Below are 143,742 nucleotides of genomic sequence, written 5' to 3'. Positions count from 1 at the left end.
ACAATTTTACATTTCTAATTATTTAAAATATACAGACTTCCACAGAAATGGAGGGACATGGGCTGGGAAGGTGGCTAAGTGGTAGAGCGCTTGCCTTGCATGCATGAGGCCCTGGGTTCGATTCCTCAGCACCACATAAACAGAAAAAGCCGGAAGTGGTGCTGTGGCTCAAGTGGTAGAGCACTTGCCTTGAGCTAAAGAGCTGAGGGATAGCGCCCAGGCCCAGAGTTCAGACCCATGACCGACAAAAAGAAAAAAGAAAAGAAAGAAATGAGCAAAGGAAAAATGGATGCAGGCATGGTGCTCAGCAGATACTATGTTGGCAAAAGGGGAAGGGGAGGGGGAGGGCGAGAACAGGAGAAGGACCTGGGGGAAAACAAAGGAAAGGGTGACATTGTCCACAAAGAAATGCACTTGTTACCTGACATAAAACTGTAGCCCCTCTGTACAGCTCCTTTATAAAAACAATAATGAATAAACACACTTCTTCCAAGCTTTTCTCCTCCTCCCCTCTCCTTCTCCTCCTACCCTTCTTCTCCCTCTTCCCTCTTCTCCCCCTCCTCCTTTCCCCTCCCCCTCCCCTTGAAACATCATGAGGACTTAATCAACAAGCACCAGTCAAATCTGACTATTCCTTCATCTTACCCTAAAACCTGACAAACACACATCAATAAATCCAGAAGACCCGGCAGCCTTTACTGGCACTAACCCCCTCCTTCTCCTCCCTTCCTAATCCTTCCCGTCTCTGCTTCCTTTCCTCTAGAACATAAGACAATGCATTGAATACTCTCAATAATCCGTGCGCAAGTCTTGCTAATTGGGATGTAGAACACAGAACAGAAACTCAAGAAACTGCAAGGGCTGTTGAGGCCCTTTCAAGTCAACACTTACTGCAAAATGTGTGTGTTTCCTTGAAGAATAGCCAAAGAATGCTGTAAGAATACAGGAAAATTACATAGGGTAGCTCATCTAACAGTTATTCCAATTTTCTTTCCTTTATCTACCACCCCTATAGAGCTAAAGACTTAAAGAACCATCCTTACCAGAGACCCTGGTAAGGTCACATTTCCGACTTAGTAGAACAGAAGAAGGTATTTCCTTGAAGTGTCTAGGAAAGGTGGACAGTCCCTTGCTACTGGAAATCATTTGGAGGTGGGGGTGGAAGTACAATGGTTGGCGTGGCAGCAGCCATATTGATACGTAAGGAAGAGAAGTCGAGATCCCTGCACTGACGGTCTGACACACGGATCCGCGTACGAGATACTGTACACGCTCAACATTTTTGCACGAGGAAAAAAACAAACCCTGAAATATTTATGCCCAATATCAGCTCAACTTCATACTATCAACAAAATGGACCCTAATAGCGCCACAGAACATTGCCTGAAATGGTTTATTTCCTATAAATCTCCACTGCCTTCTCTGTGTGTGTGTGTGTGTGTGTGTGTGTGTGTGTGTGTGTGTGTGTGTGTGTATTAGCTGTTTTCCCTTGATATCATAATTTCGGAAAATATGAATGGCCTAGTGGTACTAAATGGTTGAAATTGCTTACATTTTTTTTTAAAAAAGAAAGAACCATACAGATGTCTCAGATCCAGGGTAATTAATATACTGTATCCTTGTAGGACAGGGAAATCTGAAAGAGGCCAATAAAAGTATATCTCACTCCAGAGAGAGACCTAAAAACAATAAATTTGAATCCCAAACTTGAGGCGGTTTGTCGAGAGAGGGAGCGAGCATGCATGGTTGGCATCGTCAAAGCCTCAGGGCCTTCTTGCAAATCTTTCTCAGCCAACCAGCGCTGCCCTGCGAGAAGCGACAGAACGCTCAGAACTTGAAAAGGCTGGCGAGTCCTCCCTTCCTCATCTTTTTTTCCTTTGTCCGTCTCTGCCGTGGCCAGCAAACCGTCCGAGGCACGCACACCCCTCCCCGCCAAACACGCAGCCCACAGGAGAGGTGTAGGTCATGAAATGGTGATGGCCAGAAGACAATCTCACCAAGATTGCATTCCATAAAACGGAATTGGCAACATCTGCTCACCCTAGTGTAGATAAACAGTGAACTATTTTCCATGTCATTAACTGAGAGGATGAGATATTAAATAAACCCCAGGGGGCTCCGGCTTCCTAGCATGTCTAAAGTTTGGCCCGGTCTTGCTGCATTAGCTAATCTGTGTAATGGTTTATAGTCTCAAATCCTCTCTCCCTCTCGCTCTCTCTCCCTCTCTTTCTCTCTCCCTCCCTCCGTCTCTGCGTTTTTGTATGTATACATGTGTGCTATGTCGCACATGCGCCCACATACACACACACATGCATACAATTTCCAAATGGCTCAAACCCAAAACTTCCTGCTTCATCTGACTGTTTTTCTAATTACTAGTCACTTAGCTTAAATTATTAACCATGTCTTCAACGGTGATATATGATACCCAGAGGTCGCCAAACAGGATCCTAATAGAATTATCTAATTCTATTAAACTGCAAACAACTGTCCATTAAATATTTATTAGCCCACTTGCACTTATTGAAGATGGATCGGAGTGTCAGCAAACCCTTGCAACCCTCTTCTGTGAGCTCTTCCGTGTGCAGGCTCCAGCCAGAGCAGCCTCAGAACCGTGTGCATTGATCACCTGCCAATTACCTGGTTAATCAAAATCAATGGAAATGAAAGGAGCTTCGAAGAACTTACAAGGTATGGTATGGATTCTTTTTTAAATCCTTAGTTAAATAAGTAAATTGGTTAAAATCTAGCTAACTTGATTATAAACACTTAAGGTTTATTTTTTTTTTTTACCATGGGGGAAAGTGCTGGCAGCTAAATAATTAGATTTTCTTTGTTCCGATTGGTGAATTGTATTTTTAATAAAGGAGTTGAAGAACTGTCAGGTTTAGTCCCCCAGGGGAGACCCTTTTGATGTCAAAGTTGCAGAGTAAGATTCGTCCTTTCTCGCAGACAGCTCTACTTTCCCAGGGAAGGCATGTGGACCATTTCAGACAAGCAGGTGATACAAGCGCTCTTCCCACTTAAAATGCATCCACCATCCGGCTTTTCCCAGAGGGTCTGCGAGGAATGAACAGGAAGAAACGTTGCCCTGGAAAAACCACTTTAACATGACTCGTTCAAAATTGAAATCGCAGATCAATTCTTAATAGCAAAGGGCCATAATGGAGAAGAAAGAGGAGGAGAAATGGCATCCAACTCTGTTCAACCCTTGTCTCAAAATAGTCAGAGAAAGTGAAGCCAAAGGAGACGGGATTTGCTGTAGGACACTATTGGTTGTTGTCTTAGAGCACTCAACCTCCAACCTTGCTATTGTAGTTGGATTTTGAGAAGACATACTCCCTGTCCAGAAACAAAATAATTAGAATTGATATGAACATCAGAACTCAGAATCGCATTCATTAAGAGCAAGCCAACAGCAAAATAAATACGTTGTGTCCCATTCACACTGAGAATAAAGTATCCTACTGCACGCTGAGTACTGCAATAGGCAGCGTGGATTAGATTCATAAATCTCTTGTTAAATGAGTGAAGCCAGGCCAAAGTCACACATGTGTATGATTAGGTTTGCAGAAAATTGAAAACCAGGAAAAATGAAGTTTGTTTGGAACAGAAGAGTGGTCGCCTTCTAACGCTGGTTGAAAGCAAGCAGGACACAGGAGAGACTTTGGGGGGTGCCTGGGTCTGAGGGGCTTGTCCCTGGGAGGACTTGTTTGCGCTTTCTAATTGCACGTGATTTCTTGAAGAAAAAGCTTCACTTTCCAAAAAGTAAAGCTGAGCGACTTACTCTGCAGCCTCTAGGAAGTCACCGGTCGCTGGAGCCCCAGGGTTCCACCCTGGGTAAATCGCTTTTAGAGTTCTAGTGCAAGAATGCTCCGGTGCCACAAAAGAGATCACCCTCTCACAAAAGCAAGACAGATCAGTGACTGTGTTTGGGTATCACCCCATGTTGGCAGGCAAGCCGCTCCTGTCACCCCTCAAACTTTACCTTACATAAACAGGATGACCCATGGCAACAACGATAATCACAAGACACTATGGTGGAAGTGAAGTTTACAACTTGGGGGTGGGGGAGCTGGGGAGGGAAGGGATAGTAGGAGAAAAACAAAGGAGTGGTAACAATGCTGGACAAGAAACTTACTCGTTATCTTAGTCATGTAACTGTGACCCCTCTGTACAGCATCTTTACAAGAAAATAATTTTTTTTTAAAAATCCAAGGGTTTGGAGCAGAATTCATCCTCAGGGGCTCAGGTAGGCAAATATGATACATAGATAGGTAGATAGATAGATAGGTAGATAGATAGATAGATAGATAGATAGATAGATAGATAGATAGATAGATAGATAGATAGATAGATAATAGATTTAAAGAAATAGTGAGATAAATAATAGGTAACTGGGAGGTAACAGATAGATAATAGGTTGACAGATAATAGATCAATGTGGAAAGATAGATAGGGTAGAGTGATAGATGGTAGATTGCTGATGATAAAATGGGTAGGTAGGTAGATAATAGATTTAGAGAAAGAGATAATAGATGATATATAGGTAGGTAGGTAGGTAGGTACATACATACATACATACATACATGGGAATATGCGGATCATACAGACAGATCCATCTTTGAAATCGGCCATAAACAGAGAAAGAGCACAATTCACAGGCAAATTCCACCCAACTTAAGTTTGCTGGCTTTTTCTTGGCCTGTTTTCTTCCTTACTTTCAAGACTCATTCCGTTGGACTCATTCTGTTCCTCCACCACGAGGAAACACTGAATCTTGGAGTCATTGTATCCCAAGAGAGTTCCTTCGTGGTTTTAAAATCAGAGAGAATGGGTTTCTGGGGGAAAAAAATACTAAAAATAAGCATAAGTCTTCCCTAAAATATCATGTCCCTCCTCCCCATGTGCTTTTGTTTGCTGTTGTGGGGCTGCTCCTTGGGGTGGGGAGACAACCCTTCACCAGCCGAGGACTGGCCTCTGAACACAGGTGTTTTCTTCAGCGTGGAAGGGAATGGCAGAACTCGGCGACTCTGCTGCATCTCCACACCGAGAGCCACGACACCCAGCACCAAAACTGCATCTCCTGACCAGCCCGGGACCACGACAGAGTAGACGGATGTCCCTCTGAGCCAGTGTCCGCTCACTTCCCACTGGGCACCAACTTACGCCACACTCTCCCAGTTCTTCTTTTGCCTGCAAGGATAAAGGCCTTGTGACCTCCACCGCGCCCTAAGAAAACAGAATTCCAGCCATGGACGCCTTTCCGTAAACAAGCTGAAGTCACTACAGCAAAGGATCCCGTGTCTGAAATATTATGCACAGCCTGTGGAGCCACAGAAATAGAATGGCTGCTGAAATTGTCCCTTTGTCCACCCATAGAAAGCAGAGCCTGGATGCCTCTGCTTGTACAGCTTCATAAGAACACACCACGGATTCCTCGAGGAATGAGCGAATGTCACCAATCATGGCCAAAATAACGGACAGACTCGAAACCACATCTTTCCCCGTATGAAACATGACAACTTTTCAATTCGCTAGGAGGGCATCTCTTAAAAGGATCAGATAACGTACAAATCAAGAATTGTTCTATTGGAGGAATAGCCCCCAGACCACGTTGACAAGAAACAGATAATGTGTCATTTCTCCTTAGCACTCAGAGAAGGGGGAAGTATCAAGAGAGGAGGTCACGGGCTCGCTACTCAAAGCAGGTTCTGGTGTCTTGTAACAAGGCACAAGCACCTCTAGAGGGGCCAACCAAAGCTGTCTCTTTTAAATGTCTCTGATCCTCTCCCAGCTGGGCCAACCGTTCTGCTTTCTCTTTTCCAGGCAAAGGTTCTGCTCCTACAGAGTTATTTTTCTTGCTATTTCCCACACACACACAATATAGTATAACAACTATTTTCACACATTGTATAGGATATTGTACGTCATCGAGAGATGTTTTAAAGTACTCGGGAAGATATGGGAAGGATATATACAATGAACACATCATTTTCTATAAGGACCTTGAGCATCCATACGAATTTCCCTGCAAACACCGAGATTGATTGGATATGTTTTGGTGTCAACATTTTTCGACAGTCTATAAAAACAAGTGCAATTGTGCTCTTTTAAAAATATATTTACTAATGGGTTAAAAAAAATTAGCTCAGAGACAGTGCCCTTGACCTAAGCCCAATAGAGAAAGGTCCTTTGACATCACAGATTTTTCTTTTTTTCTATTCTGAAGAAGCAGGCAGGAGCTGGAAGAAGAGAGAGGGAGACAAGCCAGCCAGTGTGGCCATAACCACAACCTTTCTATCAAGGGCTCAGAGATACCCAGATGCTGAGAATACCTAACTAAAGCACAGACAAACCTAGTGTGTGTGTGTGTGTGTGTGTGTGTGTGTGTGTGTGTGTGTGTGTGTGGTCTTAGGGGCTTGAACTCAGGGCCTGGGCATTATCCCTGAGATCCTTTTTGCTCAAGGCTAGTGCTCTACCACTTGAGCCACAGTGCCACTTCCAGCTTTTAAGTGGTTAACTGGAGATAAGAGTCTCATGTACTTTTCTGCCCTGGCTAGCTTTGAGCCACTATCTTCAGATCTCAGCCTCCCAAATAGCCTAGATTACAGGTGTGAGCTACCAGCACCCAGCTCCTAGTATTCTTTTATCTTTCTTCCCACATGCTGGAATTCAGATGTGGTGGGAGATGAAGTATCTATCACACACACATAGGAAGAAAATCACACGAAAAAGGGGCGAGCAATACCCCAGAAGTTCTGAGGCTGAGTCTGCACATTTTGACCCTCTTCTGTAAGGCCTAGACAGCTTGTCCTCAGCCAAACCTGTACCCTAAAACAACCACAGACACTAGGAATCAGCTTGGTTGCATTTGGAGGGGGCGATTCTCTACCCCAGACTTTGCCCTGTGTCCCTCTCAAACATAAAGGACCCATCCCTGTCCCTGCCACTATCTTACAGCCTGGCACAGGCCTCCCCTGACTGCTCACAGGAACTAGGGGTACCACACATAAACTACTTGTGGTAGCCGAACCAGGATGAACCAGTTTCCAATCGCCACAGGTACTGTGGCTCAGTCCCACTTTACCTCCAGCTAGAAATTCAAGAAGCCAGCTAGAACAGGAGCCCCGAAAATTATTGTAACTGCCAAGACGTGGTGACTCAATAAACTGAGTGGCTAGGGAAAGGAAAACTAGGAAGCTGGACCCAAGATAAATTTAACAGACTGCCTCCTCGCTTTGTTCTGCTTTTAATCAGTTTGCTTCAAGAGACTTTGCTATGCAGAGGAGGAGCAATGACTCAAGAGAGCACTTGCCAGAGACAGATGCTAGTTGGTTTTCTTTTTTCTTTTTTTTTTTTAAATTCTTTTAGACAGGGATCTGCAAAAATCTGGATGGAAAGAAAGAAAGGAAAGGCCAATGATAAACATGCTTAGAATCAAGGCAGATTTTTCTCAGGAAGTTGTACAGGATTCGTACAGACTCACAGTTTCTAAAACACTTTTCAAAGACATCATCGCGGAAGTTGACTGGGAGTTCTGCAAAGAAAGGTCATCATTGATTTCAACTCCGTTTTCCTAAGTAAACACTTAACAAGGAAAAGATCACACGGTGAGCAGTCGAATACGTTTTTTTATGGTTGATGGAGAATAAATGATTGACTGGAAAAGAAGAGAATCAGAAAACTTGTCAAAAACAAAGAAAACAGAAGAAAGATGGAGGAAAGCGTCCAACAAATACAGCTAGACGCATTTTTCATGGTATAATGTATCCTGGTTCTGTTGGAGTGAACTTTGTCGTTGGTGGTGGTGGTGGTGGTGGTGGTGGTGGTGGTGGTGGTGGTGGTGATGAGGATGATTTCTGGCCCGCTGGACTCAGGGCCTCACTCTTGCTAGGCAGGTGCTTGGCCACTGAGCCACACCTCCAGCCCTTTTTTGTGCTGGTTATAGCTCAGATAGGATTTCAATTCCTGCCCAGGCATACAAGTGGAGAGCCACCTATGTTCTCGGCCTCCTGTCTGGCCGGGGTGAATACTTTACCCTTGCCACTGTCCTAGCTGCTTTCGATAATAGACTCTCGTGGGCTTTTCCGCTGTATCAGCCCATCCTCAGTCCCCTCACATTGCTAGGATTAATAAGCACACGCTGCGGGAACCTGGCTACCTCTGCTTGGGTTCTGGTTTTGGTTTTGGTTTTTGATTTTTAATGAACTCCCCAAACCTACACACATACTTTTCCTTTCCTGGTATCTTTATTCACATAATTCTAGTTTGGGATCATGGAAAGCTGGCAAAAAAAAAAAAAAAAAAATCAATAGGTGATTTTATGGTTTCCTAAACACGGTGGGTAAATTGCATCAAGGATCTAAGAACATTCCAGCACGTCCTGGCCCACGTGTACATGCAGCTTTCGTCCCCGGGACTGTTTCCTGGCGGCCATCAAAGGTTCATAGTGTCTCTCCTCATTGTGTGACAACAGAAAGGAAAAGTGCCCGCAGAAAGGAAAAGCGGACGTGGATATAAATGGTTTCCTTCTTGTGCCACTGTGTTTGTTTGTTCGTTTGTTTTTTGACCACGGGGCCTCTCTTGTAGCTCAGACTAGCCTCCAACTTGCAGTCCACCTGCCTCAACCATCCTCAGTGCTGAGATTACAGCCAGCCACTCCCACGGCCCGGCATTCCACATCTGTCTCACCCAGAGCCTCCAACATACCTCCCTGTGATGCTTCAAAGGCAGAGCTGAGTTCATACACCCGCCGCACCAACCACAGAAACAGCAAACACGAAGAGATGGTGGTCGTTAGCTGAGATCCACCCACTGACACCAGGCCCACTCAATCTCAAACACATGTTTTCTTTGTTCCTTTGCAAAATGGGAGGGTACGTGGTGACTTGCAAACATCCACGAGATTCTATCACACAGACAGATTACCTTGAAAATTCTGATTAGGACTGAGATGAGCTCACCGGGACGGTCCTCCAGCCATGCTAGATAGCATGAATTCAATTGAATAAACATTTAGGAAACACTTTAAAACGTGCCAGCCCCCCCCCCCATTCCTCCCCAGACCTCTGCTACTAAAACTACAAATAGACCTGGGTGCTGGTCCAGTTAAAGGCCACGGGACAGGTTATTACAACCCAAGAACTATGGGAGGAACAATAAATACAGAAAGAAAGAAGGAAAGAAGGAAAGAAATAAAGAAAGAAAGAAAGAAAGAAAGAAAGAAAGAAAGAAAGAAAGAAAGAAAGAAAGAAAGAAAGAAAGAAAGAAAGAAAGAAGGAAAGAAGGAAAGAAAGTAAGAAGAAAGAAAGAAAGAAAGAAAGAAAGAAAGAAAGAAAGAAAGAAAGAAAGAAAGAAAGAAAGAAAGAAAGAAAGAAAGGAAGGAAGGAAGGAAGGAAGGAAGGAAGGAAGGAAGGAAGGAAGAAGGGAGGGAGGGAGGGAAGGAAGGAAGGAAGGAAGAGGAAGGAGGAAAGGAAGGAAGAGGAAGGAGGGAAGGAAGGAGGGAAGGAAGGAGGGAAGGAAGGAAGGAAGGAAGAAAAGGAAGGAAGAAAAGGAAGGAAGGAAGGAAGGAAAGCCCAGCTAGCCAGTTGTGGATGGGCAGGCAAGGTTTCTACAGCGACTGCAGAAAAAAACAGCCATGAGGATGCGTGGTACTAGCAGGGTGCATTCCAGATGGAAGGCAGGTCCACGGGGACCATGTCCAAGAGACAAGTGACACTAGGGATGTGAACGCTGGAAGGAAAAGTGCAGTCTGACTACAGCATGGAACAGAAGGCAGAGAGATCAATAGAGACCCGAGCCGTGAAGAGCAGGAGGAGGAGCAGAGATGTCGGGGCTGATTTCGAGTTTCTGCCAACCCAGAGGAAGGCCACCTCCCTGGCCCATGGTGGGTGGAGCCACAGGTGCGAGAGAAGGCAGAAGGCGGAAGGCAAGAGCCACGTGGATCAGGACCGCACCACTTGGTCGCTTGTGATTCCCTTTGCCAATGCTCTCGCTGTCGGGGCGATTAAGAGCAGGGCTGGAAACTAATGTACCAGTTTAGAGTGTCAACAGCTCCGCGACAGAAGGGGCCAGTGTGGTTGAACGTGTGTGCTGCCACAGCCCAAGGTCAGATACTTAACAATATTCCCCAGTTTAAGTATGACACACTGAGCGCTGTTTTCGCTCCTCTCTTGGAAGGCTCACAGCTGCTAATATTTACAGAAATAGGAAGCAATTACAGTTCGCTGCCACAGGAGGAACTTAAATAATTTAAGACTCATAATGTCTCTGATTCCTTTCATGCCATCTTTTCTCCAGAAACAGCTGCTTCTAGCTCTCCAAGACCCCTTTCCTCCTCACAAACCAGAGTCAACCTGATGGCAAAACTCTGGCTTTTGCGCGTTCCCCTTCCCCCTCCCCCCTACAAGCCCCTGAAAACATTTTATTTTTTTCCCCAAAAGCACACAGCTCTTGGGCAGCTAAGCTCCCTGCACTGTGTTCCAGCTCCAGATAAGGCCCCTTTTCTCTCCTCACCAGCCACGAAAACACCACAGCCATCTGCCCGGGCTAATCTGGGCAAACTGGCAGGAGCAGAGAGAACCATAATGTGACTTCACAAATTAAACTAATTTATTTCAGGAGTCATTTTCACAACACGGACGTGGTAGGATGAGAACAGGGAAGAAGAAAGGGGGAGGGGGAGAAGGGGAGGGAATCCAACGTGTCGGATGATAAGAAGAAAGGCAAAGGGGGAACAAATGTCAGATTTCTAAGAGCCCAAAGTTCCCTTGAGAGCTGGCTCAGAGCCTCCTCCCGGTCAGGATGGAATGGGGGGCTCATTTTCCTAGCGTGAGGAGCTCGCTCGTTGGGGTAAGACGAGGAAGGCCATCACAAACTTTATGAACTGAGGTTGAAGTCGGTGCATTTCTATTTTTTTTGATGCCTTTCTACTATGGCTCTCTGCTACAATGTGAGAATTTGGGTTATCTGTGTGGCTCTAGTTGATCACAGCCATTCCTTATAGAAGGGCTATTCAGTGGGGGATGGAGGGGGTCCACAATGTATGCCTTTTCCTTTATCAACACTTCCGTTCTCGGGAGGACATCCTATCTGAAAGGCATACATATTTGTATTTTCTGGATGTACCAAATGGCAGGTCAAAACCCAGTTCTGCAGCCTCGGTGGCTCCCAAATCGCGGGAGAAATTCCATGTCAGTTATCCTCAGTCTCTACATCCACGAAGGAGATGATTGTATATATGTGTGTATACACATATACACATATACACGTATACACATATATGTATATATATACATATACATATATAGAGGTGGTTTTAGTGAGAATGGAGTTACTCTGAGTAGAATGAGTTGGATGAGTCCCTTGCTAGATGTGATCTGGTGGTCTCATTCTTCATTCTTCACAGGGAACAAGCAGGGGCAGGCGGGAGCACACAAATCACAAGGGGTAGGTGTCTACAGGGCTTGCCCCGATCTTAGATCCTGTGAGGGTAGGGAGAGATGAAAGGCAAAGAGTAAGTTGAAAAGGTCCTCTACCCAAAAACCTCCAGACGCAAGCCAGGTGCTATCAATAAACCGCAGGGGGTGATGATGTAGTTTTGACCCTGAACGAATGTATGCAAAATTTAGAATCTAGTGATTTCTCAGAAGAAAACCCGAGCCAAAAGGACTCATTTCCCTCCTAAATTATTCAAGGTATATTAATTCTATCCTGCAAACGGAAACTCTAAGTTAAAATCATGCTTTATCTTCACCCTTCAACACAGGAGAGAGTGTAGCAGATAAACAGTCCAAAGCAAAGACTGTATCAAAATATGTATGTATCTATATGCATACATACATGTGCATATACATACGTACACAACAAGTAGATGATCGATGAATGATAAATGTGTAGATAGATGGACAGATAGAGACAGATGGAAAATAGATGGATGATTGATAGATAAATTGATGATAGATGGATGGACAGAGGCAGACCTACGGACAGGCAGGCAGGCAGGTAGATGGATGGATAGGTAGGTGGGTGGATAGACTGTCATCAGAGGTAAGTAAGCTATGTGCAAATGCACGTATCTGCATAGCAATTCACAAACTAATGGAAATATTTTTAATGCTTGCCTTGCTTTGAACTGGACCTCTAAGAATATGAACACAGCCTAATTCCTACAGCTACAATGGGAGAAATCCAATCATTCCTACAAAACGCAACTGTGGCTAACAACAACCCAGAAGCTAACGGTTTCACATGCCAACTGAACAATTAGCCACTTTGTCTGCAGCGTACTTACTAATTATTTTTGCCAGCTTACACGGTAAAGGCTTTCATCCCATACTAAACAATATGTCTCAACATTTCTAAAGATAAGAAATTGCACACTGACCAATGCAGGAAAAGATGACCTAGAAAAAGCCCTTTATACCAAAGGTTATCACGAGTAATTCCCTGTTGTTTTATCTTCCTTGTTGTTTCTATCTGATACCATATGTAATTTAGTTCAAAAATAGGTTTCTATACATTCTGTTTTGTAATGTACTTTAAAAAAAAATACCCATGTCTTTAACTCCTGTGGTTTCTTAAATCAGATAAAAATGTTAAATGATGAGCTAGCAAGCCTACCCTAACAACCATTTAATGGTTCTTTTCCCTAAGCAACGAACGATTTCATGGTTTGTACATTGCAACGCCCTCATCAAGCCGAGGTAAGCAGAGAGAAGACTGCGTTGAGAAATAAATAGGAATGACAATCCAGGTAGTATGTTAGCACTCAAGAAATTGTCAACAAAAAGCTGGAACTTCTACTCCACGTTGACCCTGGGAGGCTCTGATTGACCGAAACCTTTTACTTACAAGATAAGAAAAAGTCTCATTACCATATCAGCTCACCGGGGTCAGGATGCTGCCCAGCTGACATCTGGAATGAGGGTGGAAGGAAAGGAAAATGACACATTCCCATGTAGTATTTCACCGGTAGATTCCCACACATGCCACGGGACACAAGCCCATCAATTATCTAAACCCCCTCAACGTTCAAAACAGAAACAGTAAACAGAGAAAAGGTCATCCCGTAACAGCTGAGCAAGGCTGGGGAAACGGCAGCCAGGGAGTCAGCACAAGCTGCAGCCAATCTTAGGTGGAAAAGAACAGCATGGATGATGGGTACTGTGGGCTTTAAATCTCCTTGTGGTGCTTTTCCCCAGCTGGCCAGCTGAGGTAGCCATCAAAAGCAGTTACCATTCTACCACAGCTCCTCTCCATGCCCCCCGCCCACCCCCAGGCAAAACCCAGCTCCATTTTTGTGAGTTTCAGAGGGGTTTGAGTGAGAGTCTACAAAATGTTAGAAAGTGAGAATGGATGTGCGGGAGGGGAGGGGTGTGGAAGGCGTGAATCACAAATCTCCCAGAAGGCCATCCTGTCGGAGACCGACGTTTGACCCGAGTAGTAGTCCAACCTCCGGAATTATAAATAAATGATAAATGAACGATTCCATCTCAGGTGACACAAGCCACGACCAGAGCAATGTCAGTTCTGTCTACAACCTGCACAAATGAGCATGACATTTGCAGATTTCCGTTTCTGGAACGTTTCTGGTAGAAGTTCTTTTGACAAGAAAGAATGAACTCGAGGTGATTAGAAGTTAAAGTTGGTAAATTGCTGCTCATTAACATCTCTTTTTGAAGGTTTTAACTTACATCCCTGAAAGTTAAGACTATTTCCTCATTTTCAGTGCAAAACTCAACGATGAAGCCTTAATGGGATCATTTCACCTCCTTACAAAATGTCTTCTGAGGACAAAGAGGACAAAGGACCTGATCTGTAGCACATGCTCTTAGACCCTGCTTGATCAAAGCACAGACAGGGAACTTCCCTCCTCTCCCATCTCCAGCACAAAAGCCACAGGGGAGCCAGATGCTGTCAGTTACAAGTTCCAGTTAATGCCTCCGTTGCCTCTCATCCACATTTGCCGATCACTTGGCCAGGCAACCTGCCCCGAAGGCCAACCTCAGCTTCCATCTTCCCCGCAAACCTCCACTATGTCAGTAACACAGAGCTGGCATTGATGTTGGCTGGCACAGGCTTGATTCTGTCTCTTCTATCCACTGCTTAATTCCTTTCTCTATGCCTCTCTTTCTTCACCCCTGAGACAGGAAAGGTGATAACAATAAACAAGAAAGGAAGGAAGGAGGGAAGGAGGGAAGGAAGGAAGGAAGGAAGGAAGGAAGGAAGGAAGGAAGGAAGGAAGGAAGGAAGGAAGGAAGAAAGGAAGAAAGAAGGAAAGAAAGAAAGAAGGAAAGAAGGAAGGAAAGAAAGAAAGAAAGAGCTGGTGGCTTGTAATCCTAGCTATTCAGGAGGCTGAGATCTGAGGATCGCAGGTCAAAGCCAGCCCAGGCAGGAAAGGCTATGAGACTCTGATCCCCAATGAAGTACCAGAAAATTGGAAGTGGAGTTGTGGCTCAAGGAAGTAGAGTGCTAGCTTTGAGTAAAAAGAGCTTGGGGACAGCTCCCAGAACCTGAGTTCAAGCCCAAAAAAAGAAAGAAAGAAAGAAAGAAAGAAAGAAAGAAAGAAAGAAAGAAAGAAAGAAAGAAAGAAAGAAAGAAAGAAAGAAAGAAAGAAAGAAAGAAAGAAAGAAAGAAAGAAAGAAAAGAAAATTAACTATACAACTCATAGTGGGAACAGGAGGAAAAAAACTGGGAGAGAAGATGAGGAAAGGGTGACATTGTTCAAAAAGAAATGTGCCATCCATCTGACTTACATAACTGTAATCTCTCTGAACATCACCTTTACAATAACAATAAATAAATTTAAACAAAATTAAAATCTTTTTAAATAAAAGAAATGTTGAGACTTTAACAGGAAAAAACCCATTCATCAGATGGCTTTCAGGGACATTCTAAGAGTTAAGAAACTATTATAACTAATATTGCCTTTATCATAATTCACTTTTTTAGTCAGACATGGGGCTTGAACTCAGGGCTTGGGTGCTGTCTCTAAACCTTTCAGCTCAAGGCTAGTGCTCTACCGCTTTGAGCCACAGCTCTACTTCTGGTTTTCTGGTGGTTTATGGGAGTTAAGACTTTCCTGCCTGGGTTGGCTTCAAACCACAATCCTCAGCTCTCAGCATCCTGAGTGGCTAGGATTTACAGGCATGAACTACCACCACCCGGCTATCTTCACTCTTTTTAAGACCCCAGTGAAAGCTTTATTTCTTTTTTTTCGAAGATCACTCTGCTAAATAAAACATCCTCATGAGAGGATTGCTTATTCTCTTGTCTACTCCTGATGCTGGGTGTGCCTCTACTGGGCTTCTCCATCTGAATCCTAAGTATCTGTGGTCCGCATATCCACTTCCTGCCTGAAAAACACCTCTCCAAACAGGAAGCGTGTCTCGTTCATCTTTGTATTCCTGGTGGTTTCCAGTGGGTGACATACGGAAGAGACACAAAAACAAAAGATTAGCTGAATCAATCAATAACTGAATATGTTCCTACAGTTCCAAGCAAACACTAAATACAGATCAATCAAATCATATTTAACTGCAGGAAGGAAATTTGTTATCCAAAGAAAGCGTAAGACTCACAGAGCCAAGTGAAGCAAAAGAAAAGCACATGGATTTGGAAGTCAGGCCTCTATGACAGAAACTGTGCTGTCTCTCCCACAAGCTCTCTGGCCTAGACCAAGTAACTCACCCTCTCGCCCGAGCGTCCGCTTCATTGCTAGTTAAGATCAAGAAAATATGGCATATATACACAATGGAATGGGACTCATCCATTAGAAAGGATGATATTGTACCATTTGTAAAGAAATGGAAAGACTTGGGGGGAAAAAACTGATGAGAAGTAAATCAGGCCCAGAGAAACAAAGGTTGTGTGTTTTCTCTTACATGCGGAAGCTAGATTCAACTTCCAAACTCATACATACATAGGTTGCATGGTACGCAAGCGTATACAAAGTGAAATATGGTAGACTCAAGGGAGAGCTCCAATCGTCTAATTCCTTAGAAAGCCAAAATCGATTTTCAGCAAATTAAACACCAGGGAGCAGGGTCTGGAAAGGGGGGGATGGAGCCAAGGGGACAGGGAATAGACAAATGAAGAGGAGAAAAGCAAGGCGTGCAGACAAGAAACCAATGTATGTCCTGCACAATTAAGAAGAATGAAAGAAGGGGCAGGTAGGGGAGAGGGAAGAAGTTGAAAGGGGTGACATTGATCAAGATATATTGTATTCATCAACTGGTTTGTTAACTGCAGCTCTTTTGTACAACTACCTAAAGACAGTAAGTAAAAAAAAAAAAAAAAAGAAGAAGATAACACCAACCAGATAAGGTAAATAATAGAGGAAAAGATACAAACCAAGTACTACACATTTCAGCAGCCAGGGTTAGCTAAAAGTCCCCTGTGGCATCAAAATTATGTTCTGTGATCTTCTTGTTGAAATAAAAAATATTAAAGGCCATTTGCTGCCATTTCTTTTAAACACAGTCATTCATTCCATTGCTCCTAGATTTTTTTAATCAACAATTACTTTTGTAAATTTAACTAGGACTCCATACTTCTTTGTGATACATCCATGTCTGCTAAAATGCTTTATACACATCTGTACCACTAGAGAAGTGAAGTTTCTGATCTCTATTCTAAACCCAAGTACCCATCTCCTACCAGGGGGCCAAACTTCTAGATTGGTGTTTTGTCCACAAAGGCAACCTTTGCTTCTTTAGCTCAACTGCTGTAGCTTACTTCCCCTCAAACTAGTCATTTCTACCTCAGATTTTGGAGGGAAAATTAGGAATCACTCCTCTGAGATCCCAGGAACACGAGCTTTGGCATTAGTCCTGGAAAACCTAATCAACAGATTCTTTCACAAATACAAGGAAGATAGAGAGGCAAACAGAGAAGGGTATGGTTAAGGAAACTCTCTGGGCCTGGCATGTAGCTCAGTGGGAGACACTCACTTAGCCTACAGGAGGCCCTGAGGTTAATCCTCAGCACTTAGAGGAAGTAGGAACGCCAAAACAAGTCTCACCTCTTTTGTTACCTTGACTAAGTCTGACCAGGAGTATAGAAATCTTGTATTCACCATTAATGTATTAACCATTTTTCCTGCCAGTGAGCTAGAAGACCTTGTATGCACATGGAAGTCAAGATTATCACATGAGCCTATTGGTTCCTATAGAAAGAGCATAAATTACTCATGAACATCAACTAAATGTTCAAGTTGGATTAGAGTTTCAAAGCACAGAGAACACTTCATCCCTCACTATTTATCTGCCATCATTTTACCCCCAACCAACCCCCTGTTCTTAACACACACATACAAAAAAAAAAGAGAACCAATGGAACATGGTATCAAATTTCTATTCAAAGGCAGAGAAAATGAATTAAATCACCCCCCAATCTCAAACTCCATTGTATATAGATTTGAATCATACTCTGATGGCAAATTGTTCCTTCAGCTTCTAAAAGCTAATGTCAATAGAACCTTAAGGATGGAGAACTAAGAACACAGAAAGGTTGCATGTAGGCAGATTGGTGGTACCGTACAACTTCATTCATTGTATACAATAAAGGTGTAAGTAGCATTAAAATAAGAAGAGCAGCCAGGCACTGGTGCTCACGCCTGTAATCCTAGCTACTCAGGAGGCTGAGATCTGAGGATCGTGGTTCAAAGCCAGCCTGGGCAGGAAAGTCCATGAGACTCTTATCTCCAATAAGCCACTAGAAAACCAGAAGTGGCACTGTGGCTCAAGAAGTAGAGTGCTCGCCTTGAGCTGAAGAGCGCAGGGACAGCGCCCAAGCCCAGAGTTCAAGTCCCACGACTGATAAAAAAAAAAAAATAAGAAGAGCATAGTCCTCCTTCAGATTATGAAAAACCTACACATCATGACTAGGGAATAAATGGCTTATTTTTATCACATTCTAAGTCATAAGAACAACAACAGGCATATGGTTAAAATCTACATGAGACTCGCTGAGGGAATGAAAAAAAGAATAATAAGACAAAACATCTTAACAGAAGTCCTATCTAAAACTACAATAATGAGGCTATTAACAAATGTCCCCAATTGAGAATAGAACCTAAGTCCAAAAGCTATACAATTTGATCTATGCAACATAAGCTATGAAATAAAAAAGAGTTGGCATGTCACCACTACATACAAAAATCCAATCTAACGAAAAGAACAGTTGCTCTGTCTTTAAGGAGGTGGGGGGGGGGATGCAAAGGAGAGAATAGTGTGTAATATTTGTAATCTATGGATGGCTGGGTAGAGCAAATGACTGTCGCACAGAAGGTTTATCTGTAAACACTGCAGCAAATCTGGGGTTTTTAACCACAATAAATGGCTGGTTTCAATCAGATGCTGCTAGCAGGAAATCCTTGGTCCATAGGAGCAATTACCCATCTCTTGAGTGAAGCACAGGGCAATTACGAGCTAGGGAAGTACACTCACAATACTGAAGCACTTGACGGTACAGAGCTAATGGAATGAGGATGGGAAATAGCGGTGTATGGCTTCCTTTCCTGGTGTCAACTCCGCCTCAATCCCTGTCATGGTCTCCCGCCACACAGGACCGTAGCACTGACAGAGAAATTACGACTGTAAAAGCATTGTCATCTTCATCCAAAACACAGACAACGGGGTCTTCCACAGCTCCTTAAAACCAGTGCGCTCGCTCATCTGGCATTGTGAAAGTGGCCATAGCTTGGTCTATGGCTGGGGCAGGTGAATTCTTACCAGTCTGCTATTCTACACTGCACGGTCACTCTAGTGGAATCAATTAGCAACCTCAGGCCATCTGATCTCAAGAAAGCGAAGAGAATTCCACATTGAAAACCAATGAGAAATAATCACTCTCTCAGGGCACTGTGGAAAAAGCTGGCCACTCTCCATGTTATAGTTAAACGAAGATAAGAAAGTTGGAAGTTAAGTGTTCCATCAAGTTAGGCTTCTGTCCCCATTGCTTTTATTTTATTGTTTGCTTGTTTGCTTTTGTCATTTGTGGGGCTTGAACTTGGGGCCCGGGGATCTATTCCTAAGCATTTTTTGCTCAAGGCTAGTGCTCTACCACTTTGAGCCACAGCTCCACTTCTGGTGTTCCAGTGGTTCATTCCATATAAGAGTCTCATGGACTTTCCTGCCCAGGCTAGCCTTGAACCGCGATCCTCAGATCTCAGCCTCTGGAGTAGCTAGGATTATAGGTGTGAGCCACCAATGTCCAGCTGCTTTTATTTTTAATCAGTACAATTTCCTACAGGCTTAATGTACCAAGTATTGAATTTTGCTCTCTAGGCTCCTGATCTTACTGAAGTCTTATAATAATCCCTCAAACCTACTACTGCCCTAAAGAAGAAAATACCAGAGACTCGGGCTGGGTAATTTCCTCAAGACATCGCAGTTAAATATGCTGTGGATTCAAGAATCCACAGATTCAAGAATCAGGTCCTCATTCATCAATTAGCAATATTATCATGCCCTGTTAATTGGTAACCCTGTGGGGCCTGAGTTAATTGGTAGAGTGACTACATCATGCTCTCATGACAGACATTAGCAATCAATCCCAGCATCATTTCCCACTGAGTGAGAATCTCTCTCAGTGTCCAATAGTCTTCTATAGTCTCCACTACTCCTATCCACTCCCATTTAGAATGCTTGAGCATGAAGTAACTGATATGGCACTTAGAATATTTGCAGGTCTTTGATAAATGTTGAGAATTTAAGAAGTCACTAAAACACAACCAAGTTCAACTTCTGGCTAGTTGTGTTTGCTAGTTACATATTTCGGCAAGTCCTCTAACTCAGTACATTGCTTTTAAGATAAAGACCGGCCGTCAACCCTAAGGAGTGTTAGGATAAAGGATAAAATAAGATCGTTTCTGGTCTTGAGGAATAACTGGACTTCCCCTAAATACTAACTTACTTAATAGGATATGGTAGCTTTGCATGAAATTACTTGATTCCTTGGGAACTGACGTGGCTACAAGGACTGTTCCTAAGAAGGGAGAAGGATTCGAAATAGCAGTGCTATGGGAAAAGACAAATGAAAAGCTGCAAAGTCTGAACAGCCTCTGTATCCCAGGAAGAAGAGAGAGCTGAAACGTAACAACTGAAGAGGAATTGGGAACAGAAACATCTCAGGTCCTGAACTGAGACAGAGAAGAAAGAAGAACAGATCCCCCGAGGGATCGGCCGTGCTGATAGCTATGGGGTTTAAACTTAGAGAAAATGAATGTTAGGCTCTAAGAAGACGGGGTCTCATTCTCATCCATTGAGAGTCTCTGAAGAGAATGTATTAATACAGACTATAAACTGTGAGTATCATTACAATATAACTGATGTGTCCTCCAGAATATTAGTGACCAGTGGTGTTAGGGAATGAACCATATATTACCATAGAACACCAAGCACAAGGTTAAGTCTTGAAGAAAATCCTGAGTGTGTGCTAATAATTCTCATCCACCATCCTTTCAAGAAGAAAGACCAAACTTTTCCAGATTCCTTCCTACACAGAAATGCATCCTTGCCAATCTGTTTGCAATAACTACGTTGCCTAGGGGCAAGTAGAAGCAACCATGTACCATTATGGTTTCCAGTTTCCAGGAAGTACCCACCAGAGGGTGGGCCTCTCTTTTGGTGGATTCTATTTCCTGTTGCCGCAAGCAGTTCCACAGGCAGAGTGAATCTGGACAGGAAGTGGCTCACCCAGAGTTGCTTCTTCCCCCCGCCCTTTCCCCAGTGCTCAACAGCATGGCATGCTCATCTTCTGGGATCTATCGATGATGAATGCAAACAAACCCCCAAAGCATTCATGAATAGCATCATCAAAGAGGTGTGGGAGACTACGTTGGCCTTCACAGAACTGATGGTCCAGATGAGAAATGTGCACATTGTTGGGCAAACTGTATGGTGATCCTCAATGCCTCTGTGTCTCGAATTCTCTTTTTCTCTTTCCTGCCCCTCCTTTTTTAAGCTTTGTAACTCAAGACTTAAACTGAATCCAGATCAAAATCATTTCATCAGAATGAGGATTTTTCTGGAGATCTGAATACAGTCATTACAATATTTATCAGGTGGTACTTTGGAGAACACACAAGATTTGAGACCTTCAAGACCCTAGCTTAAAATGGTTTTAAACTATGATTTAAAAAGAAAAGAAAGAAAGAAAAGAAAAGCCGAAGTGGCACTGTGGCTCAGGTGATAGAGCACTAACCTTGAGCAAAAGAAGCTCAGAGACGGAGCCCAGGCCCTGAGTTCAAGCTCCAGGACCAGCAGAAGAAAAAGAAAAAAGAAAACGCAGCTGAGTTACTGAAAGCAAAACAAATAGAAGCATACTCTTGATGGATTTTTCAAAGGTCAGATACCTTTGATGGCACTTAGACATTCAAAACAGCGTACAGTTAACCTCATTTTTAAAACAAAATGTGTTTGTTTTTCTTTCATTTTCTCCAAGCCGTCATCTGTCCTGTCTTATTTATACCTGCCCAATGTGTGAATGTGCCCAGCATTCATTCTAGTCTCTTTAGTCTTCTGGTTCTCTAACCTTTCCCACTGCCCTCCAAAAAGAAAAGGAGTCACAAAATTAAGGGAGAAAAAAAAAGAAAGTATATCCAGTTGAAAGGACAAGGTTTTCGAGAAGAGGAAAGAGTGGGAAATGAATTATTTCAGACCAAAAGCAATTATATTTTGAAGGCAGAAGCAGTCATCTTCTGCCACAACTGTCAAGATGTTACAAAAAGATTAAAGGGAGGTTTTTTTTGTCATTTAAAATCTGTTTCTGGTTCGCACACACACACAAAAAAAGTGTGCTGTTCAGTTTGTGATTTTTAATAAGATTTCTCAATAGACTCACTGCTCTGAGAAGGGGGGATAAAGTGTGAGAGAGAAAGAAGAGTGGGAAAAATCGAAGGCCAGGCAGCAAACACCCACGTAACTTTGATACGGTATCATTCATTTGCACCATTCTGGTGGACTGGGACGAGATTTCTGCAAGAGGTTATTTCCTACAGAATAGCCTGTCAACAAAATATACTTCCACCGAGAAGCTCCAGGATTTAGGCTTCTGCCGGGGTTAAAGGAGAGACACCAGATTAATTCCATCCCAGACACTGGCAAGTTCTATTCACAGAGGCAAAGGGTTGTATGTCTGGCTGTTAACAGTTTGCAGCTCCCCCCTCCCCGGCAGGGATGAGTCTCAAACATCCAGATGTTATTCGGCTCCCATTCTTTGCAGTACCACCTCCCTCCCCTCGCCACGGAGAAGGGCTCATCAAGTTCCAACCTGAGAGGCACGAAAGCGCACTAAGGAGGTGCCAAGTGATCCAGCCAAAGGGAGCATGACCCCCCAACTGTCCTCCCCTGCTTCGTCTGCCCTGGAACTCATTCCTATCCGCGTTTTTCTCTCCAGAGGCTGAGTAACCAACTCCCCTTTGCTCTGCCCTTTCTCTCCGCCATCACCCTAGTTTTTCACCCTTGTTCTATTGTTGGAGTTCAAGACATCCATCTGAAAGGCTTTCCTTTGTACTCCATCCACGTGTGGGCATGCAGAGTAATTTAACCCATTGAAGACTTGTTTTTTTCACCAAAACCCAGACAAAATACATAGATGGAGTATATACTTCCTGATGTGCCAAGGATGCTGCTAGAATCTCTAGGAAACACTCGCCTACACAGTTGTTGGACATTGTTACCTTTCTGTCCCAGCTCCTAGCAGAATAAAAAGTCCTTGTTGTTTTTTTTTTAATTGCTTTTATAAAGGAGAGTGGGTAGATAAGAAAGAGGAAAGCAGGAAGTGTCTGAAGTTACCACAATGAAACCCCTCTGTACAACGAATATGCGCTCATAAAAATAAAGAACTGAGGGGCTGGGAAGGGTGGCTCAGTGGCAGAGCGCTTGCCTTGCATGCATGAGGCCCTGGGTTCGATTCCTCAGCACCACATAAGCAAAAAGAAAAAAGCCCGAAGTAATGCTGTGGCTCAAGTGGTAGAGCGCTAGTTAGCCTTGAGCTGAAGAGCTGAGGGACAGCGCCCAGGCCCAGAGTTCAGGCCCCACGACTGGACCCAAAAAAAGAAAGAAAGAAAGAACTGAAAGACTTCCCTTCTGACCTTCTCGCCCTCTTTCCCCCCTCTTGAAATCTCTCGGTGAGTGCAGTAGCATCCAACCTGGGGCCTTCCCAGGCCTTAACGGTTTCACAAAGTAAAGAATACCACGGGCAGACGTGTGTGTGTTTGTGGCCTCTCTGATTCCACGCTCTCTCTAATGATCAAGGATTCCTTTCTGGTTTCGGCAAGGGTGGACTGGGGCAGAAGGTTAAGTAGGCCCTAAGTTAAGGGTGTGCAATGACCTTACCATTCAAATGTTTTTCAGCCCTTTGAAAGTAACAAGATACTTATTCAAGGCAAAAGATAAAAAATAAATATGGGTGGAAAGTTGGTAATCCACAGAGATTGAGAACATGCACCAGCTCTCAGGAAACAGAGAGGGTGCTGTTCCTTCCTGATTCTTTCACTTCTTTCCTTGGAACCAATCCATGCCTGTGCCACGGAACTTCATGCATGTGCCACGGAATCTCATTCGTGTGTCAACTCGTTCTGGCAAATCTCAACAGGAAAAGAACGCACTCCCCAACCCTTCCTCCCTCACCACAATCCATGGCCTTTCTCCTCCGGAAACTTTCCACCAAAATTACCATCCCGGATCCATGATTTCACTTCAGATATATTTCAGCCTCGCTTAACATATTTACGAGTCTCTGAGTATGCTTTAACTTCTCACTTTCCACTTCAAAAATCAGTATGAAAATCAATCCTACAGCATCCAAGCCAGTAAATTGAAAATTTTTTTAACATGAATTTTTTTTTCTTATTCTAACAGAATATATGAAAATCTGAGGAAGACTATTTTGAGGTAGAGGCATGTGGGGATGCTTCCAGGAATAGAGGATTAGAAAACATCTATATTTTTAAATTTCTTATTTAACTCAACTTCATACCTTTGGCCAGTCACCTGTACCCGCTAGTAACCAGAAAGGGAAAAGATGACAAAAACCACATTCAGCATCTCCTAATTGCTAAAATGTGTCCTTTAAATAGAAAGCTTGCAGGGAACGAGATTGAAAGTAATGTAATTTTCTTCAGATCCTAGCCTGCTTAATATTTCTTGAAATCACATGGTAAAATACAATTAAAAGACAGAAAGAAAAGCAATGAAAGATCAAGACTAGGCAAAGGAAGCATTTTTTTAAAGGCAGAACTCAATCATTGTGTTCCAATGATTGTGAGAAATGGACTGGATTTTTCCTTCTCCTCCATTACCACTGAGATGGAACAAAACACAATCGTTGGTCACCAATAATGTGCCAGGCATCCACCCAGATTTTCCAGATATACTATCTTATTTAATCCTCATATTAATAGCAAACCACAGGTATTATTATCTTCATTTTACAGAAGGAGGCCCAACTGTTAGAGAGGTAGGATCACCTGGTCTCTCTTGTGAACTAAATGCTTGTGATCGGTAGGAACTCTGGGAATAGATTAGATCATGAAGTAAAGGACTGGTATCTGCTGGGTGCAGTGGCTCCTGTCTGTAATCTTAGCGACTCAGGAGGCTGAGATCTGACGATTGTGGTTCAAAGCCAGCCTGTGTAAGGAAAATCCCTGAGACTCTCAGCCCCAATTAACTACCACAAAGCTAGGAGGGAGGGAGGGAGGGAAAGAGAGAGAGAGAGAAGAGCTTTCCCTCTCTCTGTTCTCTGCCACTTGGGGATTCAAGGGAAGACAGCTCTCTACAGAGGAGATGAGTCCTGAGTAGAGAAGATCTGCCATTGGCTCGTTCTCGGAATTCTGGTCTTGAGAAACACGAGAAATACATTTCTGTGTTGAAGCCAGTCTGTCATGGCAGCTCCAGGTAGCTGCTCAGTCCGGAACCAGGCCTCGACGTTAGTCACAAGTAGAGGTCTTCCCAGCTTGGGCCCTGCACCACCCCCTCCCTCACCACCAAACACCAAACACCACCAAACAGAAGGGGGCTTTCTAGAATAGCCAACTGGCCCGTTTGGGTACCAAGCCCACAGGCTGCTGGTGTATAGCTTCAGAGCTCAGCTCACCAGAGGACACGATGAAAACAGACAAATGGACTTGACTTTTCCTTCCCTTCCATTTACTACTGAGATGGAACACAACTCCACTAGCAGGAGCCCAACTCTCTGATCACCCAAGGAGAGGGAAAGGCTGGACAGACATCAGGATGGAAAAGTCCAGAAGCATCCATCACCCTCCACGAGGACCGACCTAGCAACCATCCAAGGACACCAAGTGTCTACTCTTAAGTCCCGGCTTTCAAAAGACTGACCACAACCAAGAATTCCTCAGGACAAACATACCCGCTCAAGCAGATCTAATTGAGGGGACCTAATCGTCCCTTGACAAAGGGACAAACAAAAGGGAGAAGAAGAAATGGAATGGAATGAAATGTGGGCAGAGCACTTTGTATCTGTCGGGGAGCAGCAGACATTGGCTTGACCTGTGGTATTGCAACGAGACAGAGGGGGGAAGGGGGGGCTGTCAAGACAGGAGAATGAGAGAGGAGGAAAGTGAGACGCACAACTCAGAAAATGTTCCTCTTTTTTGAATTTCAACCTGTTGGATAAAAACAATAGCTAATGAGGGCCTGAATATGCATGAGGCGCGGAAGGTATTTTAAGTTTTTCAGGAGACAGCTCGCTGAACAGAATTGCTAATTACGTCTCACATTGCTCTGTCCAATTCGGTTAGCTTGATTATGGCTGAGTTGTCAACTCTCCTGCTCCCCAGCTCCTCCACAGCCGCAGCCCGTGCCGAGGCCTAATACTAAATTAGAATTACACAGTTCCCCCCAAAATGTTTTCCCTCGCCGGAAAGTGCTCGCCTTACCCATTGTGACAACATAACCTTTGGTAACGAAAATACAAATTAAAACCCGCCAAGGGTTGGGATCCAAAGGGTGTTCCGAGTTTGGTGGGAAGTCAGGAATGAAATCGCAGCTGTGACAATGGCAAATTAAAATGGAACAATGAGCCAAAGGGAAAAGGGTGAGAAAGAGCCGACCGCCATCTGGAAGATTCCAGGCTTCCCCTGGTGGCTGAATCTTTGATTCCTAGGGATAAAGAGGATTAGGGGAATGGAACTGGAATGGACTGACATCTCCTGAACCTGCTGCCACAGCCTAAATCAAGGCCGGGGCAGATTCTCCTTCTAAAATGGAACCGACTTGGCCTCATGGTGGTGCCAGCAAGGCGGCGATGGACAGTCTCCGGACAGCGAAGCTCTCCCTGGGCCGGCTGGCCTGGCTACTGGGGAGTCTCGGGTGAGATCATTGTGCATATAAAGAGGGTACAGGGGACTTGATCACGCAATGTGGCCAAGGCCTAGGGAGCCCACTCTTCCCTGGCCAAGACCCCGATGGGCTCATGTCTGAAGCAGATGAAGAACAATGGGAATAGAGGAAGGGGAATAAAACAAGAGCACAGAGCACTGGTTGGGATGCTTGTGGAGGGCATTAAAATCACATCGTGAGATGCAAAACTGTTTATTCATCCCTGAGTCATGGTGCTCATCCTGAGTCATGGTGCTCATCCTGAGTCATGGTACTTATCCTGAGTCACGGTGCTCATCCTGAGTCACAGTACTCATCCTGAGTCACGGTGCTCATCCTGAGTCACGGTACTCATCCTGAGTCACGGTGCTCATCCTGAGTCACGGTACTCATCCTGAGTCATGGTGCTCATCCTGAGTCACGGTGCTTATCCTGAGTCATGGTGCTCATCCTGAGTCACGGTGCTCATCCTGAGTCACGGTGCTCATCCTGAGTCACGGTGCTCATCCTGAGTCACGGTGCTCATCCTGAGTCACGGTGCTCATCCTGAGTCACGGTGCTCATCCTGAGTCACGGTACTCATCCTGAGTCACAGTACTCATCCTGAGTCATGGTACTCATCCTGAGTCACAGAGAGATCACTCTGACCATCAGCGCCAACACATGGGACACGTTCTGGTAGTTCCAGACAAAGGGGGGAGGGGTGATAAGTTGTTGAAAGCAATCTTAATTGTTACACACACACACACACACACACACACACACACACACACACACACACACACACAATATCTGTGGCAGACCTTAATCAGAAGCATTGACCGCAGGAACAATCATCCTTCTTGCTAAATTTCTTCCTGCCAGAGTGGAAAGCTCAGTCATAGCAGTAGCTTCAGTGCCCACATCTGTCTCCTCTGAATATCGTCAGCTCAAGGTGATGGACAGGTGCCCCGGGCTCTGTCAGGCACCAACCCCGACGTGGGTGTTTTGGAGTGCTTATCCATTCTGGAGGGCTCCTTTCCTAATTGTTCCCCTGGTCCCGTAAAGCATCTCTAGGAGAAGAAAGGGATGTGAGGAGGAGGAGGAGAAGAAGAAGAAATCACATCTATAAACAAAGCAGGCAAGTTACAGCATGAGGAAGGCCAGCCTGCTGGGAAAATAAGGGCAGAGCCTTCACAAACAGCCCATGTGCTTCCGGGGGTGCCGTGTTCTACTTTGATGGGTTTCTCCATTATTCCACCTGCTTCCAGAACATTCCAGGAGATGCTCTGAGAAATATTAAGGATTATTCGGTTAAATCTAAATGGAGCTAGATATATAGATAGAGATACAGATATAGATATAGATGTAGATATATAGATATGTATATTACAGGTATGTCTATAGAGTTATATACATACATATATATATATACATATATATATATATATATATATATATATATGTTTCATTATTTCTCCTTTTCTATCTGTGCCCCCTTCTTCCTGAACCCAAACCCCTCTTGGCAGGGCAAAGACTGAATTCTCCTCTGATTCAACCTTGTGTGGCCTCACAAAGCTCCATCGCTCAGCTCTGATGATTAGCCCTGACTCGGTTGGGAGTTTGCAACCCAATTTCGACTTCCCGTGATCGTGGAAATACAGAGCTTTCTTATTTTCTGTTGGCATCAGATGAAGCTGTCATCGTCAGGCAGACAAGGTGGGGGCATTAAAATCACATCGTGAGATGCAAATTCACTTGAACTCTTTATTTTTTTCAGGGAGGCTTCGGAGACAAGTACATCAAAATGTTGTTTCTAATTAAGGAAAATTACCCCCCAAAATACATCCTGTTGCACATGATTTGTTATGTCTCCGGATGTCTGTCTTTAAGAGAAAGAAGTAATTGGGTTTATTTCCATCGTTCCGCCCGCTTGCTGCGATGATGTGTTGCCAGGGAAGCCTACCTTTAACCTGGGGAGTGTAACTCAGAAGAGCCGTCCCAGGATGCCGACCAAAAGGCTCCACAGCACCACATGGACAGAGGGGAGACAGACCGCATAGATCACTATTGAGTTCTGTTCTCTAGCCAGTCAGACTCCAAGAAAAAGTCAAAACTAAGATAAATTCCAAAAAAAATAAAAAAGCAAGGATAAAGATTTGGGAGCAGCAGACTGACCAATGGGAAGTAAAGAAAAGATGGAGGAGACCTACCCTACAGCAGGTTGATACTCATCCTGAGTCACAGTGCTTATCCCTGAGTTGTGGTTCTCATCCTGAGTCACAGTACTCATCCTGAGTCATGGTGCTCATCCCTGAGTCATGGTGCTCATCCTGAGTCACAGTGTTCATCCTGAGTCACAGTACTCATCCTGAGTCACAGTACTCATCCTGAGTCATGGTACTCATCCTGAGTCACAGTACTCATCCTGAGTCATGGTACTCATCCTGAGTCACAGTATTCATCCTGAGTCATGGTGCTCATCCCTGAGTCACAGTACTCATCCTGAGTCACAGTACTCATCCTGAGTCATGGTACTCATCCTGAATCACGGTGCTCATCCCTGAGTCATGGTGCTCATCCTGAGTCACGGTGCTCATCCTGAGTCATGGTACTCATCCTGAGTCATGGTGCTCATCCTGAGTCACAGTACTCATCCTGAGTCACAGTACTCATCCTGAGTCATGGTGCTCATCCTGAGTCACAGTTCTCATCCTGAGTCACAGTACTCATCCTGAGTCATGGTACTCATCCTGAGTCATGGTGCTCATCCTGAGTCACAGTACTCATCCTGAGTCACAGTACTCATCCTGAGTCATGGTACTCATCCTGAGTCACAGTACTCATCCTGAGTCATGGTGCTCATCCTGAGTCATGGTGCTCATCCTGAGTCACAGTGCTCATCCTGAGTCACGGTGCTCATCCTGAGTCACGGTACTCATCCTGAGTCATGGTGCTCATCCTGAGTCATGGTGCTCATCCTGAGTCATGGTGCTCATCCCTGAGTCACAGTGCTCATCCTGAGTCACAGTGTTTATCCTGAGTCACAGTATGCATCCTGAGTCATGGTACTCATCCTGAGTCACGGTGATCATCCTTAGTCACAGTGCTCATTCTGAGTCACAGTACTCATCCTGAGTCACAAGGCTCACCCTGATTCATGATCCTAATCCACTGACTCTGAAGAGAACAGAAATGGCAACAGAGACCTAAGAGTTCTCATAAAACATGCCGAAAAAATAAGCATTTTTTATAAGAACTTTTGAGTCAGAAATGATAGCTTTCCCGTAAGCCTCATGGCCTGGCCCACTACAGCAGGTTTCTAGATGCTTACAATAAACCCCTCCGAATGCTATTGAACTGCCTAAATTGTGAAAGCAAGTGCTCTCGGCAAGGTGGCTTGTTTAAAAAGAAAACAAAAACAAAAAGAAATTCTCCCATAAATAGCAGTGCTTAGAAGTTAATTTTCTTTGCCCTTTTCTTGAGTACCTACAAAAAGGTCCCACGTTGGCTATTTCTGACTCTGAACACACTCTCTCCTACTCATTCCTGTGGAAACTGTTCCTTCTACTCTTCCCTCTGGATGGGGAAGGGATGGCCAGACTTGGTGGTACCACAAGACCCTAGACCATTACACGGGGTCACATGACCGAGCCTCAATAATTAAAGCACCCTGTGTTCATCAGACCACATGATCTGTCCAGGGTAACGAGGATATGACCAAAGAAGAACCAATCAACACTATTTCAGCATGACTTTCTTAAATCAATAAATATTTAAATTTGAAGTTAGATAACATGATACAAACAAAGTAGCAGCCACCACACCATCATATCATAAAATAATAATGATAATAGTAATAATAATATTGAGGGTTAAGTCAAGAAGCACACCAAGAGAAGGGTGTAAAATCATAGCATGGCATCTTTACTCATCGCTCCTGGAGATGATGATTAGATTAGAGGCACATAGAGAAATCTATACAGACATACAGAGTGATGTGAGCTGCTGCAATTCCCTCTCTTGCTTCAGTAAAAGGGATTAGTGACAAAAATCAAAGAGCCCTGACTTACCGAGATAGTTGCTACTATTATTTTCTCTTTTCAAAGATAGGAAAACCGAAACTTAAAAAGAGAAATTTCAAAACGTGCCCAAGGACACAACAATGTGAATGACAGACTCAAGGTTCAAACCAAACTCATTAAGAACTCCAGAGTCAGAGGCCTTAATTAATCGCAAAATATCATCTCTCAAACAAAGCAATCGTGCTAGGCATTTCCTGAATGCAGGCGAGAGAAAGAAATTGAAGAAGAAAAAAAAAACACTTGAACTAAGAGACACAGTCAGTGCCTGACCAACTATGAATTAATCAATGGATAAATGAAAAGAACCTAAGTCAATGGATAGATCAGAAATGCAGGCATACATAATTCATGGCTGCAATTCATTTGTAGCTATTGTAAATGCAGAAAGATGAGTTCAAGTTGTTTCTTTTTTGTTTTAATGCCAACCATTAGGAATAGCCCTTCTATTAACAATTAGTCATTCTCCTTCTTCTAGTCCTATTAGTAATGGTCCTTCCAAAATTCACCGGGCAGGACTGCCAACAGGCCCTGTGCTAGGCTTTGGGAATACAGAATCCTTGTGCTGATGCTGCACAGAAGAGAGAGCAAGCAAGCTTCAAGTGCACTCAGGGACTAGAAGAAGCTCACCCAGCAATGGGTCCTCCTCGTAGACCAAAACAACTGGAAGTCAAGGTCAACCCTTTCTTCTCTTCCAAGTTGCTTGTCCAAGGCAACAACAGAGAGTTCCCAGGCACAAGTAGTGGAAGAAGAGCCGAGCTCCTCTAGGCCAGGGGATCAGTGCAGATAAGGCCAGTCTCCTTTGCTTCCTGAGACTGTTGACAAAGAAACACTGCAGGTACAGGACAAAGGAATCCAATGGTGTAGCACATGGTATCACCTTTATAAATACACGTATATGTGTTTTATATACACTCGTACGTAAGAACTGGGACCGGGCTCTGGTGGCTCACGCCTGTCATCCTAGCTACTCAGGATGCTGAGGTGTGAGGACCCGGGTTTCAAAGCCAGACCAGAGAAGGAAAGTCCCGTGAGACTCTTCTCTCCAATGAGCCACCAAAAAACCGGAAGTGGCGCTGTGGCTCAAAGTGGTAGAGCACCAGCCTTGAGTCAAAAGAGCTCAGGGACAGCGCCCAGGCCCGGAGTTCAAGCTCCATGATTTCCACCACCACAACCAAAAACAGCAACAACAACAACAATAACAACAAAAAAGAACTGGGATTTTCAACAAAATATTTACCATGGTTCTAACTGGTTGAAGTAATTAATATTTGTTACTTTCAACTTTTGCTCCTGGTTTTTAACTTTGGGTATTCTTTTGGTAAGTAGAAAAAGTGCAGAAGAGAACGGGAAAGGAAATGGGCATTTTGGTGAATGTTTTGCTCTGGCCAACCCCTAAATTACCTTCACCATCTGTAAGTGAAGAGGCTTCAAACTCCAGGGTGAGCCGTGTGCTCTCTCCCTGCTGCATATCGTTAGTTACAAATGACTATTTACCTGTCAGTCCTGCTGACAACACCCATAGGGTTTTTTCCTTTGAAGTGAACCTCTCGGATTTAAAGAGATTGTTGTTTTTTTTAAGCTGTTGAAGGTTTGCTTGATCTAAGTCTTGGGGACGTTTGAAGTTGTGACTTAATGGAAGATTATGTTTATTCACAGTGATCGAGCAGTTAATGAGATAAAGTAGCGGAGGAGACACATTTAATAGAACGGGTGGCTCTGCGGCCTGTTCACCTTCACACAAGGCAGGATGGAAATCACAGGCAACGGCGAAGCAATAGGTACAGATGGCTGAACAGCTCAAAGATGGGAGGACGCTTCCCCACGCGGGCCTTTCCAGAACAGACCCCTCTCGCGCTGAGTCCAATAGACAGAAAGGCGAAGGAGAAGAAAAAGAATGCAAAGCCAGGAGGGAAACTTTCTTGATGGCTATTTTTTGGTCTTTCTTTTTGTCACTCATGGGGCTTGAACTCTGGGCCCAAGCAGGAAAAAATCCACAATACTCTTTTTTTTTTTTTTTTGGTCCAGTCGTGGGGCCTGAACTCTGGACCTGGGCGCTGTCCCTCAGCTCTTCAGCTCAAGGCGAGCGCTCTACCACTTGAGCCACAGCGCCACTTCCGGCTTTTTTCTTTTTGCTTATGTGGTACTGAGGAATCGAACCCAGGGCCTCAGGCATGCAAGGCAAGCGCTCTACCACTGAGCCACCTTCCCAACCCAAATCCACAATACTCTTATCTCTAGAAGCAAAAAGCCTGAAGTGGAGGTGCGGCTCAGGGAATAGAGCTCCAGCCTGGAGCAGAAAAAAGCCAAGCGAAAGTATGAAGTCCTGAATTCAAACCCCAGTACACACACACACACACACACACACACACACACACACACTCAATTACAAAATAGGCAGTCTTCTATTAATTAATGATCTCCATAGTGGATCCACATATCTATAAGACTATCCTTTTCGGCGGGGGGGGGGGGGGGGGGGGGGGAGCCTGGAAGAGGTCTTTCTTCATCCCAGACCCCGCATTACGGCAGCTATGGGAACGGTGGGATCACTTTTCTGCCCACTGGGAAGACTCAGGGGAGGCCGATTCTTCCTGATGGCCTTGCAGTGTTCCCTGGGGAAGTTTCCCACTAGCATTTGCTTCGCACACTCCCTCATCTCCACAAAGGGCCTTGGAGCTGACCATCAGATGGCCACGCACCCTTTCTCCCCCTGGGTCCAGCCTGGGCCCAGCCTTCCCCTTCCTCTAGGCCATTTCTCCATTTCCCTCCCATTTCTCCAGTTGCTGGAGAGCCAAGTGTCTTCCCGCAATGCCAGGGAATTTTTTTTTTTTTTACCCCAGCACACAAATCGCCATGAAAACTTAAAACGAAGCTGCAGAAAGGGAAGCTAATTAATTTTATTTTAAGTGTTGTTGTTCAAATGCCTTTGAAACCGCCGTTGCCTTTTCTTTTCCCTCTGGGGCCATGCTGGTTTCCTCTAGTCCCTTTCACATGGTGTTAAAAAAAAAAGTTTATCTACCTTACTATTCTAATCTCTGCAATGATGTCCAGGTAAACCAGGAACTGTCAGCATCCACCAGTACAACGCGGGGTGCCCTGAAGTGTTCATGTGCATAACCCTCAGTTTTCATCCAAGAAGGAGACAGGTTTGCATCATACACTGCAATGGGGAATCGTGCGGTTATCTCTTCTGAGGCAAAAAGTGAAGCTTGAGAACCATGCATAGGATTTTGCCAAGGCAAAAAGCGAAGCTTGAGAGCCATGCATAGGATTTTGCCACAGTGGGCCTGGTGACTCACGCCTGTAATCCTAGCTACTCGGAAAGCCCGAGATCAAATCCTAGAGTGTCTTATCTCCAATCAACCAGCAAAATGTCAGAGAATTGGGGAAAAAAAGAGTGTGGGAAAGCCCCGGCATTGAGTAAAACATCTAAGGAAGAGCACAAAGTAACAGGTCCTGAGTTCAAGCCCCTGAACCTGCCCATACACACATCTGAAGTCAAGAGGAAGACACTGCCTTAATCTGATAAGTGACACTTTCACAAGACAGAAGTCAGAGACCTGGCCTTTCAAGTGAGAAGCAAGCCAGAGCTCAACCAGCACAGCCTCCCTTCCAAATGGAACCAGGGGGAAGACCACGCAGTAAGAGGTAAAATGCATCGCTATTAAGGTAGGAAATATAATAGCCATAATTCAAACACAGTGGCATTATACGCACAGAAAATTCCGAGTGTTCCAACAACAACAAAAAAAATTGATTTCAGATTAGAAAACTGCCAGAAATAAGATCGATATGTTAAGGCTGCCTTCTAATACAGGAACAAACAATTAGAGAATGTTCAAAGGAAATGGGTTACTGCCTCGCCACGCCCCGTCAATACAACTGAGAAGGGAAATACAGTCAAAAAATGAGAGCCCGTGGCTCCTGCACAAACTTCAACTTTGAGTCTCTGCTATAAAGCAGGTGTAGAGCTGTATGCTAAAGGCTTGGTGGATCTCTTAAAAAAATGGAAGGAGCCAGGCTCCGGTGGCTCACACCTGTCATCCCAGCTACTCAGGAGGCTGAGATCTGAGGATCGTGGTTCAAAGCCAGCCCGGGCAGGAAAGTCTGTGAGACTCTTATCTCCAATAAACCACTAGAAAACCAGAAGTGGCACTGTGGCTCAAGCAGTAGAGCACTCGCCTTGAGCTGAAGAGCACAGGGACAGCGCCCAGGCCCAGAGTGCAAGCCCCATGACCAACAACAACAACAAAAAAGATGGAAGAAATTTAACACAGGTCAACCGGGTCAGAGGTCACCAGGGGCATGCCCTCAAAGATGACTGTGGGACCCTAATCTCCCGTTTATCTCTCCCTATCTCCCTCTGTCTCTCCCCCTCTCTCTGTCTCTGCCAATAGACAGCCTTGCACTTGTTCAACTGGTGTTCCGCTCCTGCTGGAGCCAAGCCTCCAGGCCAGCTTTGTGCTGGTTCTCTTGGAGATGGAATCTCTCAGACTATTCTGCTCAGACAGGCTTTGAACTTGGACCCTCCCGAGCTCAGCCTTGGAGTTAGGATTGCAGGTGTGAGCCACCAGCACCCAGCTCTGGTCTCTTCACTCCCATTTTCTTCCTCTCCCTCTCCTTCCCTTCCCTTCCCTTCCTTTTCCTTCTTTTCTTTTTTCTTCTTTTCTATTCTCTGCTCTTGTCTCTTCTCCTCTCCTCCTCATCCTCATCCTCTTCTTCTTTCTTCCTCCTCCACCTCCTCCTCCTTTTTCTCTCGCCCCAACCACACTCCTCTACCATAGTGTTCTAGCCTGGGCCTATCAAGCAGGGTCTAAGCCCTCTGAAACAGAGAGACAAAATAAGCCTTTCCTTCCGCTCAGATGGTTTTCTCCCTACTTTGTCAGCTGATGAGCAGCTCTCCAAGAAACTTTCCGCAGAGCGCCATCAGAGCAGTGTTTACATCATATTCCTTTAGGACCCGGGAGGGCAAAAGGAGATGTGTGCTTGATCTGGATATGTTGCATACACATGTGGAAATGTCACGCTGAAATCCCCCTTTTACAACTAACGAACAGTTCGAAGAAAGCTGGGACAGATAAATGCCAGAGATTTCTTTTCTCCAATTAACCACCAAAAAGCTGGCAGTGGAAGTGTGGCTCAAGTGGTAGAGCACCAGCCTTGAGCATTAAAAAGACACTAGGAGAGAGAAAGAGAGCTAAAGAGAGAAAGTCGCTTTAGGTGTAGGGTTGGCACACATGAGACCGCAGCCGTTGTGAAATCAAGATGCGAAGACTCCAGTGGGTGACTGCGCACGGCCCCGTGGTGGGTGCCAGCTCTTAGAAAAGCTATTAGGACATTCAAACTGGCAATAACAGCCACTAGGTTTAAAACAAAATCTCCTGGCCTCTCTAAGGGCCTGGTGGGTGCTTCTGTGCTATTTCTCGCGTGGGACCCTCTTGAACCACATTGTAAGAGGTGACTTCTATCACAGAGGGCTTTGCGTAAGGGATCTGAGCGTCAGGAGTGTTTCCTCTTGTTCACGGGCGTCGAAAGTCTACCTTTTCCCCTGGGGTCTGAGTTGATACCATGAGCGCTCTCATGAGTACAATGTAGCTGGCTCCCGGGTTGTTTCCTCACCCAGAATCAAAGGCCCTGGCAGCCCCTGATTCCCTGTTGAAGCAGCTCAACTTGCCAGAGATGTGCCTTCCAGTCGGAGGCCCCCCAGCCCTGAGGGAACTAAGCCACACTCCAGGCCTTACGCAGAGATCCGGCTCAAGCCATTCCAGGCTCTGGTTATTCAAATCCTCCAGGGCCAGAAGTGTGAGCGATGAAACCACCTCCCAGAGCAAACCCAGGTGCAGCCCGCCCTGCCAGCGACCTCACTTCCACGACGGGAGAGACCTAAGCAATAACCTAAATCCCATTTGCCTACAGATTCATGACCTGTGCAGGTGCCCTTACCATTTTATACATTACTGTAGCTCTTTAACACTGAGCCATAGAAAAGCCATATAAAAATAAATGGATCTAAGCAGTAAGTGTTTATTTATTGGAGGGGGGGGTGATCTCTTTTGGGAGGGAGGAGGTGCTTAATCACCAAGCTACACTTCCAGGTCAACCAGTTGCCTTCATCAGATAAAGTAAAACCAAAACCTGAGTTTCCTGCTTTCTGCCTTGCTTGGAATGGTTGAGGAAATGACATATAGTTAGCTTAGAAGGGAAAGAATATTCCAGAAGGGATAATGACCCTCCTCGAAATACTTGAAAATAGCTAGGCAAAAGTGGCTCGGCCTGTCTACTCAGGAGGTTGAGATGTGAGGATCATGGATCAGGATTTGAAGCCAGGTGAGGAAAACAAATCCAACAGATTCTTTCTCTCCAACTAATCTGCAAAAAAGTGCATATGTGGCTCAAATGGTAGAGCACCAGCCTTAAGCAGGAGAGCCAAGTGAGAGTACCAGGACCTGAGTTCAAACCCCAGCATCAACACACACACACACCACACACACACACACACCACACACCACGCACACACCACACATACCACACATACACACACTACACACACACACCACACACACACACACCACACACACACACCACACACACATCTCACACACACACCACACACACACACCACACATACACACATCACACACACACACCACACACACACACCACACATACACACATCACACACACCACACACACACACACCACACACACACCACACATACACACATCACACACACCACACACACACACCACACACACATCTCACACACATACCACACACACACACACCACACACACATCTCACACACACACCACACACACACACCACACAAACACACAAATACCACACACACCACACACACCACACACACACAAACACCACACACACACACACACACACACACACACACACACACACGATTTTTAATGAAACATTGCCTTATGGGTAAAAGAAAAAAACCACTTTTATTCTCCCAAGGACAGCTCTAGGATACAGGAGGCCAGGCGTTAATGGTAAGAAAGACAAGATGGGGATTTTAGCAGGAACAAAATGCCTCCACATCAGAAAAGAACACAACGCCTCCACTTTCTGGGGTTGTGTTCCAAATCCGCACAGGGAACATGTGGTCAGATCATATATTAAACAACTGAACCTATGGGCTGGGAAGGTGGCTCAGTGGTAGAGTGCTTGCCTAGAATGCATGAAGCCCTGAGTTTGATTCCTCTGTACCACGTATACAGAAAAAGCCAGTAGAGCGCTAGCCTTGAGCAAAAGCAGCTCAGGGACGGTGTCCAGGCCTTGAGTTCAAGTCTCAGGACTGGCAAAAAAAAAACAAAAACCTGAACCTATGAGACCAGAGAACTGTGGCTAGGCTGCTTGGGTCATACTACGCATTGAAGAGAGGTGGCCACATGCAGACAATGACACCCTGTCTGAACTAAAATTGGTCTTGCTCAAATTCCTACTGGAGGGAAAATACTGACTCGAGAGATGTCCTTCGTGACCTTGACTCCAGCTAACAGTGCGTGCAGACAAGAGACATTTCTTAGGAAATAAACCTGAGCCCCGTGTTTAAGATGCTCACACAAGTGGGTTGAAGTGCTAGTTGAAGTCGCTTCTGATTGGTAAGGACATAGCTTGGAGGAGAAGCATCAAGGCTGGGAGGAGATGACCTTCACTTCATCCCTGACAGCGCCATGTTGACATTTGGGAACTCTCCATGTTCTCTTGGGCATGCCTGCCACCAGACACTCTGGAAGACAAGGTCTTCAGAGTTCAGTATGCGTTATTAGCTTATATTCTTGTTAAACAGGTATCTGTTGAGTCCAATCTCTTATCCGCCAGCCCTGGCTACCTGGAGAGATTGAAGAATTCTTTTTTCACTAAACACTGTCATTTCCATTTTGAATTAAGAAGCACCTTCCAAGCTTGCCCCTTTGTTTCGGGAAGCCTTTCTGCTTGATTTTTCTTTTTTTCAGATGGATTATACATCCACGGAGTGAGGAAATGCAGCCAGGACACCGAGAAGGAAGCTCCCTTCTGAATCCAGGGTCGGCAATTTACTAAGGTGGGTCCCAGGTGGAGATCTGACAAGTGGGGTGTGTGGCTCAAAGGACGGAGCACCTGCCCAGCACAAAGACTTCAACCCAGGCACTGCCCAGAGAAGAAAGAAAAGAAAAGAAAACTCTAACATCCTTTCCCAACTTCCTCCCCTCGCCCCTCAAAATGGGTTCTTTCACAAAGCAGACAAATGTCCCTCTCGGCGAAAACTAGCTAATAAACTGCATGAACCTAAGAAGAAGGGATAATCAACGCACGTCATTATTATTATTCCTTTCTTATTATTCAATTATTATTATTCCTTTCTTTTTTAAAAAAACTACAATAACGAATATATGTATGTGTGTATTTATATATATACATGTACATATATCTTTAGGAGAACCTGCCCAAGAAATAAGATAAATAAAACTTATAACCACTTAAATATGTCAGCTTATTTTTTTAATTAATAAAGCAGCCATGACATAACTGTGTAGAAACAAAGCTCATTCGAAGGAGAATTCAGCCTCGGGTTTGCCATGAAATTGCTGATATTAAAAACCTGGGCATGCGCTGTTGGAAATTGTGTGATCTGGCACACGTAGGTGGGCAGCCGGTCACGTGACTCTGTCTGGGGGGTGTTTTCCACCAGGGCTGGGATAAAATGACCCCTGAAGGTGGTTTGGTGTCTTTCCACGGGGCTGGATTTCCACCCATCCCAGCTCAGACGGAGCCTGGCTCACCACAGAAGTTGGGGATGGGAGCCAGAGACATCCCACACATCTCTGGGGTCCTCCTGCTTGCTGGCAAACTCCAGGAGCAGATTGGAAAATCTGTGCCCGGTTTGGGGGCCAAGTTTGGTGTGATGGGGGAATGATGTATGTCTATGGCGTTGGGTGGCGTCCACGGCGCATGCATCTCTTTGGCCAAGTTTAGCCTCCAGAGTTTCTGACTCATTTGAAGGCAAATGTATTAGGGTGAGGGGGTGTGGGAAGGGGGAGGGGGAGAGGTGGGGGAGATGGACAGATGGGCTCTCCAACTGGAAGCAGAAGAGTCCCCAGCAAATCTTGCTGGAGACTTGAAAGCCATTGCTTTTTTTTTTTTTTCTCACCTCTCTATTCAAAGGTCTGAGCACCACACAACCCAGGTGGTGTCGGGCAGAAGGAGTTGGGAGACTCGAGGGTTTTTTTTGCAAGGGGATCTGCCAGAAATAAAAATAAATTGCCTTTAATTTCTGAAGGGAGAGAGGCTGGATTGATTTTAAAGGCTCTCCTCTAAACAGCAATTTACATGCTGGAACTGTAAAGCGGAGGGTAAAATATCCCCTTCCTGGTGATTTGAAATCCGTTGATTAATTTCAAGTTGATGACCTTGTCCCCTTACAACAATGCAACCTTAATTCATCTCACTCTGGCTGCCTCTAACTACTTCTCAACAGCCACCAAACCACCGGCCAGCGGGGCTCTCCGATGGATGGGATCCCCATTAATAAATACAAATCAAATGAAGCATAGCAAAAGGAACATGATCCCCATACCAAACTAAATAAGGATTTTCTCTGCATTGAAAAGAGGGGGTGGGGGGAAATCTCTCTCCAAAGAATCTCACTCACACGTAGTGCTGTTCAATAGAAATAAAGTCCAGACCACATATATTATTTTAAAACTTCCAGTAGCCAACATTCAAGTGTTAAAAGACAAAGGCATCTTGAAATCATATTTCAATATATTCTTTTATTGAACCCAGTCTGAACTATTCTTCTTTCAACATGTGATGGACATAAGGAAAAAAAAAAACTTGAAGGTGTTGTTTGAAAAAAAAACATTATTTTTTCTATATCAGTCTCAAATCTGGAGTGTATTTTACACTTAACATCTCATGTGGGGCTTTCCATGTGCTAAATGCTCAGTAGACTCCTGTGGTTGGTATGATCATTGACCAATGCAACTAAAAAGCAATAGCCACATTGAATATATTTCAGTAAGCAAGGGTGTCACACACTCAGACAGAAGCTGAACGATACGAAGAATGAATTTGACCTTCCTGCAAAGGAGGGGCATGCTCTCAGTTAAGGAGATCCAATTTATTATGAGTGTGAGCTAATGGCTCACACCTGTAATCCTAGCTACTCAGGAGGCTGAGAGCTGAGGATTCAGGGTCCAAGCCGACCCGGTCAGGAAAGTCTCGAGACTCTCAGCTCCAGTGAACCAGCACAAAGCTGGAATTGGGAGTGTGGTTCAAGTGGTAGAGCACCAGCCTTGAGAGACTAAGCTAAGGGAAGAATCATGGCCCTGAGTTCAAGCCCCACCATGGGCACAACACAACAAAAAAGAAAAGAAAAAGAAGAAAGAGCTTGACTGTAAGAGGTTCCTCATTCACACACCCAGGATCTGGAATAGCACGTCAAGTCCACCCTGAGCGGTCATCTCGTCCCTGTTACAATGGCCGTTGCTCGAAAGACAAAATCAGGCACCGGGCAGCATGTGGAGAAAGAAAATTCTCACGCACAACTGGTGGGGATGGAAATCGGGACAGACATTGCAGAAAACAGCACAGAGTGTCTTCAGAAAACTAGAAATAGAGAGAGTGACCACAGGCCCCAGCCATCCGGTCCCTGGGATCACATCTGCAGGAAATGAAATCAATCTGTTGAAGAGACCTCGGTACTCAAGTGTTGATGGCAATCGTGTTCATAACAGCCAAGACATGCAATCAACAGTTGACTCTATGTTGATAAATACAACAGAACAGCATCCCACCGTTCAAAGAAGGAGGAAGAGGAGGAGGAGGAGAAGGGGGGAAAAGGAGGAGGGGGAGAAGGAAGAGGAGAAGGAGGAAGAAGGGAAGGAGGAGGAGGAGTGAAATTTTGTCATTTCGGACGATGTGGACCAGACTGGAGATTGCCACACTGAGTAAAATAAGTCAGCCACAGAAAGGTACACACTTAGGACCTCACTCCCTTGAGAAAGCTAAAAAGTTTGATCCAGAGTAGTAGAAAAGTTCTCTTGTTGTTATCAGAGCCTGGGAAGGGGCAGGGGGTGGGGGTTGGGGAGAGAGAGAGAAGGGAAAAGGGAAGAGAAGGCTGTTAATACTATGTAGCACAATGGAAACCACGAGTAAATACTGCAAATGATTGAATACTGCAAAATAGCCAGTAGGGGGCAGTAGGAAGGGCTTGGGAGAAGCTCAACTGAACTGATTAGCATGCTATTTGTGTGGAATAATGCCTGCCAGCCACCCTGATCTGGTCACTGCATTGTGTGTGTGTGTGCAGTGAAGGGTCACCATTTACCCCACATATATGGATAAGATACCCAGCGACTGAGGCTCACGCCTGTAATCCTGACTATTCAGGAGGCTGAGCTCTTGAGGATCTTGTTTCAAAGCCAGTCTGGGTAGGAAAGTCCATGAGACTCTTATCTCCACCAAACTGCCAAAAAGCCAGAATTGACGCTGTGGCTCAAGTGGTAGAGTGCTAGCCTTGAGCACAAAAGCTCAGGGACAGCTGCTGGGCCCAGATTTCAAGCCTCAAGACCAGAAAAAAAATTATACATGTGTGTCTGTATAATACTATGTCAATTCAAATAAAAAAATAAACCTGGCACTAATGGCTCAAGCCTGTAATCCTAGCTACTCGGGAAGCTGAGAACCGATGATCTCAGTTCAGAGCAGGCCAGCTGGGGCTGGAAAGTCCCTAAGCTCCAATAAACTACCAGAACACCGGAAGTTAGAGCTGTGGCTCTACTTTGACCTTGAGTGAAAAAGCTAAGGGACAACACCTAAGCTGTGTGTGTGTGTGTGTGTGTGTGTGTGTGGTAGTTCAAGGCCAGCCCAAGCTACATAGTGAGACCTTATCTCAAACAACAACAGATTATATATGGAAAAGACCAATTCCTGGTAAGCCCAGCATCACAACGTAAGGACACCAGACAAACCCGCCTGCCTCAGCCTCTCTCTCTTCTCTTCCTCTCTCCTCTTAGCCTGCTTGGTGCTGGGAAACAAGAATTCCCTGTGGGAGAAGAGTGGAGACAGTGGGTGGATGCATCCCTTACAGAATGGCTGCTGGCAATTCCATCTCCGGCACCACAATAGGAAAAACAAAAAAGGAAAAACAAAAAGTGAATGAACAATATTTTCCCCAATGCTTCCCTGACAATGTCCATGAGTCAGGTCAATACATGTCTTGTCTGTCTTCTACACCTTGTGGGTTCTCTGCACCATTTTCTCACAGATCCACAACCACACCCATGACAGGAGAAACGAGAGCAGCAGCAGCAGCAGCAGCGAAGCTCTGAGATTCTTTCCAGAAAAACCTCTTTCTTCCGTGGTTGATCCAGGCCACACACCACCAACCTCCGCCAGGCCAGTCCCGGCGCGGGCCCCCAAACCCCTCCATTCCCCTACATCTCGGACTTTCAAATTCTTAAATTTGCCCTTTACTTAAAAAAGTCAATGATTTCACCAAGAAAGTTTGATTAGTTTCTTTTACTTTCTGTAATGAAGTGCCATCCTTTTTACACTTGAAAGGATCTTTGTAATAATGCAACATTGATCTTTTGAATACAGATGAGCTAGCCTAGATAATAGGATTTAGAATGTGAAAAGACCCGCCTTGCCCGCATAGGTAAGGCTGCAGTGCCATCTAGTGGAATTATGTAACAAAACATGTTTCCCAAGACCAGGCCTGATCCCACATAAAGAAAGGCAGCCCGTTTTCCCTCCTTCAAGGGGGTTTTCATTTTGCTCAGTATCCTTAGAGGAATCAATATGCTGTGTCCCAAGATGTCAGTCACCCAGGACACAAAGAGAAAGAGAGAAACTGAGGCAGACTCCATCAGAAAGAATGACCCCGCCCCATTTGCTAGGAAATGGAAAGACTTGGGAAAAAAATATATTAAGTGAAGTAAGCCAGGCCCAAAGAAACATAGGTCCCATGGTTTCCCTTATTTGCAATAACTAGTATATGTCTGGGACAAGCAGAAAAGGCTAAAAGCTATGTACATATGACCAGATAAGATGAAGTGAAGCGAAATGAACCCCAAGATAGGGACACAAGAGTTTATCTTTGCTGTCGTTGCTTTTAATGTGCTTATAATGTACCATGTGATTTCTTTTGTTTCTTTTGTATGTTCTTCCCCCACGGTATAACCCCTGTTTCCACTGTATTTGATTCCAGTGCCCTGCATCTTATATATACATTTTTCTAATTTGAGAAGGGGAAGGGAAAAAACAAAATGCTTAAATAGGGATACAGGTTGACCCATTGTAGCAATGAGATGTACAAGACACTATATTGAAAACGAACTTTACAACTTTGGGGGGGGGAGGGAGGAGTTGGGAAGGTGGGGAGGAAAGGGATGATAGGGGAAAAACAAAGGGAGGAGTAACAATGCCTGATAGGAAATATACTTATTACTTTACTCATGTAACTGTAACCCCTCTGTACAGTATCTTTAATATATATATATTTATGTATATATATGAAACTGAGGCAGGGAAGACAGATTAAGAAACCCCAGATGCAATATTATTCTCTGAAATAACAAGGCACATTTAGCAAGAGACCGCCCCCATTTAAATAAGGAATTATTTCCCAAATCTATTGAACCCCATGGGCCCACTCTGGGAAGGAAGAGCAGGGGAAGAGGAAGACAGAGGACTGTTCTGATTTCTCAGAACACAGAAAGTGTGGACGGCCTTGAGAAGAAAAGACATGAAAAGCAAAGAAGAGCCAGGAGTTAGAATTGAAAAGAGTTGAAGATCCAGTTTGGGGGGGCAGGGAACGGGGAACAGGGCCAGGTTACCAGCCTTGAAAGCCAGAATGGACAGAAAGGGAATTTTCTGACTCGTGTTCTAGATCTCTGCGCTCAAAGCTGAGATCAAAGCTGCTGCCCAGGGGACAAGATATGGGGAGGGATGGAGCGTGGGCGGCGGCGTGGCAGGCTGTCTGTCCTGTTTGCAGTGGGAAGCCCCTCTGAACGTCAGCCCTGTCCATTTTCTCCCTTGAGCCAGGCATCTGACCTCTCTTCATCTGGCAAAGTGGGAGCAGAGGCTTAAAAAGACACCTGAGTGAAATCCTAGCTACTCAGGAGGCTGAGATCTGAAGACTGTGGTTCAAAACTAGCCCAGGCAAGAAAGTCCATGAGATTCTTATCTCCAATAAAGCACCCCAAAAAAATATCCAGAAGTGAGGCTGTGGCTCAAGTGATAGAGCACTAGCCTTGAGCATAAAAGTTCATAGACAGGGCTGGGAAGGGGGCTCAGTGGTAGAGCGCTTGCCTTGCATGCATGAGGCCCTGGGTTCAATTCCTCAGCACCACATAAGCAGAAAAAGCCGGAAGTGGCGCTGTGGCTCACTTGGTGGAGTGCTAGCTTTGAGCTGAAGAGCTGAGGGACAGTGCCCAGGCCCAGAGTTCAAGCCCCACAACCAAAAAAAAAAAAAAAAGTTCATAGATAGCGCCCAGGCCTTGAATTCATGCCCCAGGGCATGAATTCAACCAACTTGCCCAGCTGAATTTAACTAGAAAGCAGCAAAGACTCAAAACTAGGCCTTCAGCATCTTTTAAAAGCACAACTCCAGAGCCTAGTACTTTATCATCTAAGATCTATTCGCCTGTAGACAATCAAGAGGAAGAAGTCAGACACTGGTCCCCAGGGCTCCCCTTATTAGTAAACTACTAGAGCTACTAACCTCACAGCTCTTACAGGTTTTTTTTTTTTTTTTTAAGTATTTTTTTTTTTATTTTTGCTTATGTGGTGCTGAGGAATCGAACCCAGGGCCTCTGGCATGCAAGGCAAGCGCTCTACCACTGAGCCAACTTCCCAGCCCCTCTTACAGGTTTTTATAAAAGCCGTGTTAGATTATAAACTTACATAACATCTGTGCTACTGTTTTAAAACACTTCCCAAAACCTACCTTTAGGCAACACATTTTATTCCAGATATTAGCTATTATTATAGTTATTTTCTTTCGAGCAAATAACTGCACTCAATTTATGTCTAATATTGATCTTCCCGAGTCGTGGGTGGCTTCTTAGCTTTGAACAACTCGGTTCAGCACTTTGTGGATTCAGTAAGTATCCAAGGCCAGCACCTGGCAGTCCCTGGTCACCTGACCCTTCCCAGAGGTTTCAGAGCTGAGATTTCTCCCCCCCTCCCTTCTCCCCATTTTCCAACTATGAGCCCTTGGCTTATCTGCAGGTAGCAGAGGGATTCTCCACGTGCCGGGGCCTGGCCAGGGAGGAAAGGTTCTGGTCGTCCAGGAGGCCAGCCCTGAGGAGGTGAGGCCGTGAGGAGAGGCTCCCGTTGGCTTGTGAGCAAAAGGCTTTGGAAGAGCAATGTGTGGTGTTAGGTTCCTCTCAAGCAAACCCTGCTGTGTGCTTGGGCCCGCTGACCACAGAGGCAGAACGGATTTCCTGTCTGCTCCTCCAGCCCTGAGCTCAGCTCAGCCCAGCCCCAGCCCAGCCCCAGCTCAGCCCAGCCCAGCCCAGCCCAGCCAGCCCAGCCCAGCCCAGCCCTAGCCCAGCCCAGTCCAGCCCACCCAGCCCAGCCAGCCCAGCCCAGCCCAGCCCAGCCAGCCCAGCCAGCCCAGCCAGCCCAGCCCAGCTCAGCTCAGCTCAGCTCAGTTCAGCCCAGCCCAGCCCAGCCCAGTCCAGCCCACCCAGCCCATCCAGCCCAGTCCAGCCCACCCAGCCCAGCCAGCCCAGCCCAGCCAGCCCAGCCAGCCCAGCCCCAGCCCAGCCCAGCCCAGCTCAGCCCCAGCCCAGCCCAGCCCAGCCCAGATCAGCTCAGCTCAGTTCAGCCCAGCTGCCCTGTCCAGGCTGCAGGAGAAACACAGAGAGGCGACCCGGCCAGAGCACAGGGTCCAGAAGGCCGCCTTCCCCATTACCCTCCTTTAACACTTCCCCCCCTCCTCTTTCTCTCTCTCTCGCCCTCTCCCTCCCCTCCTCTCTCTATCTCTGTCTCTCCCTCTCTCCTCTGTCCTTCTCTCCCTCTCTTTCTTCTGTCTCTTTCTCCCTCTCCCTCTCTCTCCTCTCTGTCTCTCCCTCTCCTCTCTCTTCTGTCTGTCTGTCTGTCTCTCTCTCTCTCTCTTTCCACACACACACACATGAACAATGAGGGGCCTCCTAGAGCTGAAGTGGGGCTCCACGAGCTTTGCCTCCCAAGAAAGAGCCCCCCCCCCAAGCCAGTCCCGGGAGCTGGAGCTCTCCAAGGTGCTGAAGCCCCGATGCTGGCCAGGCCCGTCACTGCTGGCTGCAGGGATTCCCAGGATCTCTCACCAAGTCCTTCATTCGACCTTGACACAGCTTCTTTTCTGGGCTGTGGGATGTGTTTGCAAGTCTAGCAAAATTCTGAGTTCAAGCCTCAGTCCCATCAAAACACAAACACAAAAAGCAAAACCTTTTTCTCTCTGCAGCGTGTCCACTCCGGGATGCAGGTGATGGTGAAGATGCTTCCCTTCGGGTCAGGGACATCGCGGGGGATGAGGGGGATCTGTGGGGTGTCTGCTGACCGCAGCCACACAGGTGGCCCTGCGCAGTGGGCATGAGGAGACCAGGTCATGTGTCTGGAAAAGCAAGCGCTCTAGATTGCTCGATGCAAACCCTGCATTTCAGGGTTGGCGACGGGCTGTGGGGAACGCATGTGGGTTCATCCAACATGAAAAGCAGCCCGCAGAAGTGGGGTCAGACCCGTGCGTGTCGCTCTCACGGACCCACCCCTGGCGTCGAGTTAATCCCTGCAGAACTGACGGGCCTCTGAGGCTTCCTGAGCATCCACAGCCCTGGGGGGTGAGGAAGACTGGCACAGGTCCATCCTGGAAGCAAGCTGGTTACCATCCACCACCAAAAGACGGACAGAGACATGCCATGCCAGGAGGCCCCAGGGAGACCTCCAAAGGACTGTCAGAAATCCAGAGCCTGGGCCAGGGGCCGTGGCTCAGTGGAAATGCTACCTGCCTGGGAAAACAGAAACCCTGAGTTCAAACCCCAGCAGTGCCAAATACAAGTAAGCAAAGGAAACAAGGACGCGAGTCCTACCCCTGTGACACTTTACAACTAAATGCAAAACCAACTGAAGATCTTCTGGCAATGGGGGTGAGAGTGAACATTCATCCAACTTGTTACCACACCCCAACACCTCAAAAAAACAAAAAGGGCCCAAAAAGGAAGAGAGTGAAAAAAAATAAATATCATTCAACTGTCTTTGCTACCTTTATCAGCATACACAAAGTATTAAAGACACAGGATAAAATGTTAACTACCTTTTCCCATCCTACCTGCAAAAACGTGAAACTCCCCTGCCCTTCAATAAAGGGAAAATGCATCCAGTGAAGTCTAACGCATGCACCATCTGCTCTGAAAGCGGGAGACAGGCTTTCCGTTTTCTCTTTTTAGTGTGTGACGCGACTGCCCTCGTGTGGCCGAAATAAAAATAACGCGACCGTTTCCCAAGGAGGTTTTAAAGGTTAAATCTTTTCAGAAAAAAAAAAAAAAAAAGGTACTTTTCCCAAATATCAATCGCGTGTGAGACAGAGGAACGAGGAATGAGATGAAGACACTTGGAGTTTAGAAAATGCAAAATGCAGATATCACTTATAATAAAAATTAACAATCTCTTTCACATCAGGCCTGGTGTTGGGGCTTCGCTTCATACTCCATTTTCTTAGCGAAGAGAAAGCAATGGGAAGGGGAACGGGGGGGGGGGGGAGGGGGGGGGGGGGCAGAATGTCATTTGAAACCAGCCGGACAGGAAGAAGACACAATTCAAGATTCTAATGAGCAGATCAGAAACTTCTCTGCCACCATGCCCTACCCTGACACCCACCCCTCACCCAGCCTTCCTGTGTGGGGAGGAGGGGAAGGCACCTTTTCCACCCCTCCATCATTTACTCACTCTGCATCATTAATTCACACCACCATTTAAGTCCATGGGGACAAGTTACTCCAGAGCTGCGGGGAGAAGCATCCTCCAAAGGACTGTCAGAAATTCAGGGCCAGGGCCAGGGGCCGTGGCTCAGTGGAAATGTTACCTGGGAAACCGGAAACCATGAGTTCAAACCCCCGCAGTGCCAAATGCAAGCAAGAAAGGAATCAAGGACGTGAGCAAGACATTCAAAGCCTATGTTCACAGCAGCGTTATTCACCATAGCTAAGATATGGAACCAACCCAGATGTCCCTCAGATGAATGGACCGAGAAAATGTAGTGTGTGTGTGTGTGTGTGTGTGTGTGTGTGTGTGTGTGTGTAAGTGTGTGTAATGGAATTCTATGCCTCCGTCAGAAAGAATGACTTTGCCCCATGTGTTAGGAAATGGAAAGACCTGGAAAAAATTATATTAAGTGAAGTAAGCCAGGCCCAAACAAACATAGGTCCCATGGTTTCCCTTATTTGCAATAACAAGTATATGTATAGGACAAGCGGAAAAGGTCAAAAGCTATGTACATATGACCAGATAAGATGATGCTAAGCGAAATGAACCCCAAGATAGGGACACAAGAGGTTTTATCTTTGTTACTGTTACTTTCAATGTACTTATAAAGTACTGTGTGATTTTTTTTTGTTTCTTTTATATGTTCTTCCCCCTATGGTATAACCCCTGTTTTCACTGTATTTGATTCTGGTGCCCTGCATATCTTGTATATACATTTTTCTAATTTGAGGAGGGGAAGGGAAATCGCAAAATGCAGAAATAAGGATACAGGTTGACCCATTGTAACAATGAGATGTACCAGACACTATATTGAAAACAAACTTTACAACTTGTGGGGGGCGGGGGGGGGGGGAGAGGGAGGAGGGAGGTGGGAGGGAAGGGATGGTAGGGGAAAAACAAAGGAGGAAGTAACAATGCTCGATAGGAAATGGACTCATGACCTTACTCAGTTAACTGTAATCCCTCTGTACAGTATCTTTACAATAAAAATATAGATCTTTTGAAAAAGTTCAGAGCTTCAAGCCGGGTGCTAGTGTTCCTGTGATTTAGGAGGCTGAGATCTGAGGATCACAATTCAAAACCAGCCCAGGCAGGACAGTCCAGGAGACTCTTATCTCCAATGAGCCCCCAAAAGGCCAGAAATAGAGCTGCGGGCTCAAAGTGGCAGAGGGACAGTGCCCAGACACTAAGCTCAAGCCCCAGGACCAGTGCCAAAAACTAAATCAATGGGGGTTGGGATGCCAATGAGAGCCTCCTGCGCACCTCGGCCACGTGTAACCCGCACGTGGAGGCTCATCTTATCTGTCAAAGGGAGCGGACAGGCCCAGCTCCCGTGAGCCGGTGTGGGTGAAGAGGGTGCTTGGCTTGGAGATTCCCAAGTCCCTGGCACAACACACGCGCTCCAAGATGGTGAAAGGAATGCCAGAAAAACCCACGAAGCCAGCCTGCCAGGTCAGATGGTGGCGGGCTGAGGCTGAGCCCAGCAGCAAGCCTCCGAAGGCCACCAAAGCTCAGGAACCAGGGCCAGGGATGGGGCTGTGCGTCACACAGCCCGGCCTGCCTGACCCTCGGCCATGTGTCCAACACTTGCTTCCTCCCTCCTCCCAGCCTGTCAGACATCACCATCCACCATCATCCCTCCCAGCGGCCAGCCCGACAGGGCTCCAGCCCCGTCCCCTGTGCCCCGCAGAAGAGCCAGGCATGACCTTCTTCACTTACTCCCTGTCAAAACCTGAGCGCATGGGTCAGCACAAGGCCCCGGCTCCCTTCTCCCCGTCCTCAAACAAGGGCCCTTCGTGAAGGTCAAGCTGGGGTTCTTTCTCAGCCAGCCTTGGCATGCAGCTCCTCACGCCAAGGCGTGAAGGATGGAGAAATGACAGAGGAAAACCATCGCCACAGCCACACCAGCCCTAAACCAAGTGCCGTGGAGCATGCCTGTATGCCCAGCGTGGAGGAGGGGGGGACTGAGGGATGATGAGCTCCAGGCTAGGCCGGAGTCCCAGGTGAGGACACCATCTCAAGAAACCAAACCAGAATGAGAGGCCTTCCCACTGGGCCGCGCCGTTATTCCCACCCCAGAATCTGGAGCTTGTCCTGCAGGCAGAATCACAAACCATGTACATTTGTGTCAGCGGAGATCATTCTGTGTACAGATCACGCACACGCACACACGCACACGCACACACACCCCTTCTGTTTTGTCTCCACAGACCCTTACAGAAGATTTCCACTTTTTTTCTTCTTCTTAGTGGTACTGGGCTTTGAACTTACAACCTTGCACTTGGTAAGTGGGTGCTCTACCCCTCAAGCCATCCTTCCAGGCCTTTTCGTTTCTGTTATATTTTGGATAGAGCCTCTTCCCCCTTTGCCTGGGGCCGGCCTCAGACTTCAATCCTCCTACCTCTGCCTCTGGCATAGCTGGTCTTAGCGACCTGCACAGTCGCTGCTGCTCCTTTGTTCCGTAGGACTGGGCTCTTGCAAACTCTGTTTCCCAGGCTGGCCTGAAGCCACAGGCCTGAAATCCACCCAGCCAAGCAGCTGGGATCACCAACACGAGCCACCGCTTCTGGCCCAACATTTTCCCACAGGTACCAGGACTGAACTAAAGGACTCGCGCAAGCATCCCGCCACGCCATCCACTTCCAGTCCAGATGGCCACATGCACACATGCCAGAAAACAGAGACTCATGCTCATCTTCGCTTGATGCAGTTTACACTATTTGTCTAGTACTACGGAAGTTAACATCATAGACTTTCTGGCCGAAATAAAACTACTAACGTTGATGGTTTTCCCCCTGACAAAAAGACATGATATTCAGAGTAATTTCTCTCGAAAAATCCCAATGTTTTTTATTTTTTTATTTTTAGCAATTGAGAAGCTGATATTTGAATGAAATATGTAATACAAAATTTGTGCAGAGAAGGTGAAACTTTTTAATTTTTTTTGGTCAGCTGTGGGGCTTGAACTCGGCCTGGGCACTGCCCCTCAGCTCTTCAGCTCAAGACTAGCACTCTACCACTTGAGCCACAGCACCACTTCTAATTTTCTGAGTGGTTTATTGGAGAGAAGAGTCTCACAGACTTTCCTACCCAGGCTGGCTCTGAACCACGATCCTCAGATCTCAGCCTCTTGAGTAGCTAGGATGACAGGCGTGAGCCACCAGCGCCTGGCTTTGAAACAATTTTTGTAAAAGAACAAAATGACGAGGATCGGCTGCTGGTGGGAGTTACATGTGACTTTGGTTTCACTAGAAAAACTCTGAAGCTGTGGCCAGTGGCTCACACCTGTCATCCTCGCTGATCAGGAGGCTGAGATCTGAGGATTGAGGTTCAAAACCAGCCCAGGCAGGAAATTTCATGAGACTCTTATCTCCAATTAATTACCAACAAACTGGAAGTGGAGCTATGGCTCAAGTGAAAGCACATCAGCCTTGAGCAAAAAAGCTCAGGACTTGAGGACAAGCCCCAGGAACTGGGCACACACACACACACACACACACACACACACACACACACGCAAGTGTAAGCACGCAAGAGCATTATTATGTTCAAACAGTTAACTGTATTCTGATTAATAGGTTATAGATTAATAGATGATAGATAACAGATGAAAGACAAAAGATACAGAGATACAAGATAGATGATAGATAATAAATAGGTAGATAGGCATTATATAATGACTAGATAACAGGTAGATGTTAATAGATAATAGATGATAGAGACGTAGGTAGGTAGGTAGGTAGAGAGCAATATCGCTAACTTTTTTAAATTCCTATGCTATTATTACTTACCATCTTTCTTTGTATAATGGGATAATACATCATGACATTACCTGGTTTATAGCATAGCCTCTTTGTCAATGTACTTCCATACTATTCTGCTTACAGCTAATATATCCTTTTTATGGTAATTGGATCCATTCTCTGTTCTCCTGTGATGTTTGTTGCTCATTGCTTTAAATTTGTCTAAAGTATATTGGTCTTTTGAGAAACTGTAATCGCTCTGAATTCTAATTAAAGTCATTTATTTATTGAGCATCTACTCTCTGAAAACATTACCCTGGGTGTTTGGAGAAAATAATGATGAGTTAGACTCATCCTTGAACTTGAAGTTAGTGGGGAGAGAGGAGACGCAGCTAAGAACACACACATGTATTTTCCTAGGCATTCCTAATGTTGTGTACTCTGTTTTATTCCCCCAATGCACTACTCTTTGTGCTCAAATTTCTATCAGTTAATTATTTATTTTTTTAATGTTTTGACAGTTGTGGAGCTTGAACTCTGGGCTGGGCGCTGTCCCTGAGCCTTTTTGTGCTCAAGGCGAGCGCTCTACCACCTGAGCCACAGCTCAAGTGGTTAACTGGGGATAACAGACTCATGGGACTTTTTTGCTCCGGGTGGTTTTGCACTGCAATCCTCAGATCTCAGCCTCCTGAGGAGCTAGGATGACAGGCGTGAGCCACCAGCGCCCAGCAGAGATAAGAGTTTTACAAACTTTATTATTACTTTTTTCCTCACAGAAATTTAATCACGCCACATCACGGAACTCGACTGTACAACAGACCAGCACACCATGTTTTAGCCTTGCGCATCCTCACTCCCTGAATAATATTTTCCTCTACTATGGGAATATTCATATCATGTGATTGGTCCTCACTGGATCCCAACCTGGCTTCCCGTGTCTGAGAAGGGTTTATATCATGGCCAAAATAACTTGTGGCCAGGCGTCGGTGGCTATGCCTGTAATCCTAGCAACTCAGGAGCCTGAGATCTGAGGATCGCAACTCAAAGCCAGCCTGGGCAGGAAAGTCCACGAGATTCTTATGTCCAGTGAACCACTCAGAAGGTAGAAGCGGAGCTATGGCTCAACGTGGTAGGGCGCTAGCCTTGAGCAAAAGAGGCTCAGGGACAGCGCCCAGGCCCTGAGTTCAAGCCCCTCAACCAAAACCAAAACCAAACCAAGCAAAACCCTTCTGATTACCAAATAGGGGGTTAGTATAATGACAATATGCACACCACACACACACACACACACACACACACACACACACACACCTTAGGTAACATTATCCCTACTGCTAAGCTTGTATAGGCTTCAATCAGACCAAAAAAAAGATGAAAAATTGCCTCCAGCTGTTTAGCTACAGTGCCGAGACACACGTTATGGACCGTGGAGATTTTCTCTTTAGCTCTCACGGGGGGGATAAAAAAGAACTTGCATCTGAAAGCAAAATGCTGCAGTGGCCTCTCCGGCGACCGCCCGTGTGTCACTGCAGAATTTACTTGTGAGTACGCGGCAGGTGTCTCTTGACCAGCAAGGGGGCGGGGGGGGGGGGGGGAGCCAGGGTTCTGGTTAATTAAAAGCTCGGATCAGGCACTGACTGAAACCCAAGGAGCTGCTCTGAGAATGTCCAGCCACCCAAGTTTCCCCTTGATCCGCCTCACAGAGCAGGTGCAGGGTCTGTGACCTTCTCTGGAGGCCCAAAGGGCTAGCGCTGGCCACAAGGCCCGCACGGTCAGCCTCCGATCTCCTGAGGCCTGGGCTGGTGGGGGCCTCTTTCACTGATTTGACTGACCCCAGAAACCCACACTAAATAGCATTCCGCTCGACTCAAAAAGAGAAACTAAACTCCTCACGCCGCCCACCCCTGTAGCCACCATCCATTGATTATTTTTATTTTAAAGAAAAGGTAGGAAAACAGTTTTAACAAGAAGAAATGCACACACGCGTGCGCACACACACACACACACACACGTGGAAAATAAGTCAAAAGCAAGGGAAGTCATTACAAACAAAATGATCTGCTTTAAAAAAAAAAAAATAGGTTTGGCAATCTCCCCTTCATTTAAAAACGATCGTGCGCCACGCTGAAATCAGTCTCTTTACATAGTGGTGATTATAAAAGGAAATCAGAAAATGGCCAGTGACAGAGCAAGGGGGCGGGGGAATGGTGGGGCACAGAGGTTCTGGCCCTTACCTAGTCCTGCCTTGCTCAACACTGCGGATTGTTGTACTATTTGTAATATAAGCTGAACTTGTGTACACAGTGATGCTATTTGTAATAAGCCAGCCAGGTGCTGGTGGTTCACACCTGTCATCCTAGCTGCTCAGGAGGCTGAGATCTGAGGGTCAAGGTTCAAAGCCAGCCAGGGCAAACATATCCAAGAGACGAACCAGCAGAAGAGCTGGAGATGTGGCTCAAGTGGTAGAGTGCCCAGCCTAGAGCGACAAAGGTAAGCAAGAACAAGAGATTCTGAGTTCGAACCCCAGTACTGACACAAAAAATAAAAATTGGAAAAAAACAATAAGAGGAAGAAGTCCAGACCTACACAAGGGATGGACTTACACATTTCCCATGGACTTCTCTGGGGTAAAACCCCTGCAAGACAAGACTAGGGATTTGGCCACTACCATTTTTTTCACAGAGAGGCAGAAAGAATGGATGCGTGACTCGATGGCTGGAACACAGGCTGCCACCCAGCATGTGCAGCATGAGGGCTGAAGACCACTCCAGCCATCGGAGTATCAGCCCGTGAGCATTAGGGAAAAGCCACGCAGTACGAGAGAGAGAAGCATGCTTGGAAATCATCCACAGCTACCCCAGCCTGTTACCTCACCACAGGTAAAACCGGGTTGGATACCATGGGAAACCATAAGAGCCATTCCACCAATCAGATTGCAGGATCTATCTGGGGGGGGGCGGTGGAGAGAGACTGCCAGGCCTAGCCAATGCAGTGTGGACCCACCTGTGTCATCGCTGGGAATCCCACACCAGGGTACGGCCCATAACCATGAGCAGCTCAGTCTGGAATGATCCGAGGAGGTGGCTGTCACGCACGGCTGCTACCCTGTCCCGTCCTGTCTGCCCTTTGGAGGAGCCACGGATGACGTGCTGGACCTCCAGCACTTGGAGGCAGTGGACACAGCAGGTGGACTCCTTCAGCCAACCTCCTGCTGCCAGCCTCCCTCCCCTCTCCCTCACCTTCCCCCCTCCCCCTGCCCCCTGCCCCTCTCTCTTGCAGTGCCGGTACTGGGCCTTGAACTCAGGGCCCATGCTCTTCACTTGGCTTTTCCCTCAAGGCCGGCACTCTACCACTTGAGCCACAGCTCCACTTCTGGACTGTTGCTGGTTCGTTGGCGATCCGGTGTTTTCCTGCTCAGGCTGACTTCCAACCTGAATCCTCAGATCTCAGCCTCTCAGAGTGGCCAAGATTACAGGCGTGAGTCACTGGTGCCCGGCTCTGTTTTCTCTTGCAAATCAGTGTGTTTTCTCTCTGCTTCTCACACCCTCATCACAGATCCGTGTGCTCCTGTCACAGGGAGCCACAAGTCCTTTGCGGGTTCTTCTACGTTCCCAGAAAGTGAAGAATCTTCTAGAAACACAGATGGCGGGGCACAGAGAACAATGAATGTGCTGAGCACTGGGTGGCTCGTGCCTGTCATCCTAGCTGCTCAGGAGGCTGAGATCGGACAATCATGGTTCAAAGCCAGCCCGGGCAGGAAAATCTGTAACATTCTTATCTCCCAATAGCCACGAAAAAGGCCAGAAGTGGAGCTGTGGTTTAAATGGTAGAGTGCTAGTTTTGAACAAAATATCTCCAGGACAGTAGCCAGGCCCTAGGACCAACACACCACACACACACACACACACACACACACACACACACACACACACACACACACACACACACGACAATGAACAATATAGTAAAGTCAAAGTTCCTATGCTAACCTGGGTTGAGGAGATGTTTCCACATGGCTGTCTTCACAAAGCAAACCAACACAAGCTTTCTCTAAAGCACCAGTCCCATGAGTTTCCAAATTTCTATTTCAGTAGGTCAAGCTCTCTCTTACCTGTATCTTTGGATTCGCTGTGTCTCCCTGACAGGTCACGGGTGCCATAATTTCCCAGAATATTTCTCTGGCAGAGGAAAAATAAATATATATGTGTGTGTGTGTGTGTGTGTGTGTGTGTGTGTATATATGGATATGGTAGATCATTATTAAATCCTCACACATTAGAAGTGTAGGAGAGCAATCTTGCTACAAATGGTGCACTGGTCCCACTGGGAGATCGCAGCTCCAGGCTTGATGGAACTTGCACAGGCCAGGGTTGAAGTCGAACTTTTAGGCCTGGAATCGTTCAAGCCTCTCTCTGGTTGCTTCAAAAAAAAAAAAAAAAAACCAAACTAAAAAGTGGAGTGACAAAGTCGCTTGTGTCAGCACTTGGAATTGAAACCCTCGTCTCTGCTTTTAGGGGATGACGGAGAGCTCCCCCGGGAGCTGGCAGGCTGCGCTGTTTTCCATTCACAGTTTACTTGGCTCAGTAATTATTCACAAAGTGTTTTATCGGACGCATGGGGTCTGCCCGGCTTGATCATAAACTCCTGGGGTGGCTGGAAAGCTTTTAAAAAATTAAAAGAGCACATGGAAAGAGAGAAATGGCGCTGGGCAGGGAGATGCATTCATGAAGGCCCGCGGGGGCATGGGCCTGCTCCTCTCTGTCTCTTAGCGATCACCTCCAACAGCAAACAGCAGCAGGGATTTTTCAGGGGAGGAGAATCATTTTTTTCAAGTAAGAAAATCTTTTCATTTTTTCTTTCTCTGTTGGTCATAGGGCTGGAACTCTGGGCCTGGGCACTGTCCCTCAGCTCTTCAGCTCAAGGTGAGCGCTCTACCACTTGAGCCACAGCGCCACTTCTGGTTTTCTGGTGGTTCACTGGAGATAAGAGTCTCACAGACTTTCCTGCCCAGGCTGGCTTTGAACCATGATCCTCAGATCTCAGCCTCCTGAGTGGCTAGGATGACAGACGTGAGCCACTAACACCCAGCTAAGAAAAAAATTTTTTTTAATTTAATTTTTTTTTTTTTGTGAACATACTATACAGAGGGGTTACAATTACATGGGCAGGATAATGCGTACATTTCTTATCAAGCATTGCAGCCTCCTCCTTTGTTTACCCTTCACATCCCTTCCCAGCCTCCCCCTACCCCCCCACCACCCAATCCTCCCCCCCCCCCCCCCCCCCCCGCACTAACGTTGTAAAGCTCGTTGTGGACATGACAACTTGTACTTCTCATTGTTGCAACAGGTCCACCTGAATCCTTAAACGACTTGTTTTTCCCCATCTCCTCCACAAGTTATACTGACATCAAATATAGTGAGAGCAGGGGTTATACTGTGGGGGAGGGACATACAAAGCAACAAAGAGATAATCTTATAAATGCGTCAGCTAAGAAAATTTTTTACACCTTGAACATCTTTTATCCAAAGGATTTTTGGACTGGAAGTGTTTCTTTTTTTTTTAATTAAGAGTTTGTAATATTTGCATAGGCTGAGATACCTTGAGACGGGGACTCAATTTGGGAGATAAAATTTGAGGTCTCATAGATTCCTCATACCTACAGCCTGGGGTTAATTGGAAGCAATGTTTTGGGGGTACCTGTGTTTTCCATTTGTGCTGTTATTCCAGGGCTCCAACTTTCTCGAGTTTTGGAATATTTCAACTTTCCAATTACACACTGGGCCTGGTGGAGGACATCTATAATCCCAGCACTCAAGAGGTTAAAGAAGGAACATTTGGTGTTCGAGGCTAACCTGAGCTACATAGTGAGACCCTACCTCAAACTTTAAAAAAGGCAGATTAGCAATGTTCAACCTGGCTAGGCGCCTGTCATCCTAGCTACACAGGAGGCTAAGATCTGAGCATCACAGTTCAAAGCCAGCCTGGGCAGGAAAGTCCATGTGATTCTCATCTCCAATGAACCACCAAAAAACTGGAAGTGATGCTGTGGCTCATAGTGGTAGCGCGCTAGTCCAGAGCAAAAAAGGAGCTCAGGGACAGCGCCCAGGCCCTGAGTTCAAGCCCCACACCGACAGGAAAGAAAGAAAGAAATGTCCAACCTGCATTTTCCAATCAGGGAAAGAGGTGTCATGCAGTACAGTGTTTCTCAAAGTATGTTTCTCAACAAGCATAATTTTAAGAAGCAAACCATCAAAACTGCAAAAATCTCAGCCCGGGGCAGGGTTAACAAATTCTCCATGTGATTCCAATAAAGGTGGATACTTAAAAGAGACGCAACCGGAGGCCTGGCCTGTTCTCACTTCAGAAGCTGAAAGAAAATAAAGCGTACTTGGGAAAATACATGTGGCAAAGCTACCGTGTGATCAGGGCATGCATGACGCTTGCTGGAAGATGCCAGCGCTGAGACATTACACGGGCTTGAAATGTGAACACGCACACAAGCACACGCACACACACTCACACACACATACACACACACAGACACACACTGCCGCTAGATTTCTATAAAGTAACCGTGGACTGCCACAGAGAGTTTCACAGAAGATTTCAGTTGCATTTTTCCAAGGTTGATTTTGTGGTTTTTGTTTTCTGTCAAACATAAATGGCATGAAGTCTCCTAGCTTGCCTAAGCTGAAGGGAAATCATTGTCATTGTCGTGTGGTGACGGCTAGAGATCCCCACCCCTGAACAAAACCCAGATCTGCCAAGATCTGCCCTTATTCTCTGTTCCCTTCCCAGCCCCAAACACCATTTCCTTCTTGTCTTAAAACACATCAAGTCGCCCTGTCCCCAGCTAAAGTCGGGGTAGCTCTTACCTTCCCGAGCTCCCGACCCGTCTGCAGACTTCCTGCCCTCACGCACCAACAGCTGTGGCTCATATTACCCAGCTGCCTACAGCACCTGGTTACTCACAGCTCCGAGATGAAGCCTTGAAACCTGCGGCCGGTGGCTCACGCCTGTCGTCCCAGCTTCTCGGGAGGCTGAGATCTGAGGATCGCAGCTCACAGCCAGCCTGGGCAGGGAAGTCTGTGAGACTCTTCTCTCCAATGAACCACCAAAAAGCTACAAGCGGAGCTGTAGCTCAAGGAGTAGAGCACCAGGCTTAAGCAAAAGAAAGCTAAGACAGGTAACAGTAAGATGGAGAAAGAGAACAGAGAATTATGGACATAATTAAGAAAGGAGAAGCTTGCAAGCTCAGAAGGACCCAGTGCGTGTATCTAGAACCCTTTCTATTGCTAAGAGAAGCATAAAGAGAGCACACACACACACACACACACACACACACACACACACACACACACACCTGCTGCCACCTCTGCTCCCAGTGAGCCCGGGCCTGCTCTTCTCCGTAAACATCTCCCTCATCACCCTCCAAATCAGGGCTTCCTACATGGTATCCTTGGCTTCACTGTCTCAGCACCCTCTGAAGTGTGGACTGCAATGCAGCCCTCTATTCTGGCACTGGTGGCTCACACCTGTAACCCTAGCTACTTTGAAGGCTGAGGAATAGGAGGATTGCAGTTCTAGAGGCCAGCCCAGGCAGAATAAGCGTTTCCAGACCCCCCTTCTCCAGCCCATAGATGGACCGCCGCCGAGTGGTTCACGGCAGGTGTAAGAATTCAGACGCAACACGCTTCCGTCTCACGCTTCACCTCCATCAGTCTTTAATTATTCTTCCTTGATGGTCTATCTCACTAAAATGACTCATTGGGAGCCTGGGCACACCACGGATTCCCTGTGCCCAGCTATCAAGGGTTTTACTAAGTAGCTGCTGGCCCTGGGAGATGAGGTGTGTATAAATTGAAGAGTGGAGATTTCCTTATCATAGGGATCTAACCAGAATAATTTGTGCAATCAAGACTTTGAATAGCTGGTAGGTTTATAGAATTTCTCCAGTGTAATTAGGAGAGGCATTGTTGTGTAATGAAGAAAATTAATTAGAACTAAATGTTTGGGGAACGTGTGGTTAGGTAACCAAATGCATATTTGCAGCCTAATTGGTTTTTGCGGCAGCTGGAGGCAGTCTCTGCCCTTTCTGGTGTTTAGTTAATGGATATTTTAACATGTCCCACTGTTTGCTTTGCCTTAAACTACTTCAATACAGGAAAAAAAAAGTCCATCAAAGGTTTAAACCAAGTATATATCCCCTTGGAAAATGCCTGTGGAGTGCGGGTTGCTTGACTATGCTGTCAGTCAGATGGTGATTATTGTTGAAATCAGAATCGCGTGGCCTCACAAGCCTAGGGGAAAAAACCCACCACCACCACCACTTCCCTATAAGTATTAAAATAGAGGCCTGGCGCCAGTGGCTCACACCTGTAATCCTAGCTACTCTCAGAAGGCTGAGAACTGAAGATCACAGTTCAAAGCCAGCCCAGTCCATGAGACTCTCATCTCCAATGAACCAGCACAAAGTCAGAAATGGAACCGTGGCTCAAGGGCAGAGTGCTAGCCTTCAGCAGCAAAAAGTTCATGGACAGTATCCAGGCCCTGAGTTCAAGCTATGGCATGGGCAATAGATAAATAAACAAATGAATTGACCAAATAAGATAAAGCGCACGTCTAAAGCCTTCTCTACAATCACAAGTTGCCTAATGGACGTGTGTTGTGATGAGCATGTGTATTACATATACATCCAGGGTTTCCAGACATTTAGAGGCAGAGTAGAACAGAAGTAATGTGGGTGGTGGATATAACCAGTGCGATCTGGTGATATTTTGTTATGGCTATATTATATTATTACATATTATATATAATACATAATACTAATGTAGAGAACATAATAGTATTATATATTATATAATCATATTATATAGTCTATATTATATTTGATATCGCATATTATATATAGTAATATAGTATATTATATATAGTATAGTATAATACATTATATTGTATATAAAGTATATTATATATACATTATATTATAATATATATTTTATACACTATGTATAGTATATATAGTATATATATGTGTAGTATATATGTATAGTATATATATGTATAGTGTATATACTATATACTATAGTATATTTATATGTATATACTATAGTATATGTATAGTATATATATAGTATACATATTATATGTATACTATATATACTATGTATATATATATACTATGTTATATAGTATATATAATTACAATATATACTATATATATACTATGTATATATATATATATATACCATGTATATATATATACTATGTTATATAGTATATATATGTATATACTATGTTATATAGTATACATATTATATGTATACTATATATACTATGTATATATATATATATATACTATGTTATATAGTATATATAATTATGTTGTATAGCACATATAATTATATATTATGCTATATGTTATAAAGTACATATGATTATTATTTAGTGTATAATTATAATTATATATAGTAAGAATGATATATTAAATATATATTTTATATGATACAAATACTATATATGATATATATACTATATATAGTTACATATTATATATTGCCTACAAAATGTATTATAACATATATAATTATATATTTTATAAGTATATACCTTATAATTGTATATATGATGTATATAATTATATATCACATATTCTACATTATATATAATTATATGTATAAATATATATTTATATATATGTATGTTGTATTTTATATTATATATATATATCCATAAATATATACTATTATATCAAATATCATGGTTTGTAATGTATTATATATTGTATTGTATATATGTAATAGATGTGTTATATATAAGATTTGGAACACATGTATTATATATGGTTATATTTGTACAGCCCATATTATTTCAGTACATCCATTTTGTATATACGCATCGTAGAGCTCTTGCTGCAAAACGCTGTGTTACGTATTCTCCCAGGTTTGGTAATATCAGCCTGGCAGGATGAGATGCGATGGCGTGAAGCGTGTGGCATGGCCTGCACATGCCAAGCACACTGACCACGGAGAATAAAACGTGTGGAAACTGGCGGGCAGCGTCTCTCTTCCACAGAAGTGCTGGGCTGTGGTAAACGGACTGCCAGCCTCGGAGCTCGGGGTAGTGAAGCCGGGAAATGGCCAGGTCAGTTTAGCTGAGCATCTTATTTCTTTGTTTTTATGTCACTGTAAAATGAACGAGTAAGTCCACGACACTGAAAGCCAGAGAGGACTGGGGGAAAGGAGAAGATGAACCAGGCCAAGGCATTGTGGGGAATATTCACCAACCAAAGACACGAGATTTAGGAGCAATTAAACCTGGACAAATGACGGTTCTTGGGGTACAATTTAACCATGGGGTCTCAGCCACTGACAGCCCTCCACTTTACATCTCAGACACAAGTGACCCATGGCTGCCAGAGCACCACAAAGGAAATGATTCTTCTAAGTAGTGTTCATCTGGGGATGGTTTGGTGTCTTAGAAATCCTTGACTTGGCCCAGCTCTGAATAGCTGTAATCCTAGCAACTCGGTAGGCTGAGATCTTAGGATTACAGTTCAAAGCCAGCCTGGGCAGGAAAGCCTGTGAGTCTCTGCAATTAACCACTAAAAAGTACTTGGTTCAAACTAAGTATAAGATATTAAGTCTCAAGTAGTAAAAAGTTAAGTAATGTATTTAGCTATTTGGTAAGCACTCATGTTCTATCAACTGAGGATGCAGAAAAGCGTGCTGGTGTGGTAAGACAAGGAATATGGCCAGGTGGTATGGACAGGACAGCCAGGATGTGGGAGAGAGCCATAACGTGTGCATGCAGCTCCCACGCAGGCCCAGGGACCAACAAAAGTAGAGTAGAGCATGAAGACCAGCTGCAAACGCAGTCATCCCGCGGATCAGAAAGCCCTCCAGTTGGTTTTCTTCCTGGTTTTGCTGTTGCTTTTTCTGGTCTTCCAGCAACCGCCATCCCCACCCCAAGAACATGTGTAAAATGAAGTCTGAACTGTCTGAACCCTGCCGACGAGGGGAGTTTATTCCACTTGCCAGCTTTAGGCAAAGGCAAAGGCTCCAGGAATCAAAGCACTGACTCGGATTTCTAAAATGAGCTTCCGTCCCCATGGTTCAGTGACTCAAAGCCCCAGCTGCACAGCTGGCTCCCCAGTCCCCGGCTCTCCCCGACTTTCCACAGAGCTTCGTGATTGGTTTGCTTCCCTGGGAATTGGAGCAAGATCAAAATGAGCCCGAGGTGGTCTAGAAACGGTTCGTACGTAAGAGACCTTCAAATGCTTTGGAAATTTTTTTTAAAATGAGTAGTCTATAAATCTCGGATACTCAGCCCCCGGTAACATTCCCTCCCCCCACTTGATAATGTGGGGGTCCCCGGGAAGAGGGGGATATTAGCAGTGGGCACAGCCATGCTTCAGAAATCAGGACAAATTGAGGACAAATTCTAAGTCGTTTGGCAGAGCTGACATGGTTTTCCTCAGAGAGGGGAAGAGCAATTCACCAGGGAAGGAAATCACATTTGAATCTCTCCAAGTGCTGAGCAAAGTATTCAATTGACAAGCTACCTCTTTCTTAGTGGCTCAGTTACCCCAGCTTCGGGTACCCAAGCCAGCAATCCCGGCACCCATGGACTCCTTACCTCTGATCCTTGAAGCCTATATTGTACTCTAGTCAGAACACTGGGGTTTTACAAACTGAAGATGACCTTCAATGCATGTGTGTGCAATGTGGTGTGTATGTGTGTGTGTTTGTGTAGTGTGTATTTTGTACCAGTACTGGGGCATGAACTCGGGGCTTTGAGCTCTTGTTCAGTTTTACTTGCTCGTACTTGGTGCTCTACCACTTGAGCCACACCTCCACTTCTGAGTTGCTGCTAGTTAATCAGTTAATCGTGCCCTGGCTGGCTTTGAGCTGTGATCCTCAGATGGCAGCCTCCCTGAGCACTGAGGATTACAGGCGTGAGCCACTGCAGCCAGTCTTCCATACATGTCGTTAATGCTCAACTTGGAAAACAACTGAAATGGCCTCATGCATACTACATCTGCCACCCCTCGCTGGTCTTTTGTGACCTTTATTTTAACCCCAGATCTCCAGTCTGGCCAGTTCTGCCCTTTAGCTTTGTATCAGTCAGCCACATGGACCGTTTTTTCCTCGCAAACCTGCTGGCTGGAAAGCAAAACAAAACAAAAAACAATCCTCAGCCTTTGCAAAGCAGCTGTGTGAGACACCGAAGAGTGCAGATAGAAATGTAATCAACAATGTGTTCAATTCATTTTGGACATTTTTAAATGCTCTGGGCTCAATTTCATAAAACATTTGCATTTGTAATGAAAGGGAGGGTAGGAAATAATCCATTTTCGAACCTGGAGTCTCAGGTTAACAGGCGCTTTTATGTTGTAATTTTTTTTTTTGCAGGAGTAATTACAAATTGTACACAGGTTCATTATTTCCAGAGTACTTTATCGGGACATTTCCCCATACATCTAATTTGTCCTGTCTGAAATGTAACTTGACAGAAGGGATTTTCTTAATTGCAGTTGAAGTCTTTCCAAGATAATCAACTGCTGTTTTTTTTTTGTCTGATAAAACACAGTAGACAGCATTGCGGTCTGTCTTAGGATCCAACACTGAAGTTTTGGCGGTAAAAGATAGCAGAGAGACGGGTAAAGTTTGCCTCTTAAACTATTCAGCTTCTCCATTTTAATGGCCTCCCATTTCAATGTCCGTCGGATCCTAAGAACGGCATAGCCCTGTTTCCATCTGCCCCATTACAACAGCTCTCATTTTGGGAAGGGGAGTAGCAAATATTTATTCACAGGATAAAAAGCATAATCTTTGTAATTCTGAAATATCTTGTTTTTTGTTTTTTGGGGTTTTTTTGGGTCCGGTCGTGGGGCCTGAACTCTAGGCCTGGGCGCTGTCCCTCAGCTCTTCAGCTCAAGGCGAGCACTCTACCACTTGAGCCACAGCGCCACTTCTGGCTTTTTTCTTTTTTGCTTATGTGGTGCTGAGGAATCGAACCCAGGGCCTCAGGCATGCAAGGCAAGCGCTCTACCACTGAGCCACCTTCCCAGCCCTGAATTATCTTTAAATGAAAAGACTAACCCAAATATCAACCAACACATTTTTAGGTGATAAAAAGCTGACAATGAGCCAGGTGCCAATGGCTCACACCGATAATCCTAGCTATCCAGGAGGCTGAGATCTGAGCATAGTGGTTCAAAGCCAGCCTGGGCAGGAAATTCAGTGAAACTCTTATCTCCAATGAACCCCCAGAAAACCAAAAGTGGAGCTGTGGCTTAAATTGGTAAAATGCTAGCCTTGAGCAAAAAATGGCTCAGGGACAGCTCCCAGGCCCTGAGTTCAAGCCCTAAGATGGACCAAAAAGAAAAAAAAATGCTGGTGAGGTGTTGAAATGTAGATAGTGCCTATCTATTGATTAAAAATAAACATATGAGCTGGCACCAGCAGCTTAAACCTGTAATGACAGCTACTCAGGAGGTAGAGATCAGGAGGATGGAAGTTCAAGGCCAGTCCAGGCAAAAAGACCCCTCCTCATCTACAGTCTTCACATGATCGCACTCTCACCTGCCACCCTAGCTATGTCGGAGGCTGAGACCAGGTGGATCAAAGTTCCAGGCCAACCCAAGCAAAAAGACTCCATCCATAGAGTTGAGTGTGGTAGCACAGGCCTGTCATCCAAGCTACAGCAGGAAAGAAAAAAACACGGAAAAAAATAGTGCATTAGGCAGGAAGCAAGGCCCTATTGCAGAAGTAATCCATTGCCAAAAAAGGCTGGAAGTTTAGCGCGGTGGTAGAGTACCTTCCTAGCGAGCACAAGGCAGCAAGCTCACACCCCAGTACTGCCAAAAACAAAAAAAATCTGTATTTTCAAAATAGAATCCTTTAATAAACTTAGGCAGTGACAAGTACATGTATTCATTCATTCATTCATTCATTCGAGGAGAATGTTTTTAGCTTGAGTTTGGAGACTGCCAATTCTAAGTAATTTCATTGTTTTGCTATGGCAAAACTACTTGCATTTATGCCAAAATTCCCAGAACCTGCCAGAGCAAAATGGACTTGGTTGATGTGAGATGGGGGTGGAGGAATTTATCCTGGAATTTTACATCCAAACCTAATCACACACAGCCTTACACGGAAGATAATTTCCTAGCTGCAGTCAGAGAGAGGGGAGACAGGGTAATGGGGAAGATTTTCATAAGAGGACTCAACCCACCGCTGCTGAATTTTAAAACAGACGAAGATGCTGGCTATGGTGACACATGCCTGTAATCTCCAACACTCCCAAGGCCGAGGCAAGAGGAGTTTGACTCTGAGAACATTCCAGGCTACATGGTGAGACCATCTCCAAAAATGCCATTGTCATAAAAATTAACTTTCCCACACCCACACACTTTAATCATAAAATAAGTAAAACGGAGGAAGGGGGCTTTTGAAAATGGAATGTGGTCGCTCCTAAGAGTTCGGGATCATGGTCTCCGTTTACAACCAGCAAGAGGTAAGAGATCTCACCCCCACAATCACCGAGTACTGAATTCTACCCCTCACTCCACGACGCCAGAATCATTCTTCTTCCCTGGAGTGTCAAGAAAGAAATAGAATCTGCGGATTTCTTGATTTACTCCAGTGAAATCTACGTGAGACTCTGGCGGATCTATTCATCCTGGATTAATACATCTGGCCCCTTTTCAACTCTCTGAGTGCCTGGGCACCCACAGCCTGGAGATGGAGGCACTGCACAAGCACCTGTGCCCGCTGGAGAGGTTTTAGCCTCTCACCTTAAAACATGGTGACACATAGTACTTTTTTTTTTTTTTTTCCCCAGTCATGGGGCTTGAACTCTGGGCCTGGGCGCTGTCCCTCAGCTCTTCAGCTCCAGGCGAGCGCTCTACCACTTGAGCCACAGCGCCACTTCCAGATTTTCTGGTGGTTCATTGGAGATAAGAGTCTTGGGAATTTTCCTGCCTGGGCTGGCCTTGAACCATGATCCTCCGATCTCAGCTTCCTGAGTAGCTAGGATGACAGGTGTGAGCCACCGGTGCCTGGCTGCCTATTACATTTTGCATTACAAAAACAGCCTCTTTTGAAGACCCCTACAGTAAAAACTATAAAAACCTGAATAAAGAAATCAAAGATGACAGCAGGAACTGGAAAGACCTGCCACATTCACGCAGTAGGGAGGATTCATACAGTGAAAATGACCACCCTGCCAAAGGTGATCTAAAAACTGGACGCAATCGCCTTCAAAATCACAATGCCGTTCTTCACTGAGATAAAATTACCCAGAGCTTCTTATGGAACAACAAAGATCTCCAATAGGCCAAAGCAGTTCTAGGCAAAAAAGAAAAGAAAAAGAAAGAAAGAAGCAGCAGCAATGCTGGTGGTATCACAATCTCATACCTCAAGCTATACTACAGAGCTATAATAACAAAAACAGGTCCAAAGATCAATGAAACAGACTAGAAGACCCCAAAATAAAGCCATATACCCAGTTATTTGCTATTGGTGTCAGGAAACTGTACATCAAAATGCAGAAAATTAAAACTGATCCTGTATTTGTCACCATGCACCAAAATCAACTCAAAGTAGATCAAAGACCTCAACCTCAGACCTGAAACACTGAAACTATGGCAACATGGATTGGAGAAACATTCAAATATATATGCATAGGAAGGAACTTTTTAAAAAAGAGTCCCACGGGCACAGCAGATTTGACAAATGAGATTACACCAAAATGAAGTTTCTGCACAGCACAGGGCATGGTTACTGAACTAGAAAGACAGCCAACATACTAAGAGATGATCTTGAGCAGGAATATATTCAGCCTAATATCCAAAACATACAAGGAGCTCAAAGAATTAACACACGCACACACACACACAAACTAATAAACCAATCACTAAATGGGCGGAGGTGCTAAGGAGAGACTTCTCAGAAGAAGAGGTCAGAATGGCAAAGAAACACATGAGGAAATGCTCCTCATCCCTGGCCATACAGGAGCTGAGATACCACCTCAGCTCAATTACAGGGGCCGACATCATGAATTGGAACAAATGCTGGCAAGAAGTGGAGGAAAAGGAACCCTATTGCTTTGCGGGTACAACCACCCTGGAAGGCGATTTGAAGGTTCCTCAAAAAACTAAACCTAGGTTTTTCCGTGAGCCAGCCGTATCAATCCTGGGCATCTACCCAGAATGTTACAGGTCAAATACATAGAGACTCTTGCAAAAGCAACCTCTCTGGAGTTGTAATAGCAAACTGGGGGAGAATTGAAGATGTTCCATCATCTAGTCTATACTGCAAACACATTACAAATGAGAACCCAGGGACTACAAAAAGCAAAGCAATTGTCCGGGTAGAGCCAAGCCATTCCACAGCCATCTTCTGACACAAATCCTTTGCAAGTAAACAAGACAAATGCATTGGAATGTATCCCATTTCCAGAGATAACACGATGTGCACAGCAAGCATTTCCCCTTTTGTGTGGCCACCTACGGAACTTTGGTAAGTCTTTGGTAAAACATTGCAAAAATGATTCCTCCTCTTTAAAATCATTTTTAGGGGATGGGCTGGGAAGTTGGCTCAGTGGTAGAGTGCTTGGCTTGCATGCCTGAAGCCCTGGTTCGATTCCTCAGCACCACATAAGCAAAAAACCGGAAGTGGCGCTGTGGCTCAAGTGGTAGAGCACTAGCCTTGAGCTGAAGAGCTGAGGGACAGTGCCCAAGCCCAGAATTCAGGCCCCACGACCGGACCCCCCCCCAAAAAAAAAAAAGAAAGAAAAATCATTTTTAGGGGAGATGGGGGACTAGGAGGGAAAAAACTGGGAGAAAATGAGGGAGGGTGCTACTCTTCAGAAAGAAATGCACTTATATCTGACTTATGTAATAACTATGACCCCCTGTACATCACCTTTACAATAAAAAATTTTAATCAAATAAAATCTTTTTTTTATTTCCCGCATAGTGAAAAGTAGGCTCATTGCAGAAGAATCTGCAAAATATGTTTTAATCACAAAAGAAAAACCCACCGCTGCTCACCTTACTTACAGAAGGTAAAGGTAAGGCTGATCTTTATCAGGCATGGTGACAATCCCCAAAGCCCCATCCACAGATACTGGGTTAAGCCCAGAAACTTGATGGCTGGCCCTCATCTGCTCAGATAGCTAATGGATGGCTGAAGGAGAAAAAGGCTTTACATTTTCTTAACCTTTTCTCTTTTATACTACATGACATAGAGCGACATTAAAAAAAAAATAGTAATAAAGCAAAAGCAGCAGGGATGGCGAATGCAATTATAACTCAGGAGGCAGAGGCAGGAGGCTAAGGCCAGAGTTTGAGCCCACATGCTACATCTCTGTCTCAAAAAGAAGAAAAACACCCAAGTGCCACACTAGCTATCTGGGAAACACCCAGGGAGTGTTTTCACATAGTTGTCAGCAAGCCTTATTTCTAAAAATGGGATTTTGGTGGTTCAGTCAGTCTAGGTGAGGTCTCAGAATTTCCTCAGTTCATTGGTGTGGAAATTGCTGCTTTAGTAAAGGCATCAAATCTGAGCCACTTGAATCCCCCAATTCTAAGTAAATTACAGTTACAAAATACTGTATGTATACTTAGAATATACAAGTATGAGCCAGGCATTGGTGGCTAAAGCCTGTAATCCTCGAGCCTCAGGAGGCTGAGATCTGAGGATCACAGTTTGAAACCAGCCGGGGCAGGAAAGTCTGTGAGACTCTTATCACCAATAAACTACTCACAAAAGGCCAGAAGTGGTGCTGTGGCTCGAGTGGTAGAGCCTTGAGCCAAAAGAGCTCAGAGACAGTGCCCAGGCTCTGAGTTTACGCCCTAAGACTGATACCAAAAAAAAGTTAAAGCCACAAAGGAACAACCAGTACAGACAGGTGGTCTGCCCACAGAAAGAACCAACACAAGACAAGGAGGCCTGACACGCCAGCAGTACGTATTTATTATGACTCAGGAGTGGTCAAAAGACTTACAGGCTCATTATTATTAGTATAACCGAGCATGTGAAATGTCAGCAACGTGGAGTGAAAAGGGCAGTCGTGAATTTATATTACAAAACCACACACACGCATACACACTCTCAAGGGTTCACCACGCCCGGCTGTGACCCGGGCGCCAAGCCGCAGGAGTGCTAATGGACGTAACGTGTTAACATATCTCAAGCATAAAAACTGTACTGAGGTTGCAAAAATAAAGTTTCTTTCCTCAAACATTTTGATCTGAGCTCAAGCAAAGCAAATAATGAACACCAATGATTTTCATATGACTTCACGTTTTAAAACAAGTCAAAAAAAAAAAAAAAGAAAGAAAGAAAAGAAAAAAATCCTGAAAATACAGAAGTTCTACAAAGAATTAACAATGAGTTTCATCCAAAATAAGAGTCTACAGCAGATCTGTCTCATCCTGGCTCTCAGGAGTTTTAGAATCATAATTTACATTACGGCAACTGCAGGGAGAAGCCAAACAAAGAAAATCGTAACATAGAAAATCATGGCTACGGAGAAGGCTCCGATGCTCCTCGGATTCTTTAGACAATTTCACTAGTGCAAGAGCATCATTCACCTGAAAGAGCAGACGCCCCTTAAAGAGTAATCATACAAAACTAGTTCCTCTTCTCTTGAAAAAGTGCCGCGGACTGTACTTTTCCTTTTTAAAAAGATGCGAGGCGTGAACTAGTGAAAGACCGTCTGTCGCCATCTCTTGTCGATGAGGAAGGGCCAGAGCGACTCTTTGATTCCGATCTGAAAGGGTGTGCGCTGGCCGATGCCCAACGTCTCCAATTTGGAGCAGTCGAGCTGAGCATTTCTTGGACGCTGGGCACCTATGACGGGGCTATCAGTGATCTTGAGAGAGAAAGGAAACAAAGCATAAGGGCTCCAGCAAGAGTTTGGGGTTAAAAAAAACAACTTCATTTCATGATTTTTTGGCTGGTCCTAGGGCTTGAACTCAGGGCCTGGGCTTTCGTGCTCAAGGCTAGTGCTCTACCACTTGAGCCACAGCTCCACTTCTGGCTCTTAGGTGGTTAAGTGGAGGGAAGAGTCTTACAGACTTTCTAGCCCGGATTGGTATTGAATCACCGTTCTCAGATCTCAGCTTCCTGAGTAGCTGGGATTGTAGGAGTGAGCCACCGGCGCGCGGCTCATTTCCTACTATTGTACACCGTTGCCTCTCGAACAGCGCCTGCCACCGCTCAGACACTACCTTTCCGCTGAACACTCCTCACCACGGCATCACAGAGCACGCTGCCAGGCTAACCCAAGGGCACTGAGTACGTGCTGAGATGCGAAGGCAGCCAGCGCATGCCAGGCTGCAGTGGGGCGGGGTTACTCACGGGCCGCAGGTGACTGCTGGGCAGGTTGAAGGCATCGGCAATTGCACAGGCCATCTCGTACTTCGTCATCTGCTCGCTGCCAGACCAGTGGAAAGTGCCCTTGATGGATGGGTCCTGGAGACAAGGACACAAGCATTCCTGAGACTCAAATGCGGGCACCGCCACCTCCGGGGGCCAACGCGAAACCCCCGACGCCAACGCGCCACCCTTTTCGGGAATGGATTCTGACGCAGCATCTAAAGGAAGCGCCTGTAAATATTCCCAGCTCAACAACCACAAACAACCTCCAGAAGTATTTGGAAATTTGGAAATAGAAACAGAAATTCTGTGTCATTAGTGGGAGTCCTAAAAGTGATTTCCAGAGATTTTTAGGGGAAGTCTGATTTAATAAGTATTTTCAAGTATACTAAAAAGCTAAAACCAGAGCTGAGTACAACTACTTTTTGAGATGAGCTCATTAGTTAAACCTTAGATATGTTTGCATCTCAAAAATAAATATTTTCATACTTAAAAAAGAACATGGTGGTCAAAGCTGGGCATGGCTCACGCCTGCGATCCTAGCTGCCCAGAGGGGAGACCTGACAATCAGGGTTTGCAATCAGAAAGGCAGGAAAGCCCATGACACTATCTCCAGCTAACCAACAAAAAGCCAGAAGTAGAGCTGTGGCTCATGTGACTGAATGTCAGCCTTGATTTTAAAATAAGCTAAGGGACGGCTCCCATGCCCTGAGTTCAAGCCCCGGCACCTGCCTACAGCAGCACAAGCCGGTGTGCCGACTCAACCAGCTGCAGGGCCTGGGTAAGTTCAGAGGAGCCATTCCTGAGGCCAGGCATCATCTCCAACCAAGTCTGAAGATGGGGACCCTGAGCTGGAGGAAACGGAAGCCCGGGCCTGGACAGCTAGGGGGAGGGGCATGAAGTCTCAGTTTAGCTTTAAGCAAGTCCTGGGGAATCAGGAGTGAACGTGGCGCGCGTAGGAAACTTGGGATTTTAGAGTCAGCATCAGCAAGACCAAAGGATGCCTTTGCCCATGCCCAGATTGTTTCTTTCTACACTGACCGCAGCCCAGGCTGTGATGGGTGGAGGCCGCCCTGACATCTGGGGTCAAGGACAAAAACAAAGGATCAATTCCTACTTGGGCTGCCATTCAGGCTCTCTACCGTTCACTTAATCGGAGACAGTTATTAGCTAAAGAACAACTGCAGGCTTTCTGCTGCCTTCCTGTAGAAGAAACAACAGGTCGCACGGCAAGTGAGAAATAAACCCAACGCAAGGGTGAGGTATTGTTCTTTGGCAATGTAGTCTCCCCTCTGTCAACTGCTTCCGTCTGGCCTTCTAGCTCGTCCTCCGCCCTCCGTCCTCCCCCTCCTCAGCTGCTCACCAGCATCCGCTTCTCTGCCAGCTGCCGACACACGCTGGCCACGTCCTTGACGTGGGTGGGAAACCGCTGCTGCCAGTGGTCCATGTTGGCCGACTTGTTGCTGAACTGCACCTTGTCGAACATCACGGTCACCGCACTCTCCTCCAGCTTCTCCACCTCGCCGTAGAGGACAGGAATTCTCAGAACTGCAGCTCCTGGACCAAGGAAAGGGGGCGTGCTAGGGCTGAGCTCCCAAGTTTTCATGGGGGAGACATTACCAACACAGAGACCTCGTCTTTAATATAATAAACATGCTGGGCTGGAATACAGCTCACTGGCAGAGCATTTGTGTAGCCTCTCGGAGGCCCTGGGTCCGATCCCTAGCACCAACACACACAGCTCACCAGCGATCAGGCCAATTTAATACATGGGATCTTGAGTATTTTTATAAATATCTGCCATCTGAGATATTTCTGTATCTAATGTCTATATTATTATGATAACTAAAGCAAAAACTTGTGACAACGTAATTAGAAATCCTGATTAGATGTCAAATCTTACAAGATTTCTTTTATAGAGGGAATGTTTTGAGGACAGTTGGAAAATACCTGCGGAGGCTACATATAGGACTGCAGTCCACTGTTCATCAGGACTGTTCTGCAGTCCTGTGGAGAATGTCCTTGTCTGTACAGGGCACGAGTGAATGAAGTGGTCTGGGACTTCACTTAAATGGAACAAGCTGTCACCAGGGTTGGCCAAGTACATATAAAACCAATGCGCCAAAACACCAGCATCTGAAGCCTGGTGAGGAGTCAGTGTTCACACTTCTCACAAGCACTGGTGGAGGAATTTCAAGGCACTTGGGTTTAATTGGTCCCTGCTGAGGGGTATGGTGTATGGATAATTAGCACCTTAATTGCAAGCAATTGTAAGTTTTATAATCAAATGATCAGACAAGTAAACATGGAGACTGCTATAGTCCCAACCCATAATGTTCCCCCCAGAACTCCATGCTGATTCAATCCCCAGAGCAACAGTACTGGGAGGGAGGGCTCAGGTCACCAGGCAGTAATGGGGGGTGGAAGGATCGGGGGAGGGCTCAGGTCACCAGGCAGTAATGGGGGGGGGGGGGGGGGAAGGATGGGAGGAGGGCTCAGGTCACCAGGGGGAAAAGCCTTTTTTTTCTGTCAATCTGTCAATCTGTTCATCTTGAGAATTGCTGTCCTGACAAGTCTCTGCTTCGGCCAAGTGGCTGGAGTCAGGAGTTGCATCTCACAAGACAGCCAGCTACCCGCCAGTGCCAACAGAGAGGCAGCGCGTTCCCACCTTCCTAACTGCGGGCATAGCCACTTTACTTCTCTCTCAGGTTTCTGGTTTTACCAAAACGCTCAATTCCTGGGCAGCCAAAGGTATTTTCATTACTTTTTGGAACGAATGTCCTTATGGAAACTGTTCTGTAGCAAAGTAATTTGAGGTTGTTTTCTTGCTTGATCTATATCCAAAAAAATGCTTCTAAGAATATTTTATTCTGTTGGAAAAGGTTGTGTTTAAGTCCAGAATTTTTGCAACCATTTTGTCAAATTAAACAAAAAGGGGGAAAAGAAAAAAAGGACTTCATGTAAGAGATCTCTCTGAGGTAGGAAAAATGTAGAAATTTCTAAGAAGTTGTTTGAAGGGGGGAGGAAGGGAAGGGAAAGAGAAAATGCTTTTAGATGACAAAGGATTTTAAAAGGTCAAATCCTTTTAAAAGGTAAAATGTTCCAGAATATCCCAAAATGAAAACAGCAAGTTGGAGGGAGGGGGGAGGGTGAGAACAGAGTGTGAAAGAGAGGAGGGAAAAAGTAACTTACAAAGCAAACAGAACAAAGAAATTAAAAGGCTATGAAAGCTGTACAAAAGGTAAGAGTAGGTCTTATAAAGAAGGTAGCTGCTGAAGAAGAGTACGGGTGGTTCACATCCATAATCCTCGCTACTTAGGAGACTGAGATCTAAGGATCCAGTTTTGAGGTAAAACAGTAAGTGGCCTAACCACTGCACCTAAAATAGGCAGATGGACGTAGGTTACCATCTGGGCCACAACTGTCAATCTAGTTTGTGATTTCTGTGGACAGCACATATATCTAATTTAATTTTATAGCTAGCATATGCTCTATCTTAGCATTGAATATGTTATATCTAACATATGTTGTATCTTAGCATTTCCTTCCTGAATTTTTGACTCATTTAACAAATTCTATTAAACATCCAGATAGGAAAATGGCTGATTTTATTTTTTTTTAAGTCCTCACTAGTATCTCTGACTTGTCTTTTAGTCAAAGAACATCCTGTCCTCTTCTGGTCCTGATGAAGGCCAGTCTGTCAGCTAGATACCAGTCACTTTTTCCTCCCTCCACGCTTAGCATGAAGCAGCTACGGAAAATGGACCACGGACCTTCTACCTTCTTTTAAGATTAGAAGAGACCAAATGATGTCAAAGATATACAAAGAGTCAAGAAAGTCTATTTTTTTCAACAAATCAAAAAATTACAACTGGGAAGTAAATTGAAAAAGCAGATAAACTCAGGGCCAGGGAGATCTCCTTTTATTTTTTTTTTTTAAACTCAGGGCCAGGGCCAGCACTCTTACCATGTGAGCCACGGCACCACTTCCAGCTTTTTCTGTGTATGTGGTACTGAGGATCCAAACCCAGGGCTTCATGCATGCTAGGCAAACGCTCTACCACTAAGCCACATTGCCAGTCCCTACCCTCAGGATTTTTAAGTACTTACTTTCCCTTTATATTAACTATATTCTCTGATTTCTCTCTAATGACTTATCGCTTGATTTTCTACAATTTGAAACACTTCACTCGTAAACAAAAAGCAGTTCTCTGAAACAATCAGCGGCTCAAGAGGCTAAGCCTTACCTAAATTATTTTCCAGTACCGCCTTTTCTCCTTCTAATTTGGTTTTACCATACAAATTTAGGGGAGCAGGTGTGTCTTCCTCTGAATAAGGTGGATTTGTCCCATCAAATACATAGTCTGAGCTAATGTAGATGAGGAAAGCTCCGATTGCAGCTGCAAAAGATTAGAAACAAACAAACAAAAATCTATCAAAATGTGTCGTGCCATTACTTTTGAGCAGAACTCAGAACGGTTTGTTCTATGTGATATAAAAACAATGCAAGTGATCTATGAAACGCGGGTCTCTGAACTTGTGTGCTGACTGGACACCTGGAGAAGGGCGTATGAGGGTGTTGTTTACCTGCTTCTTTTGCCAAATTCCCAGAAGCACCCACGTTAAGCTGAGCAGCAGCGTCTGGCTGGCTCTCCACAACATCCGGCCTCCTCTCTGCAGCGCAGTGAACTACCACGTGAGGCTGGAAGGCAAGTGGTCACAGATAAAGCACAGCACACAGAGCCCCGCGGAAGCCAAGGCCTTCAGTGAAAGAGGATCCTTCATCAACCTCCTTTCAGGGAAGATTAATCACTGCGACTTTTAATACAGTTTCCTTTCCCTTCCTTTATTTCCCTCAAGGCTCAAACTTCCTCAAATCACATACAGGCCTTGAAAAGTAAATGTGCAATTTTGTTGTTTTGGCTTTTCTTCTTCATGGTGCTAGGGATCCAGAACCTTGCAAGCAATCTACCCACTGAGCTCCATCCTCAGGCCGGCAGAGAGGAAATTTACCGAAGCCTAGACGAAGATTAGAAAACTGTCAAAAATATGAGCTGGCACACTGGACATGAAAATGAACTCAAGGGAAGCAATGGGAGGGAGGGAATGAGAGGGAAAGAGGGGCCAGCTCACACTAAGCAAAAGGAAAGAAAGGTAAATATCACCTGATGCGGAAGAAATGGTTGTACTGTCAAAGCTCCTGGAATTCACAAACTTTATGGACCATGACAATGACAATATGCTTTGTGAAGGCTGAAATGTGTTAGTGACTTTAATTAAGTATCACTATTCCACAATGCTGTGAAACGTGAAATTTATGTAATCACCTAATCTCAATAAAATGTTTTAAAAAAAGAAAAATTGCAAAAAAGAAAAAAATATACATATGAGCTGTGCACAGGTGGCTCACGCCTGTCATCCTAGCTACTCAAGAGGCTGAGATCTGAGGATCACAGTCGGAAGCCAGCCCAGGCAGGAAAGACTGTGAGATTTTCTATCTCCAAAGAACCACCAGAAAACCAGAAGTGGCTCTGTGATTCAAGTGCAAAGGAGCTCACAGTGCCCAGGTCCTGAGTTCAAGCCCCATAACTGACAAAAAAAGAAAAAAAAAAGCTTATTATTTCTGTCTTTGTCAATGTCTCCACTTAATCTTTTACATGCTAAAGAAAGTGCACTCTGAGGCTGAGGATCCGGCCCTGCGTGAGAGCACTTGCCAGCGTGGTGAGATGCTCCAGACCCCGGGGTCAGTCCTCAGCAAGCCACAGAGGGTCAGTGCTTTGAGCGCATGGCAACTTCCTTCACAGCAGGTACGTCACCCGGGCGATTCCACCCCCAACTCAGGTAGATGCCGACATAAACTCAGGTAGATGCCGACATAACTCAGGTAGATGCTGACATAAAGGGAGGAGACTGTACCTGGTAATCATGAATGATATGGTGAACGGCTTCAGAATCTAACAGATTGACCTGCTCAAACTTTGGTCTTGCTCTTCTAAAACCACAGCCAACAGCATGCCAATTATTCTGCTGAAATTCCTTGTAAACAGCTCTGCCAAGCAGCCCAGTGGCACCAGTGACCAGAACCCGCCGGCTGGGGGTGTTTATCTCCTCCTAAAAGCCAAGCAAAAGGACAGGGTCACCCGCTGTGACAAGACCTCTATCACAGAAACAAGTCACTGCTAGTGTTCACCGAAGACCTCTCGGCCAAGCTGTTTCCTAGGTTATACCGCAGGGACTGGGCACTGAACCCAGGGCCCCGGACATGCTAGACAAATGTGCTCCCATGTGAATGATACTCCAAGCCCTACACTCTCGTGTTGGTTTTGAGACAGGGTCTTATTACCATTGCCCATGCTGGTCTTGAACTGGACATCTTCCTGTCTTTCAGGCCCAAGGAGCTTGAATAAACAGGACCTCCAACCCCACCTTGCCTGGCATCTTTCTACTGCCCAAAACAAAGGGAACCCAAGAAAAACTGGCAACACAAAAATCTCAATTGAAAAAAAAAAAAAAAATATATATATATATATATATATATGTATAAAATAAAGGACCAAAATCCAGCTGTTTCTAGCATTTGAAAAACCTGAAAGGAAAAAGCTAATGAGTAAGGTAAAAATCTTAAGATTCTTTTCTCATAGTTCTACTAGTGGCAAAACACTTGAGAAGTGTACAGAAACTTCATCCAGGCTCTCTGCTGAAACATTTGGCTCTAAGCCAGGTGATTTATGAAAACAAGGACTCCAGCCAGCACAATATTTTCTTAGACTTTTGGCAAGAAGACAGCTCTACAAAGACACAACTGTAAAGAGGGAAGAACAAGCCAAGTCTGGTGGAGACAGACTCCGCCGACTTCCCGGGGCAGATGCCGTGACGAGGCGGGATGGGGGACTTCCGGGGGGCTTCGGGTCCCTCGTTTTGCCCCAGGGAAGCAAAGGCAAGGGCAGCAGGGTGTAGGTCGGGCCCAGGAGACTCAGGTCAGCACCCCTCCAGCTGACGGGGCGGGCAGATCATGGGTGTTCATGGGGACCCACTTGTAATCTTGCGTTCCAGGATAAGGCTTTTCTGAAGACGCAATTCTCATACTCCAACAAGACCAAAAAAAAAAAAAAATACTGCCATCCAACTTCCCAGACAACTAGTAAGGCTGGTATGGGGCACAGACCTGTAATCCCAGAGCTGGAAGGGCAAGGGGGAGGAAAGGAGGAAAGAGGCACAGGAGAGGAAGACTGAAAATTTAAAGGAAGACGTGAATGAAAGAAAAAAGAAAAGCCCAAGTATTATGCAACCCATAAGTGCTATACCGTGAAGTGAGAACTGCGTTCTTCAGGGGTTTTTTATTTTTATTTTTTTATTTCAAGAACACTTTATTTACCACACTCAATAAAGTCCGTTCTATCTTAATCATGGAATTAACCACAAAGTATTATGAAGGAGCAGGCCTACATTTTGTTTGCAAGTTTATTAAGATCTCAGGGGAAAAACAGATCCTTTATTTCTTTACTTTCATACTTCAGTTTGGAAAGCACATGTTTCTCTCATTTTAATACATTTGTGTTTAATGAAAAAGATTGAGTCTCCTGAGCGTGTCAGTTTGGCAGTGTTTTCCGATACCTTAGTGCATCTTAAAAGAAGAGGTCATCCCTAGGTGCTGGTGACTCATGCCCATAATCCTAATTACCGGGGAGGCTGTGCTGTGAGGATCGCGGTTCCATGCCAGCCAGCTGGAAATCCACGAGACACTTCTCTCCAATTAACCAATTAAAAAAAAAAATCTACAAGTGAGCTGTGGCTCCGTCAGTAGAGCACTAGCCCTGAGCAAAAAGCTCAAGGCCCAGGCCTTGAGCTCAAGCCACAGCACCAGCACAAACAACAACAAACAAGAGACTATCTTAAAATCAAAAGCATCTTAAGAATTGATACTATACTGAGTTTCAAGAACAAGGCTGCTTTTTTTTTTTGATACTTATGAAAGGACTGGGGTGGCCAGGGGAATATTATTTCCTTATAGCCTATGCTAATGTGTACTGTCCTGAGGAACCGGGAGACGGAGTACCCCTCACCCAATGGTCGGATGGCAATTCAGGGATCTGAGACGGGAGCATCCAACGAAAGGGAAAGGCCAGTTCTCCATCTTGAACTTGAAGACTATCAAGTGTTATGAAAACTTAGGCTGTTCCTTCTGCTTTGTCATTTCCAAACTAAAGATCCCACAGGTGGTAGTAACTTTGTCCACAGAAAGAAAAAGACTGGGACCAGAACCTAAGAGTCTTGTCTCGATGCTCTAACCACTTGCAATGAATTTTGTTTCCATCCTCTGGACTTGCATTTGATAGTTTTATCTGCTTTGTCATAGACTAAAGCATTGAGAAATTATAACACTCATACTGGCTTAATTCCTCACCAGTAAAAAGAAGCATTTGGACAAAACGGTTAGTGCTACAATTCTAGCACTTCCCTACATGTACAACCTGATGACTGCAGCAAGATCTCTATCTACAGAAGGTCACCTTTGCCCTATTTCACCCCAGAAGACCCTTTCTGCCTGAGCCATCCATTTCCTCAAGTTTTGCTCAGTGAGAAGATGATTGATTAAAGACCATTTGGAAATGAATCTCCATCTGCCTCTATAGCAGAAACTCAATATATGGAAGTCAAACACTTTAAGTCATCTTATTTATAGATGCCAAAAATAACTCCTGATGGTGTGTGGATTTAGCCTGAACTGCTTGTCTAACATGGCGAGATGTAAGTTCCATTCTCAGCACTACAAAAGAAAAGAAGAGAAAAGAAAAAAGAAGGGAGAAAGAAGAAACCCCCTGAAGTATCAAATACATAAAAACACTAAGCCTACCGTTCTAGTTAAATGACGCCAAATTTTGTGGCTAATGGGAGATGAGTATCTCTTTCGGAGCGGTCCTACCGTGCGGGGACACTGACTTCCACTTTAGGACACACTTTGGTAAATTCTATTAAGAATGCTCTGAAAGAGTCTAGGATGATAGCACTGATGTTATGCACCGAGTTGTTCTGACATCTTAACAGTATTTGTAATACCTTGCTACCCTTGGAATCCTTTCGATCTGGCCACTTCTTTTTTCTTACATGTTTTTTTTACTCACATCAATTACTTGCACCAAGGGTTACCTTTTGACATATCTATATGACAAGTACCATTCTCCTGATGAGAGAGTTTTAGTTCTACAGGTTTTCAGAGCACAAGTAATATTTGCTAAGCTCTTAATGGAAAACATGGAAAGTCATTTTCTTTGCTGAACTACTGTGAAAATAGATTGAGGTTCATCCACCTGTAGACACACACATGAATGTAAACTAACAGCTGGCATCATGCACTCCATCATTTGGGGCACACAGAAATAGAGGGTTAAATAGCCCCGAAGCCTAACTCTACCAAAGTCCCAAATACCACTTGAAGGCATTGAATATGTCATATTTTGGAAACACAGAACTGCTGCTAAAGGCCAGGCTTCAGGGTCTTACGCCTGTGATCCTTGTGGCTGAAGAAGCTGAGATCTAAGGATCGCAGTTCTACGCCATCCAAGACAGGAAAGTCTGCAATATCTCCAATAAACCACCCTCAAAAGAAGCCTCAAATGGTGCAGTGGCTCAAGTGGTAGAGTGCTAGCCTTGAGCAAAAGGAGCTCAGGGACAGTGCCCAGGCCCTGAGCTCAAGCCCAGGACCAGCATAAACAAACAAACAAACAAAAAACTATTGCCTCAATACAGAAAGCCATCTCTACAATCTTTTGTGTGTTTCTAACACACACACAAGGGTGGATTCAGTCTCCTTATCTAGTATGGACAGGTTCTGTGAATGGCTTCGGGAATGAATGGAGGGGGAGGAACCCAGGGATGGATTTCCCCAACACCATTTTCTTTCCTCCTGCAAACCATGGTGGTGGTTTGAGGTGGTTCAGGTCTTAGGTGGCCAGAGGCCTGCACCTTACCCGGAGTCCCATCTCAGAGGAACAAACCCGTGCCTGCTTTCCTCAGCTGAGAAGCAACTGAAGAGGCAGCTAAGGTGTCCTGTGTATGCACACACAGGAAGATCACGGGACGGTGAACCTGCCTGAACTCCGGACACCAAACACCACACCTTCCTCCACGTGGAGGGCAGGGAGAGTGGGGAGGCAGCCATGACTGGAAACTGAGCAAGGGGCTAGGCTCTATTCCCTAAAGAAAGGGAGCGCCCCTCTCTTTCTTTAGGACACCCCACAACTCTGGGATCCCCCATCGCTGGACACCCCCGGACCTCTGCATATGCCCACAACCCCGGGAATCCCCACATACGCCCCCTCTTTCCATCCCAACCTCAGAGATCTCCGGAGCCCCCACCCAGACCCCTCACCCTCAGATGCAACACCCCACATCTACATGCCCTCACCCTGCAGACTCCCCTCTACATCTGCTTACCACCCACCCCTACCCACCATCTCCACTCACTCCTTGACCCCCACAGCCTCACCCTTGGACTCCTGCATATCCCCATCCCTGGCTACCCCCACCCCCACCCCCAGGCTTACCACCCACCCCCATCCCTGCATATTCCCCACCCTCACTGGGAATCCCCTACTCCTGCTTAACCTCATCCCGAGGTTTGCATCCCCACTCCGGGACCCCCTACCCTGGACCCCCACCCCTGCATGCCCACTACCCCTGCATGCCCCCACCCCTGGACCCCCTACCCCTGCACGCCCCCATCCCTGCACGCCCCCGCCCCTGCACGCCCCCGCCCCTGCACGCCCCACCCCTGCACGCCCCACCCCTGCACGCCCCCACCCCTGGACCCCCTACCCCTGCATGCCCCCACCCCTGCACGCCCCCACCCCTGGATCCCCTACCCCTGCATGCCCCCATCCCTGCACACGCCCACCCCTGCGCGCCCCCACCCCCGCACGCCCCTATGCCTGGGCCTCACCCTTGCACGCCCCCACCCCTGCACGCCCCCGCCCCTGGACCCTCTACCCCTGCACGCCCCCGCCCCTGCACGCCCCCGCCCCTGGACCCTCTACCCCTGCACGCCCCCGCCCCTGCACGCCCCCGCCCCTGCACGCCCCCGCCCCTGGACCCTCTACCCCTGCACGCCCCCGCACGTGCCCGCCCCCGCACGCCCCCGCCCCCGCACGTGCCCGCCCCCGCACGCCCCCGCCCCTGCACGCCCCCGCCCCTGCACGCCCCCGCACGCCCCCGCCCCCGCACGTGCCCGCCCCCGCACGCCCCCGCCCCTGCACGCCCCCACACGTGCCCGCCCCAGCACGCCCCCGCCCCTGCACGCCCCCGCCCCTGCACGCCCCCGCCCCTGCACGCCCCCGCCCCTGGACCCTCTACCCCTGCATGCCCCACCCCTGCACGCCCCCGCCCCTGCACGCCCCCGCCCCTGCACGCCCCCGCCCCTGCACGCCCCCGCCCCTGCACGCCCCCGCCCCTGCACGCCCCCGCACGTGCCCGCCCCCGCACGCCCCCGCCCCTGCACGCCCCCGCCCCTGCACGCCCCCGCCCCTGCACGCCCCCGCCCCTGGACCCTCTACCCCTGCACGCCCCACCCCTGCACGCCCCCGCCCCTGCACGCCCCCGCCCCTGCACGCCCCCGCCCCTGCACGCCCCCGCACGTGCCCGCCCCTGCACGCCCCCGCCCCTGCACGCCCCCGCCCCTGCACGCCCCCGCCCCTGCACCCCCGACCCCGACCCCCTCACCCCGGACCCTCACCCCGGGCCCCCCCGACCCCTAGCACCGCACGCCCCGCCCCAGCCGGGCTGCAGGCCGGGACGGCGGCGGAAGCTCCCGCGCCGGCGCCGCGCGGGCCGGGCCGCGGGCCTACCTCCACCAGCTGGCAGCTCCCGGGCACGAAGTGGATGGACAGCTCCTTCCCCCGCCCCACCATGCCCGCCGTTTTCTCGCCGCCGCCGCCGCGGCCGCCTCAGCCCGCCCCGAACCGCCGCGGGCCGCAGCTCCCCCAGGCCCCGCCGACCTCCGCGCCCGCTTCCGGCTTCCGCCGCCCGGGCCGCGCCTGCGGATTGGCCACGCTCCGCCACGCCTCCGGAGGAGGGCGGGACCTCGCAGGACGCGCCGGGCCCACGCGCCAGTTCTTAAAGGGACAGACACCGAGACCCAGACCGCCGACGCCGAGGGCCGGGTTTGAGGGTGGGAGGCCGGCGGGGTGCGGGTGTTTGTCTCCCGCTTAAGCGTCTACTTTTCTTTTTCCCCCTTAACTTGGGAAGAAGGATCGAGTTGACGGGCCTGGCGTTGCAGTTTGCAGACTGGACGCGATGCCCGTGCGGCGGCACGAACTACACCGAGCAGCCCGAGAGCTTTTCGGAGTGGGGGGGAGCGAGCGCCCGCGCCTGCGCAGGAGGAGGGGGGGTCTGAAAGAGGGCGAAATAAAGTCATCGAAGAAATAATCGTGAGAGCCGCTGCCGGAGTCAGTAACCACCCGGGAGCCTATGTGTGTCCTGGGGTGGTTGTTGACTCCCCCAACTTACCCTTCCTCACTGACGGACAAACTGACAGAGGCCAGGCCTCCACTCGCACTGGTGGGGGGGGGGGGGGGCCAGACCCGGCAGCCTCCTCAGTGGATCTCAGTGGAGACTGCCTGGGCGGAGACTCGCTTTGCTTTTTGAAAGCACATCAGGAACAACCCCCCAAGACAGTTGTTGCTGCTTGGCTTTCCTGGCCCGTCACTGGCCTTCCGCAAGTGTGCAGCCGTGTACAGGGCTCGCCCACCTGTACCCCACAGTCTGTTCTGGTCCGGGCACTACCCACGACACTGAAAACCTGCCCGCCAACGTGATCATCACGACCTGTATTTTCCTGAAGCCTTATTTTCAAAAGAAAAAAAAAAACCCTGGTAAGAGTTAAAGGATTAAGCAATCTTTTTTTTTTTTTTAACGTCAACAGTCCTGTGACTTGGCTTCCTCTCCAACGCCCAAAGAAACTATTTCCTTATTCATTGTACACATAAAAAGTTTCTTGGGATCAGTGACTCAAGACAGCCTTAGGTCCCTAACTTTTTGAGATTATGTATATATCTATCTTGAAGTTATTATTGTTCACAAACCGAGAGGATTGTCCCAACACAAAAGAAGCAGAAGCAGAAGACAAGGAAGTAAAAGGCAAGAGAGCGAGTCCTGGCGGTGCTTGCTTATCTTCAGGGAGGTTGAGACAGGAAGGTGTACTTGTTCCCAGGCAGCTATGGATCAAGCCTCAAGACAAGTTGTCTCAACACAAAGCAATCAACACCTTGGGGGACAGAGGGGAGGGATCGCAGTGAAGAGCTAAAACTTTCTTCCTTCCTGCTTAAAAAGTGAAAATTCCAGTTCCTAGTAGGACTGTGTGAGGTAATCGGGTCTCCCCAGAGGGACTTAAAATTGTCCAACAGAAACATGTAAGAATTGCAATTTGCAATTTCATTCTCTGAGCAGCCTATCTTGAATGAGGAACAAAGTGCTCATTCGCCTATATTTAAGACTCTGCTTGATGCTTACTGGGGTAAAAGTTGGGTACAGGTCATCTAGCACATATGTTTGGGTATACTTTATAATCATTTTTCTGTCAAGAAGATAAACTATATCCATTCACAGATAACATCTAACTTCTTATGTAGTCAAGTATAATAAATGCAGACTGGAACTAAAAGTTAGGCTAGCAGACTGGAGTCACACAAGAGACAGAAAGCTGGAGCTCACCATGGGATAAAAATCCTGATTTATCGCAAAACCTTCACCTACATTCTTGCATCTCATTTGGTACATGCTTTGCATTTTATTTTTGTAAATGAGTGAGACTTCACTAAGCTTACCAAAGCCGGCTTCCAGGGTCAGTAACTCAAGTTGAGTGTATTATTCTATGTCCAAAGGTTGTACCGGGAGGAAAATGAATGCCCTAACTTGTTTTCTCTTTTCTCCTTACATCCACACTGCTGCTACCGGGCATTCTGGTGTGCATTTAAAGCAACTCTTCCTCCTGAATGTTCCTTGAATTGCTAGCTCTTACCTGCTCCATGTCCTCCGGCATTTCAGGCATGATTCCCAGATTATTTCAGGAACACAGGACGGGGATGGCTGTCAGCGTCTGCTTTCTCTGGCTGGGTCTTTTGTCTGCCGGGCTGGCTGAGAGCACAGGCACGCCAAAACGTGAGGCGCAGCTTTGCTTGACCTTTTAAATTAGCATTTTGATTCCACTCCCGGAATCTCGTGCAGTTTTCCACAGTGCAGTAAGCTGGCAGCTGATTCCCCCGGCCTCGTTTTGAAAATACCCAATGGGAAGTTTCATGTTTAACTGCCAGCCAAGCGAGGAGCCATTACCAAAACCATATGGCAGAGCCAACGATGGCAGCAGCAAAGACAAAGCAGCTGGGACGGTAACCTGCCCTTTCATCCCAGGACTTGTTGAAATTTTCTGTTGCAGGGAGAGATCTCGCAAGCCGGCAAGCTGGCAAGCCACAGGGTGGCTGTGGTTCTTCTTCTGAAATATTGTAATTCAACCACACCTTATTGGAACAGAGTATGATCACTACCATTGTCCAGTACATTTCCAGTCAGTGGATGTTAAGCAATTATTCCAAAGGACAATAAAAGGCACTGGTGGTAACAGCTCACGCATACGCTCACAAAGTTCAAGAGTTAAGTGGTCATTTCTATTCACATTGCCTTCGTAAGTGGAGTGGCTTTTAATTTCACCTAACATTAAAGACTCACCGATCAGTAATAATTCCCCCAACCTGCCTGCACTGCAGAATCTACTGAACAAAATCTCTTAAGAGTCAAGTGCAGGAATTTTATTTTTAACCATTTTAAAGGTAGTATGCATGTTTCATTAAGCTTTGAACCAGTGATTTAGATTATGGCAGTGTGTCTATTTAAAAGCAACAAAATTTGGCATTCAAATTTAGCTAAAAAAAAAATCCCATAACTTTAATAGTCTACCCATTTAGAACATACAGCACATGGCAAAATGTAGGAGGCGTTCAAAGTCTGTAAGTTGTGAAGATTTTTTTTCTAGGGTTTCTATTAAAAATACATATCTTTAAAATTGACATCCAAGATGTAAAAGCTAAAATATCAAACTTAGGAGAAAAGGTGTATGATGATATCTCCAAAACCCAACAAACAAATAAATATCTCAAAGGTACAAAGAGAAATCGACCTACACATTTTTAAAAACTGATAAACTAAAATTTAACAAAATGGAAAAGGTCTCATTAAAAGACATGAAGAAAATGAATAGCAGAGTAGAGACTGGGGGAAAATCATTACAATACTTATATCTGAAGAGGACTTACATTCAAAATGCTTAAAGAACTTCATCTCAATAATTTATAAAAGCATTTATTTATAAATGAAAAAATGGTTAGTACACACTTTACAAAGGAAAATTATAAAAATAGCCAATAAGCCCAAATACAAACATGAGTGACCAAGAAATATTCTACTTATTAACCTGATTTATGGAATTGTAACCCCTTATACAAGTACTTAGTTTAAAAAATGAAAATATAAACCTAAGATAGCATTTCATACCAAATAGATTGGGTAAAATTAAAAAGATAGGTAGCTGGGCACTGGTGACTCCCATCTATAATCCTACCCTCTCAAGAGGTCGAGATCTAAGGATCATAGTTCAAAGCTAGCCCAGGCAAGAAAGTCTATAAGACTCTTACCTCCAGTTGACCATTAAAAAGCTGTAAGTGGAGCTATGGTTCAAGGGGTAGGAAAAAACAAAAGAAACAAAAAAAACCCACTTCAGAGACATGGCCTAGGACCTGCATTCAAGCCCCAGGACTGGCACAAAAATAAATAAAATTAAATATATATATATAAGGTAATATCAAGTACTAGTATAAGGGAGAAAAAAAAAAATCTCTATTTAAGCTTTTGCCAGTGCACCTGAGAACTGACTTGGGGCAAGAGAAAATTTATTCAGTCTAAGTTTTATGTGACACAGGTATCTTAAGAAATGAAGCTCCCACACACAGACATTGAGTTAGACAATGAAGACTAGTTGTGTGGTGAAGATGGGAGCCTTCAATCAGGTTTGTGTTACATTCCCTTCCCACCTTTGATGACAACTTTGCTGGTGGTGGAGTACAGGGAGGACTCCTCTCATGGAAAGTTCCTGCTTTCAAAACACAGCAGAAAGGTCAAGGTGAGCTTAACACAAGATAGTGAATACACCAGGGTGCCCTTTTCATAGCTCCTTCATGAACACGCATCTGAAAAACAAGCAGAATGCTCACTCTGTGTGCTAGAGGGAATATATATAAAAACAAGTAACCTATCTTATTTTCTGTGTGTGTGCTGGTACTGGGGCTTGAACTTGGATTGTGTGTGTGTGTGTGTGTGTGTGTGTGTGTGTGTGTGTGTGTGTGTGTGCTGGTACTGGTGTGTGTGTGTGTGCTGGTACTGGGGCTTGAATTTGGATTGTGTGTGTGTGTGTGTGTGTGTGTGTGTGCTGGTACTGGGGCTTGTTTGCCTTGACTTTTTCACTCAAGCTGACATTCTACCACTTGAGCCACACCTCCACTTCAGGCTTTCCCCTAGATTAAGTGGAGATAACAAGCCTGGAATTGTCTACCTGGGCTGATTTTCAAACTGGATCCTCAGAACTCAGCCTCCTGAGTAGCTAGGATAATAGGCATGAGCCACCAGTGCCTGGCCCACAACCAAGTCAGTAGACATATATATGTAAGTATAGATGTATATAAGAATATATGCATATGTGTATTTCTTCAAAATCTAGATTCTCATAACTTGGAGCAAAAGCCTTTTTGATTAAAAAGTGGTGTTTTAAAGATTTACCTTATTGTCTACATAGCACACAAGGCATGTTAAAGTACAGAACACATGAGTATGTTCAACAAGAACAACACTGGTGGATGAAGAACATCTCTTAGTATTAACACTGGATGCAGGCTCTGGTTTTACCAGCTGTGTACTGCAGGGCTACGATGCAAGCAAAATGTGCAAGTTGACCTAATGGCTTTAATCCTCCTCTTAAAGGGTATCAGGTCATACAAGCCCATTGAAGTTTTGGTATGTTTAACTAAGCTGGAACATGAGTACTGGTTTGTTGATATTGTTTTTGGTCGTGGGGCTTGAACTCAGGGCCTGGGCACAGTCTCTGAGCTCTTCAGCTCAAGACTTTGAGCCACAGCCTCACTTACAGCTTTCTGGTGGCTAATCGGAGGTTAAGTCTCACAGGACTTTCCTGCCAGGGCTGGCTTTGAACAGCAATCCTCAGATCTTAGCCTCCTGAAGTAGGATTTTTTCACCAAAAAATTCTTCCACCAAACATATTCAGTCAGAAGAGACTTTCTAGTGCCCTGCAGAGCCACAAATGACTGGCCTATACTTGTGTATAATGCAAACGTGTTAAAATCTTCTCCCTCAGGTCTCTGCAAGCCAGCATTGAACAGGGGGGTCTGGTGCTAAGATAATCCTGCGGCTGCTGTTGCTGGTTTATAGAATGAGCGTCCTGTAACATTAGCTCTTGGTGATGTGCCCTTATCTTTTCCTTTGATCTTTGCTCAACTTCTTGGATTTATGAAAGATGACTTTTGATATTTATAATGATGAAAATGAACTCTGGGGGCTGGGAAGGTAGCTCAATGGTAGAGTGTTTGCCTCGCATGCATGAGGCCCTGGGTTCGATTCCTCAGCACCACATAAGCAGAAAAAGCTGGAAGTGGTGCTCTGGCTCAAGTGGTAAAGAGCTCACCTTGAGCTGAAGAGCTGAGGGACGGCGCCCAGGCCTAGAGTTCAGGCTCCATGACCCACCAAAAAAACAAACAACAACTCTGTACATTTCCCCCCTCCAATCTTTTCCTCTGGAACTTCATTTATTCATACAGTAGGCCATGTGATATTATTCCACATATCTTGGGTACTCTTTCATTTTCTTAACTTTTTCAGCTTGGAAATTATTTCTTTGTATCACTCAAGTTCATTGATCCTTTAATTTTTCATGTTCACACTGGTTTGTGGTTAAGCCTATCTAATGAATCCCATTTTAAATCACACCCTTTATAACATGTATATTTCTAGTAAGTTTCTGTTGATCATATGGTTTACTTTTTTTGTATCAAGCATCTTTCATTCCGTCCCCACAGGGACTTATTTCTAGTCTTCTCAGTGGCTAGGACGTTGAGCAGTATACGTATCTGTTCTCTTTGGTATTAGCTTAGTTCAAACCATTTGGTTCTATTAATTTTTCTAATTCATAGTTTCTATAAATTTTCTAATTTATGTATGATGGTCTAAAATTCACTCACATTAAGATTTAACACAAGAATTTTTATTGTGAGAATACCGTACAGAGGGGTTACAATTACATGGGCAAGGTAACGAGTACATTTCTTATCAAGCATTGTTGCCTCCTCTTTGTTTCCTCTTCCCATCCCTTCCCATACTCCCCGACCCGATCATACCCCCCCCACCAAAGTTGTAAAGTTCGTTTTTTGACATAACGACTTGTACACCTCATTGTTGCCTTTCTCCTCCACAAATTATACCATCATCAAAAACAGTGAAAGCAGGGGTTATACCGTGGGGGAGGGACATAAAAAGCAACATAGAAATCTTATATGTTAGAAACAATTGCATGAAAGAAAAAAAAACATTTGAATCCTTATCTTGGGGTTCATTCCCCTAACATCAACTTATTTGACTTTTTCTGCTTGACTCAGACATATACTAGTTATTGCAAATAAGGGAAACCATGGGACCTATATTTCTTTGGGCCTGGTTTACTTAAGTTTTTTCAAGTTTTTCCATTTCCTAACAAATGGGGCAGTGTCATTCTTTCTGGTAGAGGCATAGAATTCCATTGTGTATATATACCACATTTTCTTGATCCATTCATCTACTGAGGGGCATCTGGGTTGGTTCCTTATCTTAGCTATGGCAAATATGCTGCAATAAACATAGTTTATTGTGCTGGTAGCTTTAGTATGGTCTTGTGATCATTTGGGTAAATGCCCAAAAGTGGGATTGCTGGGTCATAGGGGAGCTCTATGTGTAGTCTTTTGAGGAACCTCCATACTACTTTCCAAAGTGGTTGAACAAGTTTACATTCCCACCAACAATGTAGTAAGGTTCCCTTCTGTCCACATCCCCTCTAGCATGTTATTAGAGTTCTTGATTATAGCCATTCTAACTGGGGTGAGGTGGTATCTCAATGTTGTTTTGATTTGCATTTCTTTTATGGCTAGGGAAGTTGAGCATTTCTTCATGTGTCTATTGGCTATCATTCTTTCCTCTTCAGAGAAATTTAAGTCTTTAGCCCACTTATTTATTGGGCAGTTGTTTCTTTGAAGATTTGTTTTTGGGGGTTTAATTTTTTGAGTTCCAGGTAGTTTAGATATGAGACCCTTGTCCGTTGTATGGCTAGTGAAGATATTCTCCCAATCGTGGGCTTTCTATTGATCTTGCTATGTCCTTTGCCATGCAGCTCTGCAATTTCATGCAATCCCATTTGCCCAAGCTTTCTTTGATTTGTTAACACAAGAATTTCTGAAAAGCAACTCTGATGGTGTTTGTCTCTATTGCTCCATGAACATTGTAGGGAGGCTTTAAACTACATACCAGGGCTAGGAAGGTGGCTCAGTGGCAGAGTGCTTCCCTTGCCTGCATGAGGCCCCTGGGTTCGATTCCTCAGCACCACATAAGCAGAAAAAAAACTGGAAGTGGTGCTGTGGCTCAAGTGGTAGAGTGCTAGCCTTGAGCTGAAGAGCTGAGGGACAGTGCCCAGGCCCAGAGTTCAGGCCCCACAACTGGCAAAACCAAACAAAACAAAACACTACATACCAACTCTGCAAATCAGACAGAGGAGAGGCAGAATCACCACTTTCTCAACAGTATCATTTGTGAATCTTGGGGCAAGGTAGGGTGGGATGGAAAGACAATAAACACATTCAGAATACAAGTTTTAGTTGAGCTTCATCAAGTGAAAATGAAATAACTTAGCAAATGACTGTTTTTACTTTACATGACACAAATATTCAGTACACATACAGATGGCATATTCTCTAGAGGCTACATGTGGAGGCCAAACTACAGACTTTAATCTAGAATTGAGGTAATGCCCAGGAGTCAGTACATTCAGTAATTCAGTGACTCTGACACAAGGTAACAAGGTTCCTATGGAGCCAGTCGTGCCCTTCATTTTATTTGAAATGCACAAATGATGAGGGCAGAATGAACATTACTGGTAAATCAAAGAAAAGGCCACAAGCCAGGGTGCTTTAGTTTTTTCTCAGATGAAAATGATTTCCAGCCAGGTGCTGGTGGCTCATGCCTGTAAATCCTAGCTACTCAGGAGGCTGAGATCTGAGGATCATGGTTCAAAGCCAGCCCAGGGAAGGGAAATCTGTGAGACTCTTATCTCCAATAAATCACTCAGAAAACAGGAAGTCGTGCTGTGGCTCAATAGAGTACTAGCCTTGAGCTGAAGAGCTGAGGGACAGAGCCCAGGTGCAGAGTTCAGTCCCCAAGACCGACCAAAAAAAAAAAAAAGAAAGAAAAAAAAAAGAGAAAATTATCTCTAGAATCAAGGCAAAAAATCCAATCTGGGGATTAGAATTTGGGATCTTGAATCTGAAACTAACAATGAGGAAAAACAATTTTATAGTGATGTTTAGAGAAATATAAATTTGGTGGTGTGTACTGGAAATTGGAAGCCAAATTTGATAGGACAGAATGAGATGCTAAAGAGATACTTAATAAGAGAAAACAGTGTCAGAAGATATTCAGAAACAAATGTGCAACTTCATTTAATATACCTAAAGATAAGCAGTTAAAATTTAATATATTATCAAATATCCAGAATAAACATATTTAATAAAAACAACAAAGTCAACAAAAATAAAATGATTCCCAATAGGCTTTGGCAGCACATTTCTGATACTTCTTGCATGATTCTTGACACTGCATAGGAGCTTAGTAGCAGTTTGTATCACCTGAAAAAATTGGTAAAAAGAAATATTATTTAAGCTCAAATGATCATCATAAACAAAAACGCATGTTTTTTTTTGAAGATAGCTGAAGCAATGCTTGACGTTCTGCAACATAATTTATTTGTATTTCTATATTATTTCCACACCGGTTTTGGAAATATATAAAGGTCAAAAAAGATGTCTTTCTCCCAGGACCACAAATTAGTAAATTATAGAACAAACATTTAGGTCAAAATATACATTGTGTGTGTATGCATATATGTGACAGCTCTATACGTGTATTAATTTCTTACCTTCCTTTAATGGGGTTTTAACAAAATTCTCTTTGTATTCATGATGAAAAGCCTTTGATGGATCAAAGCGTTTGATACCCAGAACTTTATTCAATTCTTCTTTAAGCTTTTGTTCACTTTGTTTCCTTTTAGCAAGCTGAGACTGGAGTTTTGACACCTCCTACGTGAGAAAAACAGAAAATACACAACTATTAAAGATCACAGTGGAGAGATGTATTACCCATATTGCAGGCTAAGTTGTTCAGCATCATAGCTAGTGGCAAAGTAACTATTCCAAACATACTTTCAAAATCAAATAACAAAATGACTTGAAGGACTGGAAATGTGGCTTAGTTGTACAGTGTTTGCCTAGCATGCATGAAGCACTGGGTTCGATTCCTCAGTATCACATAAACACAAAAAGGTGGAAGTGGCACTGTGGCTCAAGTGGTAGAGTGCTGGCCTTGAGCAAACGAATCTCAGGGACAGTGCCCAGGCCCTGAGTTCAAGCCCTAGGACTGGGGGGAAAAAAAATTTGGAACAGGTATGATAGATAAATTTGTCATACAGTTACAAAGCTGTTTTTGCAATAAAAGCTCAACCTAAAACTACTGAAAGACAAGCAAAATGGCAGTTATTCAAGCAGAAGTAGATTATCTTTTTTTTTTTTTTTTTGTGCTGGTCCTATAGCTTGAATTCAGGGCCTGAACCAATTTGTGCTCAAGACTAGTGCTTTACCACTTGAGCCACAGTGCCTCTTCTGGCTTTTTGTGAGTTTATTGAAGGTAAGAGTCTCATGGACTTTCCTGCCAGGCTGGCTTCAAACTGAGATCCTCAGATCTCAAGCCTCCTGATTGGTGTGAGCCACTGGAGTCCTGCTCAAAGTTAGATTTTAAGGGAGTACCGATCATAAAGCAATAGTGCACCAAAACAAACAGGACAGGTAGCCTGACCAAGCCGTCTACTATTGGAAATCAACTTTTGTCTTGACAGCATAAATGCCTTATGCTACTAACATCAGAAAGGCAAAAACAGTTAAGACCTAACTGTGAAAATGGCATTGGGGGAAACATGAAGAGACATCTATTACAGATCTAGGAGAGAACTCAGGGTGAGGAACAATAGAATTCCATGGTTGACAAAGAACCCTGGCTACTTGAGAGTAAACCTTAAAGAGTAGCCACTTAGTGGTGGAACTATGGAACTTGAGGTATGGATATGATTGGGAGAGATGAGAAAACAATGTAAGGGGTGATACTGATCAAGATGCGTTATACTGCCAGGTGCCGGTGGCTCACCCCTGTAATCCTAGCTACAAAGGAGGCTGAGATCTGAGGATCATGGTTCAAAGCCAGCCTGGGAAGGAAAGTCCATGAGTCTCTCATCTCCAATAAACTACCAGAAAACTAGAAGTGGTGCTGTGGCTCAAGTGTTAGATCACTAGGCTTGGGCCGAAGAGCTGAGGAACAGCGCCCAGGTCCAAAAGTTCAAGCCCCATACATGACCAAAAAAAAAAAAAAAAAAGCATTATACTCAATCTGACTTTTAAAACTGAAATTACTTTGTACCTCTACTTCAAAAAAATTTTTTTTAAAAAGAAGCAACTTAGGGGCCTTCAACTTTCAAAACCCACACCCAGCTAATCCTCTATGAAGGCTCTGTGAGTTATAAGCCAAAAGCACTAGAGTCACAGATGTGTGGTTGTGAAAAGGTGAGGTCAGAGATTGCAAAATATCCGTTCAGAAACAGGTTCCTGTACTTTTTTTTGCCTGAGTTGGCCTTATAATCTCCTCTATGTCCAACACTGTTTGAATTTTTTGGTAACTTTTTTTTCTGGGATGGTTTTGAACCTCTATCTATCCCAGAGCTGGAATCAGAGGCATGTGCCATAACACCCAGCCTCTGAGTTTGTCTTGAGCAGCTTTGTCTCTATCATAAATTCATTTTTGGATTAAAATGACCATCAAGGATGACTGTGGGAATATCTGGGCAAGATGATACACCAGGAGGCTGAGGAGATCAAGAGTTCAAGGGCAAGCTGGCCTACATAGTAAAATCATATCTGAAACAGACACACACACACACACACACACACACACACACACACACACACACACACACACACACACACACACACACGTGCTCCCTTCCTCTCCACTCCAAGCTGGCTAAGGCAGACACTCCAGGGCAAAGGCTATAAGCTATAGCTAAGAATAGAAGCTTTCCTCTTTCCTCAACTTCCATAAGGTACTTCTTCCCAGAAGGAGTAGGGCATCACAGTTGGTGTTGCCAGCAGCAACCAGTTGCTGAGGTTCTGCCCTAGAAATTGTAGTTGAGGTGGAGAAAGAAGCGATTTTGATCAGCCTTAATTGTAGTACAGGAATTCTACTTAGGCACATGTGTTAAAAATGCTGTTCTGCTTCATGAGGTAATGGTGTCACCCCAGAGAGGCAAATAAACCCTTTATCCATATCCTTAATGAAAATAACACTATTTTACAAACCGACTTAAGATGGCTATTTTCATCTTTCAATTTCACAACATGCTTGATTTTTTGCTTTAGATTCTGATGACCCAATAGTTCCGCATAGGAATCTCTTATTTTATTCAGCTGTTCCTGAGTTGCACCATGTTCATTCAATAGTGCCTGCTTCTCTGCTTCAAATGCATCCAGTTGTTGCTAAAAAAAAAAAAAAAGTTGAAATTATGTTAAATCTTATTAGCTTCTTTTAAATCATGAAAATAAAGAAACCAATAAGCAAATCAAGAGTATTCTTACATAAAAGGCTCTAAGATACTTCTAGGAAACTCTTAAGTTGTTTTTTTTTGGGTCAGTCATGGGGCTTTAACTCTGGGCCTGGGCACTGTCCCTCAGCTCTTGAGCTCAAGGCTAGTGCTGTACCACTTGAGCCACAGCACTACTTCTGGTTTTCTGAATGGTTTATTGGAGATAAGAGTCTCACGTACTTTCCTGCCCAGGCTTGCTTTGAACCTTGATTCCCAGATCTCAGCCTCCTTCGTAGCTAGGATTATAGGCATAAGCCACCCGAGCCCAGCTGAAACTCTTAATTTTTTTATTTTAAAGGTCATTGAGAAGAAAAAAGGCCAAAGTTGTAATACACACTTCACATACAACTCAGCACTCAGAAGGCCAAGGCAGGAGGATTGCAGGCTTGAGGCCTGAGCTGGCTTACATATCGAGACATTGCCTCAAAAAAATCCCATTTAAAACAAAAGCAAAAACAAAACAAACAACTTAGAGGAAAGGAAATAGCCAGCCACCTCCCTCTATCTGTATCAACTATATCATCACTCTATAATTCACATGTATTTCTACTCTAAAAGTCCAAATTAACATTTATACTATTTTTTCTTTTAAAAAGATCAGTGCATCAATTTGTAAAACACAAATACTGTAAAAAATACATTTTACAAAGCGACATAAATTATCAATGTACATATCAGGAGAGCCTTCTGGCCTATTACCTTCAAACTATTTTTTAAAATATGTTAATTTAGGTTACATTAAAAATTTATGTGTATCTGTCAATTATTTCTTAATAAAGCTGGAGAAAAGTTATAATAAAATTTATGAACTTTTAATAGGAAATTGGAACAATAAATGCATATATTAAAAGTGACCCTTCAGCAAAACCAATCACTTTTTTTCAGAGGAAAAAAAGTGAATTCCTAAAATAAATACAAACAAGTTTACTTCTATGTGACAAACCTGGAAAGGTTTGGTTTTCTCATATAGTTCCTGATAAAGGAGACGCCATTTATTCACTTCCTCTGTTAATTCCGCCACTTTATTTTCTTTCTCAGATTTCCTGCATGGTAAAATTAAATTAAAAACTATTATTTAGACTCCAGGCTCCAGTGGTTCACACCTGTAATCCTAGCTACTCAGGAGGCTGAGATCTGACGATCACAGCATCACAGTTCAAAGCCAGTCCAGGCAGAAAAATCTGCAAGACTCTCACCACCAAAGAGCCAAAAATCAAAACTGGTAAGGCTTTTGAGGCTACAGCTCAAGTGGTTTAGCACTAGCCTTAAACACAAAAGCTCAGGGGCAGTGCCCAGGCCCCAAGTTCAAGCTCTAGGACTGGCATATACTCACAAAAAAATACATGGCACTCAAGTTCTAAATCTGATTTACCTTGTTTCTTCATCTTCTAGTTGCTTCTTAACATTTTCCTCTTCTTGTTTGAGTTGGTTCTGCAAATCAGTAATCTTTTTAAGTGAACTATCTGTGATTTCCTTAATTTCTGCTTCTTTTAGTGCAGACTCCTTCTGGAGATCTGCAAGCATCCTGGAATTTGAGAGAAAAAGAATCTACTAGACATTTTATAGACATTTCATTAATTTCTTTTAAAAAATCCTAAAGGAACTTAAGAAGTCTATCCTTTTAATCTTTTTCCCCCTCCATGTGCATGTTTAGTTTTATAAACATACCATATATCAGGAGTCCAGCATTTCAAGCACCACTGGCACCTATTTTAAAACCTCCTTCAGCTGATTAGGTTTTGGGGGGAAGGACATGTTAAAATGGATCCCATTATATTGTTGTAAATGTATATAATGAACTTTTGATCATATCCTTTCTCTTATTACTTTTTGTCCCACTTTCCTACTAGTCCTCTTTCTTTAGGGAAGAATCCTTGCCTAAGGCTGCGGGGATGGAAATGTTACTTGTTCTACCTACCTTGCATATTCTCGATTGGTGCTTTCTGTTGTCACTATCTGATGTTGAACATCCTGTGCATGCTTTTCAGCTTTGGCTACTTTTTCCTGGAGAGATGCATTCTCCAGTTTAAGAGCTTCCATCTCACTTGCTTTTGCTGCTTTATAGCTTATTAAAAGGAAAAAGTAGCATATTAAATGTGCATCATTCATGCATATACCTAGTTTCTATTTTAGGTACTTTCCAGTAAAACAAACAGAACCATCTAATATACTCATGCACTTACACAGGTAAGAATTCAACGTTCAGAATTAAGTACTAATGAGTCTCTTACAAGACATTTATTGTTCAATGAAAACAAAATCATGTGGCTACGATGTAAAGGAAGTATACATACAGAGATGAAATTAACTATCAAACATAAAAATTACTTCACAACACAATCTCTGAATCTACTGTCAGAGTTTATGGTCCTTCATAAAAAACAGGTAAATAAATATATAATTACAAACACTTTTGAAATATGTGTTAGGAAGGGAAAGTACAAAAGGTTTTAAGCTGATAGAATAGGGGATCCTGCACTCTGGATAGTAAGTTAAGAGATAGAAAGAACATAGTCCTCTACAAGGTGAGAAAAAGGCTCATGAATGATAGGCTGGAGAAGGGGTTAGAGGTGAACAATGATCACCATATCAGAGCATAATGAGATACTTGAGGAATATGAGGCCCTAGTAAAGGTCTCCAAGTAAGTATGTGGACTACTCCAGAGATGATTATACAAAGAAGTATAGGAAGAAAAATTAGAAAATTAATAGATAATTATTTATTAGCCAGGTGAGAGAAAGGATTGATATGCTGACAATAGAAAGATGTAAGACTCTTTTATAGACATTATAGAAAATTGTGACATACATAGCCCGGATGCAAAGGCTAAAGAGAGAAAATAATAAAGAATGAGGCGTAGATTTATGGAATGAGAAGTGGGGAGGATGAAAATGTCACCTACTACAATGAAAACACAACAATAAAAAAGGAGAGACTAGAAGCAGAACCAAATGGAAAGACCAAGAACTACATTGTTCAGATCAGCACTAGGTGATAGTGAGATATCTATTTGAAGATGTAAGAGAGACAGAAATGGAATGGAAAAGATCTGCTTTGAAGAAGCACATTTTAAGGGCATTAGAGTATTTATAGTGAGTGAAATTATAGAATCAATAAAAATCACTTACAGATCTGTTTATTAAACTAGTGAGAATTCCTTAAAAGGATTGAGATTAATAATACATATATATGTACATATTTCATATATATATAGGCATCTCCCTATATTTTATATATAACATTGTTGATATAAAATATTTATAATACATGAGCATATATATCATAATACATACAATATATAGGCATTTGTGAGTATCTTTAGGTTCTTAGAACAGGAAGAAGTTCTTCACTAAGATACATTAAATAAAGTTATACATCACTAGCAGGAGTATAGATTCATATCAACTTTGGAAAGTGATAGTACTAAATTCTAAATTGGATAGTAGCAGAGAAAAATTTATACATATGTGTAATAGAGAAACAACCTATGCTATTAGTTTCATAAAAGTGAGAAATAATCCCAAAGTGACAGTGTTCATATAAGCAAAGAGTCACAGCTTAACCATGAGCAAATTTTAGCTCAATAAAACAAATGTAGTATGATTCTAGAAAATAATTCATAATGAAAAGGCAAATCCCAGGACATTAATGCTATGACAATGCATTTTGCTGGCACTGAGACAAAAGAAAATTAGATAATGCCTTTCTGTATGAACATATGTTATCAAATTGTAATACATAAGGTAAAAATCAGTGATAAATTAAGGCCTCAAGAAAGTCTTATCTGATCTGGGAAGGCAGAAACAGAATATATAAATATACAAAACTGTTGAAAATTCTTTGGCTAACTGTCTTGTATAGTCTCTTATGTGTTGATTTTGTCTTTTTATAATTCATGTAAAAAATTGGACATTCTTTTATTAATGAGCAGAGGAATCTTCTCCCAAAATAAAAGGTAAATAAATAGCTAGGTACCTGTGGCTTACACCTGCAATCCTAGCTATCTCAGGAAGCTAAGATCTAATGATGGCAGTTCAAAAACCAGCCCAAGCAAGAAAGTCTCAGATTCTTATCTCCAATTAACCAGCAGAAAACCAGAAGTGGTGCTGTGGCTCTACCTTGAGCACATAAGCTCAGGGCAGCACGGAAGCCTGGAGTTCAAGTGAAAAAGAACAACTGTAAATGGAAACATTACTATTAATATACCAGATAGAAACATTACGATTAATATTTCAAGTAAAAAATGTACAATGCATTTCCCCAACTTTTACAATCAAACTTCCATTGTGTGTCAGTACTGGGGCTTGAACTCAGGGCCTCACTCTCTTGCTTTTCTGTCCACGGCCGGTGCTTATTGAGCTACACCTCCACTTCTGGCTTATTGCTGGCAAACTGGAGGTCTCTCAGACTTTCGACCTCAGCTGGCTTCAAAATGTGATCCTCAGGTCTCAGCATCCTGAATATAGTTAGGATTTCAGGTGTAAGCCGCTAGCATATTTTTTTTAAAAGAGGGAAAAAATATATAGAAGTGAATACAGTGTGCAGACAGTACCGTGTGCAAATCTACCGAACAACTGTGAGGAAGAATAGAATTTTGGCTTAAGGTGCCAGATTGAATGGTATGACACAGCTACAAAGAGATCAAAAGTGTTTTGGGTGTTTTTGGTGAGATTGAAGGGAGTAAGTGAGGTTGGATTCAAACTTGCTATCACCTCCTTCCTCTGCCTACCAAGTGTTGAGATTACAAGTGTTATGATCACTATGTTTGCCTGGGAAAGGGAAACTTTTATGTAAGTAGAATAAGATTAATACCTTTCAAATTGAACATTAACATCTTCAAGGTTTCTCAATGTACTATTATAAGTTCCCTGCAAAATCAAGGTAGCCTGTAAATGAGCAGTATTATTGTTCTCCAGTTCAGCTTCTTTCCTAAGAAAATAGAAAAATGAGAAGATAAAATATAGGCATTTAGAGAAACATCGCTCTTCAATCCCTCCATCAAATCATTACTCTTAAGAGAATGCATTGAAATGGAATCACGTTTCATTGCTCTAGCCTTCGTATCATATCTGGACTCAAACTTATGCCTTCTAACAGCATTCTTTTCTTTTTGTAGCTGATGTGTCACTACTTAGTCCAGGCAGGCTTTTATTTTCATGCTCATCCTCCCCCCTCTCCTTAGTGCTGGAATCACATGCATGCTCATCACCAAGTTTCTTATAGTATTTTATTATTCTCATTTTTTTTCCCAAAATCAAAAGAAACTTGTAGATCAATCAGGTTTGATAGTTAAAAATGTCTTGTACAGATATAATTAGATATACTGAAGAGTGCCACTAGCAATTTTTCATCCATGGCTATCCATTATTCCATGTTTACCAAACCATGAGCTAGGATGAGGCTTCAAAGAATCACCTCCTTAATCCTCACAACCACTCCTGAGGTGTCCTTAGCTCATAATCATGTCCTGGTCAGAATGGAATGGGCTCACCCTTTATTTCTGGAACAAGTTTTTTGTGTTGTTTCTTTAATATATTAATTTATTGACTGGTTTCATCTCATCTTTACTGCTTATATTTTATTTTTTTCTTTGGTCCAAGATGGAACTTGAATTGTAACTTGCTTTCTGCTTATTGGCAGGCACTCTACCACCTGAGCTACACCTCTAACTCCTTTATTTTACTTTTGTTTTAAATTCATTAGTTATTAAATTTATCATTCCACATCATATACATTTATACTGGCAGTTTAAAACTTACTGGGTAGAATTAAAGAGACTCTAAAACAATTTTATAGCAGCAGGAAAGAGTAAAGAATACAAGGATTACCAGTTACAAAGCACCTGGATTTAATGAAGTTTAAACTTCTGTATGTAGTACAGAAAATATACAGTACGGAAAGTTATACAGAAAATATTAAGTACAGTGAAAGATATTTTAATGGTTCTTTGAAAACAGTTACAGAATTATGAAGACTTAGCCTATATAACATTGTTATCCAGGGTTGAAACAACTTATTCTTTTGCATTTTGAGAATCTTAAGAAAACACTAGAGAATGCTTTCACATCTAAAGTCATGTATAAGTTTGAGATATTGTGAATACAAACTGTGCCAGTTGATCTTTTAGGACTCTTAGCTCTCTTTTTGCAGATCTGGTGTCCACTTCTAACTGGTTGATCAGTATTTCAGTCTGGAAGTCCTTTTGCTGTGCTTCCTCCAGCTCATCTAATGTTGATTTTAGTTCTTCTTTAAAGTTTTCCCTTTCTTTGATAATTTCTTCTTGACAATTAGATAGGTTCTGCTGAAGACTAGAAGATAATTCCTGTATTCAACACAGAAAACAATATGAAATTACTTTGAGATTTTTCCAAAGACACAAGTACTGTGCAATCTAAATCCAAAAGTTTCACAGAAATATTACAAAGCATATATACTAACTATATTCACTTTTACACATGCTGGTCTATATCTTAACATTCTGACGTGATTTTCAAGTTTTTGAAAAAAAAAAAAAAAAAACAAACACTCCCAAAAAAGCTTTTGTAAAATAGAAACTACATCTATGTATGTTTTTTTTTTTTTTTGGGTCCGGTCGTGGGGCTTGGGCACTGTCCCTCAGCTCTTCAGCTCAAGGCTAGCATTCTACCACTTGAGCCACAGCACCACTTCCGGCTTTTTTTTTTCTTTTGCTTATGTGGTGCTGAGGAATCGAACTCAGGGCCTTAGGCATGCAAGGCAAGTGCTCTACCACTGAGCCACTTTCTCAGCCCCTCTATGTATGTTTTATAATCGATTCTTTTTTTTTTTTTTTTTTTGGGTCCGGTCATGGGGCCTGAACTCTGGGCCTGGGCGCTGTTCCTCAGCTCTTCAGCTCAAGGCTAGCACTCTACTACTTGAGCCACAGCACCACTTCTGGCTTTTTTCTTTTTGCTTTTGTGGTGCTGAGGAATCGAACCTGGGGCCTCTGGTATGCAAGGCAAGCGCTCTACCACTGAGCCACCTTCCCAGCCTATAATCGATATTTTAATATACTTTTCTCATATACTAGTATACTATGGTTCTAATGTCAGATAAAAAATACTTCTATGAGCCAGACACTCCTGGCTCACACCTGTAATCTTAGCTATTCAGGAGGATGAGATCTGAGGATCACGATTCAAAGCCGACAGGAAAGTCTGTAAGACTCTTTTCTCAAATTAATCACAGAAAAAGCTGGAAGTGGCCCTTTTGGCTCAAGTAGTAGAGTGTTATCCTTGAGTAACAGGAGCACAGGGACAGCACCCAGGTCCAGAGTTCAAGCCCCAGGACCAACCAGAAAGGAAAAAAACAAAACAAAAAAAGAAATAAGTAAATTTTTCTTTATGTACCTGCATTTTATGTTATTTTTCCTCTGTATTTATTCAACTGTAGCCAGATACCTGTAAGCCTAGCTACTGAGGAGGGTGAGATCTGAGGAGCACAATTCAGGTAAGTCCGTGAGACTCTTTTTTTTTTTTTTTTTGCCAGTCATGGGGCTTGAATTCAGGTCCTGGGCACTGTCCCTGAGCTTCTTTTTGCTCAAGGCTAGCACTTTGACATGTAAGTCATAGCACCACTTCTGGCTTTTTCTGTGTATGTGGTACTGAGGAATCGAACCCAGGGCTTCATGCATGCTAGGCAGGCACACTACCACTAAACCACATTCCCAGCCCGTCCGTGAGACTCTAATCTCCAATTAACCACCAGAAACCAGGAAGTGGCACTGTGGCTCAAAGTGGTAGAAAAAGCTCAAAGGCAGTGCCTGGCCAGGTCCTGAGTTCAAGCTGAAAATATCTATATAGCCTGTCTAACACAAAAATATCCTAGTAAAAAGTTTTCATTTCCTATTTTGTCATATACATTATTTTTCTTTTGTATATATCTACTAACCTTATAATGACATATTGTAAAGATCTTTACCTATAGTAGTCAGTGTATTTATGATTACTGACTCAGGCTAAGAGTCTAAAATTAAAATTATTAAAGAATATATACAAAGACTAACATATAGGGAAATTTATGACATATTAAGAACATTTTTTTTCCCAACATTGGAGACAACTTACCTTCTCTTGTTGGAGAAGTGACTCAATTTTCAAATTTTCTTGTTGTAATTTTTCATACTTTTGTTTCTTAAGAATAAGCTTCGTTTTTAAGTCTTGTATCTCAGCATTTAGATTTTCATCCCTTTCTCTATTCTTGTTGATGAGGTCATCTATATAGGAAAACATTAGGGACATTGTTAACTAAAAAATAACATTACTTTTGTCTTTTGGTACTGGGTACTGAGGCTTGAACTCAGCTAACCTGTCCCTTGGCTTTTCTGCTCCTAGGCCACTGCACCACCACATGAGACACAGCTCTACTTCTCACAGTCTCACAGACTTTCCTATGCTGAGTTAAAACCTGCATCCTCAGATTTCAGTATCATGAGTAGCTAGGATTACAAATGTGAGCCACTGGCACCCCGTTCAATAACATTATCAGAGTCCTACGTTTCCATATACCCTTTTAGTATGTTATGGGGGGAAGACTCCTCATATTATGAAATTCGTATCATTACCATAATAGTACACATTATATACTATTTTTTAAGCCAGGAACATAATATATAGAGCTAAGAAAAAATATTATATAAGTTAAACACTTACAAATAAAGAACAAGCTATTTTTTACATAAGTATTAAAAAAGCTATTTTAACAAAGCAGTACTTTTCTTAAATATGGCATATAAGATTTCTCAAAAAATAAAACTAAGTAAAAAACTATCAAAGTATAAACACCAAAATACCTTTTTCTTTTTCAAGTAGCTGACATTTAGCATTGAGTTCTTCTACTTGTTTAGCTAATACAACTTTTTCCTCCATAGATTCCTTGAGATTTAAAACTTCATGGTTCTTCTCATTCAAGTCTTGTTTCAACTGGGCAACATCTACCTTGTATTTTTCCACCTGATCCGATGCACAACTGCATTAAAACACATGGTTTTGAAGACTATATCCCTTTAAGACAGGGAAAATCTCAGCCAATCATTAAAATGACACATTCATCGGTGTTCAGAAAAATAAGGCACAATTATTATTATAATAACAGCTATTATTCATATTACCTAATTTCTTCAATGTATTCTAAGAGTTTTTCTATTTCAGCTTTTTCATCAATCTTTTCTTTCTCTATTGAAACACTAAAAAGTAAAATGAAAAAGGTGATGTTAATACATACTGATTTTGTTCACTATACAGATGTAACACTATCTATCAATTAGCTTAATTTAAATATAACATTATACATGTGCACTGAAACAAAATAGCACCCCCATAAATATGTGCAACTTTGTTTTCATGGATCACTTTAATAAGGAAAAAAATACATTTATACTTAATTTCTCTTTCCTTTTAGTCACTTACAGTTTCCCCTCAAGTTGTGCTATTTTCCCTTTAGACTCTTCCAGATTCTTTTCAGTCATCTGTAGCTTCACTTCCATGCCTTCTTGTTTAGCCATCATATTCTACATAAGAGAGAGATGTTTGTTTTAGGAAATGAGAAATTGCTTACATCTCTAATGTAGACAGTTAACTTACCCAAGGTAGCACTTACCTTCATTTTTGCTTCTCTTCTGTTTCTAAGTTTCATCAACTCCAGGCTGAGAAGTCTCATATTCTTCTGGTTACCATCATCAGTAAACTAAGCACAATAGACATAAAACTTTAGAAATGTTTTCTGCTAAGTCATATATAATGACTTTAATTATTCTATCACTGTAGCTATACTTGCCTGAAATGTACTTTACTGATAGAGAAAGTAGTTTTCAACCATAATTGCTACCTGTAACTGCTAGTATTATTTTTGTTTTTTCTTCCTCTTAGTGGACTTTCTAGTTTATTTTTGAAGTACCTTAAGCATTTACTTTTATACTTTAAGTATACTTAAGTATTTACCTTTATAGGTCCACATCAAGGGTCTCTGAGAAATTTATCAAATATCCTTAACAAAATTAATCTTAAATTGCATCGTATTCTTGAAATATGCAGTCTGTAGAGGCCCATCCTAGGTCTCCTAACACATAATCTCCCTTGGGTAGGACCAAGAAATCTACTCTCTTCTCTGATTCTTGTGCACTTTTACTCCCTTTCTGAGGAGGAAGAGAGAGAGGAGAGATGAGAGAGGAGAAGGGAGGGTGAAAGGAGAAGGGAAAAAGGAGAGAAGAGAGGGGAAAGGGGGGAGAAGGAAAAAGAGGGAGGAAGAAAGGGGAGGGGAGAGATCAATCTGTTACGTAACTTTAAGATACAAATTCTGTGATTTTTATTAACGGTCATATTTGGAGGGAAGGTGAGAAGATTTCAAAACATTATAACAAAATGTAATTTATTTAAAACCTCTTATGTGCCAGATTCACTAATAAAAAGACACAATCCTATTTGAAAAAGACAAGCTTATTACTCAATTTTAGTTATTGTGAGGTTCAAGTACCTTAGATTTTAGTAGTTCATTTGCTCTAGTTAGTTCCATAAGCTGTTTTTCCAGTGAAGCATTATTTGCAGACAGAGTTGTTTTTTCCCTGACTGCAGCAGTTAGTTTTGCTTCCATTTTCTCCAACGCAGATTCCATATCCTGGATCTGCTTGCCCAGAGTACCACGTTCATGTACAAGAACACGAATCTTAAGAAAAGAAGTTGATAATAAATGATTCACTAATATAGTGCAATAAAAGTAGATGCTACCGGTAATAACAGCAGTAAGGTCTCTAGAAAGGACATATATTTTGACATTATACTCAGATACTTTTTTTTGGTGCCAGTCCTGGGCACTGTCCTTGGAACTATTTTCCTTAAAGCTAGAGCTCTACCACTCAGTATGCCACAGCTCCTCTTCCAACTTTTTGTTAATTAACTGGAGATAAGAATCTCATGAATCCTGGGCTGGGAAGGTGGCTCAGTGGTAGAGTGCTTGCCTTGCATGCATGAGGCCCTGGGTTCAATTCCTCAGCACCACATAAACATAAAGAAAAAAGCCGGAAGTGGCGCTGTGGCTCAAGTGGTAGAGTGCTAGCCTTGAGCTGAAGAGCTAAGGGACAGTGCCCAGGCCCAGAGTTCAGGCTCCACAACCGGACCAAAAAAAAAAAAAAAAGAATCTCATGAATCCTAGCTACTCAGGAGGCTACCCAGGCAGGAAAGTTCGTAACACTCTTATCTCCAGTTAACCACCAGAAAACTGGAAGTGGTGCTATGGCTCAAGTGGTAGAGTACACATTTGCTTTAAGCTGAAGAGCTCAGGGACAGCACCCAGTCCCACAACTGGCCCGGGGGGGGGGGGGGGGGGGGGGGGGGAATCTCATGAACTTTCTTGTCCAGGCTGACTTTGAACCACAATCCCCAGATGTCAACCTCCTGAGTAGCTAGGATTACAGGTATGAGCTACCAGCACCCAACCACAGTTACTATTTTACTTGCTTTGTGAATAATCACTTTTAATGTATTTTTTTACGTGTGTGTGTGTGTGTGTGTGTGTGTGTGTGTGTGTGTGTGTGTGTGTGTTGGGCAGTATTGGGGATGAAACTGAGGTCCTTGAGGTCTAGCTTAGACTGAATGCTCAGCTACAATGGTGGCTCAGCTCTACTAACTTGAGCCATACTTCTTTCTACCCCAAAGAACACAAGGATTATACTTGCCATAAACTTCTAAGTACAATGCAGCTGTTTATTTACTTCTAAGACATGAAAGTTCTAGTTTTCATTCAGTCAAATTACACAAATTTGAATTTTACTTTGAAATGCTAATTCCTTTCATAGAGGCAGTGCTGAGGTTCTAAGTAGACTGCAGTATTGGTCCTATTAATATCAGTAACACAAAAATAAATATCTGTAAACAAAAAAGTGTGCAAGCCATAGTGGGTATGTGGCTCCAATGGCCTGCTCTTCTTGTAATGAGGCCCTTAGTTCTAACCCCAGGTCTGATGGGTGGAGGGGGTGAGTTTGGGGCAAAGTTTGCCAACCTAAAATTCTATATCCAGTGAAGTAACTGATGCAAATGATCAGTTCTAATCCTGGCACCACCACTGGTCCCTAGCTATGCCACTGAGACTCAGTTATTGCATGGTGACTATCACTGAATATATCTGCTTTGGCCTGGATCCTCAGTAAAATAATAGCCAATTATCATTTAAAGTAAAGCACATCAGGGCAACCAGAACAGAGGCATGCAATTATCTATGTTCTCGGTCCTAAATTAGCATTTGACAGTAACCAAATGCTTAATTTAGAATAAAGAATGTAATTACCGGGCTGGGAAGGTGGTTCAGTGGTAGAGTGCTTGACTTGCAAGCCTGAGGCCCTGGGTTCGATTCCTCAGCACCATATAAGCAAAAAGAAAAAAGCCAGAAGTGCCGCTGTGGCTCAAGTGGTAGAGCGCTAGCCTTGAGCTGAAGAGCTGAGGGACAGCGCCCAGGCCCAGAGTTCAGGCCCCACAACCGGACAAAAAAAAAAAAAAAGAATGTAATTACCAGAACAGTGAACAACAGGAACTTGTAGACTGGTAGAAAAGTAAAGTTACATTGAGCAGCTTAGCATCATTAAGGAGGTAAAATGAATTTAGGGCAGCATTGTTCTACAGAAAATTCTGCTTTAAGAGAAAGGTACTGTTGAATAGAGCAGCTGTTTACCATTGGTGGCTAACTGAGCAGTTAAAAAGTGATAAGCAAAACGTGAACTGAGTTCTTGGTGGTGTTCAACATTATTTAAAAACAGCCATATGGACAGGTTCTCACACTAGTAATCCTAGCTACTCAGAAGGCTGAGGTCTGAGGCTAACAGACTGAAGCCAGCCTGGGTAAGAAAGTCCATGAGACTTTTGTCTCCAATTAACCAGAAAAAAAGCTGGAAGTAGAGTTCTGGTTAAATTGGTAGGACCAGCCATGAACAAAAAAACTGAAACAGCACCCAGGCCATGAGTTTGAATCCCAGGAACTGGCACAAAAAACAAATGTAGTTGGCAATTATTATTATTGAATTATTATTCAATAAAGCACGAAAAAAAAAAGCATTTCAAGAAAGAATTGCTTACCTCTTTTTCTAAACTCTTCAAATCTTTATCATTCTTTTGAGATTCCTTCTGTTTAAAAGCCAAGGAAGAATTATAAATAAACAAGTGCCACAAACATCACAGCCAAACTTGATTTTTAAATTAAAAAAAAATTAAATGTTCTAAACAAGTAATTTTTCTTTATTTGATCTTTTGTGTAGTGCCTTACTATGTAGCCAGGCTGGTCTCAAACTCACAATACTGCCTTAGTCTCTTATGTGCTAGAGTTAAAGGCATGGGCTACCACACCTGGATTCATTTCTAGCTTAAACATTTCAAGGGGTTCATGAAATATAGTTAGCTTCTCTCGTAAATGAAAGCGAAGTTTTTTAAAATCTCAAAATATTTCAGGTTAAAAAGTTTGCAATACATCTGTAGTTTTTCCTAAGAAGCCTGATGAAAATAACAGGTGGAGGTTTATGGATTATGCACTAGCAGTATTTCAAATACCTAACGGCCACATACGGCTACTCACTTCCACAATGGAACAAATTATTCTATACTGCAAATCCAGAGATTTAAGTAACTGCCAAAAAAGTAAACAGTTCAACTATAACCTATAGCTTTGGACTCCTAACTCTGAATCTTTGTCACATGATAATATGCTAATATGTGCAACTCCTTAAGAAAGCAAAGTTGCCTATTTATGAACAAATGAAAATATTAATAGGACACAGCAACTGTCACAAAATTACTAAGAAATCTATCCTCCCACCACTACCTTAACAGTTTCCAAGTAACTCCGTTAGGCATTGGAATATTTCTTCTTTTCCACCAATCCCTAGCCTTCCCCAGAAACAAAACAAACAGAAAACAAAACAACTCAGACAGTGGTGACTGACAGATCAGAGTATAATATGATTTATAAAGGCTAAAAAAGTAATAAGAAATTTAAGCTGGGCGCTGGTGGCTCACACTTGTAATCCTAGCTACTCAGGAGGCTGAGATCTGAGGATCGTAGTTCAAAGCCAGCCCGGGCAGGAAAGTCTGTGAGACTATTATCTCCAATAAACTACTAGAAAACCGGAAGTGGTGCTAAGGCTCAAGCGGTAGAACTTTCACCTTGAGCTGAAGAGCGTAGGGACAGCGCCTAGGCCCAGAGTTCAAGCCCCACGACCGGCCAAAAAAAAAAAAAAGCAATAAGAAATTTATCTAGATATAAAAAATGACTCAGAAGTAGAGTATTTTGTAATTATGATCTTAGGGCATAAACATAGTGGATTTAGTAATCACTGAGGAGACTAAAAAACTTGCCAGAGTCCTAATGATAACTTAATTAGTTGGTAGATTTACTTACAACTTTGATTTATACACTTAACATATTTTTTTGATACAGTTGAGCTATTATATAAAAGTTTCTCACCTTTAATCCCACAGTCTTAGCTCTTTTAGCTGAAGTAGGCAAGGTAGTGTCTGTGTCATCAAGATTTTGTTGAGATTCTTCAGAAAAATGAATTGAAACGATTATGGTTGGGTTTTACATGCTTTAACCATATATGAAACATAAATTTCCAGATTTCTTACTGCTACTATTAATAAGTCAACATTCTTTTGATTGTACATTTCCAACTAACTGTATAATATTTTTACATATCTAACACCTTTCTGATTTTTGTAGTATTATGACAGAAAGGGTTGCTTAATTTTCTTGGTTATGCATACTATAAAGATGAAAGCTGGGTGCTGGTGGCTCACGCCTGTAATGCCAGCTATTCAGGAGACCGAGATCTCAGAATCACAATTCAAAGCCAGCCTGGGCAGCAAAGTCTGTGAGACTCATCTCCAATTAACCACCAGAAAACTGGAAGTGGCCCTATGGCTCAAGCGATAGAGTGCTCGCCTTGAGCTGAAGAGCTCAGGGAAAGCACACAGGCCCAGAGTTCAAGCCCCACCACTGAGAAAAAGAAAAAGAAAGCATTATTCTGTCGTTAAGCCTTCCATAAATCCATCAAACAAAATAGTCTAAATATAGTTTGGGCTGTTCATCTTTAGAAATGTACCTTTACATATAGTTACTTACAGCTTTAAAACTTAAAAGTTCATGTTACCATTGTTCTATTTTAAAACTCATTACCTTTTTGTTTTTTAAATCTTTGAGATTTCTGAAAAGATACTGGTCCTTTAGATACTTCAGAGACAGTAACATCATAAGCACCTGGAGATGGAGCACAACCTAAAGAAAATATAAGACATTAATGAGTTATTCAGCATTAGTCATTATTTCTTGTTAAAAACATGTCAAGATAAACCCAGGTATGGTAACATATGCCTGAAATCTCAGCCTTTGGGAGGCTTTGAGAAGTATTTTGAACACAAGCCAGCCTGGGCTACAATTCTTACTTACATGTAACACACACACACACACATCTATCTGTCTATACTCACACTAACAGAGCTTGGTAAAAATAAAAAAGTCCCTTTGGAGGGCACATTCTGTAACTCCAACTAGCTGTGAAGCAGAGCAAGAGAACTAAGCTAGCCCAGCAAAAATTATGAGATTAGGGTAGATTTTTCTGAATACCAAAAAAATATGGTCCTAGAGTCAAGGAAAAAAAGCTTGTGTTAGCTCACTCAGTCATCCTTTATAAGCAAGTGCTGAACATTGCCATTTGTATATTATCTGACTGAAATTACAGATGGAATGACCACTAACTAATGTACATTATAATGCATAAATTAAGGACATTGATATTTAGCTCTACTCCTTCCTGGACGGCTATTCAATACAGCTACACACCATTTAGTATTCTCTTGGTAAAGGAAAACTATAGTTTAGTACCTACTAATACTGACCCTTTGCTGCTCTGGCTGCTGGAAGAACAAGATTTAGATTTTAGTGTAGTGACGGAGTAGCATCTATCAAGTGATATCTACTATACTTAAGTCATCTACTTGCATGGATGGATCATAGAAGCCTGGGTTTATACTCTGTCTTTGGTTTTGAGCATATTTCAGGCCTTTTTTTTCTTTTCTCAATAGAGCACTTTACCTCTAGAACTACAGCCACAGTTCAAAAAAAGTTAATCCTTTTCTTTTTTTGATGCCAGTCCTGGGGCTTGTACACAGGTGCAGTACTTAAACTATTTTTGCTCAAGGCTAGTGGTCTATCATGTGAGCCACAGTCCCAGTTTCTGGCTTTTTACTGGTTGGCAAAGAGTCTCATTAACTTTCCTTATGGTCTGGCTTTGAACTGCAATAATGAAATCTCAGCCTCCTGAGTAGCTAGGATTACAGATGTGCGCAACTCATACCAGGTGATAAAAGTTAAATTTTTAACTGATGCATAAAACATATACATACTTATGGAGCATATTTCTAGAAATGTGTACATTATGTCATGTTTAAATCAGGATTAACACATCTCCCTTCTAAAACATTTACTATTTCTCAGTTGTGGCAACATTCAACATCCTCTTTCTAGAGCAAACCTAAAATGCGTAACTCAAACACTAAGTTCAAGGGTTTTTCATCAGTAAATTAGTGAAATTAATAATAGGAGTGTTTAGGGATTGTTAGATTTTTGAAAAAGCAATTTAGCTGGGGCCTCGTGGCTCACACCCAGCTCACATCCATAATCACGGGAAGGCAGATACCAAGACAATTGTTTCATTGCTTTAAAATTATATTTGGATATAGCAGGGCCTGGTGGCTCAAGTGTGTAATATTAGCTATTCAGGAGGCTGAGCTGTGAGGATCCCAGCTGGAGGTTAGTTTGAGCAGAAAACCCCGGGACTCATCTCCAATTAAGCACCCAAAAAAAGCCGCAAGTGGAGCTGTGGCTCAAGTCAAGTGGGAGAGTGCCCGCCCGCCGGGCATTTCTCTTTTATTTTCCTTATTGTGTGCAGGTCCTATGGCTTGAACTCAGGGCCTGGGGGCTGCCGCGATCTGATTCTTCACTCAAGGTTGGGCTGGTTCTCTACTGCTTGAGCCACACCGCCACTTCCGGGCTTTTGAGGTTCACTGGAGCTCAGGATCTCGGGGACCTTCCTGCCAGGGCTGGCTTCGAACCGGGGTCCTCCGATCTCGGCCTCCTGGGTTAGCTTAGGATGACAGACGTCAGGGCCGGCCTTGAGTATGCTCAGGGACGGTGGCCAGGCCCCGAGTGAAAACCCCACGCACAGGCGTCCGTGTTGCGCGTGCGCACACACAAGCTCCACTACCGGGGGGGGGGGGGGGGTGGGAAGGTTGGGAGGCGTGGCTCACGACCGGGCCTGAGTTCAAATCCCGCCCCCACCCACGACCGCCGGGCCGCGGACCGGGACCTGACAGGCGCTCAGCGAACCGTGCCGTCCAGGGCCGTTTTCCCCAGCACCCCTCACCCCTCACCCCCCCCCCCCGACCCTGGGAGCTCGGGCCCCGGCCCGCGCCCGCCCGGCGCCATCTTCCCCGGGTCCCCGGAGCCCGCCGCGGACCCCCGGGCAGACCCCGCCCCGGCCCCGGCCCACCCCCCCGAGCCCGGCCCGCACCCGGCGCCCACCAGAAGGGTGATTGAATCGCTTCAAGGTCGCCTTGGCAAACGACATCGTCAGGGCCGGCCAGGAGAAGCGACGCGGGCGGCGGCTCCGCAGCGGTCCCGACCGTTAGTCAGACCGCCGCCCCAACGTTGCTATTCAAATCAACGCGCACTTTCCCCGCCCACTCCACGGTAGCCAATTGGAAGGCTGAGAACCAGGAGGCTGACCAATCCCGCTTAGCAACCCTGCAGGAGCACGTGCACCGGCGCGTCTAAGGCGTCCAATGAGGTGATTCGTGACGGGAGGCGGTACAGCCAATGGGAGGCCGTTTCTCTTGGCTACGTCCCGCCCGCCCGGCGATGGAGCCTCGCAATCAGCCGTGTGGGCCGGGCGCCCTTTGGGCGTCGTGATCCGTGAGGCGTTCCAGCCCGGTGCCGCCGTGCTTTGGCTGTCAACTCTTCTGGGTCCCAATTGCTTCAACACCGGCTTCTGTCCGTGTCCTAAATGGACATGGAAACGGAAAAACGAACTCCGGGCCCGGCGTCAGGTAGGGGATGTGCGCATGTGCGATGACCCGGGTGTGTGGTGGTGGGAGGGGGAGGAGGAGGAGCGTGACCCGAGCGTGGCGCTGCGCGCGTGCGCACGTCACACTCGGTGCGGCGGGGGATTGGGGACGGGGTGGGGGAGCCCGGAGGCAGTGTCTGGTGGGTGGGCGGGGGCGTGGCGCGGTGCGCGTGCGCACGTCACACTCGGTGCGGCGGGGCGGGGGCCGGGGCCGGGAGCATGTCGGCCCCGTTCGAGGAGCGCAGCGGGGTGGTGCCGTGCGGGACGCCGTGGGGCCAGTGGTACCAGACGCTGGAGGAGGTGTTCATCGAGGTGCGGGTGCCGCCGGGCACGCGCGCGCAGGACGTCCAGTGCGGCCTGCAGAGCCGGCACGTGGCGCTGGCCGTGGGCGGCCGCGAGATCCTCAAGGTAGCGGGCGGGCCGGGCCGGGGGGGACGGGGAGGAGCAGCCAGCCGGGCCGGGCCGGGCCTGCCCGCCGCGCCCCGGGGCCTTCGCCGCCCGGAACCGAGGGGGCGGGATCCCCCGACACCCCCACCCCCACCCGGCCCCGCCCCACCGAGCGATCACCAAGCCGCGCCGCAGGCCGAGATGTGAGGATCGGGGTTCGAAGCCAGCCTCTTCCCCCGCCCGCCAGCTCCGGCGGACAACCAGAAAAGCCCGAATGGGAGCCGCGGCTCAAGTGGTGGAGCGCCCGGGGTTTCCCGACCTGGAGAAATCCCCCCCTGCGGGTCTGAGAACAGGCCGGCCGTTCGCCGGATGGGTTTTCACTCACGGCCCCGGGGTTCGGGGATCACAGACGCAAGGGTCTAGTTTCGTGCTGGGGCGGGGCTTGAACCCCTTTATCGGCGTGACCCCTGACCCCTAGCTTTGGGACCTTTTTGTTGTTATTGCTGTACGAAAGACCAGTTAACAATTGGAAGTTAGATTCTATTCTCCGACACTAGCTGCGGGACATGCCCAGTGGGGCGGTCGTGCCCTGCGAGGAGACAAGGCTTGCTGGACTCCCAGCTCCGCCAGATTTCTGGGTCTGTGACCTCGCGCAAAAGGTTCTTCAGCACTTACCTGTCTTCATCCTGTACTTGATGTTTTATCTTTCAGGGCAAGCTCTTTGATTCCACTATAGCTGATGAAGGAACATGGACTTTGGGTAAGAAAAACAATAAGATTAATTTTGAGGTGAAAATTAGTATTTTCTTCCGCTTTTTGTACAGTCTTATTTATTATTATTATTATTATTACTGGTGGTGGTGGCAGTAGTGTTGGTCGTGGGGCTTGAACTCTGGGCCTGAGCTCTGTCCCTCAGCTCTTCAGCCCAAGGCTAGCGCTCTACCTTGAGCCACAGAGCCACTTCTGGTTTTCTGGTGGTTTATTGGAGGTAAGAGTCTCTGAGGGGCTGGGAAGGTGGCTCAGTGGTAGAGCGCTTGCCTTGCGTGCATGAGTCCCTGGGTTCAATTCCTCACCACCACAAAAGCTGGAAGTGGCGCTGTGGCTCAAGTGGTAGAGCGCTAGCCTTGAGCTGAAGAGCTGAGGGACAGCGCCCAGGCCCAGAGTTCAGGCCCCACGACCAGACCAAAAAAAAAAAAAAAAAGAGTCTCACAGACTCCTTGCTGGGGCTGGCTTTGAACCGTGATCCTCAGATCTCAGCCTCCTGAGTAGCTAGGATGACAGGTGTGAGCCACTAGCACCCAGCTGTACAAAGTCTTTTTGTAGCTATGAAAGATATAGACATGGGTTGAAAACGATGGACTAATCACAGTTGCCTAGTAGATTTTGAAAAATAAAAAGAAGATAAAGTAATGGACTGATTTCTTTGTAATTTTTTTTTAGAGGATAGAAAAATGGTCCGCATTGTTCTTACAAAGACAAAGAGAGATGCAGCCAACTGTTGGACTTCCCTTCTAGAATCTGAATATGCCGCTGATCCTTGGGTACAAGACCAAATGCAGAGAAAGCTCACATTAGAGAGGTTCCAAAAAGAAGTAAGTCAGATGAATGCATGAGTGTGTGTAGTTAAGTAATTGAAGTTAAGTAATTGAATTGTAGTTAAGTAATTGAAGACTCATATAGAGTAATTTTTACTAAAGTTGAAGTATGAGGATTATCAAAAGTGATGAAAACTCTTGGGGCTGAAATTATAGCTATTCACAATTGTAGCTACTCAGTAGACTGAAATCTGAGGATCACAATTTGAAGCCAGCTGGGGCAAAAAAAAAGAAAAATCTATGAGACTTATTTCCTATTAACCAACAAAAAGCTGGAACTGAAGGCATGGCTCAAACGGCAGCCATGATTGAAAAAGCTAGTTAGAAGTAGGAGGTCCTGACTTTTTAAGTTCCACTTGCAGGCACATACACAAAAAATTATTGGGAGAGGGCTGGGAAGGAGGCTCAGTGGTAGAGCGCTTGCCTTGCATGCCTGAGGCCCTGGGTTCAATTCCTCAGCACAACATAAGCAAAAAGAAAAAAGCCGGAAGTGGCACTGTGGCTCAAGTGGTAGAGGGCCATCCTTGAGCTGAAGAGCTGAGGGACAGCGCCCAGGCCCAGGGTTCAGGCCCCATGACCGGACCCAAAAAAAAAAAAAAAATTATTGGGAGAAATATTTCAAGTGTAGTTGGAAAAAAGCATGGTGGTTTTTTAACTTTTTAAAAAAATTCTGCAAAGAATATTTTAGAGTGAGTTATAACTTTATAACTCCAATTCATGAATAGTAAACTGTAAAAATTGAATCAACACAGACATATTTTTTTTAAATGCAAGGTCCTTTCACTCGCATTTCTCCATTGTAGGCCTCTGTTTCATTTTCTTCTCACTTACTGGTCTGTGTTTATTGCTTTTCATGTTTCTCCTTCGTAATATATCTTGGTCTCTACTACTACATACCTACAGCATGTGCAAATCGGAAAACTTAAGTCTTTAGTTTGAACGTATTATAATTACTTTCTGATCTATTCCTCTTTAATATGATTCAGATTCTCTATTTTCTATTTTTTTTGGGGGGGGGGGTCTGGTTGTGGGGCCTGAACTCTGGGCCTGGGCGCTGTCCCTCAGCTCTTCAGCTCAAGGCTAGCCCGCTACCACTTGAGACACAGCACCACTTCTGGCTTTTTTTTCCCCTGTTTATGTGGTGCTGAGGAATTGAACCCAGGGCCTCATGCATGCAAGGCAAGTGCTCTACCACTGAGCCACCTTCCCAGCCCTCCCATTTTCTTAAAGTTTGTGCATTCATCTCTGTGAAACTACTCACTTGTTCCAAGCTGGTATCTTTAAGATAACACTTAATCAAAGGACTCTAGTTTTAGTGGACAATTTATGGTTATTACCCAAATGTTTATGTTTAGTCAAGATTTTGACTTGGATTTTGGACGTGCATATGCAATTATCTATTCAACCTCTCCACTTGGCTAACACATGAGATGCAGTTTGGGTGTCCTAGTCAAATACCCTAATTTCTCCCCTCAATTTGTTCGTTAGCTTTCGTCTCTCAGATGATAAACTAGTTGCTGAGATTTAAAAAAGTTGAGACCTATCATTTGACTCCTATCTCTTTCTCACACCTTGACCAATTGCTAGTAAATCTTCATTGGCATTACTTACAGTTACATGCAGAATGTCACTGCTTCTCAGCAGCAGTGTTAACAGCCCCTGTGGTGTGGCTCACTTCACACATTACTTGTGTTGTCTGGCATTCCTTCAGTCCTCTCAAAATAGTTAGAGAAAGCCTTTAAAAATACAGGTCAGCTGGAGGCCAGTGGCTCAACTCTGTAATCTTAGCTACTCAGGAGGATGAATGAGATCTGCAGGAATGTGGTTTGGAGCAGAACATTCTTTGAAACTATATCTCCAAAATAACCAGCCCAAAGCAGAACTGGAGGCATGGCTCATGAACTATTCCAGCCATGTAAGCAAGTGTGTTTCCTTGACCACAAACCTTGGTTCTGGCTAAAAAAAAAAAAAAAAAAAAATCCACAAGTCAGATCTGTCACTTTTCAGAAGTCTGCAAGGTACTCCCTTAGTGGAGTAAACTGGTCAGTGATTTCATTATTGTCCTGACCCTCCTGTTGATGCTTGAACATTGTAGCCTGTTCCTTTGTCATCTTTGACAGGAATGCTGGCCTCCAGTTTGTCAACTTCTTCACTGTTTTCAACTCCATCAATGAATGAAGCAAACTTGATGGTCCCATTTTCTTCTTTTTCCTTATACTGTGCTTTTTGTTTATTTTTATATATTTTGATGGTTTTTCAGCACACTAGATCAGTGATTACAATTCCTATGGGCCAGATTGAGCTCATTGCCTTTGTGTGTATGAATTGAGGTGCGTGCCTGTGTGCGTGTGCGTGTGCGTGCGTGTGCGTGCGTGTGTGTGTGTGTGTGTGTGTGTGTGTGTGTGTACACCAGTACTGAGGCTTGAACTCCAGGACTCACAGTCTCACTCAGCTTATGGCTAGTGCCCTACCACTTGAGTCACACCTCCACTCCATCTTTTTGTTGATTAATTGGAGATAAAAGTCTTGTGAATTTATCTGCTTAGGCTGGCTTTGAACTATGATTCTCAGGTGTTAGCCTCCTGAGTAGCTAGGATTATGAGGGCAAGCCTCTGGCTTCACCATTTTTGTAGTAAAGTTTTGTTTGTATATTATCCTTTATATAGAAATTCTGTGTGGTTATTTGTTACAATCTGTGGGCTGCAGATCCTGAAATATTTCCTACCTGACTTTACAGAAAAGTATGCTAGCTCTGCACAGAATACTTTTATTCCTTTTTTCTTTCCTGATACAGTTAGTTCTTCTGAAGTAGACATCTTTACTCTTGAACTCCACATGCATTTAATGGTGTCTTCCAAAGAGTAGAACTCATTATGTGCTTGTTAAATGAATAAAATTAACCATTGAAAACACTGAAGGCTGAGATACTTACTGCATAAAATTGTCACGAGGGTTAAATGTATTAATATATCTATGGCTCTTAGAATCCTGCATGGCATGTAGCAAACTCTCTCAAATGCTATCAGTTAGCTGTGGTAGCACATGCCTATAATACCACTACTCAAGAGGCTGAGGCAGGAGGTTGACATGTTCAAGACCAGCCTCAGCACCTTGGGATAGGACTGTCTCAAAAAGGAATGAATGAACCTGGCGCATGGCTCAAGTGCTGAGTATTTACCTAGCAAGCACAAGGCCCTAGTTCAAACCCCGGTTTCACAAAACACTCAACAAAACGAGTGGTGAATGAATCGATGCCAGGGTTGTCACCCAGCGTGGCAGGCTGCCGCAGCACCATGGGGAGGAAGTTCCACTGAGTGCGTTCACGCGGATAGTGACATAGTTGCCACAGGACTGTCTGCATCGTATTACACATACCAATGTCCTAAATACTGAAAAGTGCCTGTAGTTTTAAATTTTACTTTGGTGGCGATGGTAAGGTTTGGTATCTTTTCGTGTACCTTTTAGGACACTTAGGTCTCCTTTCCTGTCAATTGCTCATTCAACTTACCTTTTTCCTTACATGCTTTATTACTTGTTTTCTTTTTCATATTGTTTAGAATCCTGGCTTTGACTTCAGTGGAGCTGAAATCTCAGGAAACTACACAAAAGGTGGACCGGATTTCTCAAACCTTGAGAAATAACTGCAGTTCTTTAAAAAAGAAAAGCTTTTGGTTACATTGTGTGGATCATAGCAGGTATAGCCAATGTTAATATAAGCAGTATATTATGTGGTGGAAGAAAAAAATAGGATACCTACAATTAACAAATTGCAAAGCTATTTAAATATGGTTCTAAAAATTGCATTAAGATATGATTTACATAGAAAACATGTACCATAGGAAATATTCTGTGGATATATGGTGACTTTTTTTGGACTTGTTTTTGCTCAGCATGAAGTTTTATATTCTGCCTTTTGCTAATTTCATATTTAATTGTATTTTTACTACAAAAAATACCAATCATATGAAATGAAGGGTGCCTTCAGGGAACATTGAAGTTTTTCTTAAGTGTGATGCGAGAATAATGTTCAATAAATTTTCTAAGCAGGCATTGTGTGCCCCTTTGTCTTTGTATCCTACTTCACAAACACAAGTTCTGAAAAAGTTGTAAGAAATTCAAAACAGCAATGGTATTTTGGGCAACTTGATGTCAAGATTAATCTTCTAGTGTATAATCTGGTGAAGTTTAATACGTGCATTGGCATATGAGAGCTTTGACAATTATCCTACCTTTCAGTCACCCTAGAAACACCAGAATGCTTTCTTAGTAGTTGCTTCTTCCTGCGCCCTGAATTTAAACTTTGGGGAACTACTGATCTAGACTGTCGTTTTGTATTTGCAAGATTATTATTATTATTATATAGAACCATTGGAAAATTGTTCATTCACATACCCCACATTTACCTAAAGAATGCACATTGTATCCAATCCATCACTGTAGATAATTTTGAACTCAAGCCCTCAGCTTTTTATTTTTATTGTCAGTTGTGGGGCCTGAACTCTGGGCATGGGCACTTGTCCCTCAGCTCTTCAGATCAAAGCTAGTGCTCTACCACTTGAGCCACAGCGCCACTTCTGGCTTTTTCTTCGAATGTGGTGTTAAGGAATGGAACCCAGGGCCTCATACGTGAGAGGCAAGCGCTCTACCACTGAGCCACCTTCCCAGCCCTCAGCTTTTTTGTTCCCAGCTGTGCTCCTCTACCATTTGAGCTGTTCCTCCTGCCCAGCCTGCTGCCAGCTGACTGGAGATGCAGTGTGGAGGGTCTTTGCACGGTTTGATTGAAATCAGTGATCTTCAGATTTCAGTTCCCTAAGTAGATAGGATTTAAGGTATGAGCCACAGTTGGGAACCCAGCCAGTATTCACCCAGTGTGCACGTTGTGTGCAGCCATCAGCACAGTCAGTGTTTTCCTCACTTCAGGTAGCTCTCCTGGATGTGTATCATCCTTCCCACCACCACGTTTCCTGTTGCATAGATTTGTGGCCATTTCATACACATGGCATCATATACTATGTGGTCATTGGTTACAGGGTTCTCTCACTTAACGTGCTCCAGAGGTTCTCCGTGTCCTAGCATCGGTAACTACTTCATTTCTGTGTCCGAGTAATCCTCCATCACATTTTGTCAGTCTGCTTGTAACTTGGATGTCTGGAGTATGTTTCCTGAATACTGCTATAAACATTGGTGTACAGTTTCATATGGGTACGTGCTTTTCTTATTAGGACCAGGGTTGGTCTATGATGTGTTTAAACATTTGAGGAATGTAGCTATTTGGGAGGTAGAAACCAAGGCCAGCCCAAGCAGAGAAGTTAGTGAGATCCCATTTCCACCAATGGCTGGGTGTTGTGTTTACAGGAAACAATGGGTGTGTCCTGTGGTATACACCCATCATTCCTATTGACACAAGCGCCAGGAGGAGGGCAGCAGCCCAAGCTGGCTCAGGCAGTGAGTGAGGACATACCTCCAAAGTAACCTATGCAAAAAGAAGCTGGAGGTACAGCCCATGTGGTAGAGTGCTTCTCTAGCAAGTTCAAACCCCAGCTCCACCAGAAGTTAAAAAGCTACTGTTCCATGCATCTTTGTGTAGAATTTAAACATGAACCCAGCTTCTTTCTTATATTACCACACTGCAACAATGAATCTGGAAAGGAAAAAAAAAGAACAACTAGCCACCAAAGATTGCATTTCAATAGTTTTATTGAAAGGTACCAAACAACGGTTGGACAGGTTGCATCTGCCAACTCAAAGTTAACACTGATGTTTTCAAAATGTTGAAATGTATCAGCCCTTTGGGGAAACCAAAAGGTCACCCATAAAGTATGGTCTACAAAAGTTAAGGATAACATACACTGTGGGTCTTTGGTTTGTTTCTTCAGCGCTGGTCAGAATTGCTAATGGCCAGTCGGGAGGGACTGTGGCTACTTGTACTGTCCATACACTTCCTACGTCTCCTTAGATCCACCAGCTGAGCGGAGCAACCCTCGCTGCTACTACCTCTGCCATCTCGTAATTATGCGGGTGCCGACCATGCATAAGACACAGAGGTGTTTGTGAAAGTGGTTAAAAACAAAATTCTGCATTAGAAGCAATTGCAGTTTTATAAAGTCTTTTGTAATAACTGGGGTGGGTTATCTAGCTTATTTACCTACCAGCTATTTAGCTTATTTTGGTGGAGGCAAAACAAGTTATCAGAGTGACAAATTTAGTTTTGAGTTTCTAACAACCAACACTAGTTTCTTTAGTGGAACTAGAATAAGGCAGTAGATTATGAAGATTCACCATGGATGCAAACATCACCTGTTTCTAGGAGACATAGTAAAGATAATATATCAAACTTGCAAGGTCTTTTATTTGTTTTATATAAAATGCCTGTAAATTCAAATTAATTTCTTATGTAGCAGTAAAATCCTCTTCAAATTAACTGCTACCTGCGTTGTGAGTTCAAGAAGCCATTTACCACCTAGAGTATATTAACTCTGATGGCTTAAAGTGCATTTGTGAAATGTTGGTTTTCATGTAAACTTCACAATTTAAAATGTTTAAATTAAGAAGTTTACCATTGTCAATACCACTTAAAAACAATAGCTCCACTATAGAAAGTTAGATCAAAGGTAGAAATGAAGATTCACAGTTTACCTTTCTAGGTTTGTTATTAATATTTCACCTTGGTATCTTTAGCTTTGACTTGACTGCTTTACAGATGAATTCAAGTCTTAACACAGTTCAACTAAGCATTAATTAGCCAGTTTGCCCAGATCTGAGGTTATGTAGTGGTGGTGTTTCCATGTATCATAGCTTAACACCCATTACAACATGGAATCCACACTTAGGGTTGTGGAGAAAGATTCCAGAGGGCTTTGTTTTCTTGCTTCAGTAACAGAAATTTAAGTCAACAAAAATCCCAGTTGCATGGAAGTCTGCCTAAATATCAACTGGCCAACCCTAAATTTTTATTTTATTTTTTATTTTGTTGGTTGGGGAGCTTGAACTCTGGGCCTGGGCGCTGTCCCCGGGCTCTTCATCTCAAGGTGAGTGCTCTACCTCTTGAGCCACAGCGCCACTTCCGGTTTTCTGGTGGTTAATGGAGATAGGAGTCTCAGAGACTTTTCCTGCCAGGGCTGGCTTTGAACCAGGATCCTCAGATCTCCTGAGTAGCTAGGATGACAGGCATGAGACACTGGCGCCCAGCTAAGCCTACATTTTTTTATGCATATAATTACTATAAGGTTGAGAAACCTTAGCAAGTTCCAGAAACCCAATGTGGAGATCATCTGCCCATAGTCCTGTTTCTTTTTGAGACCACCAAGGTTGAAATGCTATGGCTTATGAGCCATGAGTTTATGTACAGGGCAGAGTTTTGGACCTGATGCTCAACTTGGGCTTCTGTTACTTTGACTGAGTTAGGTATTAGATACTTGCAGTCTACCTACAGCAAGATAGGCAATGAAAAACACTTATTTCAGTGCTACCTTAAGGAGGCCAGTTTCCTATGCTGATGATTGAAATGATGACTATTATCAAGGGGGAGGTAACAAATTAAATTAAGGGAATTAATTAAAGGAATTAAGGTGTTCTGCTGCATACACCATAAATGCTTTCAAGTATTAGCAGACTAGAACAGTGAGGTGATTTCCCCCTTTTGCTATTCCAACTCCATTTGGTTTATTTTGAACATCATATTTCAGTTCTCCGATTGTAGAAATAAAATTATACCACTGGAAACTTTTTCTACACAGAGAACCAAATTTGCCCATTTATGAAACAGTTTCGGGGATGGTTGGGAGGTGACTTATTCTGTAGTAACTATGCTTCAACTGTCTTGCGGTCCGCCCGGAAACAATCCACTTCAACTTCTGAACATTTGGTTTGGAACACTTGTTGGATGAATATTCAGTTAAACACTTGGATACGAGCTCTTGCCAGAAGATCAAATCCCGAGCACTTATCTGTACAGAAAGTTTGTTGACATTATAATCACATCACAGTCCTACTGTATTGATGGTAATAAAATGGCTGCCATATTATTATTCATTTGAATCTTTTCCCCTCATCAAAAACATTGAGGCTAGCTACTTCAGTTTCAAACAGGTGACATACCCCTTGGCTTTAGAAGATCACAAACTGGTTGAGATTCATACCTACTTCTTAACAGATTTCGGACCAGGACATACCTTAGAATGTTTCTGAAGGCATTCGACACCTTCTGTTAATTCTAGGGCCTTCTGTGCCTGGATCTCCAGAGCCACAATGGACAGGGCCAACACCGAAGGCTGAAAGGGGCAAAGTGAAGGTCAGGTACAAAAATAGGTCTATATAAATAGGTCTAACCTAAACGAAATACCCACCTTTGCCTTAGAAAATAGGATCCTGCAGTGACATGCCTTCAGTTGAGCTTCTAGTCTTTCAAAATTAAGGCTATTTCTCCTTTGAAAAAAAGAGAGACGGATTTCAGGTAGATAGATAGTAGTAACATTATTAAAGTATTATTAGTGTGACTCAAGGTATCTAATATTAATGTCTGGCATGAGTCAAGACATTTTTTAAAAAGTATTACTTTTTTGTTAAAGGAATTTCCCTTTATCAGAGACATTAAGTTCTTAAAGGAACCAAACAGGAAATTTAAGATTAGAATAAGAAAAGATCAGGGATATGCCACAAATATTAGGATTTCTTCGTTTTTGGCCAGTTTCGGGGTTTGAACTCAGTGCCTCTTGCTCTCTCAGCTTGTTCGCTCGTGGCTGGCACTCACTCCACTTGGCCCATACCTCCAATCCAGCTTTTTGCTAGTAACTCTGAAGATGAAAGTCTGGAGGATGTTTCAGCTCTGACTGGCTTCACACTTCAATCCTCAGATCCCATGCGCCTGATGAGGGTTACAGGATTGAGCCACCAGTGCCCAGGGAGCTTGCCTTTTTTGTGGTTGGAAGGATTGTTCAGGGCCTTGATATTGTTAGGCAAGTACTGTACCATTGAGCCATACTCTCAGCCCTTACGTTTTGTTAGCTTGCTTTTCAGCTAGGGTCTCTAACTTTGCAGTCTGGCCTTGAACCTTGAGCCTCCTCTTGCTTGGAATAGAAGTGTATGCCAACAAGTCCGGCTTGTTTTTATTGAGATAGGCTTTCCTAACTTGTCTGAGTTGGCCTTGAACTGCCATTCTCCTGTTCCTGCCTCCGGATGGGATTCATAGCTGTCTGCCACCATGCCTCGCTCCTCAAGGTATCTAGGAAGCATCTTACTGATTGCCCGTTGAAGCTTGTTAAATACTTACCTGCTGGGGTCTATGAAAACTTAAATGTCCTTTCATCCTAAAAATGAGCCTTCGGGAAACAACTGATGACTATCATTTCGCTTCTGCTGGGTACTAAAGGTCAGAAGCTGTTTCACCTACTTTGGTTGGAATTCTGAGGATAGTGATTTTATGCAATATGCAAACAGTACAGTCCTGATTTCCTTCATTCAAAACGAAGGTCACCTACCTTTCAGGTGGCAAGTTCTCCCGAATGAGGGAAGAATAGAGTTGCAGAAGCTGAAAGGCCGTGGTAGCTCGGACTTTCCAACACACCTTCTCCAAGACAATCTTTTCCATTCTCATCAAGTCTGAAACCGTAAATCTATACTGACTTATTCGGATCAAGTCAGTTGCCGAAGGGACATTCCTTTCCTCTTCTATTGACTTTACAGCCAAGTAAAAGCAGCTCAGTCCAACACACCCAAGGTGCTTGGGCTGTACCTAGAACCAAAAATTCACCGTCAGCCCACATTGCTACCTTGTTTTTGTTAATAAAACACAAGGGGGTAATCTACTACTTAAACCTATCGTGAAATTATGTTTGAGATTATAGCTCAGCAATCAGAGTTCACATGCACTCCCACCTTCAAATAGTTGTGCAAAGGGATTTCAATTTAATATGTCTGCTTACATGCACAATGCTTGTCATCAATTCCCGTAGAGCCTTATTTTGTTTTGTTTTGGTCAGTCATGGGGCTTGAACTCAGGGTCTGGGCAGAGTCCCTGAGTTCTTTGCTCAAGGCTAGTGTACTGTAACCTCTTTGAGCCACAGAACCACTTCCAGTTTTCTGGTGGTTAGCTGGAGATAAAAGTCTCATGGACTTTCCTGCCCAGGCTGGCTTCGAACCACAATCCTCAGATCTCAGCCTATCAAGCAAGATTCTGTTTCAAAACATGCAGCTTTCCTACTGAATGATGCAGTTACTTATGTGATATTAGGCTTTTCTACCTCAGAATGCATCTGGTAAGCCATACTTCTTAATTAGAGAGGAAGCAAATTAATGCCGCAGTACCCAACCAGTATTTCAGTTACCCTCTGAAAACATATGGAAGGCCAAGGTTATAGATTCCAGCCCTGCATTGGTAATCCCAGCTTGGCTTTGAGCAAAACATTGAGAAATTCTCGGGGTCACGTGGCTTCACACGTACCTTCATTTTAGACAGGAATCTGTCCAGTAAATTGACAGCTAGGGAAAACGTCTCTGTGTCAAAGCCAAAGAACTGGGTCAGGCTCAGAAGGTCTTTCACTTCGAAGTCCCTGAGCCTCGCCGTCATCCTCAGGCCGTTGTCGTGGGCAGTCTCGATCAGCCTCAAGCCACAGAGCTTGGGCTGACATCTCGACTCCTGCTCCAGGAGGGTGTTCAGCTGGTGTAGCAGATTCTGGGCGTCAGGTGTTGTCGATACCTCGATCATCTATAAATGGAACAAATCCCAGAAAGGAGAGAGAGTATCACTTCCCACTCTCCTTGGCGGGTGCCAAGAAATGCTTCATACTGTGTCTCTCCCTCCAGGGGGTAACTCAATCTGAGACACTCCACTGTGGGTCGCCCGGTGTTGTTTTTCCCCTTCTACAAGTTGGCTGCGTCTTAACTGAGGAGGGACCATGCCTTAAACATCAAAAGTGCAGGCCTTCAAGAAATACTTTCAAGTATTGCTCGTCCATAACCTCGAATAAGGCATGGTAAGCTAGGGGAAAGGAAGGCGGGGGTTAGCATGCTGGCTAGGCAATGGACTCCTCTTGCTCATGTCACTGTAACCCTCTGTGCAGTGTCCTCACGATAAAACACTTAAGAGGACAAGGCAGGCCAGCAGCTTCACACTGGGGCGCGGGGGCCATGGTTCCTTAGATGGGGTCATTACACCTCGCAGACCCGTGCGGGTCAAGGGCTGGGGCGGGGGCTCGGGGGTGGAGCGCAGGCCTCCATGCAGGCGGCCCCGGGTTCGAGTCCTCAGCACCACCTACAGGGAACGGGCCGGAAGTGGCGCTGCGGCTGGGGGGGGGGGGTGTGGAGCGGCCGCCCCGGGGCGGCGCCCAGGCCGAGTTCGAGTCCCAGCCCAGAGCTGGGCATCCGGCCTGCCCAGTACTGAGGAGCGGGGCGCGGGGGGCCGCGGGGCGCGGGGGGCCGCGGGGCGCGGGGGGCCGCGGGGCGCGGGGGGCCGCGGGGCGCGGGGGGCCGCGGGGGGCCGCGGGGCGCGGGGTCCAGGGCGGGCCCTCCCCGCCCGGCTCACCCACGTCCGGCGCCCCGGCCCGCGGACCCCCGGGGCGCGGCGCGGCTCCGCCCCTCCGGCCGGGCAAGCCCGGGCTTGCGCGCCCCGCGCCCCGGCTCACCGTGACAGCGTCGGCGGCTCCCCGGCGGTCCGCGCGCGCCCCCTCCCCGGGCCTGCTCTCGCCTCGCCCCCCGAAACCACACTCCAGAGGCCTACGAGGCGAGGGGCCCCGCGGGCCGGGGTGGGGAGGCCCGGGGAGGGCGTCTTGGACGGAGGTCTCCGCTGAGCCTCCGAGGCACTCCTGTGTTCCACTGGGTCCGCGGAGAGCCGGAGGGGGGACGCGCCGGGCTCCCGGTTAATATAGCCCAGGGGGCGGGGCTTCTCCTCAGGGAGGCTTTGTCACCGCTGATTGGTGACCTTCTTCTGATGGCCGGCTCCCGCTGTCCAATGAAGGCTGGGCCGACGAGGTTAAGAGGATCAGCCAATCAGCGCACACTTCCCACTTTCTGGACTCAAATCCCCCTCGGAGGCCACGCCCCCTCCCCAGCGGCTTTCATTGGACGGCTTCCCGGAGTGCGTCCATTGCCCGAGCGCGTGGAGCTCGGTGCCCGGCCGGGCGGGGTCGGCGCGGGGTCCCGCGGCGGTCAGTAGGGGGAGGGGGGAGAGGGGGGGACGCGGGGCGGGGGGGGGGGGGGGTTCCAGAAGGGCCTGGGCGAGCGGCAGGGTCAAAGCGGGGACTCTCACGGAGAAATGGACGTGCATGCAGGAGTCGGTTTTCTATGGTGTGAGTTGTGAGGTTCCAGAAGCTTCTCTGAATTCAATTGTGCAATTCATCAGATGCTGTAGTGCGATGGAGCTGAGCACTTTCTGGTCTTCTACCTTCTTTCCCCCCCCTTTTCAGATGCAGCTTTCCAGTGGCCTGGGGCAGACTGGGAAGGAGGCCCAGAAGCAGCTGCGGGCGATTCCTCTGCTGCTTCGGGGAGCTCATCCTTGGGGGGGGCGGGGGGGGAGGGGAGGGACAGGGGGGTCAGGGGGGATCCATCTCTAGCCTGGGGTCCCTGGATTCCACTCTCCCAGATTGTCCCAGGGATTTGTGTTCACAGGGAGTCCATGTTCAGTTCTTCCACAGCCCTGGCTCTGTTCCATGGCTTTCCAGTGGTTCTTCAAGCTTTGAGAAAGTGAAACTCTGAAAGATGTTTGTTTGTTTCTGCCAGTCCTGGGGCTTGAACTCAGGACCTGGGCGCTGTCCTTGAGCCGCTTTTTTGCTCAAGGCTAGTGCTCTACCACTTGAGCCACAGCACCACTTCCTGCCTTTTCTGTTGCTATGGTACTGAGGAATCGAACCCAGGGCTTCATGCATGCTGGGCCAGCACTCTGCCACTCAGCCACATTCCCAGCCCCTGTAGTAGTTTTCTTGACGCCCTGTGGCTGTGAAATAACTTCATCCTATGGACAAAAGAACACTATTTGATCACAGAACTTACACTCAGAATTTCATGGCATGGTGGCACTGGTTCTATCTCATTAAACTCATGGTCTGAGACTTCATTGTTATTAACTTCTAGTCATTTCACAGTACCCTTTGGACTAGCTTGAGAAATTCAGCTCTAGCTTATTTATTCTCTACTGTCTAGTACATAAACCCCTTAGCAATAAACAATAGACTTTCTCAATGCCTGTTATGAAAGTTTCTCTTACCTGGGGAAGCAAAGAAATTGCTGGGATAGGATATGCTATTAACAACCTAACTTGGATCGTAGGCCCACCCACCTGGCTGTGGTGAGACCCTAAATTCAAACCCTAGTACCACCAAAAACATGAAGGACCTGTCTTGGGTCACTAATTATTGCCGCAGTTTAGCTTGGGGCTTGAATTCAGGGCCTGGAATCTGTCCCTGAGCTTTTGCTCAAAGTTAGCGCTTTACTATTTAAGCCACAGCTCCACTTCGGGCTTTTTCTTTGGTGATTAGGTGAAGAAAAGAGACTCACAGACTTTCCTGCTCCGGCTGGCTTCAAACTTGGATCCTCAGATCTCAGCTTACGAAGTAGCTAGAATTACAGGTGTGAGCCACTGGTACCCAACTTACATTTTCATTTTAACTCTATAATTAATTACAGTGGCAGTGCTAGAGCTTGAACTCTGGGCATCACACTTGCTAGGCAGGGGCAATACCAAGAGAAGCCCTCCCACCCTTCATGGTTTTTGTTGTTGTTGTTTTGTGCCCCTGTTGGGGCTTGAACTCAGGGCCTGTCCCTGGGCCTTTTTATTCAAGACTAGTGCTCTACTACGTGAGCCATAGCTCTACATCTGGCTTTTTTCTTCATGTTTTTAAAACAGGCAATTCATCAGGACATCCTGTGGAGATGGAACTAGACTCTCTGGAAGAGAGTCTCAATTCTTCTTCTACCTTCCGTCACCTTGAAGCTCACAGGGAACATTCTGCCTTGTGTGTCTCACACAAGGCTCAATTTTTTTTTGTTTTATCATCTGTGGTTAGTTTAGCCTCTGTGGCAAGGTCTCCCATTCCCCATCCTACAGACCCTAGCAAACATCTCCTATTATTCTGAGAATCTAGTGTTCATCATGGGGATTGTAATAGACTGAGCAAAGAATGTAAAGGTTGTAATCAGCTAGGACTATCTGATTAATCATTCCCCCCCACACATTTGTATATTTGTATATTACATTCCGGGACCGAATATGGTAATATATAAGACTCAGGACATTTTTCTAATCAGATTTTTTTAAATTACACTCTTGTCCTTGATCTATTTCACTAACAAAAAAGATGTTTAATGCAAGCTTATCTCTGATTTATTTCCCACTTTCAATAGAAGATATTATCACAGCAAAAGAAAATGACTCTGAGCCCTCTTTTCCATGGAAGGGTAATCACACCATGGGCTATAAACTTTTCTGTAACTTTTCTTATCCACATGCCAGGCATGAGGGCTGTGTTCCAAGGACCAACACTCAGATTGGGGGGAAGAGAGGTGGGGCAGAAATTAAGAGAGCAAGGCACAGGCCCGGTGATCTGTTATGAACAAATGGCCATCCAGTAGCTGTCTTTTCTACACTGACAAAGGCAGTCAGACTTAACCCAGTTCAAGGGAAGTGGACACTGGAGGCCTGGCAAGCCAGTCAAACTCAAGGCCCTGAGTCCATGTCCCAGTAACCAAACCAAAACAAATGAATAAATAAATGACCCAGGGAAGAGAAATGGCCTCTACCTCTTGGTAAGATTACGAGGAAAATCTGAGACCCAGAATGAATGCTGCGGCTGATTGTGGAAAACACAATCTGCCACAGATCTCAATGCTAATATGTGAATTAAAATCAACAAAACAAAAAAAGATAACTTTAGTGTTTGGGATAGCCTGGGGGAGTGGGGTGCATGTTTGAATAGATCACATCGATGAAGATGCACTTTACATGTACATTGACATAGTAAATGGAAAGCCCTTTGTACAACAACATCGAGATAACAGAAAATAAATCTTAATGATAAAAAAAAATCCTAGCTACACAGAAGGCTGGGAGAGATCTGAGGATCATGGTTTGAAGCCAGTCAGGGTCCGGAAAGTCCATGAGACTCTTTTCTCCAATAAACTACTTAGAAAAAAGCTGGAAGTGGCACTATGGCTCCAGTGGAGAGCTAGCCTTGAGCACAGACAGGCTCAGGTCCTGAGTTCAAGCCCTAGGATCAGCAAAAATAATTATATATATATATGTATATATTTTAAAGATAATGTTAGGATTTTAGGAAATGAATGTCCAAGTGGGAATTTCCGGTGTAAAAGCATAACCCGCGGGAGAGAGAATTCATGCAGCTCCTTTAATAACCTTTGAGTGGTGGGTAGGCAGATGCATATTCTAGTTGGTAAACACACATGCATTGTGTTTGTCCTCTTCTGTGCGTGAATTTGCTCTGAAAGGGAACAATAAACTTTCCTGAGGATTAAGTGAACTGTTCCCCATGCAGGGCTTGGCAAAGTAGAATGTATTTCTGCAAACTCACTAATCCTCAGATTGGAAGGCAGTGTTCAAATAAATTCCTTTATCATCGCTGCTTTATCGTGTACAGAAACGAGGCCGTTCACCCGGATTTTGGTGTCATCAGTGTGGGCTCTCTTTGCAAACTCGGAAACAACCTAACGAGAAAGTTAGGAAGTTTTAGACAGTTTGAAAGATGAATGCTGAAAAAAAAAATACAAGGAAAAACCAATAAAGGAAGGGCCTTTGAAGGTCACTTAGAATTCTGTGGAGGACAGAGGTTTTGTTGCATTTGAGTGCCAAGAATCATGACAGAGAGTATTTGAACTGAAGGCCGAGTGAGTGGCATTTATATAATAACCAAGGTGAGATGATTTTTGCTTGTCATTTTGCACTCAGAAAGTTCTAGAAATGGATACCTTTTGTATTCTCATATGGAGTCTAGTTTTAGTATTCTAATCAAAGTCTGAAGTTTGCCAGGCACTGGTAGCTCACGCCTGTAATCCTAGCTACTCAAGAGGCCGAGATGTGAGGAACGTGGTTCGAAGCCAGCCTGGCCAGGAAAGTCTATAAGACTCTTATCTCTAATGACCAGCCAGAAAACTGGAAGTGATGCCGTGACTCAAAGTGATAGAGCGTTTGCCTTGAGCCAAAGAGATCAGGGATAATGTCCTGAGCTCAAGCCTTAGTTCATGCCCCAGGACAGACCCCATGACCGAGAGAGGCAGGAGGTAGGGAGGGAGAGAGAGAGAGATCTGAAACTCACTGGACAAGAGCATTAAGTGAATGAATATTTGGTTGTAAGAATTAGTCATGATATTAGTTTGAGAAGAAAGGTATCACTGCTTCATGCTCCCCTGTTTCCTCCCAGGAGTTGTAGGTTAAAGGGAAGGAAGTCCTTCTACTTATCAGTTAACTAGAATATTTGACTAACTCTTCTTTATCATTCTTGGGGGCAAGGGAGCTGCTGTTTGTGTATAGCCCAGGTGCAGTGTGATAAGCGTAAGGACCATTAATTACTCAAGATCACAGGATCCCAGTTACCGCCTCAGTTACAATTATGGACTTTAGTCTCCTCTCAAAGATTCTTCCACCAATTAACACTTGTGTCTAGCCCACCTACAAGGTCAGTATCCTTAAAAAGCAGAAACACGAATGGATTACAAAATGAAATCACACATCCAGTAGAAGGATAATGACAAGATTTTTCTTATGAATGCAAAAGGAATAATTTGAATATCAAAGGGTAAGGCAAAGCCCGTGGGGAAATCAATGGATTCTAGAATACATTATAAATGGTCTGAAGCTCAATACGGAGGAAAGACTGACGAGGAACCTCACAAAGTTTTATTAGCGGAATGATGCCAAAAAAAATCAATCCTTAACTCAATGTCTGTCTGTTGTATGAATCAGTACAGAGCTGTGACCACAAACTGATTTTTAAGCACGATAAATGTATTTCATAATCTGTAGTTTCCCTTGTCGGCACGATTGTGCCTATAAAATCAATTGTTTTGCCATTATTTAGTACGAAATAATATCCCCCCTCTTACGCAGATCTGATGTTCCTTGTATGAGATATCCTGAAATACCGGGGGGCATCCTAAAGGGACATGCTCCATCTTGGTAGTACTTGAAGTACTTTTTGGCCCAGTGACAAAGTGCCTTGTTTGAAGTAGGCAGTGAGGGGCAGAAAAGGGGTCAGAATAAGAGCCTTCAAAGGCCACCCCAACCCCTGCCTTTCCCTCTACCAGACTCCTTCTCCTAGGATCCCGGTGGGGTACGAATTCATCAATACATTGGTCCTCTTGGAGCTAATCAGGTCTCCACAGTGCCACCCTCTGGCCACAATGCTTCAACACACGGACCACTGAGGCCATTGTATAACCAACGGGTAACAGCATGGTCCTTTAAATAATTTAGAAGATGACAGGTTTCTCTTCTTAGAATCTTCGCCGTGTTTGGTTCTTTCCTTCTCCATCATCTAATCGGTTACTTTATTTTTCATCTGACAGATTTTATTAGGTTTTATTTAGTTTTTTTATTATCCTAAAGTGGTTGTACAAAGGGGTTTCAATTCAACGTGCCAATGTATGAGCACGATGCAGCTTGACCAATGTCAACCCTCCCACGACCCCCATCCCACCCCACACAATCTATTCTAGCACTTGTTATTATTATTAATTATTTAGAAAAGCTTCTTACTCTGGTTCCTAAATAAAATTTAGTGTTCATCCATTTGGCCACTAGATGGCAGAATCGGGGCGTTTTCTAAGCAAATGGAAGTATTCTACATTTAGGGAGAAAAACTAAACACACACACACCATTTAAAAAACAAAACTCAAAACTATTATGGCTTGAAAAGGATGCCAGCTCACTCCTTTTCTACCCTGTGCATAGTTATGACATCCTGTTGTTTTTATTTCAGAATTATCCATTAATTATGATACTCAAAGTTTTTGTTCATGGAGAGGCAGCAAGCCAAAGTTTTAATTAAACTCATGGGGCACTGCCTCAAGGCGGAGAAGGGTAATGGCTGAGGCCAGGGATTTCACATAAGGTGTTTCAATTAGTTCTCCAGCATCCACCCCTTATCGCACATGGAGAAAACCCAGGGAGGTTTAGCAACATGCTCCGGAGCTAGGACCAATGCAGCCACAAGTCAGGGAACAGGAGAGGTGGAGAGATTTTTTTTCCCCCTTTTTCCTTCCTTGATCCATTATTTCTTAATCATGTTCTCAGCCTAGCTAACCCTGTTATTTCCATTCTGCATTGTTTTCAAAAGTTAGAGAAAACAAAACCCAAGTCAATCAATATGTGCTTTGAAAACAAAAAGCTGTAGCCTTCTTAAGGTATAATAATTTATTTGTTTGTTTTTGGCCAGTCCTAGGGCTTGAATTCAGGGCCTGGGCAACTGTCCCTGAGCTGCTTTTACTCAAGACTAGCGCTCTAGTACTTGAGCCACAGTACCACTTCTGGCTTTTTCTGAGTAGGTTTTTTGGAGATAAGAATCTCATGGACTTTTCCTGTCTACGATCCTGAGATGTCAGCCTCCTGAGTAGTGAGGATGACTGGCATGAGTCACAGGCACCCAGCTCGAGGTGTAATTTTCAAGATAAGGTCGGTGATACAGGGGTGCCCTAGGTACCTAGCTCACTAATTGGAAAGGTTTCATCTATATTCACCACTGGTTGAATTGTTTAGGATAATCGATGGTAAGAAATAATACTGCTTGGCCCTCGAGAGTTCAGGCTCTTACTGGCCCAGTCCAAAGCATTTGTCTAGTAAAACAAAATCCATCATCTTCCAGCATTCTTCCTGTGCTAACAAAACTCTCGGTTCCATTAGACTATCAGAGAAAGAGGAAGCCGATAAAGGTGTAAGCTTTTAGAGGCAGACTAGCATTGCCTAGAATTTGGGTTGCACCTTGTACTGCTTCTCAGATGGGAGACCATGTAGTTATCTTAAGCCTTCAGGCCTCCATCCAGCCATCTCTGGAACAGCAATAATAATATTCATCTCATAGCATTGGTATAGAAATCAAATGAGGTATATCAAGTGCCTGGCACAGGGCTGGCATATTTTAATGCTCCATAAATATTAATCTTCATCATTGTTATTCAGCTGGTGGACCATCAGATTGCTGCAGACTCTGATGAAGTCACTCTGGATAGGGAAAAGTTAAGAGCATCGATTTCTTTTCCCCCAAGGTTGCAATTTTCCAGACTTTAATATTCATGCACTCAATTGGAGATGAGTCCCAGAAAAATTAGCTGAAGAGGAAAATTACCTAATCATCAATGTGCTTTTCAAAGTTTGATTCCAAGTGCAGCAAATGCTAATACTGAAGTGTTAGGAAAAAATAAAAGACTATGGGCAGGTCATGCCCTGGATGACTTAATCTTCTCATCAACACTAACTTACACATTCTTAAAAAGCATCCTAGCTGGGGCTAGGAAGGTGGCTCAGTGGTAGAGCGCTTGCCTTGCATGCCTGAGGCCCTGGGTTCGATTCCTCAGCACCACATAAGCAAAAAGAAAAAAGCCGGAAGTGGTGCTGTGGCTCAAGCGGTAGAGCACTAGAGCCAAAAAAAAAAAAAAAAAAAGCATCCTAGCTACTCAGGAGTCTGAGATCTGAGGATCATGGTTCAAAGCCAGTCTAGGCAGGAAACTGTGAGACTCTTATCAAAACGTCTCCAAAAAAAAAAAAAGCCAGAAGTGGTGTTGTGGCTTAAGCGGTAGAGCACTTGTCCTGAGCAAAAGCAGCTCAGGACAGTGCCCAGGCCCAGAGTTCAAGCCCTAAGCTTGGTTAAAAAAAAAGTAAGCTCTTTCAGTGTGTGTGTGTGTGTGTGTGTGTGTGTGAGAGTGTGTGTGTGTGTGTGTGTGTGTGTGTCTGTCTGTTTATCTGTCTGTCTTTTATGCAAGTTGTTTCTCTGAAAGCAATCAGATCTAAGTTTAACTGTTCCAAAGAGTTTTTAGTACATTAGAAGTTTTCAAAATAGTTGGACACAGAGGTTCAGGGTAATATAATTTCACCTAACCACATCTGTTGCCAAAGAGAAGATATGCACATATATGGTTTAGGTAGAACTGATCTTTCTGGGCCAGACGTACATTGTTTTTTTGAGGATGGCAAAGACTTTTCTTCTCTTGTCTTTCTCTGAAAGGGGTCAGGAGCCTGCTCTTCCCATCAGCCAACAAATGTCATTTATGTATTGGATTTTAGAGCACATTTTCAGGGTAATCCACAGCAATTTCCCCATAAATCACAAGAGGGTCATTTATTTTAATTTAGTGCATATTTTGGGGATAATCCACCAGCAAAGAATGGTTATCTATGGAACATGATCAGTCTTAAGTCCGTTAATCACATTGGGCCGACTGATTTGTTGGTGCTAATGGTGGAGAGATTAAGGCTTCAGAGCTTTTAAAAGGGCCATGTTTCAGATCTGAGAAAGAATATTTAAAAAAATTGGTTTGAAATTGCCAGAAAAACTTTAAATTTAATGTAATAAATATTAAATTGTACATTCACAAAATGAAGCATTTTGTCAATGTTATTGAATTCTTAAATAAGTCCTAAGTTTCAGTTTGAAAACTTAAGATGAATTTAGAATTTTTAAATATTTGGGATGATTGCTTATATTAATCAATTAATTACCTAGAACCAAATAACTTAACAAACATTATATAAAATATTAAAGAAGTTTTACAGTAAAAAAAAAAAGTAGTAATTTACGTGCTGATCTGGTGCTGCAGATTGAACCCAGCATCTTGTGAATACATATAGTGAAGTGCCAAAAACATTGTTATGTTTTTCTTCCCACGAATAAAGAGATTTTACTTCATAATTTTAAGAGGAGCATTTCTTGAGACATCCAAAATATGTACACTGCTAATGTTTCTCGAAATGAAGCAATTTACTTCCTAATTTTAAAAGGAGCATTTCTTGAGATATCTAAAAATATATTCACTGCTAATATTTCTCAAAATAATTGAGGCAAAATTCGACAGACTTTCACAGAGGACTCAAGATTTTACAGATGACACACAATCCCATGTGAAAATTTAACACACTCCTTTTGGTAACTGAAATCTCTGGGAAAAGAAATACATGTATATGTATATATATATATATATATATATATACATATATGTATATGAATACTTATATATAATTGAAGATTCAGACAAAAGAAGTGCTGTTAATCCAAGATCAGGACTCAAACTCTCAGATGCGCTCATTGGCTGGAACTCTGTGGCCAGGACACGCCTCCAACACCCCAGGGAAAAGTTATTTTTTAATGAGGGATTCAAGTGCATCTTCAGGAAAGGATGCCCATTAGGTATCCGAGTGAGTCTGGTGCTGTGACAAGTCTCTGGGTAAGCTGTTATTTTAAGCTCCATAGCTCTTTCTATGAGCACTGTGGTAGTGGTTAAGAACAATGATGGCCTGAAAGACCCAAAGCAGAGACAGTAGGCTCTCTTGATGTCTCTCCCATCCTCAAGTCAACAGAAAATAAGCAAGACACTTGCTTTTCAGTCAATATGGTCAGCTGGGTACTATCCTGCTGTAGTAGCTTGTCAGCTCTGATTCACTTATCCAGGACGATGAGTAGGGGGTGGGGGAAATACCATTTTAATCATTGTCTTGAGAATCGACCTGTTCTTTTTCAGTAAGGGACTGAAAGGTAAGCATTGCTAGTCTTGACTAGCAATGTGGCTCAATTAAAAAAAGAAAACCCACAAAAGCACCCACAACAGCCAGTCTTGACTGTAGGGGCCTTGGCTTTCCCATGGGATCAAGTCCAATTCTCAGGTTTGAAAGTGATGACTTCAGAGGCTACCCGGCATTTAAGTTTGTACCCCAAGATGTATTTGCCAAGCTGGTGATTTTACTTATTTATTTATTTTTGTGCCAGTCTTGGGGCTTGAACTCAGGGCCTGGGCACTGTCCCTGAGCTCTTTTGGAGCTCTACCACTTGAACCCCAGGTGCACTTCTGGTTTTCTGGTAGTTCATTGGAGATAAGAGTCTCACAGACTTCTGCCATGGCTGGCTTTGAACCACAATCCTCAGATCTCAGCCTCCTGAGTAGCTAGGTTTATGGGCGTGAGCAACAGCATCCAGCTGGTTAATTTTTTTTTTAAACAATAAAGAACCAAGTTCACGGACTCTACTTACTAAGTCTAAAGTCAGACAGGTAGCAATCTGCTCACGTAGGCCAGATACTAGATCCAATGGATACGCCGAGCCTCTGTGTGGCAGGCCTGCACTCGGTTTTTTCCAGGGAAGCTTTGCGGGGTCTCTTGAAGCTGATAGTCCAGTGCTGGGTGTGCAGCAGGGGGCCAGTTTGGGCCATTTTCTCCTCCTGTGGGTTGGGTAGAGTCTACTCCAGGTTACCTGGTGAAGATGGCTGCAATCCCAGTGGTAACTGGTGGTTACAGACCTGATCTGGAAGATAGGGACTCCTCACCCAAGCCGGGATATGCAGAAGAGCACTTGAGGATAGGCCCAGAGGAACAAGTAGCAGATAACAAATCAGGTTGGTCATGGTATCTGTAGCTTTGGGGAATGGCACAGGAAGAATGATTAGGTAGCTTGAGGAATATAAAGGGAATTAAGACATAATCCTTGCCCTCAAAAGCAGAAAAGGTTACGTCCTCAGTACAGATTAATTCTATAAACCAATAGATAAATATACTACATACACTAAAGCTTTATTGTGCTGATGTTATACGTCTTAAATTAAGTGCACCTAAGCAAAGAAAGAAATTCTTGAAAACTACACTGATGGCTGGATCTTTAAAGACACAGACTTCAGCTCAAACAGTTGCTTCCTCAACCTCCTCCCCCCTCCTGCAAAAAAATCCTTCACATTATTATTAACGCTCTAGTTGCCTTAAAAACTTCCAATTACAGCCAGTGAGCCAGTGGCTCACACCTATAATCCTAGCTACTCAGGAGTCTGAGGTCTGAAGATGGTGGTTCAAAGCCAGCCCTGGCAGGAAAGTCTGTGAGATGCTTACCTCCAATAAACCACTAGAAAATCAGAAGTGGCACTGTGGTTCAAGTGATAGAGCACTTGTCTTGAGCTGAAGAGCTGAAGGGCAGCGCCCAAGCCCAGAGTTCAAGCCCCACAATCAACAAAAACAAAAACCAAAAAATTTCCAATTACAACCTCACACCTAAAATCCTAGCTTCTCAGGAGGCTGAGATGGCAAAGCATTGTCCCCTAGCTTTTGAACTCAAGGCTGGTGCTCTACTACATGGAGCCAAAGCCCCATTTTTGGCGTATTGGTAGTTAATTGGAGATCACAATCTCACAGACTTTCCTGTCCGAGCTGGCTTTGAACTGTGATCTCAGACTCCCGAGTTGCTAGGATTACAGTCATAAGCCACCACCAACACCTGTTCGCAGCTCATTCTAATGTAAATCCCCCCCCCCCTTTCCCTTTGCTTTCTACTTCCAAAGACCAGTTGATGGAAACGTTAACAATTCTGTAGTTAGCCTATCAAATAGGCTTTTCTGCTTCCTGCAAACTGAGTCTCAGCCCTGTGTGGGAGCAAGGAAATTGACAAAGAGGCTCTTTCCTCCCTCTGCGTCAAGCCAATCTGTCACAATTACTTGAGAACAGGACTCTGGTACTTGGAGTCTTCAATGATGCACAGTCTCAGAAATACTGATTACAGCAAATCAGGGCTCATTAATACACAGCCCATTTCTGCTTTGAGACACTTGAGTTATCTAAATTAAAAATACAAAATTATGGATTGCAAGAGAAGTGGCAGGGACTTTTTTTTTTTTTTTTCAACAATTGGAAACTGTCACTGGAAATGAAGTCTTCCTGCCAAATGAAGCGCAGGAAAACGATGCCAGGAAGAGAATGCTTTTGCAAATGCTTGTTTTAGATAGAACCCCACCTCCAAATTCTGTTTAAAGATAGACTATAGCAGCTCTACTTCCTGTGATTTTTAAATGTTTTTTTTTGTGTGTGTGAGTCTCGGTTTCAGGGCTATGCATTTTGGGACAGAATCTAACACCATTCACAAGATGTTCTCCGAAGTCAGCATATCCTCTTAGAAATCCTGAAATAAGGAGATTAATTTTGATGCCTTTTCCTCCTTCCTGAAGTCCTTTCCTTTTTTTTTTTTTTTTTTCCAATTTCTCCTAGGATCTTCTCGGAGATTCTAAGTCTAGATGGTTCCCTTCTACCATTCCAAAATAAATTTGACTCCTACCCAGCTCAGAACCTACCTACCCATGTTTGATAGGCTTCATCATTTTTTCTTTTCTGCTTCATCAAAATTATTCAGTTGGTGCTGCGTTTGCTGAGTATAGTGTGAGGCAATCTGGGAAGTAAATGAAATTGCCTGCATTCACATTTCATAATCAGTCAGGTTCTCGTCGGATTTTCACGAGTTAAAAAATTCCTCATTTTCAAAAGTATGTCAGGCAGTCTACACCATGGGTAAACAGAGACTCGATCACTCACTTGGAAACCTTATAAGATGCAGGACGACACAAAAAGTAAGAAGGGGGCTGGGAATACGGCTTAGTGGTAGAGTGCTTGTCTAGCATGCATGAAACCCAGGGTTCGATTCCTCAGCACCACATGCACAGAAAAAGCTGGAAGTAGCTCTGTGGCTCAAGTGGTAGAGCGCTAGCCTTGAGCAAAAAAGCAGCTCAGGGACAGTGCCCAGGCCCTGAGTTCAAGTCTGTGTGTTTTAGAAGAAATAATTTAAACAAACTATACGATTTAGTGGTAGAGAGGGAGGTTGGAAAATGCAAAGCAGCTGTGTGTGTGTGTGTGTGTGTGTGTGTGTATTTTTCCCCCATTTTTCTCTTTGGAGATCATAGCCAATACTACATTTTGTGGTGCAAAAAATCTGCTCCACAGGAATCTCAGAATGGTTCTTAGTATGGAGCAGCCTTTCTCAATGAAGAAATGACATTCAGGATAGAATCAAGGATCTTCAAGTAGAGCAAACTCAAATGCAATCACCAACCCTCCCACCCATCCGACTGATGCCTGGGGCTGAGGTAGGATGTGGAGATGGAGCCAGGTTGGAGGGTGAGGGGTTTGGCGTGAATAGAGTGAGTTAGTTCAGCCGAGGCAATGGGAAGGGTGGAATCCACGAGGATGGCTGCAGAGGAAGGAGCAGGGCTCAGCTTGGGAGGCAAGGTGTGCCAGCTGGTGGGTTGGGTGAGGCCATATTGGAAGGAGAGAGCATGCTGGGATTGAGACTTCTTGAGGCCTTGGAATATTGTTTCTGTTCTACACATCTGCGCCTCCAAGTCTTTGTCCAAATGCTTCCCGATCTACTTACATATGTAACACCACTTGGTCTTTGCCATTTTGCATGGTAGGTTCTTAGCAAGCCTCAGTGGGCTGGAGACAGTACCACAGGCAAGAGCAAGACCACATAGTTTTCCTCAAACTCCTGTGTGTTGAGTGTCAAGACATGTCTAACCCTGCTTGGCTTCTGTCTCCAATGAAAGTTGGAACGACAAAAATCAATCTTAGACCTACCAGGCCGTCTCAGGGTCAATTGATGGCCACCTTCATTGCATTGTGCTTGTTACCTAGTGGAGGAAAAAACACTGAACTTCATTCATCCCTGTGACTCAGGAAGCTGAGATCCAAAGCCAGCCCAGGCAGGAAAGGGCTATGAGACTCTTATCTCCAGTAAACTACTTGGAAAAAGTCTGAAGTAGCAATGTAGCTCAAGTGGTAGGGAGCTAGCCTTGAGCAAAAGGAGCTTTGGGACAGGGCCCAAGCCCTGAGTTCAAGCCCCAAGACCAGCAAAAAGAAAAAAAGAACTTCATTCTCAGATCATTAGGAGACAGATATAGTTCAATCTAATATGCATGGTAATCTAGAAAAGAAGCCAGTTAGAGTCATGGGATGAGATTTACCAGGTTACAATCTAGGTCCATAACACACACACACACCCTAAATATGTAACTATGAACCATAAGTGTCGTTGCCCTCATTAAAAGTCCAGTGGCATAAAAGTACCAACCATTGCTTTGTCACCTTTGCAACTTGAAATGACAGAGCGAGAATGTCTCAGGATCCACCCTGCCCCGTGCTGGAGCCCGACGATAATCCCTTTCTGTATTTGGGAAGCGGCGCTGGATGGACAGCTGGCTGCAGAGTTTTCAGGAAGGCTACATAATCCTTCTTATATAACCCATCGTGTTTGCAAAACCTGCACTGCAGTTTTAGGGAGGGGAAAGAGATGTTTGGAAATAAAATCTGCTGTGCAGGAGTGGAAAATTTATCCCCTTTGCACGATATTTTTCTTGTCTACATTTTTGTTTTGCATTCTTGAGAGGTCTGGAGCCTTGCTCTAGTGTTTTGCTTTGCCATGGCTTCACATTCTAATTCTGCAAGTCAGAATTAGAATTCTGGCAGCGTGTGAGACCCCTGCTTTTTAACATCAGAAGACTGTACTCTCCTCTTGCTTCTGATGTGCGATACTGTTGGCCTCACCTGTGGTCAGAACTACTGTTCCCTCACCATAACTGGTTCTGTCAGGGTTGCTGAGCTCCACATTTTGGGGGATCCCAATACCCTCTGGACTGGTGGCAATGGTTGGACCAAGTATGGACATGTGACCAAGTTGGCCAATCAGAACCTTTCCTGGGATTTCACAGGCTTCGTAAGGAGGGTTTAATCCACACTTCTCCTCAGCTGTCCTAAGTAAGCTTTGAGGGATGACTCAGTCCTAGCTAAGTCAGGGCCCGTTCAACTTCTGGCAGGGATTATGCTTCAAATAGTTTACAAAATACCAATCCCAGCGCCACTGCGTAACTGACTTTCAAACATATCTGGGCCTCCAAATTTTTGTACCTAGCAAACCTCATTTACTCAGACCAGCTGAAGGGTCTATTATTAGATGGACTGGCTGTATTTTATAATAAAAAAAATTTAAAAAAAGATTTAAAAAATACCTCTTGGCTTTCACTGCTATTGGTGAAGTGGGAACGATTCTTTAGCAAAACCCCCAGGAAAGAAGCGTGTTGTATCGTTTCTTTTTAAGTTGATTTTCTCCAACCACAGGTATGCTGAGTTGGTTAATCTGCAAGCTACTTTCCAGTAAGATGGCCACAGCCATACATCATGATCAATATAATAATATACATGCCATTTTCTGAGCTGGTGAGCATGCCAGCACGTTGCTAAAGACTTTACATTGTGCATGAAATTCTTTTCTGAACAGTAGGTGGCATTATACGGTCTTGACTTACAGGCAGAGGGGGTGGCGGTTCATAAGGCTTAAGTGACTAAGTTAAATAGCTTTAGGTGACAGAATGGAAAGGAACATCCCGGCTGAGAATAGAGGTATGTGTTAGCATGGAAGAAATGGGAGGCTGTGGAATTAGCGTATCACATCTTCCGTGAATGTCTTGGTCAATTTTTATTCCCTGTTTTGCCATCGGAATTTCATTTGGTTTGTTCATGATAGGAATTTGTGTTTCCAAATTCCTTCTCTCTTACGTGATCATGACGACCTTGTGTCAACTTCTTTCTCCTCTTAGTGGCTCCTGTTTGCAGGTCTGTTGGGCAAATTCAAGATGCAAAGCAGACCAGAGTCGGTAAACTCAGCAGAGGATCGCTTGTACTTCATTCGTTTCTGATATTGCCCTCGCCCTTTTCTTGAAAATCTCGTGTGACTTCCCTCTGACTTCGGTCCTTCATCACGAATAGAAAACAGAAGCCGTTTTCCCTTCTCATCGAACTCTAGACTCCCACCCAGGTGCCTCTGTGAATTGAAGCTATTTATAAATGAGTATTGCATTAGCATTGTGAATCAATATATTTACAATATACTAATAGAGCCTCTGGTGGGATAATATTTTTTTCCAGCCCCAATCTTTTCTCTAAACACTAACACATATTTATTCTATGCTTTGAGCCTGTGATTGAAAATAGGAGAATAGAAGAAGCTAGGAGGCCTTTAAAACAAAGAGACATTAAATTATACCAAATGAGTGGGAAATTACTCTCTATGTACCAGGCAGGCTATGTCTCTAGGTATTGAATTACCACAGCTAGTCTGACTCTGTCTCTGCTTTTAGGGACGTGCTATAAAAGTA

The 143,742-nt window shown here is 44.3% G+C and overlaps 4 protein-coding genes across 7 annotated transcripts; 1 reads left to right on the top strand and 3 right to left on the bottom strand.

Annotated features, from left to right (window-relative positions):
- Positions 1 to 70,091: 70,091 nt before the first annotated feature.
- On the bottom strand, positions 70,092 to 85,774 carry Mat2b (methionine adenosyltransferase 2B). 3 transcript variants are annotated; one of them, XM_042699592.1, is made up of 7 exons: positions 85,535 to 85,774; positions 77,440 to 77,634; positions 76,111 to 76,225; positions 75,771 to 75,923; positions 72,887 to 73,080; positions 71,506 to 71,619; positions 70,092 to 71,017 (listed from the first exon to the last, which is right to left on the bottom strand). In XM_042699592.1, the coding sequence occupies exons 1-7, from the start codon at positions 85,562 to 85,564 to the stop codon at positions 70,847 to 70,849; spliced, it is 972 nt and encodes a 323-aa protein (XP_042555526.1). In that variant the 5' UTR covers positions 85,565 to 85,774; the 3' UTR covers positions 70,092 to 70,846. The 3 variants fall into 3 exon arrangements, with proteins under 3 accessions (XP_042555526.1, XP_042555523.1, XP_042555524.1); XM_042699589.1 differs by lacking the exon at positions 85,535 to 85,774 and adding an exon at positions 83,364 to 83,466; XM_042699590.1 differs by lacking the exon at positions 85,535 to 85,774 and adding an exon at positions 83,364 to 83,464 and having other exon boundaries at positions 76,111 to 76,232; positions 77,447 to 77,634.
- A 6,510-nt stretch (positions 85,775 to 92,284) lies between these two features.
- On the bottom strand, positions 92,285 to 113,218 carry Hmmr (hyaluronan mediated motility receptor). Of its 2 annotated transcripts, none has more exons than XM_042699557.1 (18): positions 113,124 to 113,218; positions 110,721 to 110,819; positions 110,010 to 110,086; positions 108,629 to 108,673; positions 106,041 to 106,229; positions 105,168 to 105,254; positions 104,978 to 105,078; positions 104,680 to 104,754; positions 104,362 to 104,537; positions 103,637 to 103,785; positions 101,660 to 101,874; positions 100,365 to 100,481; positions 97,470 to 97,616; positions 96,924 to 97,076; positions 96,495 to 96,594; positions 95,268 to 95,444; positions 92,786 to 92,945; positions 92,285 to 92,495 (listed from the first exon to the last, which is right to left on the bottom strand). In XM_042699557.1, the coding sequence occupies exons 1-18, from the start codon at positions 113,167 to 113,169 to the stop codon at positions 92,476 to 92,478; spliced, it is 2,133 nt and encodes a 710-aa protein (XP_042555491.1). In that variant the 5' UTR covers positions 113,170 to 113,218; the 3' UTR covers positions 92,285 to 92,475. The 2 variants fall into 2 exon arrangements, with proteins under 2 accessions (XP_042555491.1, XP_042555490.1); XM_042699556.1 differs by having other exon boundaries at positions 108,629 to 108,676; positions 113,124 to 113,217.
- A 616-nt stretch (positions 113,219 to 113,834) lies between these two features.
- On the top strand, positions 113,835 to 119,694 carry Nudcd2 (NudC domain containing 2). The gene is made up of 4 exons (XM_042699560.1): positions 113,835 to 114,072; positions 114,763 to 114,811; positions 115,492 to 115,643; positions 119,204 to 119,694. The coding sequence occupies exons 1-4, from the start codon at positions 113,884 to 113,886 to the stop codon at positions 119,285 to 119,287; spliced, it is 474 nt and encodes a 157-aa protein (XP_042555494.1). The 5' UTR covers positions 113,835 to 113,883; the 3' UTR covers positions 119,288 to 119,694.
- A 3,697-nt stretch (positions 119,695 to 123,391) lies between these two features.
- Positions 123,392 to 127,469, bottom strand: Ccng1 (cyclin G1). Its single transcript, XM_042699558.1, has 6 exons — positions 127,265 to 127,469; positions 126,085 to 126,348; positions 125,123 to 125,376; positions 123,992 to 124,070; positions 123,818 to 123,916; positions 123,392 to 123,592 (listed from the first exon to the last, which is right to left on the bottom strand). Exons 2-6 carry the CDS (start codon positions 126,346 to 126,348, stop codon positions 123,401 to 123,403), a joined length of 888 nt encoding a protein of 295 aa, XP_042555492.1. The 5' UTR covers positions 127,265 to 127,469; the 3' UTR covers positions 123,392 to 123,400.
- Positions 127,470 to 143,742: the final 16,273 nt, after the last annotated feature.

The sequence above is a fragment of the Dipodomys spectabilis genome, unplaced genomic scaffold (genome assembly GCF_019054845.1).
Source record: "Dipodomys spectabilis isolate Male_0828 unplaced genomic scaffold, ASM1905484v1 ptg000258l, whole genome shotgun sequence".
Lineage (NCBI taxonomy): Eukaryota > Metazoa > Chordata > Mammalia > Rodentia > Heteromyidae > Dipodomys > Dipodomys spectabilis.
The sequence above is the reverse complement of the archived record's forward strand: the minus strand, read 5'-3'. Positions and strand labels throughout refer to the sequence as shown.

Coding starts and splice junctions, on each gene's coding strand:
- Mat2b (XM_042699589.1), bottom strand. CDS start 83,426: ATGGTGGGGCGGGGGAAGGAGCTGTCCATCCACTTCGTGCCCGGGAGC. Junction 76,226..77,439: donor ATATCATTCATGATTACCAG/GTACAGTCTCCT, acceptor CTTGCCTTCCAG/CCTCACGTGGTAGTTCACTG. Junction 73,081..75,770: donor GGTACTGGAAAATAATTTAG/GTAAGGCTTAGC, acceptor TCCTTGGTCCAG/GAGCTGCAGTTCTGAGAATT.
- Hmmr (XM_042699556.1), bottom strand. CDS start 113,169: ATGTCGTTTGCCAAGGCGACCTTGAAGCGATTCAATCACCCTTCTG. Junction 105,079..105,167: donor GAAGAGAAGCAAAAATGAAG/GTAAGTGCTACC, acceptor TCTCTTATGTAG/AATATGATGGCTAAACAAGA. Junction 92,946..95,267: donor AAAATAGCCATCTTAAGTCG/GTTTGTAAAATA, acceptor TTTCTCACGTAG/GAGGTGTCAAAACTCCAGTC.
- Nudcd2 (XM_042699560.1), top strand. CDS start 113,884: ATGTCGGCCCCGTTCGAGGAGCGCAGCGGGGTGGTGCCGTGCGGGACG. Junction 114,073..114,762: donor GCGGCCGCGAGATCCTCAAG/GTAGCGGGCGGG, acceptor TTTATCTTTCAG/GGCAAGCTCTTTGATTCCAC. Junction 115,644..119,203: donor TAGAGAGGTTCCAAAAAGAA/GTAAGTCAGATG, acceptor CATATTGTTTAG/AATCCTGGCTTTGACTTCAG.
- Ccng1 (XM_042699558.1), bottom strand. CDS start 126,348: ATGATCGAGGTATCGACAACACCTGACGCCCAGAATCTGCTACACCAG. Junction 125,377..126,084: donor GATTCCTGTCTAAAATGAAG/GTACGTGTGAAG, acceptor TTTTGGTTCTAG/GTACAGCCCAAGCACCTTGG. Junction 124,071..125,122: donor GAGAACTTGCCACCTGAAAG/GTAGGTGACCTT, acceptor TTTTTTTCAAAG/GAGAAATAGCCTTAATTTTG.